Genomic DNA, 144179 nt, shown 5'->3' on the forward strand with positions numbered 1-144179 from the left:
GGTCGACAGGATAGCTCAAGGATACATTACTTTCTGAGCATCCGACGACACCGCGGAACTCGCGCCAGCGCCCAGGGAATACTCGGCCATACTACAAAACTATAGAGGCAGAAGAATACGATATACCCCACTGCACAAATCTCTCAGCAGAGAGGAAGCTGTCACTTGGAGACAATTACAAACAGGCTCTTTCCCAAACCTGCACACACTAAACAAAATGCACCCTCCGAAATACGCGGAGAAATGTCCCTGGTGTGGGGGAAAACCTACTCTATATCACATCACATGGCCCTGCCAAAACATAGACGTGGTCCCCAAAATAAAAAACCCGAGTGCGGAGCAATGGGAGAGACTGCTGTCCAGCGACCGCTGTGAAGACCAACAAGGTCTGGTACAGCGAGCTCAACGGGCGGCAGTGGCCAAGCGGAGCCCTGGACTGAGGGCAACTGACCATTGATTAGAGGCGGACGTCTTCGACAGAGAAGGCTCCTGAGGGTAGAACCAAGACGTCTCTGAAGATGCCCCGAAACCGCAGGAAGAAGCATTAGTGAAAATAGTTTTCCCTTCCTTCCTTAGCAATAGCGGCGGATGAAGATGCCGGACGTGGTCTTGAATACAATTACTCTTTTAGCTACCCTTTCAGGCACTACGCTGTCTCTTTTTCTTGGTTACTGCGTGGGAAATAATTGCCCTCCAAAGAGTAACGACTCATGCGCGTATTTTAAATTGCTCTATGCACCTGCGTTTGTTCTATCGCAGTTTCAGAAAATGTCAGCAAATGCATACCTGCTCACTGACTCGTGCTGACCAATCACCTTGTACTTGGCGCTGTTTGGTTAGAGCTGCCCTTGCACCATAAAAAAACTACCACCACCAACATCGTCGTCATCATTGGTGAAGGTAAAGGTGATCAAGTTGAAGCGCTTGAATGCACAGATTATCCAATGCAGTCCATAACATTACAATTAGTCAGTGAAGGAAACGAGAACACCATATAAAGTCCGGAGCTATACGCGACGCCCAATTTCAGTCATTTGCTTCGCATATCTTTGCAAGCCGACCTCGGGCTCAGTAGCGGCTCATGGCTCCCTGAAGGGCTATCACATGCTGAATTCTTGACGGCAGTGATGTGTACAAAGCTTCAACAAAGCTGGTGTCACCCTTTATGCGGTCCCACTCCCTTTCCACAGCCTGCCAGAGCCCTTCAGCCGACAGACGCTGCAGGTTGCTCTTTGCGAGGTTCAGCTTCATTTTTGCCCACACGTGCTCGATGATGTTCATATCGGCTCCTTTCGGTGGCCACTGAAGCCGTCGAACACCGCGATCATTGAGAAGTTTGTTCACTCTCTTGGCAGTGTGCACTGGGGAGAGGTCCTGCTGGAAAATAAAATCGCCATCCGGGAATGGCCCATCTAGGGCATAAGGAAGCATCACATGGTCGAGAATTTCGCAGTACTTCTCTGTCGCAAGGTTCCCGTCTATCCTGTACAATATGCCAAGTCCATCCTTTGAAATAGCGCCCCACACGTTGACGGAACATCGCCCACTGTGAGCAACCTCCTGCACATAGTGGGGGTCATATCTTGCGTGGTCTGGGCGCCAGACGCGGCTCTTCACATCCCAAACAGTAGTAAAAGTTGACTCGTCGCTGAACATGACTTGCTTCCATTGGTCTACGCCCCAAGAGGCGTGTTCAGTGGCGAACAACAGGCGCGCAGCCTTGTTTGCGCTGGACAGAAGGGGTTTTTGCGCCGCCACGCGGCTGTGGAGACAACCTTCTGCAAGACGCCGTTTCACTGTCGACACGCTGGCGGACACCCCGGCAAATTCACCAATTTCTTTGGCAGTTCCAAAGGGTCTCACATGAGCGGCAGCGAGAATCACCTCGCCTTCGGAACTTTCGGTAACCCTAGGGCGGCGGGCATGAGGAGCATCGGCGATTCGTCCATCTTCTTTGTATGCTTGAATAATTCGGTTTACAGTGTGCGTTGACCGCCCCACCATTTCTGCAATTTGTCTTTGTGAATACTCCTTCAAGGAGAGCTCAATTATGCGCACCCGTTCGCCGCTCGGCACCCTCGACATGGCGGTGGCACTGACACAAGAAAGCGTCGATGTTTAAGGGAGCCTGTCCTGAATCACACACGTCAGCAAAAGGAAGCAATCTGGAGAAGTCGGCTGCTCCAGACTGCAGCTTATGTAATGCCATCCTGTTCACAGCATAAATATTTTTAAAAATTCGCTTACAGAAAGAATTACTTGCTTTTTCTTGAAGATAAAACTCTTTACAGGCGCAATCTGTAACGGCATCGCAGACGAACTTTTACTGCAAGGCGCAAATACTGCCGTCTGCTACCATGCCGCTATAACAGACGACACTGCGTCATGGGGGCAGTAGAGAGGGTTCGCTGGTGCAACTAGCGGCAGGGCTGTCGGCGAAAAATCTTCAAAGCAGATATCGAAACGGGCTGTCCGAGCGCAGTGTTCGAGTTATAACTTAAATGAACATCGGCTCACTCGCTGCGTAACACATAAACAATGCATGCCTTTTGTGCTCCAGCCACGCGGCGCACCGGCAGTTAAGCATTTTGTTTGAATACGAAGCAGGCGAACTCGGCAACGCGTTCAGGAGTGGACGACTCCAGCGTCGGCTGCCCGTTTGGCAGTGCTAATAGTAAGCGCCAAATGCTCTCTTCTACGTGCTGGGTGTTTCACCTAAAACTTTACACAATTAAAAAAAAGGTTTTTTGAATTGAAGCGAGATTTGTTCGGCTAGGCTTTGTAATCGGTGTAGCAGACTTGAATGCGCATAAGACGTGCTAACCAGTATCCTGGTTAACTAATATTCAATACCTAACTTTTAAACTATTACTGTTAGGCTCTTTAATTATTGACTAGCATGTCGCCCACCTTAAGTAATATCCATATCAGATCTTGGAATTTCGCAAACGCAATTATCCTGAGCGCCGTGGCCCAAAAAACTTTGGCTGAAAATTTGGATTATTTACGACCTGTGCAAAGGTTGCTTTGCCTGCGAACTTCTCGAAACGCATGGATTTTAGCGCAGTATAGAAAGAATCGGTTCGGTCATAGCGCCGAGAGTAACCGCTTTATCTAAATTCTAAAAACCGATATGCAATTACTTACGCTGCGCTATACGCCTTTCAATAATTAAGCAGCGTAAAAATAATTGGCAAAAATTTAACTATTCATATTTAGTTAGTCAGCGTGCTAGTGAGCACATCTTAGCTATGCTTTGACGTACTGCTACACTGACAATGCTACGTAGGAAAAAGCACTTATCGAACTCAAAAACCTTGTTTTTAAAGAATGTATGAAGTATCAAGGTGAAACACCCTGTATAGGAAAACAGCGGCGAATTCGTCGATGCCTTCAAGTGCCGGTAGCAACCTCAACGCCCATTTTAAAGCCGTGAAATCTGCTTGCTCTTCGGTCCACACACTGACATCATCGTTCAGGAGAAGGTTAAGCACCCAGATACACTTGCCAATGTCCTTAATGGAGCGACTAAAACACTATGCGAACCAGTGATACTGCATAGCTATTTCTTTGTGCCGTTAGCGGCATTGACGGCCAGAGCCCGTAGTTTTTCAGAGGTGGGCGGTATGCCTTGCTTGTTAACGACGTGGTCAAGGTAGTATGCCACTTTATTAAATGAAAAAAAAAAACTCTTCTTCGTTCCGAAAGGTACTGCTAGATACCAGGTTGAGAGCAATAGCCTGAGACGGTGATGGTGTTCGTAACAAGCAGCCGCACAGAATATGTTGTCGTGGAGGGACGCCAGTGAAATTTCTACTTTACGTGGCCGATAAAGTTTATATCAGGCACTGAAGCGTGACTGGTGTGCTGAAGTGGGTGAAGAAAATCGTGTTCTTTGTAACCCGAAGGAGCGACGGGGCCAGTCTGCGAAGCTGATGACGAATGGAGTCCGAGCCCTCAGTGCCGACGCGATGTTTTCCTAGTTTCTGCAGGAAAAGAGTAATGCACAAGAAATGCTTCTTGAGGAGTGCCCACCCCGCGTACGCCTAGTTCTCTAAAAACTGCGGTTCAAATTAAACTACTCTCATGACCGATTAGCACGTTTAAACAAGTATATATTCTCACCTCTCACAGGCTTTCGCTATGCTACAAACAAAATGATAGTCTTTAAACTTTACCGAACGTCTTCGGCTTGCCTGCTGACACAAGTAACACGGCAGTGGGACGACGCTGTTCTTTTTGCGACGAGAAATTACATAGGTTCGCCTCGAACATAGCTTCAGTAAGGATGCATAATAGGATCCTGCAGTACCACTGCGCAGGTCACAGCTACATGTACTACTTTATCAGGCGCTGTTTCGATGCTGTGCCGAAGGTGCATCTACTAATGCTGACGCGTTCAAAATGGCGCTCTTTCAGGGCGCTGGTAAAGGAGCACACATATGTTGGGCACCGGTCGTAGCAACTAAGGGGAGCGCATTGCCAGATGCCTGTCAAAGCCATTCGCAGTCGCCTCTAATGAATACCAGCCAAATGGTTTCATCGTTCGAGTGAACAGAATCACACCGACGAGGGCACATAGTGAGTTAGGCGTCGCAGAATTAAGGGAAGCTAGTTCACTCTGTGACACTGCAACTTTGTTCATTGCACGTGAATGTGCACAGACGCAGCTTTCAGGCTTGCCGTGAGTATTTTTGGCGAGCTCGCTTCAGCACAGTCGTCAGAGTAGGGGCCACAGGAGTGGAATCTAACAGCTGTATCATATCAGTACAAACCGATGGGGCAGAAGCATGGAGGCTAACGAAAATGATTCAACCTAATTTGAGAGCAACGCCGCAAGCAGTGGAAAGTAAATCCATAGCTGTAACGTTAAGAGGCACTAAGAGAGCAGAATGGGTCAGGATACAAACGAGAGTTGATGGTATTCTAGTGAATATCTGTTTTGAAAGATTCGAGCTCATGCATGAGGTCGTCAGGGGTGAAGTGGCCGCCGACATTATGGATGATGCCGAGGCATGAGATTGGAGGATGGGGGAATATAAAAACTGAATCTGAATTATTTCAATGCAACATTCAATAAACATGACCCACGCTCCCTCAGATATACACGATACGTCACTCCTCGCATTAGAACTAATTACGGTATGCAGATGTCCTCGTATGCTGTTTCGGTCTTAATTAATAAACCCCCATTCATTTACACCTTGTCTCAGGATTTCAAAACTGCTCGTTCATTGAAAAAAGTGTTATTAAACTTCACCTTTTTTTCAACTGTTTGTATTTAACGCGGTTTTCTTGTTTCCTATTTGCTCCATACGTTTTAAGGCCTTCTCCGCTTTTTAGTGTTTCATGCAATGCGTGCCTCATGCTTCAGTGGATGCATTCATTTCCTATTTTGTGTTCATGTTTCTTTTTAAACATTGCCCCACAGTGTTGCTGCTGTAAACTTATATCTGTACTTACGTTTGTTTTTTTTCCTTGGGGCCCGGGGCCCCGTCAGGCAGAATTTATCTGCCTTTAGCTCAGGTCTCCAGGATTTTTTATACTCTGAAATAAAATTCAATTCAATTCATATGCCCCTCCCTCAAGCACTCTCATTGGAGTGCTCTTTGTGATGGCCTTGACTCTGCATTGCACTCGCGATCCGCATGGTCTCTCTTTAAATCTCTCCTTGGCAATAAGCTTCTTACCCTTGCTTCCACTCTAGCTAAAGCCCTCAATTAGGGGACTCCCTCTGACGTTTTTGATCAGCTCGCCTCTCTCTACCTCCCTCCCCCTCTGGAACCCTCCTACCCGATGTACTCGGGCGGACCTAACCCCGATCTGGACCACTCCTTCACTCTCCGAGAGCTCGAATCGGCTCTGGCTGCTAATGCTACACGCTCGGCTCCCGGTGAGGATGCCATTACATATACCACACTTCGCAACCTTCCTGACTGCGCCAAAGAATTCCTTTTTCAAACCTACAATGAGGCCTGGAACAGCGGCTGCCTGCCGAGCTCCTGGACCTCCTCCCTCATTTCTATGATTCCTAAGCCGGGCAAACCTCCCTCTCTCTCTAACCTCCGCCCAATCTCCCTGACATCGTGTGTTGGTAAGACATTTGAGCGAATGGCCTTGACTCGCCTCTCTAATTTTCTCGAGGCGACGGAGTTCTTCCCCATTCTCTCATCGGCTTCCCACGCCGCGTCTGTGCACAGGACATGTTTCTGAATCTCCAGCACACCTTTCTGTCACCTATCCCCAACTCAAATTCACGCACTTGTGACCGTCGATGTTCGCAAGGCCTTCGACGGTGTTTGCCACGACCGCATCCTTTCCCCATCCTTTCGACACCCTAGACTGTGGCCCCCGCATGTACTCTTATATCCGTTCTTTCCTCTCTAAACGTGCGGCTCGCTTTCGAGTAGATACCCATCTGTCCGACCCCCACCACCTCACCCCTGGCACTCCTCAATGTGCTGTTCTCTCTCCTACCCTTTTCAATCTTACTATGGCCCCTCTCCCCTCCCAACTAGCTGAAATTCCTGACCTGCATCATATAGTTTTCGCCGATGACATCACTCTCTGGTGTGTGTTCATCTGGCTCTCCCGGTCAGCTACAGGACACCTTGCAACGTGGCCTAGATCTCATCGACTCCTTTCTCACCACCGCTGGCCTCTCTCCTGCTCCTGAGAAATCCGAGATTCTCCTTCTCAATCAATCCTCCTACCAGCGCTCACACCACTTCGTCTCTCTCCACCTTTCTGGCTCTCCCATTCCTGTCGTCACGCAGTGCAAAGTTCTTGGCTTCCCTTTGCACGCGGCGAAGAATGTGCAAGCCCTTCACCACGCTGTCACCACCCGCCACTCGGTAACTGACCTCCTGCGGTGCGTGGTCACTCGACGCTGAGGTCTCCACGAGGCTCATGCGTGCCGAGTAAGTTGCCCACGCACTGGCCCTTAGCAAGATCGTGTACTTTGCACCCTACGCTCCGTTCACTCAGACTCAACTTAACGCTCTCGAGATTGCCCTTGTTGGCCTCTACCAGGCAGCTCTCAACCTCCCTGTCACTACCTCTACGGCTAAGCTATTTGCCACAGGCCTCTTCCATCCTCTCCGTTCTTTTCTCAATCTCCATCGCAACTCACCGCTTGCCCTGCTTTCCCTTAACCGACAGGGTCAGTGGTTATTGACTCAAGCGGGTATCTCGCACATTCCAATCTCCCCGTTTACCTTTCCCACTCCCACCCTGGCTCCCAATCTTCGTATCATCCCCCTCCCCACCAACATGTTCCCCGTCCTGCACGCCGGCCGTCGTCATGCAGCTGCGCCGCACCATTCCCCTCTCTTTGATACCCAGGGTTTAGCTTACACGGATGCCTCCTTCGTGGCTCCTCGAGGTTCCTGCCGCTACGCCCTGTACCATTCCCACCTCCCCGCTCCTGAAACACACATCAGCGGGCCGTATCTACGCTTTCCGGACGCATTGTCCCTCGAGGTCCTCGCCATTGCGCATGCCCTCTAGTCTATTCAGATTCACAAGCCGCTATGCACCACATACAGAAACGCACCCTAACCCCTTTCTTCCAAGGAGGTCGAATGAGCTGTCTCCGCACAGCAGCCTTCCATTGTTTCCCTGCGCTGGATTCTTGGGCACTCAATGATTGACGGCAATGAGCTGGCCCATCAGCTAGCCCGCGACACACTTTTCCGGGCACGGTTGATCCCCTGGCCCAAGCCCTCGAAGGACAGTGGGAGACTCACCCTTCACCGCAGCATAAAAGAGATCTACCTCCAGCTCTGCCTCGACAAGCGCCTTTACCATCTCCCTCATCTATCACTCAAGGTGCCGGAGGCTCGCATTCTTCAGCACATCCAGATGAATGTAGTCTTCACCCCGTCCCGCCTCTTTAGTCACTGGTTACTTGGTCATGTGGGCGTACTTATACCGACAGCCGAGCAGGGCTTGCAAAACCATTTCGTTTGATGTGCATCATGCCTGGGTAGAAAGAGAGTTCACTACTCTCGAAGGTAGTCACGTTACCCGAATCACTAGTGATTTCATCATGGGAACTCGTCATGCTGACTGCGGAAGGGAGCTTCAAGACCTGAGTCGTTTGATATGCAACATGCCTGGGCAGCAAAATAATGCCCTGTACTCGAAAGTGTTCACGTGACTTTAGTCACTAGTGACTTGGTCACGTGGCCTTCGTGTACCGACAGCCGAGCAGGGCTTGGAAAACTATTTCGTTTGATGTGCATCATGCCTGGGTAGAAAGAGAGTTCACTACTCTCGAAGGTAGTCACGTGACCCGAATCACTAGTGATTTCATCATAGGAACTCGTCATGCTGACTGCGGAAGGGAGCTTCAAGACCTGAGTCGTTTGATATCCAACATGCCTGGGCAGAAAAATAGTATCCCGTGTTCAAAGGTGGTCACGTGACTTTAGTCACTAGTGACTTGGTCACGTGGCCTTCGTGTACCGACAGCCGAGCAGGGCTTGGAAAACCATTTCGTTTGATGTGCATCATGCCTGGGTACAAAGAGAGTTCGCTACTCTCGAACGTAGTCACGTGACCCGAACCACTAGTGATTTCATCATAGGAACTCGTCATGCTGACTGCGGAAGGGAGCTTCAAGACCTGAGTCGTTTGATATGCAACATGCCTGGGCAGAAAAATAGTATCCCGTGCTCGAAAGTGGTCACGTGACTTTAGTCACTAGTAACTTGGTCACGTGGCCTTCGTGTACCGACAGCCGAGCAGGGCTTGGAAAACCATTTCGTTTGATGTGCATCATGCCTGGGTACAAAGAGAGTTCGCTACTCTCGAACGTAGTCACGTGACCCGAATCACTAGTGATTTCATCATGGGAACTCGTCATGCTGACTGCGGAAGGGAGCTTCAAGACCTGAGTCGTTTGATATGCAACATGCCTGGGCAGAAAAATAGTATGCCGTGTTCAAAGGTGGTCACGTGACTTTAGTCACTAGTGACTTGGTCATGCGGCCTTCTTATACTGACAGCCGAGCAGGGCTTGGAAAACCATTTCGTTTGATGTGCATCATGCCTGGGTACAAAGAGAGTTCGCTACTCTCGAACGTAGTCACGTGACCCGAATCACTAGTGATTTCATCATAGGAACTCGTCATGCTGACTGCGGAAGGGAGCTTCAAGACCTGAGTCGTTTGATATCCAACATGCCTGGGCAGAAAAATAGTATCCCGTGTTCAAAGGTGGTCACGTGACTTTAGTCACTAGTGACTTGGTCACGTGGCCTTCGAGTACCGACAGCCGAGCAGGGCTTGGAAAACCATTTCGTTTGATGTGCATCATGCCTGGGTACAAAGAGAGTTCACTACTCTCGAACGTAGTCACGTGACCCGAATCACTAGTGATTCCATCATGGGAACTCGTCATGCTGATGGCCGAAGAGAGCTTCAAGACCTGAGTCGTTTGATATGCAACATGTCTGCGCAGAAAAATAATACCCTGTGCTCGAAAGTGGTCACGTGACTTTAGTCACTAGTGACTTAGTCATGCGGCCTTCGTGTACCGACAGCCGAGCAGGGCTTGGAAAACCATTTCGTTTGATGTGCATCATACCTGGGTACAAAGAGAGTTCACTACTCTCGAACGGAGTCACGTGACCCGAATCACTAGTGATTCCATCATGGGAACTCGTCATGCTGATGGCCGAAGAGAGCTTCAAGACCTGAGTCGTTTGATATGCAACATGCCTGGACAGAAAAATAGTATCCCGTGTTCAAAGGTGGTCACGTGACTTTAGTCACTAGTAACTTGGTCACGTGGCCTTCGTGTACCGACAGCCGAGCAGGGCTTGGAAAACCATTTCGTTTGATGTGCATCATGCCTGGGTACAAAGAGAGTTCGCTACTCTCGAAGGTAGTCACGTGACCCGAATCACTAGTGATTTCATCATGGGAGCTCGTCATGCTGATGGCCGAAGAGAGCTTCAAGACCTGAGTCGTTTGATATGCAACATGCCCGGGCAGAAAAATAATACTCCGTGCTCAAATGTGGTCACGTGACTTTAGTCACTAGTGACTTGGTCACGTGGTCTTCGTGTACCGACAGCCGAGCAGGGCTTGGAAAACCATTTCGTTTGATGTGCATCATGCCTGGGCACAAAGAGAGTTCACTACTCTCGAACGTAGTCACGTGACCCGAATCACTAGTGATTTCATCATGGGAGCTCGTCATGCTGATGGCCGAAGAGAGCTTCAAGACCTGAGTCGTTTGATATGCAACATGCCCGGGCAGAAAAATAATACTCCGTGCTCAAAGGTGGTCACGTGACTTTAGTCACTCGTGACTTGGTCATGTGGCCTTCGTGTACCGACAGCCGAGCAGGGCTTGGAAAACCATTTCGTTTGATGTGCATCATGCCTGGGTACAAAGAGAGTTCACTACTCTCGAACGTGGTCACGTGACCCGAATCACTAGTGATTCCACCATGGGAACTCGTTATGCTGATGGCCGAAGAGAGCTTCAAGATCTGAGTCGTTTGATATGCAACATGCCTGGGCAGAAAAATAATACCCTGTGCTCGAAAGTTCTCACGTGACTATAGTCACTCGTGACTTGGTCATGTCTTCGTATACTGACAGCCGAAGGGCTTGGAAAACCATTTCGTTTGATGTGCATCATGCCTGGGTACAAACAGAGTTCACTGCACTCGAACATTGTCACGTGACCGTAATCACGCGATTTCATCGCGCGATCGCGTCCTCTCGTTATCTGAACAAAGATTTAAGACACGGTCTGTTTGATATGAAACATGCATGCCTGGGTAGAATGATAATGCACTGTGCTCGAGCGTAGTCACGTTACTATTGCCACTAGTGACTAGGCCAAGGGGTGTCACTATTTTGATAGCCGATCAAGCCTACAAAAACCATATTGTTTGATATGAGTCACTCCTAGGTATGAAAATATTTCGCTATACACCAGCATGGTCACGTGACAATGACTAGTAATACCTCATGCAAACTCATGACAGTCATGGCAGCAGAGGGCTACAAAAATCGTTTTGTTTGATATGCATCAAGATCGGATTGAAAAAGGTTTCGTTGCAATAAAACGTTATCACGTAATTCAATCAAATGCAGCAAATAGAATTCAGTATCAAATAATTTCTCTCTTGCTGTTTAATTGGGCCACTAACAGGAAATTTATAGGGAACTTATCGTGAGCTGTTGCAATGCGGTAGTATGTCGCAGCCAAAAGAATGAATTTCAATTACTGCAAGCTTTTTCCTGAGCGGGGGTGCTGTTGTTTCCTGGAACAGCAGTTTTTCCCAGAATTCCGAGCGACTGTTTGGAGGAGGCACACGACGGAACGAGCTCCGGTCGATGATCGCGCGTTGCAACTCATATTGAGCGCGATAGTACGTTTGGTTCCAGAAATTTTGACCGCTATACGTTCTTTCCACCTTTTGTCTTTTGTTTTCCCCGCTCTGTTTCCCATCACGTACGACGCGCGCATTTACTCACAAAATAAAGCCTACGCAGCGCGGTGCTTTTATGAGTCACTACTCCACGGCCACAGTGATTAACGAGCGGCAGAGTAAAGGGCGCTCATATCTCAAACTAATGCTTCCGTCTCCCACAAAATGTAAAGAAAATATTTGTTCCGTAGTTAAGAAAGCAGCCCTTTAACCCGCACCTTTCTCTCGTTAGCAGAGTTTGATATGTGCCTCCATTACTTCACGGCTCGCGTATGCCTCCATATTTGCTGCAGGCTGCAAACACGAGGCGAGCAGTTTTATTAAGCGCCATCAAAACACTCTTTAAATCATTATTTAATGACTCTTTTACATTCATTAAAAAGGGAAGCATTGTAGAGCAGCGTGATAGTGGATTTTTTTCAGCTTTGGTAATCGATTGCATATTGTGCGCTGATTTTGTTCTGTCGACAAATTTTCCACACCGAACCTTGAGTTAACTATTAAACGTCAAGGAGAACGCGCAGGAGTGTGAACTGGGTGTCCAAAGCCAGCGCCAAGTACACGGAAGGCATTTTTGCACTAATCCCAAGCCTTGTTAGCCTGAAATCTAAAGGGTGGCTACCGATGGAAACCTACGTTGGTATTAGAAGGGAATTAGTAGTTGAATGCACCAAGAGCTGGATCGTTAATGTATTTCACGTGGGGCTTTTTGCTGTGCTCGACTATAGGCGTTACACACGTTGTGTTCCGAATATCGATGCCCAGGTGGCCAAAAGTTTTGCTTCCGAAGAAATGTATCGGCTTTGGAGTTTGCCGACATATCAGTACCAATTTCTTCACTCAATTGACCCACATCTTAGATCAAGACTCTCACCCAGAATTCCTCGACATCTGGAAACACTTTATCATCGACTCCGTCTTAATGCTGCATATACAAACGGCTTACGATACCGTTTTAGACAAATGGACAGTCCGCACTGTGACAACTGTGCCGCGATAGAAACTGTGGAGCATATCTTGCTTGAGTGCCCTGCATATGCTAACGAGCGTGCGTACTATGAACATTGCATGCAGAAGCTCTGCTCAGTGCCCCTTACAATGGACAAAGTTTTAGGTCCCTTAGCCTGCCTTAGGCAACAGAGACTTGCAATGACTTTTCTATTCACATATTTAAAAGACATTGGACATCTCGATAAGCTTTAAATTCACTAGCACGTCACCTTCATGCATTCTTCATGCAGTGAACTTCGTCAGCCCATTTGACGGACTATGCACTCCATCACTCCATAGGTTACATCAAAACTCGCCATTGCATCCTTAGTACCCATTTCATGGCCGCATTTTATCTTCGTTTTTTTTTTTACCTCTTCCACTCTGCTCTCCTTCTGTCTTTATCTCCCAAATTCCCCTCCCTACGCAGAGTAGCATGCCAGCGATTTTTAAACGCCGGCTAAATTCTCTGCTCTTCATTAAAGAGTCTCTCTCTCTCTCTCTCTCTCATGCACGGGTGCTGTGTTTTTAACCATAACAGGAGTTAAATTGGAGAGGTGTTGTGAAACCCAGGTATTTCGGGGAGAACAGTGAGGATAAATAGTGTTTCTGCAAGACATAATCAAGGAGGTGTAAATTATACTACGAAGTACGAACTTCGTGGTCTACAGGAGTGACCGCATTTAGATTTACAAATTTGTCGAAACCTCTGTTGGATCTGATACTTGAATCCATGCTTCCGATGAACGACTGCAGAAGTATTTAACCTCCGAATAATATACACAAATACCGAGTTTACTAATGTAGGGCCGCCGCGCTTGTGGGTGGTGACATTTAAGAATTACTGTATAAGCTCCTTACGGGAGCTATGCGTCGCTCGGGCCTCTATTGGCTAAACGCGATCACATGGCTATAAAGCAGCCATGTATCGCTCAGAAGCCAACGCCTCGGCACCACTTGATATTCGACGGAAGCCAGAGGCCCGTTTATTCAGCTGCTGGTTTCGTGCTTTGTGGGATTTCTTTGTGTCTGAGTGCAGATTCTTATTTTTTAAAAAATAACCATTCTGCTTCAAACACGTAGGTTCAGTGACAACTTTTTCTTTCATTACCGAAAAAGAATGTTCGAGTTGTTGGTGGTCTTTATAATAGATGGCGCCACAGCATTAATACGGCTAATGTCACTGGATAAGCTTTCAGAGTACCCTTTTCCTGTGTTCCGCGCATCCAGGCTTGGTAGAAATATGGCTACCGCGGCCCAGTGTTGAAAATAGAGAAAAAATAACATTTGCTGGTACAGTGGAGCCCGAATACATCGAATCCACAAGTTTCGAATTATTGGCTATATGCTAGAACAAACCGAATATACCATTGAAAATTGTGGGTAAAAGTACACAAAAGTCGCGCAACATATCGAACTCCAACTTCGCCCGTCGTTCGATATACCGTACTGCGCGCCGCGCAACTGCAATTGGCGCTTCTACTAACGACGCTCTTCGATGACTTTTCGACGCTCTTCGATTAATGCTGGCAGCGCTCGCGCTTTGAAACACTGCTACGAGGTGAACGTGGCGCATGTTTGAGGTTAGCCTTCGATCTCTGCAGCTTACTTTCTGCGCTACATCACCCTCATGCAGTGAAGCCAGCCTAACGAACTAAAGGCTAAAGGCGGCCCTCGTCTGATGTGATTCCCGCTCGCTTCGCTGCCGAGGGCGTTTGCTGGAATCAACTCTGCCTAAATTTTAATGGCCGATTGTGCTATTTATAGTTTACTCGTAATAGTAAAAGAATTAGGCGTCTTAAGATAGGCAGAGGATAGTTCCAGTACAGAGTCCGCTGCAGCTCCGATGCGAAGCAGGTTAGGCCTGCCAAAGACTAGAAGTAGTAGACTGCTATAGCACGCCGGCGGGCGGCGCAACACGCGAAGAAGCATATCACTAGTATGTGTGCTGTGTATTCTTGCTTCTAGGCTACAGATAAGCATATCAACTGCAGAGTTTTATTTACCGAATTATCGATATATCGAACTACTTCGCGATCTCCTTAGAGTTTGATACATCCGGATTGGACTGCATTCTCAATGCAGCGGCTTGCCTATACGACCCGCATGCATGCACAAAGGTGCTCCGGCGAGTTGCAAGAAGTTAATCTTTTGCCGTTTTCTCTGAGTGTCCATTCACGATGTCTCTGAAATCAGCTGTGCTAACTATACAAAAGTTTAGTTTGTCACCCAGATTAACGACGTTGTCAAGGCCGACACACACAGAACCACGGATAAGATTGCAGTGCTGGGAACGTCTCGCAGTGGCAGCCATGAAGCCTCGAAATCTGGTTCCGGGGAGAGGAGGATTGCGGCAGTCTTCAAATTTTTGCAGCGACTGCAAACACGGCGAGTGTTTCGTTCAGATTCTCTAATTGCGAAGTGAGCCTCTGATGTGAAATACGTGCATCGACCCGTGTTTGGTGTCCGGGGGCAGGCCTTTCAATGAATTGCCACAAAACGAACTGCGCAGACTTTCCAGACATTTGAGATTACAGGCGAGGGTGTACGAGCAAGTTGCGCCGAATGGACCTGCAATGTTTATTTAGACGTTTCTGTGTATCTATTGTGCACAAACACCTTCGCTGGCGAATGTAATCGAGACGAAAGCGATAAGCCTCGAGTTGAATTCGCTTGCTTGGAGTCGTCGGTTATTTGGCAAGCGAGAGGCGAACAAAGGAAGGCTCTTTCTCAAGACAACTTCTGACCCTTAAGTACCGAGCAGAAGAAAATAAAAATCGAGAACAACAACAAAAAAGGAGCGCTGTGGAGCAGAGAATCACCACCTCGAGCCCGTGGAGTTGACGCACTACATGCCCGAGAGCTATCTCGGAGGCGCCTTCATTGCGGAAAGTGCTCTCATCCTACTCGCCTGCACTGCAGTGTTTCTTTTCCTTGTTTTCTACAAAAGCTCAGCGGACTTGACCGGTACGCCGGCCAACTAGCGGACGCAGTCCCCGAGAGACCGTCGTCGATCACTCGCGCAGAGACCCCGATACGACCTTCCACCGAGTGTGCCAGGGGCGACCCTGGGTCAGCATCGCCGGTTAAGTCGGGTTGTTTGTTTCGCGCCAGAGAAGGAGCGCCAAGCGCGATAACTGCCTGGATCTCTTCGTACCTTTTTTATTCTTGTTCTCACGTCCCCTTTCGCGATGTGACAAATCCTGGCGGTTTACGCTCGTGCCCTCTACCTTCGGTGCCTCTCTTCATGGGTAGAAGGGAAAATGATAGAAGAGGAGCCAAACGTACTCTTCTTTTTCTCCGATAGAGGTCTGCAGTTGACCGAGTAAACAGCAGCGAGCCGTGCCGGGAAGAGGACCAATCCTCGGGAGAACAGGGTGACCTTTAAGAAAATGCTGCAAGGTAAGGGAGTTTGAGAAAGCCGCTGAACAAGTATACGAGTCGTTTTCATTAAGTTTCGTTGTTTCTTTGTTTCTTTCATTTTTTTCTCATTTCATTCACCCTGAACGTTAAATAGACGGATAACTTGTCGGCAGCGAATAGTCGCCGTTCTGAAGGCTGTTACGATCAGCAAGGAGTCTTCATCAGTGTTTGTCAAGTGTGCCATACTGAAGCATGAAATAAACTAGAGAGATCTGGAAATAATTAATGGAGGACTAAACTACTTGTTACTTTCCCTTCTACTTAACACTGTTTGACACACTGCGCACAAATGGGTGGCTGCCACCCTCTCCTCATAAAATAAAAAATAGTGAAATTCTCATCTGACCACTAAACCACACCGCATCTCTTCAGCAATACCTGCAAAAGGAGTTTGAAAGGAAATTAAGAGAAGTGCCGACAAGCCCGCAGGTTAATTTTTCTACACCATAATTCCTTCAACCAAGAGCCGTCTGGAACTGCTTTCCCTACGAAATTGCAGCTGTCCCCTGCCCCCTGAATTCTCAAAAAACGTCACATCTTCCATCTATTATGCTAAAAATGTAAATGTTTGATTTCATTGATAACCTCTCACTCTATACATGATAACCACATACTAGCAGAAAAAGAGTTTGAGCAAGTAAAAGCAGAATTAGATGCCAGCTTTCCTAACACGCTTGCCATCTGGAACCCAAAAGAGATGGGCCTGGCCGATAGGTTAAAAATATAGAAAAAAAACAACTTGTGCTATAGTCGGATACAATTTAAGTCTGCAGTGAAGCTCCGCCCACATTCAGGACCGCCGCACAGAATTCCTCCGCGACGAAAAAGTAGACCGTTGCTGAAACGTTTTTTTCATATCTAAATAAGAAGCTTATCATAAGAAAAACATGATAAGCTCTAGAGTTTTGATACCGGGCTTGTTTATGATAGTCAAACATTAAAAAGATGACTTCGTTTACTATTACATAGTTAACGCTTACTGGTTACGCGCTCCTCAGAACTGGTTCAAAAGCAGGAGGGGGCATACACATGGATTGGGGATGCCCCTTTTTATTTTGTGTCGTTCTAAGAGGCGCGTAGGAATATGTACAAGCATCTTGCCGCAGTCTTAACACTGTTGTCAAAAAGTGTTGGGGCGAGATTATCTACTAGATCCCTCGATGAAATCACCCCCCCCCCCCCCCCCCCCCCTGCCATCTTCAATTTTTTTTCGGCAACGAAGCGGAAACATTCGTTGGTCCTCCGCCCTATCCCAGCCTTGCAGTAGTAGATGCGCAACACATGGACTCCGACGAGCGGGTGAATGTAGGAGTTTTCTCTTACGAAAAACTTCCACGCGACGTCATTAACTCTACTGAGGGTTCCTCATTCGGTTATTGCTGAGAAAAAAATAAAAGACGAGTTCAATCATGCTTCCTCTGTTGCCACCGCAAAGTCGGGTTACTGAGAACCTCTTCTCCTTTTCGAGCGTCCACACCGTTAAGAACACTCCGGCAATAAACAGAATGAAAAATAGATTATACAAAAAGCCAACATCGTCGCGCATCCCATCGTCGTGAAGGACTTCGTGGCTTTTTTTCATCCACAACGGCTCATCAATCTCGCACAGACTCCGGTACTAGCGTGCGCGGCACAATGTGCATGCGTGCACTAAAGTGTCGTATTCTTACGGTCCTTTATTCAAGGGGTAGCCCTGCGAAGCGGGGCAAAAAAGTACCACGAAGCACTCAGCACAAAGGTGTCCATTTGAAGCACCCATGCTCCTGCCCCCATATTGAGACCTTTGTCATTTTATTTCTCGTTTCACCCTTCTTGCCGCTCCAGTCAGCCAAGTAACGGCGCAAAAAATGCCTTCGCCCCATCGCTCCGACACACGTGCACCTCCAGCCTAAAAGCATCTCAGGCCATCTCTCCGACTCAAGAGACGTGAAGCGGCCAGAAAAAGAAGAAAGGATGGCAAAATAAAAGCGACCTTATATAAACGGAAAGAAGATTCTCACGACGGTCCGAGAGGTCCTCCCAAGCCGCACGAATAGAAGGAACAGATGAAAAAAAAAAAGGGAAGGAATGAATGAATGAAAAGGCTGCGAGCTGGATCCCGATGCGAGCGAGCCGTATACGACAAAGGCGTCGCGGCCCCATCAGATTAAAGGCACGATGATTTATGGCCGTCCCATTCTTTCCTCCATTTATTCGAAGATGCGCGAGTAGGGCCGTTCGAATTGGAAGGAGCTCACGCACCACAAAATGGTCCTCGCGGACAATTTGTGTGCCATGCATCGACTACTGAAAAAATAGACGGCGGATCGAACTATACGCAGCGAAAGGGGGTCGTCTTGGGCGGGGTTTTGAAGAGGCACGCAGTGACTCGGAATGTATAGCAGGCAGCGTTCAGGGCATCACATTTGTCACCTAGCCTTATTTGTCTTTGGTAGGCCTGAGTTTGCACCATGTACTTCGAAAATAAACAGATTATTATTACTCAAAGGCTAACTTGTAGGTTCATGCGTTCCTTCTGTGCAGCGCGTATGTGTATTCCTTGGTAATCCTGGTGCCTATAGGCCATCGCTGGCACCCTCGAAAACCAAGCCACATACACAACAAACAAAAAAAAACTGCTTCCGCACGCGTTTAGTGAAAAGTGCGACCCCCATTCCTTTGTTCTTCCATGTTTCAGGAGTGAAGAGCGTTTATTTTTAACCATAGGGATGACAAATTATGTAAAGGACATGTGTAGCCACTCAACACGTTCAGCCTAGAGACAACTAGTGCACCAGCTAACTATATCCCAGTGTGTGGCGGTCAGTGCATTTCTTCCGAGTTTAGTCAGGTTGTTTCCGTTGGCGTTTGCCCTCGCGGATGTGAAAACCATTTGCTGGGAAGTTCAAGGACAGGCCTCTATGAGCTTTTGTTTGTTTTTTGTATCGTTTTCCTCAAGTATATTTCTTGCAGCAGCAGCATGTGCCCCGATAATGGTCGCCAGTAAGGAAGGGTTTCGATCTCACTGCTCTACCTGTGCATTGCCCACTTCTATTAACCACAAACTCAAGCAGTGAGGCTGAAGTCCAAACAACTGACCTCAGTCCCGTCACTACGCCGTGAGTTCAAAGTCAATTTAAACCTGAGGTTTGCCTCGTGGTGCGAGGACGTCACGAAGTTGCCAAGCCTTTTCACACACGCACACACCACACCACGGCGGGCACCATTCTTGACTTGCATAACGGCTACTGCCGCCATCGTGTAGTCTCACTGCAGCGTAAGTTCTGGCTGGGTCCTAACACGTTTACTGCACTCTTCGACCTCGGCGGTTCAAAGAGGGCGTTGTACGGCTGTGAGAAACAGGGCTAGCTCCAGCTGGCGCCGAAACAGTTTCAAATCTGGCGCCACAGATCCGGCGCGCATCCCTCGCGCGCGTACTCTAGTTGGCAGGATATGCGGCGAGTGACGACAGCGCTGATGGCCGCTCTGCTCGTTATCAGTTCCCGCCGGGAGCCGCTGCTTCACGCGTTGCCAGCTTATCAGCCAGACTGCGAAGCAACACGCCCGTGGCAGCCACCCCTTCGCGTACTCGATTCTTGGGGGCTCAACGAGGAAGGGAACCCTCGCAACACGCTGCGAAAGCACAGCGCTCAACGCCGTGCTTGCGCGTCATGTCAGTGGATGCAGGCGCCGTGGAGTATTCTGCCCCTTCTTCATCTGGAATCTAAGAGCTAATTGGCATCGACGCCAGTGAAGGTGAGTGGGCAAGCACTTCGCCTTGTTTGCTATTCCGATACTATACCATACTTCGATAAGGGTATACCTCGCCTGCATAGCAACGTTCCTTGGCTGCGAATAATAACCGTTACTCGTAGGTACTTTTGCGGTACGGATAGGCTTTCTAGCCAGCGAATCGCAGCACTCGGGAACAATTCGCGCCAGTTAAACAGCTTCATGGATCTAATGACAGGCGTCAGGAATGGACGCACTGCAAAACACTGTGTGCAGGCGTGCTGCGATCTTAACTGTCGTTAACCCTTTTTAAGGCCACTGTTGGAGCGCTAGACCGCTCACGACTGATACGCTGCATCGAATCGAAGCAATAAAGACATTGTTACCAGTGGCTACAAGTGAAGCGTGTGTGTCTTAGTATACATAACTAATACCTTGTGTCGGCTCGCAGTACGTTTTGTTCTAGTTTTGGAAGATCTGCCTCGACAAGCAGCACCGCGCACATCTTGCAGCGTTGTCAGTATAAAAGTGAAGGATTCGAGACCATTAACTCGGTCTGTAGTTTTCGGCAGAGTGCTTGCGATTTCCGTTTTTAAGGCAAAGCACTCTTCTTATCTTCCGTGTGCGCCGGCGAGCTAGGAAGCAGCAACTTCAGATGTTTACAAAATGGCGACTTCGAGCGGCGGTGACTCAGCTGTGCTTCCGTTATCTGCGGAACGGATGTAGCCTTCGGTCGTACAATAACAAATTATCTCGCTGCTTCTCACTACAAAATTATTTTCGTCCTTTCTTGACGGTTTAAAGCTGAAAGCACTGCCTGCCTGCGCTATCTGCACATATGACGAGACGACAGAACACGTCCTCTGTACAAGTCTTGTATCAAGTGGCGAGAAACAATCACTATGCCCAGCACTGGATCGTCTCGTTGCCGTCCACAGGTGGGGGCCAATATTCTCGGACGTTGATCGCAGGGATTGCACCTCTCTTAAGGCCTGCCGGGCAATCCTGCGCTTCTCAAGGGTGTCGCGCCTGTACGATAGGCTATACCTGGGCCGTACACAAAGTCCCTACTTAATTTCTATACTTAGTCCTCTTTTGGTGCGAAAGCACTATTGGCCTCATAACCTGAAAAGTACCGATGTGTGGTGAAGCCTCTCAAGTTAGTCACGTGATGCGGGAAATAAACGGTACTTTGAATGAGTGTGGCCTTGGCCAACCTGGGGAAATTAAATAGATACTACCGCGACAGGGTTTCGAAACCGCGGCGGTGCGAACAGATTAGCTTCGCTTATAGTGTACTAGAATTAGGATTCTAGTTCGCTATAGCTTCGCTGGCCTCTGCACGAGGCACTATTCTATCGCCGCAGCCGATCACGCCTCGCGTTAAACTGCACCATACTCTCCCATTGTGCAATGCCCATCGTCGTTTTCGTCAACTTTCATCTGTGCGCAAGTCGCGGAAGGAAAGGAAACGGGCTTTTAATCGCGTTTTCACGTACTATCATGCGTAAAAGTAAGAGCCCCCCCCCCCCCCCCCCCCCCCCCAAGTTTAAATCTAGGCCACTCTGCGTGGAGGGGCTGCATCTGACAAAGCACCTCTGGTTTCGAGAAGGGCCCACTACGCCGGATTCGACACCGGAAGTGATTTGTAAGGTGTCGCCCCCCGCGCAGAGTGGCAGCGATTGGAAGTTGGAGGGAAGATCTGCTACTTCGCCCGCGATAGTACGTTTCGTTGGTGTCCACCTGTAAAAACCTGCTTTCGCACAAAATTTCGTGGTTAGCAATGCTAAACTACTCGCAATTTTTTACCCTCCTCTTTAATTCCGCATTCTTTTCTGCAAGTGTAGGATAGCAAACCGGTACCTTCTCCAGGTTAACCTGCCCGCCTTTTCTTGTACCCTCTCTCTCTTTCTGCCTAGAATGATTTTAATACAATATCATTCTGAGGGAAACGAAAGCAATAACTTTCGTTCACTGTGTGAAGCCTCTCCGCTTCTCACAGCGATTCCCCGCTTTCCACCTTCCCATCATCCCCCGCTCTCCCCTTTTCCTCTATACTCGTAGGGTAGAAGAGGAAGACGCCGGACTAACAATGACTCAGCACAAAAGGAAAGTAACCAACAATGACTCGGCAAATATGAGTAAGAAAAGCTATTATAGATAGAAATGGAATAAGAATAGAATAGGATTTGGAATGGACTGATGAGTGAAAGACAATAAGATCAAAATTAGTGTAACTTTTTTTTGTCTCAACATCTCAGGCAACTTAGCTTCATACCACGGTTTAAGACCTCGGAGTTTAGCGTGATCATTACAGCAGTACACGGAGCTTGGTTAACGTTTGAAACAAGGTGCTATACATTAACACGCACAAAAAGACAGGACGACAAGAACAGGCGCCTGTTCTTGTCGGCCTGTCTTTTTGTATGTTTGTATGTCTTTTTGTATGTTGTCCGCCTGTTTCACAAGTTAACATGCAGAACCAACCAGCCGGGCAACCTATCTTACTGAAGTACCTACATGGAACTTGGCCGCGTTGATATACCGGATAGTTCTTTTACGGTTTTTTTTCGGTCGCTTCATGTGCACATGTGTACGATACGTTTTTTTTTTTTTTTACTTCAGGGAAAACTAAGGATCGAAAAAACTCTTCACGATATTTTATATTCAACTTGTTTCCGGTACCGTGGCTCGGCCCAAAGATAAGAGTGCATGACGTCTAAGGAAATACATTTTCTCCTTTTACGCGTAGCGCATTTAGATCTTCGACTACAGCATCTGATGTAGTAAGATGACTTGCATAGCAAAGATTCGGACACGGATCTAGAAAGCAAAATGTGAACGTATGCGTCTCTTCCGGGTTAAGAAGTGTCTTTGACGTGTCCACGTTTGATGTCCCAAAGTTTTCTGAGCGCGGCCTCAAAATGAGCAGCCAACCGAGCGACTACATTGCTCTTAGGCAGTGAAGCAAAGGTTTTTCCAATTATTTCTGTTGGTTTTTAACTACTTTCCACGTAGCTGACTGGAGCAAACCCGTCACTTATATCTAGATAATGTACTGACGAACGAATGATGGTCACTGAACTTAATTAAGAGCGCATTATTGCAAATAGTCAGCTGCCCAGTCCAGGCACGTATCCATGATGGTATCCGCGGGGTATTCCATCCACCCGCGAACGCCCAAGCTCACTCACGCACACACTTCCTGATACAAGAATTTGCCTTGATCCCTCCCGAAAAAAAAAAAAGTCCTGTCCGCATGTCTGGTCGAACATTCACTAGAGCGCGATAATCGGTTCCTGATTGAAACCAGGCATTTCTTCTCCAGATCGAGCTGCGCATCAACGAGAAGGCAGTGTTTGCGGTGCAAATAACATGCTGTGCCATCTTTCGTCTTCTTTCTTCTTATGCATGTGAGGAGCCCTTTGCAAAGCTAGGTATGCGAGTCTTGTATACATGCATGGGTGAATGGGCATGGGTACATCACTTGGCATTTGTATGCGCACGCATCTGTTTGTACAGGCGGGCTATTCGCTGACGTAATCTTCGTTGAGTGACTTGAGTCAACAAATAACGTTCGTATGAGTGAAGCCGCCGCGGTGGATCAGTGGTTACGGCACTTGGCTGCTGACACGAAAGATGCGGGTTCAATCCCGGCCGCGGCGGTCGAATTTCAATGAAGGCAAAATGCTAAAGGCCCCTATACTGTGCGATGTCAGTGCACGTTAAAGAACCCAAGGTAGTCGAAATGTTTGGACTCCTTCACTACGGCGTCTCTCATAGCCTAAGTCTTTTGGGACGTTAATCCTCCATAAACCATTCGTATGACTGTTTGTACTAATAAGCATCATTAACGTGTTCCGAATGAAGGTTGTGCTCGCCCACTCCTGTGTGTTCATTCATGGGCGTCATGGACTATAAACAACAAACTTTTGCTTGCATGTTTTCTTCTTTCAAACGATGCGTTAACTATTGGTATACACGGAGCACACCATTGTATTCGCCTACGATCGCTAAATAACTTATATTTGAATTTCTTCTTGATGCTGTTTTGATTTGTTTCATCAAGCGAACGATGGCTTTGACGTGTAGTTGAACTTTATGTCGCGTCAGGCACAAAAAAACAACATAACCCTTGATACGTCGTTTGTTGTAATTAAAGCAGGTTGGTTTGAAGCAGGTTGCTCTTAAAGCAGGTTGGTTTGAATGCTGTAGTGGGTTGAAACTACGTATCAGCGTTTATATCTCACGTTTTCCGTGCCTCACGTCACCTAAAAGTCAACTACATGTCACAGTTATCGTTCGCTTGATGAAATCGAAAGAGCGTTAGAGAAGAAATTCAATTACTAATTGTTTAGCGGTGCCGCGCGGTGATCCATGTATGTAATGACTAGCGCATCACTTGAAAGAAAACACGCAATGAAATTTGGTGTCTATAGTCATTTCAGTCCGCCATAGGAATGTGCATGTGTGTACTTGCATAATCAAAAGTTGCGGACGAATAGCAATGTGCTTCTTCAGTCTCATTGTCTCATCTCCATGACTCCATTTTTTCCAGTTAATTGTTTGAAACGGTGGTATGGGCCTTTGCATGCATCAGTAATTCTGTGTAAATGATTTTCAGCGTTTATTCACTTTGTCCATTTATATGCCAAACTTTGCACTTTGTCTTCTGCGAAAAAAGCATCGTTTTTAGACTAAACTTGAATGACGGAGACGTGGGAACAAGGATGCAACGCGAAACACCGAAAAGAGCCCTCTCTCATCGGTCGTGATTATGGAGAGAAGCCAGTATTTGCTTGATTGTGAGCTGAGCTTTGAGGAAAACCATATGACAAGAGATACTATAGCAACCAAGGAGACGACAGCAAAGTGAAACAGTGATCACACGCTGCAGTCAAAGAAGACAACTAAGCCAAAAACAGCTTAACAACTAATAAAACTAAGATATCAGAGTTTGGACGTAGAACAAGGTCAACCAGCCATGGCTACCGTCGCCCATAACGCTCAAGCGTCTTCCTTCGTGCGCACTTCTCCGCATCTGAGGCACACCTTGTGGGGAAGCGTCGCTTAAAGCGCACACGTTCCACTTTTGTGAGCTGACGAGTGGCGCCACCTAGCAGTTCATCTGCGAACCTGTGCGCAGCCTGCGTATTGCAGGTGCCTCCATGGCAGGTGCTGTTCTTGCGCTGCGTTACACGCCCGAAAGAGTACAAATTCTTTATGGAGGTGCTTGCTGATAGACTCTGACTTACTACGTTGGTCGTGAAACTTGCGGTTCTTGAAAGACGACTTTATCACTGAGCGACCGGCTCAGAGTGCCGACGGTTCATAAGCCACTTTACTGCTTCAATCAGTGGCAGGCATCGGCAGCTCTAGCGAAGTGTAAAGCTTTGTCCGGCAACCGCCCCACGATACTGCAGAAAGCAGCTTACTTCTACCGCGGCTTGTAGCTGTGCGCATATCATGGCTCGGCAAGGCTGGAGCGGCAAAGGAAAACTGGTGTTGTTTTCTAATTAACGTCTGTGGGTATTCATGGAAAACACGGTTAAATGGGCGGCAGTAACTGGAGGGTTACAGGCAGGGGCAAGGACAGGCTCATCGACACGAAACCCAGCGTCACCCAAAAAGTAGCGTTCCAAAATTCACGATTGGTCAAAACGGTATGACGTGAAAAAAGGCGGGAATACACGAAATAAACCAATAATAGTCAGTACTAGTTCCAGAGCCTGCTAGTACTTACAGCTGCACCAACTACAAATGAATAAAATACATTTGAGTGTCGAGAGATGACTCCAACCCCGATCGGAGCCGTTGCCGTTGAGACAATACACAGCATATAGTACATATACCCCTAGAATGACGCACCAGCTTGCCCAGTGATGTGGTTTCGAGTAAAAGATTGTTGCTCCCCAAATCGTCACACTAGTACGGGGCCGGTAGCGTAACTCTGCATCAAGTCTAGAACTGCTAGTCGTGATGTGAGTCAGGCGTCGAACAGGAGTCGAACCGTTGACCAACAAATCTAGGGGTGTAGCGGGTCGGCCCCATAGCGCAAACTCGTTGGTAGACGCAGAGTGATGCTATTGCACTGTCACACGTAATGAGCGATTAAGTGCCCCCTAGATTTTGTCTTTTTATTAGTCCCACCATAGTCCCACTTGATCTGCTGATTACGAACACTTCCCAACCGATAGTTGAGTCGGGCGTAATATCATGTGCGATCAGTGACCACCTTCCAGTGTTTGCATGCATAAATAAGACTAGACTGGTAAAGTACCGACAGGAGAAAGCGAACTACCAAAGTATAGCCAATGCTACCCTCAATTCATTTCACAGCTCACTGGAACAAGTTGAGTGAGATAGTATTGACGTTACCAGTGACGCAAATGAGGCTTACGATGAGTTCCTCCGAGTATTTAAACTGCTCTACCATTCCTCTTTCCCGCTAAAAGTGCGTGCGATAAAGCGTAAAACTCGCAAACCTTGGATATCTTCTGAGTTGCGCCAAGAAATTAAAACGAAAGACAAACTGTACAAAATCTTTTTAAACACACGTTCTTCAGATGACCTAATCATTTTTAAGAAATACAGAAATAGATTAACAAAAAAGCTACGTCTCGCTCGTGCGGAATACTTGGCGACATTTCTTGAAATTAAAAATGGTCGCCACGATCTGTTGTGGTCAAGGTCGAATTTCTTACTGAGGCGTGAGCAACCACAGGCTGCCCCGCGGGCTTTAAAGCTTGATAATAAAGATGTATCCGGCAGAGAGTTGGCAGATGCCTTCAACAACTTTTTTACCACCCTTGCCCATAACACCCCGTCAAGTGATTTCAACACCTATTTTAGCTCTTACAATAGGGACACAATATTTCTGAACCCAGTTACGACAGAGGAGGTTATATCAGTCGTACAAAGCCTAAATAACAGCCATAGCTGTGACATTGACGGCATTCAAGTGAGGCCTGTCAAGCATGTTATAAGAGTTATTGCCCCTGTTCTTGCAGATATATTTAACTTATGCTTTACTACGGGCACATTTCCTAAAAAAATGCAAATAGCCAAAGTAACGGTTTTGTATAAGAAAGGAGACCCCCAATGATTTAGGAAATTATAGACCAGTATCGATACTCCCAATCTTCTCGAAAGCCTTCGAAAAAGTTCTGTATACACGGTTGTCTGATTTTATTGATAAACATGACCTTTTGTCACCTAATCAATTTGGGTTTTGTAAAAATAAATCTGCCGAGTTAGCACTACTCGATCAAAAGGAATATATACTAACACAGTTTGAAAATAAGGCCTTTGTTATTGGTGTCTTCGTGGACTTCTCGAAGGCATTCGATTTAGTAAACCACAGTGTACTCCTGAAAAACTTGGAGCGTTGTGGTATTCGTGGACTGGCTCAAATGATCCTGAAATCATATCTTTCGCATAGAAAACAGGCTGTAAGCATAGAAAATGTGACATCTGAACTAAAACTTGTTCTGGCGTTCCCCAGGGTAGTATATTGGGACCATTACTTTTTAATATGTACCTAAATGATATCTCCAACATTAACTCCGCCGCTAAATTTATTATCTACGCTGACGACACTAGCATCTTTTTTACTGGAAATGATCTTGATCTCCTTGTTCGGGAATGCAATGACACCTTGAGTGAATTACAAAAGTGGTCCGAATCCAGATACATGCGTATAAATGAGAAGAAAACAAAAGCTGTCATATTTCGTCCTAAAAACAAAGTACTTCCTTCCCCCATCGAGATTAAACTAAACTCGCGACGTATAGACATAGTTGAACAATTTAAATGCCTTGGAGTAGTTTTTTCTTCCAGCATGTCTTGGGAACACCACACGGACCATATTGTCACGAAACTGGCTCAAATAACCGGAATCATAAGTCGGCTCAGATACGTCATTCCAAAAACAGTAAAGTTACCCCTCTATAATTCACTTTTCTACTCCTATTTAAACTACTGCCATCTAGTGTGGGGCACAGCTACGGTTAGCTGTCTTCAGCGTATCTACATTTTTCAGAAAAAGTTTCTTCGTCATGTTTACAATGTCCCCTGGGACTCGCCAAGCAAAGATCTCTTTCTACAAAGTGGTGTGCTAAAAATACACAACTTGTATAAATATCGCTTGAGTGTCCGGTTTAAACTGGAAACACGTAGAAATGTAAACCACATGCGTAATCTTGCTGAACTACGTACCCGAGATCCAAGCTACACAACAAGGTATGCGGAGAAATGGATAGTCCCGACCCCACGGTTAAACTCGGGTAGAGAACGCCTGCAGTTCACTCTTCCGTCCCTGCTAAACGCGTATATATATATAATAATTTTGACCTTTTCAGTTCGTCAAACAGGTCTTTGCGTGCTTTGTATGCTAGCATGTAGGATTTTTTGTCTTGTGCTTTTTTTTCTTCTTTCTCTTTTTTTTTCTTTGCTGCCATTACCTGTGTCTGCCCAATGTGAATATTGTGTCAATATTGTATAATGTTCTTTCGTTTTCTCTTGTACCTGCTCATTATTGTATACTTGTTATCACGCTTTGCAACTGCCTTTTGTATTAAAAGCCTTGCTGTCAAGCTGCTGCCAAGCGAAAGGGGCTGCGGCTTAGTCAAGCTGTCTCTCAGCTTTTTCTGCGCCTCCGCTGTCTGTATCTTTACAAGGCAGAAATAAAGAATTTGAATTTGAATTTATTAGTAAATAAATCTATGATAAATTTGTCAAAAGGGAATATATCCGGGAATGACACGCTGGTAAGAACAGTAGAGCACGGTGGTAAGGAGTAACAAAAAATCTCCGCACACGCAAAAAATGCGGTGCATTGACTTGCGTAGCAACACACATAAAATATAAGAGGCCAAGGCAGCTTTGTCCTTTTTCGGTAACAGGCAGGTCCGATGGTGAATGTCTTCTTGCTCTGAAAAAAAAAATGCTTGCTTTCCTCATTAGGCAGGCGCCACAAACCAGCGACTGCTTCTGTCGGCTTTGAGAGGCGCTGTAACTTATAGCGCCTCTGTATGCCCGCACGTTCACCCGCACGTTCACCCGCACGTTCACCCGCACGTTCACCGCACGTTCACCCGCACGTTCACCCGCACGTTCACCCGCACGTTCACCCGCACGTTCACCCGCACGTTCACCCGCACGTTCACCCGCGTATCTGCTACCTGCAGTTGTCATCCAGTGACGTAAGGTATAGCGTACCTACACTCAGTTGTTGCTTTTAAAGGAGCCATTATATGCCTCTCGGCAAATTCAACGTGTGCCCGCCCAAGTATAAAACTATACTGAATTTCCTTTACGACGCAGGTATGCTCATCGCTATAGTATAAAAATAAAATAACCCTTCAAGTGTACATTTACTGCTTGTTTTCTGGACGACTATTTAATTTCGTCTTGTTTACATTTTTTTATTATTTTCGGCACAAGGTACTTTGGAAAGGTATGTGCTGACTAACCAGCAGTACTTTTTTAATTAGTATCAACTCTGGGCCACATCTGTATCTTCGGCGTTTCGGCGGGAGATTCACTAGCTTGACTCTCTCGTTGAGTATGCCGCGATTGAGCGCGGGCAGGCGTTGTAGTTCCTGACGTGGAGGGATACATCTCCGCTAAGTGTGAATGGTAATGCTAAGATAGCAGGATGGCAAAGCGCAAATGCTCTGACAGCATTTGAGGTCAACGTTCAAAGTGTGCTAGTTGTCAGGGAACCCACAGTCCTGGATACATGGTTGCCCCGGGTGTTTGTTTACGCAGTGTTGCAACACGTCACGTATCTGGGATTGCGCTTGGACATAAGCATAGCCGCGTCGACTACCAGTGTCCGATGGCAAGGGTCTATGGTCAGCCCAAGGGTAGCTCATTTATACTTATCAGCTTGTCTTTAGAGAATATAGATCACACAAAGGTTACCGCCATCTTCAGATACACTATATTAAGACATCAAAAAAGGGGTATTAAGGTACAGATATGGCGCTGTAGTTGCTGCAATCATTTGGCTGCTGGACCGTCTTCCGTTATCAGGCTCTCTGTCCATCCTGGAGGGGTGATTACTCCTTTATCGTCTAACGCTTGCAAAAGTTCCTGAAGAGCAGCGAGGAAATTATGCGGCAATATCTGCAGCCTTGGAACTTGCCTCACTCAGCAAGCGAAAAATTGTCCGTGTGCTATATAATACCCATAGCTGACACGGAACTTTTTGTGCGGTTGTCGCTTTCAGTGCATGGTGTACTTTTCTTTCTGTTTGCAGAGCGCGGCTTTTTGCTTCACCTTTACACCGCCAGCTAAGTCATGGAGACTAGAGAGATGATCTGCCGGTGGGAAGGATGCGGCGAGATGCTGCCGACGACGCCGGGCAAGAAATTTGTGAAGTGCAGAAAGTGTCATCACATGAACTGCGTGCAGTGTAAGGCTGCCCACGAGGGTGTCAACTGCTCAACATATCGGGCTCAGCGACAGGCAGCGTCTAGCCCTTATGGCTCGCCAAGCTGGGACGACAGAAGCCCCAAAGGCGGTAGCTTCTCTCCGGGGACCAGAAAGAATTACGGAGGCAGCGCGTCACCGGAACGTTTATCGCCCCCACTGAAACCATCAAGGCCTTCTTTCGAGGGCGCCTGTCAGAGCCCTGGGGCAGCGTACGCGCCATCCACTGGAGCAGCCACATGGAAGGCAAGATCACCTGCACACGTAAGCGGAACATTGAAGTTTCCCTTACAAAAATATCTTTAGATAGTCTATATACTTTCTATGAACAAATCCCAAAGACTACAAACCCTATACACAGTCTATAGACAGTCGGTAGATTTATGGACATACACTTTTAGTAGACTTCTGTCTATTGTAAATTTATAACTCTCAATAGACAAAAGGAATGTCTATAGGAAGGCAATAGTCTATAAGAAGACTATAGACAGTCTGCAGACCACTTTTATAACGGTTCCTTCGTCAACGAAAATGCGGTCATTTTGGCGGTGTAACTAGGTTACGTATTCGTATAGTTTCGGTTTTATAACATCTGAATGCTCGCTGCGGGCCCGGGATTCTGCCATAATTTTCCGAATGTGTGTACGCTGCACAAATTACATGTGATATTCAGTTCAACTACATGCCGATGCGATCTGAAGAGGCGAGCTGTCGCATCTCACGTTGTCGCCGTTTATTTGCCACTTCTGTAAACAGAGCTCAGTGGAGTACGGGGAAACGAGCGGAAATAGACGATATGCGAAATGCGCAGCGCCATCTCTCGGCGCTCCGAGAACTAAGTCCTCCATGTTGGTACGGTACAGAAAACGAAACCGCTGCCCAGCGTTGGGCTACAACGGCTGCGCTTCGTTTGAAAAGTAAAATGCCGATGCAGTGTTGCGCTACCCTCTCCACTGTGAAAAGACACTACGATGCGTGCCAGAACTAGGTGCGTTCCAGCTTTTCGCTTTTCTATTTCTTTACTCCGTCCCAACGTTTTAGTAACACAAAACGCCTTGCGATGATGTGTCAGCACGCGGATCAGTGCGCAGCTTTCGCTTTCTGCGCTGATTTTTGACAAATCTCTCGAGGTGATTTGCGTTTAAATTAAGATAAGGACCACAGCCTTTGTTGTCTCTGATCAAAATTAGAAGCCGATTTCGTGCATTCATCAACTCTCCGGTCGGGCGCGAATATATATAGACGCATACTTGAACAACGTAATAGAGAAGGCAATTTTTTTGAGCGGGCCAATCGCTCGTGCCGTGGCGAAATAAGTTCACTCGAAGAACCATATGCCGATTACTGCTTAGTTTGCTACGTGTTCAGTTAAGATTTTCCCGTGTTCAATTAGTTTTAGAAGGGCGAGCAAACTCTCTGGACCATACGCATATGTTATGCGCGTTAAGGAGTCTTTGTGAAGCAATACACCCTACGTATAAAAAGTGAGGTGCGAATGCTTTATTTCTTGAGGATTCCTATACCTTCGATATCTGCGGCGACGAAAATCTAAAAAAAAAAGAAGCGAATAATATAGCTACTTTATTATGAAGGAGGGACGCATTTCTAAGATAGAAAGTACGGGCAACAGTGTTCTGAAAACGCTTCAGGCCATCAGATTTTATTATCGTCGTGGCAAGCTCCAACAGCTTGCTTCACAACAAAGCCATTTGTTCAAGTTTGGGAGTAAGCTAATTAAGTTTCGGAAGCAACCTAACATGCTAATTCCGCCCCTGCACACACAGCTTGACCAGCGTATCGAGTCCGTGCAGGCACCTACAGCTGTAGCATCTTTCTCTAATCAAGCCGCCGCGGTGGCTCAGTGCTTATCTGAAAAAAAAAAGCTGCGTCTTTGCTTACAATATTTTGAATTATATGTGCATGCCTACTTTCCTCTTGTTAATGTCGACTGACTGCGTCTTAAGCAGGACGCGGTTTTAACGAATTGTGGCGAAAATCAACCGATCGACGCCGGGCTATGAAACGGTGACGCTGAAAACCGCGGATGCGCATTGCACATTACAGTAAAGGAATCGAATTACGCAGATGGTCGAGGGTCTTGTGTGATTATACTGCAATGCACGAAGCTCCTGGCGACGGCGCGAACGAAAGTTCGCACTGTCACAGAAGTTTGTCAACACACGTGCGCACTCACCGCGAAATAACCGCTCGCTACCCTATACCAGATGAATTCGCGTCCACCTGGGAATAAATTAGCCATGATAATGCGTGATGCTTGAACTGGTGCTTTAATGCGAGCATTAAAACGACAACAGCACAGGGTCACGGTTCGACTTTCCAATCCACTTTCGAGTGTCGATTATTGCGAGACTTCAAGCGAATTAAGCTGAGGACGCGGTAGGAGTAAGCTGGCGCTTATTGAAAGCACCTACATTTGGTCAAAGATCAGCTGTGAAAACAACGCAGCAGCTGAAGCTTGCCTGTTGAAATTCCACTCGCAAGAAGAAAGTACGCATAGCAAACGATGCACCAGCTCGACGAGCTCGACCGAGCCAAGATGGAAACCGGAAGTTGTGGGCGCGGTGTTGCCAGACCGCCAAGCAATTTCGCATATCGTCTATTGCTCTGACAGAGAACGAAGGATGCTAGACTACAGTGTTGTCTTACAAGTAACAGTTTATCGCACTGCTTCAGGTGAAGGTCTAATGCCTTCAGCTATTGATTCGTCTGGAAAACTAAAGAAAAAATGAATGCCTGATTATACATCATTGGCTGTATTTGAGACATCCTGTGGTGTAAACGCTTTCGCCGCTACATACCATTACCGAATACTTTTATATGTTAAACTTCTCGCCAGTGAATAGCTCTGTCCCTACGCATCAGTGATTTCAGGTTTCTGTCACGCCATCTACGTAGTGTGCGTTCGTAATTATTGTTCCTCTTTGTCACACCTATCCTTGGTGTTCCTGTCGACCAGTCTCCGCAGCATCTTGCCGCAGGAGGCGCCAAAATGCTTGTTCATTGTGCGACCGAAGACTGCGGCTACGAGGAGTTGGTCGACGAGAATGCAACGGAGCTGCCCTGCTACAAGTGCCGCCGCACCACCTGTCTACGCTGCAATGCCATTCACAGCAACCTCAACCTCACCTGCGAGCAGAACCGACAGAGAGTATGTATGCGGGCACGAATGAAGCTCGCTTTACTTCAGACTTATTGCTTCCTCTAGCCACTTCTTGCTTTCTTTAGACACTTATTGCTTCCTCTAGCCACTTACTTATTGCTTCATTTAGCAAAGGCCCTCCCCATTATTCCTCACCTTTTTGGCTCCACCCGAGCCTTGCAGGCTTAAAGGATAGCTGCACCACTTTTCGAGACTTCCGCACTATTCAAGAATTCATGAAAAAAAAAAAGAGAGACCTCTTTAATGAGAGAGATTTTAGCCGGCGTTAATATTCGCTGACATGTTACTCTGCGTAGGGGAAGGAATAGTGCAGTCATTGAAAAAAGTGCGCTCATTGCAGAGGGTGGTAACGTAATAGTTCACTGTATAATGGGGGGGTTCTTTGGATGAAACCGAAATCAAGGTCTTTCCACTGTGAGTGGCACTTTGGTGATGGATTGCATGCATTGTTCGTAGGGCGCACGCTCGTTGGCGTACGCCAGACATTCGAAGAGAATATGAAGTACAGTCTCAGTTGAGCCGCAGTTGTCACAATAGGTCTGTCTGCTTGCTTGAAACGGTATCGTAGACTGTTCGTAAATGCAACATTAAGACGAAGGCGATGACTCATTGTTTCTAGAGGACGCGAAAGCCCGAGTGGTAGTCTTGATTTGATCTGTGGGTCAGTGAAATTGAGAAAGCGGTAATGATGGCTTGCCAAATTACAGAGGAGGTTCTTTTCATCCTGTGTATATTATTTGGCGAGTTGGGACGCATCTGATTTTGGTAAGATGCGCTTATAGTTACGACGCTGTAGACCTCTGCGGGCCACTTCGTCTGCTCTGTAGTTGGCCAGGATGCCGCAGCATCCAATGTCATGCGGAATTGGCTGGTTGCCTGTTCTCTTCAGTAGGTTGGACAAGGTTTGCAGCGCTTTTTGCGAGTCCGTGAAGGTTACCCAGCGTCATCGATTATGGAGCAAGATATAGGATACAGCTTCTTTTGTTCTGTATAGGCTGCAGGCAAAGCATGCGTTTTTTTTTCTTTGCGCGAGCATTTAAAACAACGTAATCAACGATTGAATTTTAGGCTTCTCCTCAAAGCAACGAAGCAATGTGGAGAAGCTCAGTGTGACGTCAGGGAGGGTAGGATTTCAACTTCCCCTTGCCGTCAGCCACACCCTGCCGTGCCTAGTTGGATGCTGTCGAACAACGCTCGGAGGCCTTTGCCTTCGATGGCGTTGTTTTTTTTTTTTCCTTGAAATCAAGTTTTTATGCGTTGGAAATGCACTGGTACCTTCGATGACGTCAAGATGCGCTCCCCTCTTGGAGCTGTGCGCTACGGAGAAGCTTGGTAGCCGTCTAGATTTGAGCCGGCGATTATGTCACCATTTCAGATGCTCACCCGAAAGGACTTCGCATGCTTTGCCAGCAAGTTTCACACATTCGACCCCTTTAAGCTCGTCGAAATCTAAAACCTATGGAGTTGTCTTCTAAAGATGACCTGTTAGAAGCACATGTATTTTGGCGCGATGTGGCCAAAATTTGCGCCGAGGGTAACCAAGTTTTCGAAATCCTAAACACTGCTGTAGATATTACTTACAGTTGTCTCAATAATTAAGGAGACTAACAGTAATAGTTAAAAGTCAACTATTCAGTATTAGTTAACCAGCCTGCTAGTTAGCAGGTCTTATCTTGTTTCTGATGTGGTACACCACTGACAATGCTATGCCGTAAAAATCGGGTTTCTAACTCAAAGCCTATTTTTAAACACTGTGCACTGTCTTAGGTGAAAATGCCTGTATATTGAGGCTTAACAGCTTAATAGCTTAACAGCTTATTACGATAACAGCACGTATGGAGTGCTTTCCGTCGTGTCTTCCTCGATTATGTTGTGCCGTCAACCTGACTATGGCCAGCCGGTGCTGCTTTTTGCTTTACTCATGTTTGTTTGTCAGCCCTCTCAGTTCGCCGACGATGAAGAGGAGACTCAAGCAGAGTGCGCCAATCCCGGATGCCCGTTCGTGGCATACGTAGCTGCGGGCACGCTGCAAATGACCTGCAGCTTTTGCGGACAAATCACGTGCTTGAAGTGCCAGGCCGTTCACGAGTTCAAGACTTGCGAGGAGTACGAGAAACAGCGTCGAAGGTCTAACGTTGTCCCTCCGGCTCCACAAAGAGACCAGCTCGGCGCAGGCGCCGCGCAGGCGCTTCCGAATGGACGGTCAAGTCCAGCTGCCGAAAGCAGATCTACACCGCGGACACCGGCAGTTGTCGCAGCGGGAAATGCAGCCATGGCCAGGGAAGCGTCACGACTGCAGGAGAGCCCTGTTGGGAAGGCGCGCGATGAGGTGAGTGGAGGTCAAGATCTTGCAGCTAGGCTACACATGGGACAGTGTCGTTAAAAATCTCCAGGGATGCTTTATTTATTTATTTATTTATTTATTTATTTATTACTTGGGTCGGAAAGTAACTCCAGTTGCGGGCATTCAAGAAAAAAATGGGCCTCCGATTTGCCTGGTTATGCTGAATGCGACTTTGGTGCGCTGGCACGTTTGCTATTTTTTGATTTTGTTTATCTTTGTTTAGCGTTTTTGTTTGTCTTGTTTTGTTTAGCTTTGTTTAGTCATACGGAATCACTAACACCGTGCAGCGCTAGAATCAGTGATTTCAAATACTCAATTTTTGCTCACACAATAACTGAATGGAATGAATTCCCGCCTGAGGTTGTAAACAACATTGATGTCATTGACAAAACTGCTTATTGATAGCTGCTGAGTTGTTTTTGCTTGTTCTTTACTGTGTCCTATTACTCATGTTAGTTTTCTGCGAGGTTTATGAATTTCTTGCCCCTCCTGCTTGGACCCATCTTAGGGTCTGCAGTATTCTATAAATAAATAAGCTAAACTTCATAAGTCTTTCTGGCATCTGCGTGTGCACGCCACCGCGTTTCTCGCTCGTCATCTTCACGCCCTCTCTCAACTCAGCAGCAGCTGGCGCGGCACTCCTCCGAGCTCAGCCGAAGTACTCCGATCTTCACCTGGATATGGCGACTTTTTCACTAGTGACCCATCTGGTGCAAGCGCACTAAAGCGACTGCTGAAATGCGGCATGGGCACATTCTCAGAAACAGAGTTCGGGTGATTATGGCGGAGTTAATTTCCCCTTCCTCTTGTAGCATTGTGTTGTTGTTGGCGTCGGTCCTCGGTGGAAACAGGGGTCCGTTCGGGGCCTTCGGGCTTGACATGTTGCAGGAGGGAGGCGTAGACGGACATCTTGACGCAAAGCACAGTTCGGTTTATTCGCAGATCATTTACACATCGACTAGGGCGGTCGCTATGATCCAGAAAGACCGGGAGCGTCGGGCCCGGCCTGACGGGCCCGGCTTGAATTGAGTGGAGTTGCACATGAATTGAGTGGAGTTGCGCTTGAATTAAGTGGAGTTGCGCTTGAATTGAGTGGAGTTGCGCTTGAATTGAGTGGAGTTGCGCTTGAATTGAGTGGAGTTGCGCTTGAATTGAGTGGAGTTGCGCTTGAATTGAGTGGAGTTGCGCTTGAATTGAGTGGAGTTGCGCTTGATTTGAGTGGAGTTGCGCTTGATTTGAGTGGAGTTGCGCTTGATTTGAGTCGAGTTGCGCTCGACTGGTTCGGAGTTGCACTTGATTTGAGTGGAGTTGCACTCGACTGGTTCGGAGTTGCACTCGACTGGTTCGGAGTTGCACTCGACTGGTTCGGAGTGGCACTTGCCTGAACTGAACTTTCACTGAACTTGTTTTTCGAAAGGTGTCCGCACGTTTTTTTCTCTAGACGGAAGAGCTTGGCGAACATAGACTTCCTCCCTATCACGCAAAAGTTAACATATATGCCAGAGTAGAAGCTTGGGCGAGTTGGTGATGGTTCACTTGGTAGCGCCCGTCCTGTGTGTCTCCCTTGTGTCCGTGTCTTTTTAGCGCTATGTGGCAAATTAACATACATGTTTAATTATCAAAATATTTGTGTTATGGTACTCCAAAGACGACCTACAACATATATGTTCTGCGTTTACTTTAACAAAACATCAACGCCTTGTTCCTGTAGCTTGTCGCCGCATTCTGCTGCTTACGGCTAGAAGCAAAATGAGCAGTCTTGCTGTGGGATTTGGTCAAAAAGAACGCAGCGGTGCGCACGTTGATTCGAAGGCCGGACGCCATGTGTAATCTCTCTTGTGTCCCGTCTTTCACAGACGCGTCCGAAGGGCAACGTTTCAGCGAGCCAGGCCCCGCCCCTTTCCAGTGGGCCGCGAGCAGCGAATGCCCCAGCTCCACAGCCCGAAGCCCTCATGGTAGAGTGCTGCGCATGCATGGCTGAGGCACCTTTGGACGAACTCGTAGAGGTCGCTCCGTGCGCCCATTTCATATGCAAGTAAGCCTGTACTTGGTGTAATATTTACCTCTTTAGCTTGCCCCCATTGCTTTGCCGCATGCCCTAGGGATTGAGAAATAATAAAAAAATAGGCGGGCTTCAAGGCAGCAAAAAAAAAAAAAAAGCCTTCAAATGGTCTTTCTTCACGCTTTCTTGATTTCAGGCACTGCTGCCCACTTTCGCGTATAGTTTGAAGAGACCCTCATATCCCTTATATGTATAGGCGCGGACAAAAGTATACGGAGCACGCAACTGTCTTCGAATATTTTTCACGCGTCACCTAATTGAAATTTCCAGCAGTGGTACGCGCATGCTGGTAGAGGAGGTTGGTGGGCTTTCTTGTAGACAAAAAACGCTTCTTCATTACCAATGGAGAAAGCGTGATTACACTTCAAACGCAATAGCGTGCTCCGTTTACTTATGGCCGTGCCTGTACTTGCTTGACAACGTGCATGCCTTGGAAGGAAAGGCCTTCGGGAGAGTAATTTTCGCCATCTATATACATAATCAAAAATGTCGGAAATGACTTTTGCCAAAGATATAAATAATTTGTAAACGGAGTTTTCGGAAATCAGTTCTGCTTTTTCCCCATGCGCGCAAGCTCTTTTGACAGCAAAAAAGTAACCATTAGCGCAGTGAGGATGAAGGGGCGGCTATTTTTAAGCTGAATTACAACAACCGTAAACTGTTCATGTCACTGCTCTCAAAAAGGACAGACGAGGCCTTCATTGTCGTTTTATAATCAAGTTACACTTTAATGAGCGTTGGTAATGCCTGTCAAATAATTCTGATCGACTCACGATATGTGGATCAACATATCTTGATAAGCTGTGGCTACGACGCATTGTAAATTACTTCACAAGACCTATTCAGTCCGGTAGATTCCAAATATTTCCCACAGTTGATCTAATTCTATCCAGATTGAAATGTTCTTTCCTTTTTTTTTCGCGTAGGCGTGCGCCCCTAGCATGGTGGCCTGCACCATTTTCGGTGCAGTATTTACGAACACGTGGTTATTTGTTGTAGTCACCGATAGACTTTTAGATGGTGTCGAAGGCGCTTCATAGACTCTTGGCTCGCTTCAGTATTCGGTACTTCAATAACCGTTTTGAAGTGTCACAGCACGACCACGCTATTAAAGAAATCACGGCTGTGCTGTAAACTTAACTTAATATTTATGTCAAGATTCTTTGGCGCCATAAAAAAAGAAGCATTACATCGAGTGAGCGCAGCTACAGCGACTTTTTCTGCCGTTCTTCCCGTGCAGAGATTGCGTGCGTACGTCGGGAGTGAGCTCGCTCACATACGTCGTGCACTGCCCCGTCAAGCCCGAGGGAGGTGCCCGCTGCCAGTCTCAAATACAGGAGTCAGTGCTGCGAACTGTAAGTAAGGTTTACGCAACGAAACATGGAGCGCTGGAATACGGCGTCACAGTTGAAGCATAGGGCATGGGTGACATGGCTTCAGGCGACCAACTCAAATGAGCCATAGAGAGAACAGGAGAGGGATAACACAACTGACTTCTCGCTTTTGTGCTTGGTTCTGCCTGACAACTCCCATGGTACGCTGCACCTTTTCGCTGCTTAACTAAGCCACATACGTTTCTAAGTTACAACAGCACATCCGATGCTTCTTGGTGGATTTTCTCTGTAAACTGCGATTTTCTCTGTAACTGTGTGTGCGAGGGCTACACACACAAAAAAAAAAAACTGCTCAGAAAAAATTGCTCAGTGAGCTTAATTGGCTAATACAATGTTGCTTTACCGTTGTCCCCGCTCCCTTGCCTGCACAATTTTTTGCGAGAAGTTGACATTCGCCGCTGACACGTGGCTCTAGCTTACCGTCATTGAGGAGTTCTCCCCTTCAGGAAAAGTACAGAGCCGGGCGAGTTGGCACTTGGCTAGTTGGAGTTGTGCTGTGTTCTTTACTGGGCCTGTGCTGCTTTTTATTCGGTGTGAATGGTCCCGCCTCGTTCCAAGTCATACGCCACGGTTTCCTTAGTGGTTATAGTAGGCAATGGTCGATGCAAGTATAAACAAATAAATTAACACAATTATCACTTTTAATACGACTTCGGAGTTGCCATTCCAGCCACAGCGGATGCAAGGCGGCCGATAAGCTTGCGTAGTGAGATTTTAGTCTTGGGAAAAGTTTTAGCCCTAACAGACGCAGAACACGAGAAGGACTACACACACATGCGTTGTGTGTGTGTGTGTGTGTGTGTGTGTGTGTGTGTGTGTGTGTGTGTGTGTGTGTGTGTGTGTGTGTGTGTGTGTGTGTGTGTGTGTGTGTGTGTGTGTGTGTGTGTGTGTGTGTGTGTGTGTGCATGTGTGCATGCGTGTGTGCATGCGTGTGTGCATGCGTGTGTGCATGCGTGTGTGCATGCGTGTGTGCGTGCATGTGCGTGTGACTTTACACAAGATCGTTATGCAGGAACCCGCCAAAAGAGCAGTGGTAATGAGATTCCAGCCCCCATTAAAGAACTAAAGCGTATAACCGGAGCAGCCACGGGGGTCTTCATTCGAGCTGATGGCGAAGGAACTGCAAGCCCTGCTGGAAATGCCGGTCTCATTTCGGTGGAGGCGAAATTCTAGAGGCCCGTGTACTGTGCGATGTCAGTGCCCGTTAAAGAGTACCAGGTGGTCGATATTTACGGTAGCCCTTCACTACGGCGTCTCTCATAGCCTGAGTCGCTTTGAGACGTTAAACCTCTGTAAACCAAAACTAAACGAAGCCCTGTATTACCGTCTGTCACGGACTCTGGCTCGTTGCGGCCAACACACCTGGTTAGAAGCGAGTTTAGTGCGAGTGACCCTGAGTTTGCAGACTAGTAAGAGGGCTCGAAAAGCTGTGCTCATCAGATTTCAAGAGCTGATGGAGCACCAGCGAAGCCCCGGCAAAATCTTTGGGGGCTGTTTCGATTGCTTGGGGACGTGGCCTGAACTTAATATAAAAAAAAACATATATGAAGTGCAGAGTCTAAACGCACACTGAATCCTCACAGGCGATGAACCCGCAAGAATACAAACGGCACCAGGAACTGCTGTCTCTCCCCGTTGTGCGATGCCCGGTCGAAGGCTGCAGCGGAAAATTCTCCGTCAGGCCAGGCATGGGGACTCTGGAGTGCGCCTCGTGCCAAACGGAGTACTGCGTATCCTGCAGCGCCAACCACTCGGGTCTAACGTGCAGGCAGTTCATCGACTCTGTCCTTGACGCTGCCGGTGCCATCCAGCTGCGAGATGAGGTGGGTGCACGTTCCCTTCTGGCATCAGGCGTGTGTGTATGTGTGTATGTTAACTCTATAGCGTTGAAGGCCCCGTTTGCCAGAAAATCCGATGTCGGCGTTGGGAGTGGAAATCACAAGTAGGACTCTGGCAGGAGGTGCCCAGAGAGCAATCAAGGAGGCCGGTGGTCCACCTAGGTCACGTGATCTTGTGACGTCATCACAACCTACCCATCGTATTGTGAGCAAACTGACCACCGTGGCAGGTGGCAGTTGAAATAATGATTGGTTGTCCTGGAAGGGCAACCTGTGTCGCACAAAGTCCACCGCTGGGAGCACCTGCCATCTCAGGGCATTGGCGCATCGCTTAATTAAAAGCTGCACCACTGTGCCTGGAGGGCTCTGAGGGATCTATGAATGCAATGTAGAGAATGACCTTCAGAACATAAGGGAATTAACCCATTGCGCTATCGCGTCATAACTTTAAGGCGAGAGCCGCCGCGGTGGCTCAGTGGCACTTGGCTGCTGACCCGAAAGACGCGGGTTCGATCCCGGCCGCAGCGGTCGAATTCCGATGGAGGCGAAATGCTAGAGGCCCGCGTACTGTGGCGATGTCAGTGCACGTTAAAGAACCCACGTTAAACGTGGGTTAAACTCCGCTAAACCGAGCTTAAAAAGAGCACCCAAATGGCTCCAAGACAAGCGATCAGTACAGCCGACACTGCGGCTAAAGGAGTGACTGGGTCCAGCCCAGACAAAGCGAGGTGTTTGCATTGACTCTGTCGCGGATCTCCCCCCCCCCCCCCCCCCCCGAACCACGAGCAGCCATATTTCTCAGAACTACGTGGCCCATACTTCGCAACTGGGGCTGACAGACGTCAGTGGTATGCGCTCTTTTTTCACGCGTCAAGTTTCTGCACATGCCATGTAGGGTAGTGTACTCAAAGCTTGATAAGCCGCCTTGGCCTACAGCTACAAGCTGGGAGAACGAGTATTTTTCTGAACTTGAACAAGCGCACCCAGGTGTCAGCTCTAACGCATCGCAGTCCCATGAACGTTGGTGTTAGTCTTGGCGTACAACGGTACAACGGCACTCACCGAGCTTAAACACGCTCCTAAAGTTGATGGCATGTTTGGACTACAGTGACGCTTTCTTTAAAAAAAAAAAAAAAACTACACAGCAGGCAAGGGTAGGTACATGTGTGGCTCGTGTTGACATACATTTGAAGAAAGCCAACAGTGGCTTCCTTAGAGTTTAAGTCACGTTAGTCTTAAGCGCACCTCCTCCGCCATGCAAACATTCCAGACTGGGGTGCGTGCCAGCTGCCCCAACTAACGGATCATACACTTTGTGTTTTCCCAAAAAAACACGTGTGAACCCGGTACACTGCTCGCTGGCTCGTATCGACAACTAGTAACCGAATGAATTAGCCCGCCAGTATATCCGGACTCTTTTTTTTTTTTTTTTCAGATAACAAGGTTTTGCTTGTCTGTCCACTCTGCATTGGACTTGACTACTGAGCGAGGGCTGATTTATGGGCAACTTTTGGAGGAGCGTGTGGGGAAAGGTGGTCATAATTGAAGCACGCTTATTTTAAGCTTCTAATAAGGGAGTATTTACTCATAGAAATCCATCCAAGTGTAGCCATACGGCTGCAGAGGAAAGCTATAGAGCTTCCGCAGAAACTTCGCAGTAGTTAACGAAAAATTCGTCCTGGTCCGGGTTTCAAACACGGGACCACCGCTTCGTCGGGGGAGTCACTCTACCAAATAAGCCAACCGGGATGGCTAGCACATAGCAGGGCATGAGCGAAATGATCAGTAAATCAAAGTGGGAACTTTTTCCCCCAAAGCGGGAGGACAGAGCAGTATTTTCAATCCAATACTACGGCTTGAAGGGGACTAACTGCTAGAACGCTGTAATCCCGTGCAATCTGTTGACCTCCATATTGGCGTCTCGTATATCAGCCGTCCCCATTATCGGTTGCTTCGCATTCTGTGTTGTCATCTTGCTACAGAGAACCATGTTCGCGTATTTGGAAAGCTGAATTTACGCGACTCTAAGTTTACGGTTTATTGATCGGAGCACTCCGACAGCTTTCCAGAGTATTGAAAACTGCTCCAGGCTGGTGGTACTGATTCTAATACAGCTCAGACAAGACAAGGATGACGGAAAGAAACCTACGATACTAGCGCTGTCTTTTTCTTGTCTGCGCTGTTATAGAATGAGTACCTACCAACTCGCCCAGGCTTCTACATTGGTAGTGCTCTTAGCTTCCAGGCGAACTATTCAGTCTTACAGAGCGCGTGAAATTCGAACCGAATTGCTAGATTTCTTGAGGATCGGGTCGGAAGCTAGATCGTATTGATCTGGTTTCCTCTCTCCTCTACAGGGGATACCTTTTCTCGTCTTACTGGACAGACGGACTAGCATCCGTTATCGGTCCAATAACTGGACGTCGTGAACGAACAACCTGGCCGGAATGGAGCGCCGCCTAGTTTCAACATGAAGAAGCTTGAGATCCCTGAACGAGTCGCCCTCTCTACCACCATTACCAGGAATTAGGGACAGCGCCCAGCCAGTTCCTCATGCATAGCGACCTATCGCATTCAGTCCTGCAGCCAGTTTGTCATTCTGTTTCTGACGTCACGGAATATGTCTCCGCGCTATTTTTGAATGTTCAAAGCTATGTGCCACGTGGTTGGCAGCCAAGGTAACTGGAAACGCTTGTCCCGTATTCCTAGTAATGATCTCCTCTATATACACGTACATACGACACACTTATGATAGCATATATAGGAGAGGTCCATTGCTTTCGTATAAAACACATTTCTCAACTTGCTAGCTCTAAACAAGTTCTCAGAAATTGAGCTAACCCCTTTTAACTAACCCCTTTTAGCTAACCCCTATTAACTAGATGCGCATAGAAAAGGAAAACTAGCCCAAGCACACACAGTGAAGGTCTTGGTAGTTTATACACTACCAGTCACGCCCTGTTTGTCTCCTGTTTAGCCACTGGTTCTCAAGAAAAGGGTTTCATTGCTGGTGAAGTTATATTCTGGCCTTTAAAATAGAATCCTCAGAACAGAGCCTGATATTGCTACAATTCTACTTGCCGCCACGTGCTATCAAACCACCATTCGTGTTCAAGATGAGAGGCCGCATCAAAACGACATCAGCATTTCGGAAAGTCCAGAATGAGCTCAGGAGTACTAAGAATGCCGATTGTAATAAAAGTGAAGAAATGTCGTCAGGGACAGAACCAAGGGAAGAGAGAATTATATGACCAGCTGAACACTTCTTCGACGCAACATTGAGTAATTAGTGCGTCATGTGCAGTCACAGAAATGCGTTTCCATTATTAATTTTCTTTGATACACCAACACCCTCGAAAAGTCCGAACATTTCAGTACGATTTCAAGAAAAAAAAATTCTACCCATATCAGACTAAAAGGATCCTAGATATTAGGACCCCCTCTCTTAATATTGCAAAAAAAAAAAGTAGTCTGTAAAGGTCTTACTGCATTAACAGTATTAATGCGAAGCATTAGAAGCCTCATCGGGGAGAAATAAGTCGTCGAAAGCTAAGTTAGCTGATTGGCTAAAGGGAAGCTACGCCATCAGACCAGAAGTGATGGCACTTCCGTTAAAGGCGTTAACAGCTGCTAATGCTCTCACACTACGAACATATAATGGAATTAGATGTCCCTGTGAACTTTTTTATATAATCTTGCACACCAGCAGCTTAACAGCTTCCTCACATTACCGGCACATCAAGCAACGAGTGCCTCTCTCTCAATAGTCCCAAGGATCAGCCCACCACAGCCGATCGTGCGGACAGCGCCCTAGTGGCGTTTTCAATGAACTGGACTAGCGTTGCTGCGAATAAAGTTTCATTCGTTCATTCTTTCATATTCATTCACTCATCATGCTACTCTTGTGAGGAGGAACTATAGAGCACACACATGAAACAAATGTGTCTGACATGTGTTGAAATGCGTTTAACTCCCGAACGATATCGTGATTAAGCTGGGGCGGTCAGTGCACACGTTGTCGATCCCGACTGCGCATGTCGCCCTAAACTGGCCGATACTTGCAGCGTCAGTGCAGCACAGCAGCAACATGTTCTGCGCTTTATGAAAGAAGGATATGCGTATTTTGCATGTCTTTTCTTTTGCTGTTAATGAAAAAGTTTACTTCGGCGGTCGATAATGAACATCGCTTCACGTGTCCACTACGTATATAGTTCTTCTGGTCATAGACGAGCTCATCAGCATCCCGTATCAATCGAAGACAGTGTCCTTGTTTGCCAAGGGAGTCTTGCGGTATTTCCAATGTTCGACACTCCCTTTCCACTTTTATCCTCGCTACACGCGAACGCGTAGCGTCTGGAAGGACGTACAGGTGTTACTGAAAACCATGAGGCTGACACCACCACCCTCGAAATTAAATGCGATTCATCCTACTTATGGACGAATCGTCCAGGTCTAAACACAGTCCACACTGGACAGCAAGAAACGCTCCGTACCACAGTTGTATGAAGTCACGGGACAAACGTATGTTTCAGCTCTGGAATTTCGTTAATTTGTGCCGGGCAGAAACTGTAGTATGAAGAGTGCAGTGAGATTCACGGCAGCTAACTACGATGGTCACGCCTATGCGAAAGACGCACGCACGGCGGGTAAATATATTGAACAATCGACATACTATTGTCACTTTGTAATGACGGCAGTCCAGTGCTCAGGAAGACACCAACCAGTCTTGGAAACGAAGCTCTTTATTTGGGCTGACTTGCGCCCGCAAAAGAACTGAATCACTCGGCGGCGGCGTAAGCAACAAACGTGCTCGTCGGTCGTCGAACTACGAATGTCCGCCGCTCGCGGAATCGCTCAATTTAAAGCCGGCAAGGAAACTTCCAGATAGCAGGACAAGATCATCTACAGTAATCTGGAAGAACCTAGATGCAGCCTTTCATGGCTGCGATCAATCGAGATTAGACTGGTCGCTTCTCGCGTAACGAACAAAAATGATAACAGCCCTTTCCTGCAGCCTTGAGCGTGAACGAACAAACACTACAATGATACGTGGCACTATTGTCTGAGGCATGTCCTGACATCCGGCCGTCCCTGTAGATCGCCCACGCACTCTATGCTAAACCAAGTAGCGCAGGTAATCGGTCCAACGTTGAAAATTGATGGTTTCACTCCGGTCCTTTGTAATACTGGCCTTTGCCAATACATTTCCAATATTGGGGCGAACCTCGGGAACCCGCGGTTGAATATGTGAACTCCATCCTAAACGTTACCAATGATGACATCCGGAGGATTACTCTCATCCTCCCTCTGCGGCTGCCCACAGAAGCAACCTTCCGCCTGCACCATTGCAGGTCGAGCGAAGTGAAACCGCGAGCGACGCTGCGTCGACGTCGTCTTCTGAAGCAGAAGAGCAAGAGTGCAGCGTCTGCTTGGCCGTTATACCAACCACGGAGATAGCGGAAATTGAAGGCTGCGGACACTTCCTCTGTAGGTAAGTCTAGCGCTCGACACACGCTTTAACCAGGCCTTGCCTCCCCTTCGACCCTCGCTTGCCCTTAATGCAGATGGTAAAAAGGCAAAATAAAAAAATTTCGAGGACACTTTGGCAACTAAAGTGTTGAGAGACGAAAGCCGAGGACACTATGCCGGGACGACTTCCGGTGGATGTGACGTCACACCTTTCCCGTGCCTATATCGATACCCAAATTATACATCTTTAGGGGACTTTAAGTGTTAATTATGCTTCATTAAACATTTTTCTATTTAATTTGACACAAATCTGACGTTTTTTCGACCATTCTGTGACAATTTTCACTACGTTGTGACGACTTCCGATGGACGTGACGTCACACCATTCCCGTGGCTATAACGCACTTTTGACATTTTTGCCTATAATTAACTAATTAATCTACACTCATAAAACTCGGCTTCTAGGTTAATTTTTTCCTCCTCTATCTGATGCAACCAATAGTTTTTTTCTATCTTTTTTAGTTCCCGAGTTAAACGCGTGTGACACGCTTTGTTAACTGACAACAGTATGAGCCATTAAAGGCTTTCACCTTAAAATATGATCACATTTCCCGTCCCTCCCGACTCCTTAATCGATGAAAGCTTCCACTGAATCGCCGAAAGCTTCCACTGGGCGCCTGATCTAATCCATTATAGTGGCGCAACACAGAATTCGTCCTGCGGGCAGGGTAGAGAGAATCGCGCTTCTTTTGAAACTCTGCGATACATTCCCTCTTATTTGTCGATAGTGACAACCTCATGCTAGCCACGCTTTCATTTCTCGGTTGTGCAAAAAAAAAAATAAACGACAGACGAGGAAGTCGCTTTAGTAAAACTTGGTGCTGGGCTAGTTGGTTATACATTCTTTGACGTAGGTAAGCGCCAAAAAAGGACGAACACAAGGCGAGAGGACGACGACACAACACTGAAGAGCGCTCTTCTGTGTTGTGTCGTCGTCCTCTCGCCATGTGTTCGCCTTTTTTTGGCGCAATTACCTAACTCAAAGAGGACGAAGTCGCTGTCCGGCGTTTGAAAATGGCCGGCGATTTCGGAACGGTAGACGGCCGACACGCGCGTCGGAAATATTTAAACATCAGTGACATCGACGATTAAAACGTTTGTACAACTGATCAAGGACAAAAATAGAATAATCTTCTACATTTAGCGCTACAGTTAAGCAAAACTCAGCAACAGCCATGCAACAGTGACTGCAAAGGTGCTCCGTCTTGAGATTTTCGTGCTCGCAAATTTTATAAATTGCTTCTTTAAATATGCATATAGGTTTGTAACTTTGTGTATAGCAGAAAGCGAGAACAGTGCTGTCGGCTTTGTGCGCGCTGCTTACTCGGAGTAATTGAATGCGCCTTGTGCTGTCGCTTCGTTGGAAGGCTTGCTATGAATGAAAGGTAGCTGTAATACCATTATATTCGTTCGATTCCATTCCATTATTATGATTCGGCCATCGGCCTGACTGACCAAACCGTCAGCGAAGGCACAGGACAATAATGGAGTGCAGGAAAAATCAATGAAATGGACTTCGAACGACATGATGATATACCACTACTCATTCTGTGGGGTACCCTATCACCACACCCGCATGCCGTTTTAAGGCCTGTCATTGGAGGAGCAATCATGTAGTATAAATACCTTCGCGCTTGAAATGTGCCCGTTGCTGTCATATGTGCACAGCGATGATATTTAATAGCTGGTCGCATTATACATAGGGCCGGCTAGTCCAGGCAAACGGTCTTCTTTAGGAATATAGACTCAGTGCCTGGTAAGAACTGCGCTGTAATGGACCGGCGAGCGTTCTAATAGAGTGCGGAAATCTGTTCCTATGCTCTCTCTCTATTGCCGCAAGTCTAAAACTCGCGGAAAGCCATTTAGCGCCTCCCTTCTATCTCGTTAGCGCGCAAAACTCCATGTACCAATGGTTTTGAGGCATATTTTTACATAACCCGAGCGACGACGACTTAACGTCTCGGCGAAGCATTCACGCAGATAGCTCCACGCAGATAGCTCCACGCAGATAGCTCCACGCAGATAGCTCCACGCAGATAGCTCCACGCAGATAGCTCCACGCAGATAGCTCCACGCAGATAGCTCCACGCAGATAGCTCCACGCAGATAGCTCCACGCAGATAGTTCCACTCAGATAGCTCCACTCAGGTAGCTCCACGCAGGTAGCTCCACGCAGGTAGCTCCACGCAGGTAGCTCCACGCAGGTAGCTCCACGCAGATAGCTTCACGCAGATAGCTCCACGCAGATAGCTTCACGCAGATAGCTTCACGCAGATAGCTTCACGCAGATAGCTTCACGCAGATAGCTTCACGCAGATAGCTTCACGCAGATAGCTTCACGCAGATAGCTTCACGCAGATAGCTTCACGCAGATAGCTTCACGCAGATAGCTTCACGCAGATAGCTTCACGCAGATAGCTTCACGCAGATAGCTTCACGCAGATAGCTTCACGCAGATAGCTTCACGCAGATAGCTTCACGCAGATAGCTTCACGCAGATAGCTTCACGCAGATAGCTTCACGCAGATAGCTTCACGCAGATAGCTTCACGCAGATAGCTTCACGCAGATAGCTTCACGCAGATAGCTTCACGCAGATAGCTTCACGCAGATAGCTTCACGCAGATAGCTTCACGCAGATAGCTTCACGCAGATAGCTTCACGCAGATAGCTTCACGCAGATAGCTTCACGCAGATAGCTTCACGCAGATAGCTTCACGCAGATAGCTTCACGCAGATAGCTTCACGCAGATAGCTTCACGCAGATAGCTTCACGCAGATAGCTTCACGCAGATAGCTTCACGCAGATAGCTTCACGCAGATAGCTTCACGCAGATAGCTTCACGCAGATAGCTTCACGCAGATAGCTTCACGCAGATAGCTTCACGCAGATAGCTTCACGCAGATAGCTTCACGCAGATAGCTTCACGCAGATAGCTTCACGCAGATAGCTTCACGCAGATAGCTTCACGCAGATAGCTTCACGCAGATAGCTTCACGCAGATAGCTTCACGCAGATAGCTTCACGCAGATAGCTTCACGCAGATAGCTTCACGCAGATAGCTTCACGCAGATAGCTTCACGCAGATAGCTTCACGCAGATAGCTTCACGCAGATAGCTTCACGCAGATAGCTTCACGCAGATAGCTTCACGCAGATAGCTTCACGCAGATAGCTTCACGCAGATAGCTTCACGCAGATAGCTTAACGCAGATAGCTTAACGCAGATAGCTTAACGCAGATAGCTTAACGCAGATAGCTTAACGCAGATAGCTTAACGCAGATAGCTTAACGCAGATAGCTTAACGCAGATAGCTTAACGCAGATAGCTTCACGCAGATAGCTTCACGCAGATAGCTTCACGCAGATAGCTTCACGCAGATAGCTTCACGCAGATAGCTTCACGCAGATAGCTTCACGCAGATAGCTTCACGCAGATAGCTTCACGCAGATAGCTTCACGCAGATAGCTTCACGCAGATAGCTTCACGCAGATAGCTTCACGCAGATAGCTTCACGCAGATAGCTTCACGCAGATAGCTTCACGCAGATAGCTTCACGCAGATAGCTTCACGCAGATAGCTTCACGCAGATAGCTTCACGCAGATAGCTTCACGCAGATAGCTTCACGCAGATAGCTTCACGCAGATAGCTTCACGCAGATAGCTTCACGCAGATAGCTTCACGCAGATAGCTTCACGCAGATAGCTTCACGCAGATAGCTTCACGCAGCACGCAGGTAGCTTCACGCAGCACGCAGGTAGCTTCACGCAGCACGCAGGTAGCTTCACGCAGCACGCAGGTAGCTTCACGCAGCACGCAGGTAGCTTCACGCAGCACGCAGGTAGCTTCACGCAGGTAGATAGACGTGCGCAGATAGCTTCACGCAGGTAGATAGACGTGCGCAGATAGCTTCACGCAGGTAGATAGACGTGCGCAGATAGCTTCACGCAGGTAGATAGACGTGCGCAGATAGCTTCACGCAGGTAGATAGACGTGCGCAGATAGCTTCACGCAGGTAGATAGACGTGCGCAGATAGCTTCACGCAGGTAGATAGACGTGCGCAGATAGCTTCACGCAGGTAGATAGACGTGCGCAGATAGCTTCACGCAGGTAGATAGACGTGCGCAGATAGCTTCACGCAGGTAGATAGACGTGCGCAGATAGCTTCACGCAGGTAGATAGACGTGCGCAGATAGCTTCACGCAGGTAGATAGACGTGCGCAGATAGCTTCACGCAGGTAGATAGACGTGCGCAGATAGCTTCACGCAGGTAGATAGACGTGCGCAGATAGCTTCACGCAGGTAGATAGACGTGCGCAGATAGCTTCACGCAGGTAGATAGACGTGCGCAGATAGCTTCACGCAGGTAGATAGACGTGCGCAGATAGCTTCACGCAGGTAGATAGACGTGCGCAGATAGCTTCACGCAGGTAGATAGACGTGCGCAGATAGCTTCACGCAGGTAGATAGACGTGCGCAGATAGCTTCACGCAGGTAGATAGACGTGCGCAGATAGCTTCACGCAGGTAGATAGACGTGCGCAGATAGCTTCACGCAGGTAGATAGACGTGCGCAGATAGCTTCACGCAGGTAGATAGACGTGCGCAGATAGCTTCACGCAGGTAGATAGACGTGCGCAGATAGCTTCACGCAGGTAGATAGACGTGCGCAGATAGCTTCACGCAGGTAGATAGACGTGCGCAGATAGCTTCACGCAGGTAGATAGACGTGCGCAGATAGCTTCACGCAGGTAGATAGACGTGCGCAGATAGCTTCACGCAGGTAGATAGACGTGCGCAGGTAGCTTCACGCAGGTAGATAGACGTGCGCAGGTAGCTTCACGCAGGTAGATAGACGTGCGCAGGTAGCTTCACGCAGGTAGATAGACGTGCGCAGGTAGCTTCACGCAGGTAGATAGACGTGCGCAGGTAGCTTCACGCAGGTAGATAGACGTGCGCAGATAGCTTCACGCAGGTAGCTTCACGCAGGTAGATAGACGTGCGCAGATAGCTTCACGCAGGTAGCTTCACGCAGGTAGATAGACGTGCGCAGATAGCTTCACGCAGGTAGCTTCACGCAGGTAGATAGACGTGCGCAGATAGCTTCACGCAGGTAGCTTCACGCAGGTAGATAGACGTGCGCAGATAGCTTCACGCAGGTAGCTTCACGCAGGTAGATAGACGTGCGCAGATAGCTTCACGCAGGTAGCTTCACGCAGGTAGATAGACGTGCGCAGATAGCTTCACGCAGGTAGCTTCACGCAGGTAGATAGACGTGCGCAGATAGCTTCACGCAGGTAGCTTCACGCAGGTAGATAGACGTGCGCAGATAGCTTCACGCAGGTAGCTTCACGCAGGTAGATAGACGTGCGCAGATAGCTTCACGCAGGTAGCTTCACGCAGGTAGATAGACGTGCGCAGATAGCTTCACGCAGGTAGCTTCACGCAGGTAGATAGACGTGCGCAGATAGCTTCACGCAGGTAGCTTCACGCAGGTAGATAGACGTGCGCAGATAGCTTCACGCAGGTAGCTTCACGCAGGTAGATAGACGTGCGCAGATAGCTTCACGCAGGTAGCTTCACGCAGGTAGATAGACGTGCGCAGATAGCTTCACGCAGGTAGCTTCACGCAGGTAGATAGACGTGCGCAGATAGCTTCACGCAGGTAGCTTCACGCAGGTAGATAGACGTGCGCAGATAGCTTCACGCAGGTAGCTTCACGCAGGTAGATAGACGTGCGCAGATAGCTTCACGCAGGTAGCTTCACGCAGGTAGATAGACGTGCGCAGATAGCTTCACGCAGGTAGCTTCACGCAGGTAGATAGACGTGCGCAGATAGCTTCACGCAGGTAGCTTCACGCAGGTAGATAGACGTGCGCAGATAGCTTCACGCAGGTAGCTTCACGCAGGTAGATAGACGTGCGCAGATAGCTTCACGCAGGTAGCTTCACGCAGGTAGCTTCACGCAGATAGCTTCACGCAGGTAGCTTCACGCAGATAGCTTCACGCAGATAGCTTCACGCAGGTAGCTTCACGCAGGTAGCTTCACGCAGGTAGCTTCACGCAGGTAGCTTCACGCAGGTAGCTTCACGCAGGTAGCTTCACGCAGGTAGATAGACGTGCGCAGATAGCTTCACGCAGGTAGCTTCACGCAGGTAGCTTCACGCAGGTAGCTTCACGCAGGTAGCTTCACGCAGGTAGATAGACGTGCGCAGATAGCTTCACGCAGGTAGATAGACGTGCGCAGATAGCTTCACGCAGGTAGATAGACGTGCGCAGATAGCTTCACGCAGGTAGATAGACGTGCGCAGATAGCTTCACGCAGGTAGATAGACGTGCGCAGATAGCTTCACGCAGGTAGATAGACGTGCGCAGATAGCTCCGAAGGGGCGCGCTTGGCATTGCGCAGGCGCATCTGGGTATCAGCGGATCGTGCTGTGCTATGTATCGCTAATGATGCATAATCAGAGACATTTTAATGCGTCAGCACTACAACCCCCATTAGCGGGCAAAGCGTTCGGCATTGGCGTCCGACGTATGAAGCTTCGAGAAAGAGGGGCAAAGCGGAGAGATAGAAAGTACGAGAGGCAGAGGACAGAGGAAAGGGGAACGAGGGCAAGTCGGTGGGAGGCGATGGATAGCATGTGGGAAACCGCGGTCTCCAAGCAGTGTGGACGGGGGGGGGGGGACCGGTGAGGGGTATGCGTAGCACACTGATTGCTGGATTAGATCAAGGAGGGAAAGGGGGTGTGGTGTGTCACACGGTGATTAAAAGACTAGATCACGCCATCCACCACTGTCAGTGGGAACACTAATTATGGCTCGTACTCTGGCGCCTGAATGGCATTGATTGTCTGTGACTTGTTTTTGTTTTCTTCTGATATAAGAAGACTGCAAGGACTCACACAGCTGTATCAGTGAAAATAACAGCCGTACGTTTCCTCCTTAACCGGGTCGGAAATTAGATAGACATAGCCCTAACGAGTACCAGCGCACAAATTTGACACGGTCATGACATCATTCGTATTAGAGATACGAATTTCGGAGAGTCGTCTTCAAGCTGCTATGTTCTCTTACAGGAACTGCATACGTGGAGCGAAGGCGAGTAACTCCACCGAGCGCGTTCGTTGTCCCGTCGCACAAGAGGGTAGCCCTCCCTGCCAGTACTACATTCCAGAGGCGGCCCTCCAGGCTGTAAGTAAAGGGGCAGCAAATTGAACGCAAAGAAAAAATAAAATAAAGTAATGCGTCCAATTTGAAAAGTCACTTTCATAAAGGCACTGAAGATATGATGGGCTTAAGCGTAATCGCGCTATTGAATTCAATGTGGGCGCGGGAATATTCCCGTCAAACGAGCGTTTCTTCTTTGTCTGTCCAACTCCACTTGCAAGTAAAGGCTACTGTGCCGTGACTTTTGACGGGTGTCCCAGAACCTTCATCTTTCCCTGTTAAGTACTCGAGCTGGTGCAGGAATGTATACGTGGAACCTTTTGAGTTCAGTTCGTATTTTCAGCGATGAAGCTGTTTCTGGTCACGCTCATTTTGCTCAATATTAATGGCTAAAATTGTTCTTCAATCTAGTGCACGGTGCTAATCATTTGTGATAATAAATAATTATTTTTATGAAAATTAAGCTCGCGTAAACCGCCGCAGTCTGAAGATGACAGTTGCTTCAACTTGCGCTTTTTGATGGAATCTGATTCCAGGGGACTCATGAACGTGGTCATCACGAATTCTCTCGTTGCAGGTGGTCACCGCTGAATAGGATGCCCGCGCGAATGTGTAGAAACGACTGCCGGCCTGAAGCTCCCTGTTCATAGGCTGCGCCTGGACGCTGACCATCCGACAAGAAGTGGCGGGCTTACAACGCCCCAAATGCCGGACAGCGAATTGCGTCGGACACGGAGCAAGCCAGCCGGGCAAGACTTGCCACTAGCTTATAAACAGCTCCAGGAGTTTATCAACAGGACGAATGCTCGTTTGGGAGCACCTTAAATTGTGTTTTGTTGAAAACTTGAGGGGTGGTAAAGAATCTGCCTTTGGTGAAAGGAGGGTAATCGTTATATGCGTTAGTATACAACCAACTCCTAGAGACACTGCTGAAAGAGGAGCTACTTCCTGCTAATGCTCAGAGATAGTTGTAAAACATAGGGATGAGTAGGATCAGAAAAATTTAAACAAGCACGAGCCTACTCGAGATCATATTTGTTATAGAAAGTGGGATGCAACAGGAGACCTCACTGTGATAAAGGATATGATGCCTTGGTTGTTTAGTGTTGGGAGGCCGTCCTGGGTACTGTAACCACCGTGAACTGGGTGGCTTGACTGTAATTTTCAAATCAGGCGACACAGCATAGGATTCCTATTAAAGAATTGTACACTTATGCCTTGCGAGTGACGCTGAAACGGCTTAACAAAACCATAATTTTTCTAGCCAAACAATTTAAGATTAGTTACTCTTGTAGCGTACACCTTCAAGCCACCTTTTCTTATATGCGTTATTGTTCTTGTCTGAAAAATAAAAGACAATATCACCGTATTGTTTTTCTGTATTTCTTGTCAATAGCATTAGCACGAAAACAATCGCATAAGTAACAGCTGATGGCTCCACCTTGAGCTTGCCGCATGATAGCCTTAGATGCTTACGCGCCACTAAACCCAGCCCAACACACAACACAACACTTGATGGGTTTCCTTACTCAATGTTGGTAATTACGCTATTTCAACATTGTGCTTTTTTTTTTCTAGTGCACAAAAATGACCCGAATGGGAATTCAGTGCAGACTAACAGGAACCATTCGAAATGCTCCTTTTGTGCCCTTTCCTTTCCCTAAAATGGCGAGCATATTGGCAAAAACTCCAGTTTTTACGTATTCACACATTGCATTGCAAACTTTTATAGCTGAAGCGACGAAATAACCAAAAGTAAAGGTACAACTCGAATTTAAAGACTTTCCTACATGCAACACGAATCTGTTTCACGCTGCAATAATTGTGACCCTCGGTGAGAACTCTGCCATCTGCTCGAGATTTTCGATTTATTTCGAAACATTACTATCGTGTAAACAGGTGCATGGAGTACAATAGCTATTGCCGCAAGCGCTGCATGGAGTTTTTTTTTTTTGTTGATTATGCAGCGAGATTTTCTTTTATCAATCAGCGAAAAGGCAACGGACTTGGGTAGGAGGATGGAGACGTGGATGGTCATCAACGATCATGGTCCAACAGTCCAACTAGTCCAACAGCAAATGCAGCGAGATTTTCGCATACATACCCAAGAACACCGGGCTTCAGCTTCGATAGCTTATCAGCATTCATTTTGTCTTAACTTTATGTGGATTCGATAGTATCAATACGATTAAAAAGCCTTAGTTACCGTTCACTAGACGGCGCCAAATTATGAATGCCTGCATGGCTTTGGGCTCCCTGTGGCTTTATTGTCCGTCTAGGAGATACATCTAAGCCACGCATGGACATGAGAGTAGTTACACCCAACCCATATACATAACATAAAAAGTTCACAACTGCGCTATCCGTTTTATTTATTGTGACTACTCACTATACTAGCGTGTCCTCTTTAAAATCCAGAGCATCCTTGCCTAACCTTGAAACTAGAAAAAAAATACCTCGACTATGCCTATTCCACAAGGTCTATCATTCACCTTTGGGATCATCTATCATATCAACAGCTCATCGTCCTTCTAGCCGCAACAACCACATCAAAACCGTATACCCACCCGCTGCAAGAACTACATCTCATTTCCGTTCTTTTTTTGTCCTATCATCTCGGGACTGGAACGATCTGCCGCCGGAAGCCGTACTCATCGTCAACTGCATCGACTTCAAGAAAAAGATTGAGGCCATCCTTATGTAATCAGTCATCTTTATGTATCCTGTAATCTTTATGTATCCTGATCTTTATGTACTCTGTAATATTTATATAATCTACATGTAATCCGTCCATCCCTCATGTAATCCCCCACAACCGGGGCCTTTGAGGTAATAAGTAAATAAATAAATAAATAAATAAATAAATAAATAAATAAATAAATAAATAAATAAATAAATAAATAACTCTGGGCTCTATTTTCAATATCCATCAAACACCTGCGGTATGGTTTGAACAGAAGGGAATACAAGGCAGCTTGCTTCATGCGCTCGGCAAGGAAGTCGCCACTGCCGTGCAGTGCAAGCAGTTGAAACCAAAAACGCTTTATCTGCGGCCTTTCAGTGCGTTGGTAAAGTACTACCTCGAATCCCTGTTTCTGAGCGCTGTGTCGAAGAAACATACTTCTGTGGCACTCACTCGCTGTATCAATGTCCTTTGAGCCAAAACTTCCTTATTAACTCCCTTATTAATAGGAACCTAATAGAGCCAAGGCAGGAAACATCTGGCTCGTTATTACTTGTTCTGATATGTCTATGACGAGAACTAGTAATTACTCCCTTATTACAAATCTACTCCACCTTGGGGGAACCCCCTAAACATTTGACTATCTAGTATTGAATTTCAAATTTAATGTTTAAAATACTGAACAATATAGGAATTTTCCATACAGGAACACTTCTGCAACATAGCACTACTTACTCGCTCATCTTCGGCTTCTCTACACGCCCCGCGCACTAGAACTAATTAGGCTACTGCGGCTCTCTAATGGTCTTAAAGCTATGTTTTTGTTTTGCTCTTGCTTAATTGCTCTTATGACACTGTCGATAATATGAATCCCTCTCGCAACTCTTGCACGACTTCTGGGTTTGCCTGTATACCCAATGCAATGTACTCAGTTACTTACTTGCAGATAAAGATTTTAAACATGACTCAGAAAAAATAGACTTTTCAGGGCTTGACTAGGCCCAAAATAGATTTTAACTTATTGAAAATATAATTGTTTCGTGGCACACTTCAATACAATTTACATCCGAGAAATCCTGCTCTCCATCCCTCCGGTGTGAACAGAAAAAATTCCGCACTTCAGAAGAACACAGTATGGAGTACTGCTTTCAAAAAAGTGATTCCTCAAAAATTTTTTGGGCGGAGTTGAGATTCCCTCTGCCTTATCTGATATAGGGGAATTGCACAAAGGAAGATACAAGCAAGGAGAAAACATATTTACACATGACTGATTCGACGTGACGAAACCAGCCCTCGGTCCTGCCGTAACAGCTGGTTTTAAACCCTATGTCCCCGCCCTCGGTGGGGAGAATAACCAATCAGGTACTGCACAAACATCCACCCAATAACTTATTGGGGAAAGAAAAACACCACCAATCAGCAATTCGGAAAGGATAACACAGCCAATCAATGATTGGGAAAAGAAGGTGACTCATCGCGACAAGCACTGCACACATATGTACACTTTCTACCATCACGATTTTGGAGAATTATGCTTTCTTGCTGCGAGCTTCGCGAACCCTTTCACTTTCCCAACGTCCGGTTGACCCAAGTTCAAGGAAAGCCGCTTCAACTCATCTGTTCCGCATCGTGGCTCCTCATGTCTGCAGCTAGCGTGGCAATACCCTGTTGATCGCGCTTCAAGCTGTCAACGCACGCCGCTGATGACATGGGACAAAAGCCACGCACTGTGACGCGGATACCGCCTCGCCGCAAGCACGTGCACACAGGATGCGACCTAATGAATACGTCCCTGAAGGGAGTTTCGAAACCGCAATTGTCACAGCATGGATACATCGTTGAAATAAAGATTTCACTTGTACAGCTTGCATATACCAGAGCGCTCATCACAAATCAAATAATCTCGGCGTTCCCTCTTTTTTTCCTCTTTTAATTTCCAGAGAATCTACTCAGTGATGAGTACTACTAAGGAGCAGGACACTGCGTCAGCAATGCCGTCCTCATCTCTAACGGTCGAGTGCAGCCTGTGCTTGGCCGAGACTCCATACGATGAAATCGTCGACCTCTTGTGGTGCGGACACTTGCTCTGCAGGTAAGGCGACACCTGGATAAAAAGTGTTTGGCCTTGTTGGTAACTGTTCGTAATGATTGTGGGGCGCAAAATGAGCACGCGCACGACGTATGAATGACATGGACTTCCATCTTCGCGTCATTAGTGCGTCATGCCCCTGCTTACTTCAGGGCGCACAGTCAACAAGGTGACATCTGGTCGCTTACTTTCACCCGCGCGTAATGACACGTACAAGTGGATTTAAATGTAAAAGACCATGGCTCTGGGATCAAAGCACGCATGAGAAGTGATATGTTGTGAAATTTAATTTACAAGCCGTACCTCTGTAAAGAGCGCTGTACCCCATAATTATGCTTTGTTGTTCCCCAGCAAACTTCTTGAACGTGTACCCTTAAAGCATAAGATTTCTATAAAGATTTTTAAACATTTGCTGTGAATACCCCCGCCGCGGTGGCTCAGCGGTTACGGCGCTCGGCTGCTGACCCGAAAGACGCGGGTTCGATCCCGGCCGCGGCGGCTGAATTTCTTGAAGGCGAAATTCTAGAGGCCCGTGTGCTGTGCGATGTCAGTGCACGTTAAAGAACCCCAGGTGGTCGAAATTTCCGGAGCCCTTCACTACGGCGTCTGTCATAGCCTCAGTTGCTTTGGGACGTTAAATCCCAATAAACCAAACCATTTCCTGTGAATCACATTGAATATCTTCGTGCACGGTGCATAGGAAAGCGCCGACAAGTTTAACCTTCTCTCCAATCCACCTATTGTGTGCAGAGACTGCGTGCAAAGGACAGCGGGGAACTCGACCACTTACATCATACGCTGCCCAGTAGCAGCGGAGGGAGGCGCTCCCTGCAACTCTTGCATCCAAGAGTCTGCACTGGAGACTGTAAGTATGCACACTTTGAGTGGCGAAACGAAAAATAAGGCACTGTCACGTTTGCGAATGGTAGTTCCCACACATTGCATATAACATTAACTTACTCATTCTGAATGTGCCTCTGTAAATAAGAGCGAAACGAACACAGGGCGTGAATAATCGAACTGCACCGGTACCATGCACGCATTATCAATGAGGATGCCTTTATGATTCCCCTTCGAAAAGCGCGTGTGCCGAGGAAGCAAGAAGACTTGAAAGAATGTCGTACGCTAAAAAAGGACGAAACAGGAAGGAAAAAACACAAAACAGGAAAGAGGCGCATGACGGGTTAGTTGGTACATTGTCTTGAAAGAATGTCGTACGCCAAAAAAGGACGAAAAAGGAAGGAAAAAACACAGAACAGGAAAGAGGCGCCTCTTTCCTGTTCTGTGTTTTTTCCTTCCTGTTTCGTCCTTTTTTGGCGTACGACATTCTTTCAAGACAATGTACCAACTAACCCGTCAAAAAGTTCTACTAAAGCAAGAAGACTAAGTTCTGTGCCTGTACACGCAACTGTCTTCCCCATGCATGCCACCTTTAATCCGTTGGCCCGAGGAGAAATCACACTTGCTCTTTGCAATGTGTAGTCGTGTGAAAATGCACCGTTATCGCAACACTGTGATAGTGAAAGTACCAATCATTGCTTCGATCCTTTACAGAAATTATCGCTTGCGTTTACAGTCACTCGTAGTGAAAATGAGACTGAAGATTTGCTTTGAATAAGTACTTCGCTCCTGTTTACGAACCCTATTTTAGGGTGTTCTGTTAACCAAGACGCCAACACGTCTTTCGTTCCAGGTGCTGACCGCCCAAGAGCAGGAACGCCGGAAGACACTGGCTGAGCGGTCGCCCCGAGAAGTCCTTTTCTAGAGTTTGCCGGCAAATCAACCTGTCCACAAAAGCCCAGCTTCTCCCACGTGCAGAGATGAATGTCGAGTGCTCTGGCCCGGGGAAACACTCTGGGGACTTCGGAGATCTGTTTTTTTGACACTTTGTAGACTGCGGTTGTCAGCACGCTGGACGCGACTTTTTTTTGTGTGTGTGGTGGTGGAGAGAGAAAGGGGCGAAAGGAAGGAGGGAGTGTAATATATGAAGCTTTTCAGGTTGGCTTCAGCTTGTTGCAATAGTGGACCTTCATATTCCTTCCTCGATAATTAATACTGAAGCCCCGCATGGGTCTATAAGTTCAAGCATTCTTATTCAACATTTATTAAAATGACATTCACAACCTGCTGCACGATTCTCTTTATTAACGATGACACAGTAATTTTAAGTTCTGCCAGTAATTACTATGACGCGATTTCTCCATTGCCCATTTCTGCTGCCGCAAAAGAAATGGGCTGGTTTCGAAGTAACCTAATTATATAAATCCATCTGAGACACAACTAATGTGCGTCCGTAATCCTTCGAAGGCGGTAAGCCTTGACTGCCCTTTTGTTTTACATTAGTCAGGCTCTTCATCTTACTCTTGTTGGCCCGCACAGTATTCTTCTGTATAGCAAATTATTTGGGCTTAAGCATCGACAGCGACCGCTCTTGAAACAGCCGCTTTGCTTACGCTAGTAAGAAGCATATCGCGCCTTGTCGTGTCTATTGTACGTACAATACGAGATATTACATGTCCATCTGAATAAGGTGAGCGGTAACGCAAGCTTTAGGCTGCAGCGTACTGCGATATGGAATAACGATTGTTGCGCACTACGCATTTCGCTGGCACTGAGAATAAACTCTATATAATATTTCCCGTTAAAGAAAATATGATCTAGGCCTGTACGCTGAAGCAGATTCCTTGAAAATCCTTTCGATGCCGAATTTGAATTATCTTTTGATGTAGACGGTTGCTTTAAAGTCGTTATGCTCCTGTGAATTCCTAGTCGTCTTGTATGTTTTCTCTAGGTTTTGATTTTACTGCCGTTTTTGTAGGCCCCAATGTTTCACAAGGTGCGGTACTGGAACGCACGTTGATTATGCGCGTACCAACTCCAGTAATTTACCCCCGGTGCTTTTTGATGCAAAAACACAATGCAAGTTAAAGAGACTGCTAAGGTGACTCTGTTTGTAAGACATATTTGGCATTTTCTTTGCTTATCTGAACAGCTTGCCTTCACTTGTGCAATCTCCTTTCTAACACGGGCAACCTGACAAGTCTGTGCTTGTGTCTAGCGCTGTCATGACCATTTCGTCGACACACACGACATTCTGCGTTCTCTTACTTGTGTTATGCACCATAAGAAATTTTGTTACTGGTCCCTGTATAGATTACAAAGATGCTTTTTTTCTGCATTTACTGAACGCGAGATTTCTGGTCATCTTTTTGTGTTCTTGCAACATGTATCGCTCTGCTGCCGGCCATACATTGCCGCTCAAGCGATTGGCTTTGGCAGGCTTGATTATGTGTACCATTTTTGGTGAAGACATTAAAAGTACTATTATTATTTCAAAATGCGGCCGCTCAATGAAGGTAGCAACAGATTGTGTCAAATAGCGAAACAAGGCCTTGAAGAGCGTACGAGCAAAGGAACATGTAACAAACTCCTTCAAACCCGCGTTTGTTCCCTTTTTTTGTTTGTGTTTGTTTACAGCATAGCGAGTACCAACTGCTACAGCAGCTAGAAGTCTCAATAAGGCGGTTGATGGGCAGACAATTGCAAAGAAACCGACACGAACGCACACAGAAGTTGCAACAGAAGCTGCAACGAAAGTATTATCTCATACTATCGCATTGCACGCTTAAGATGACAAGAGTCCCCATGGATTTTGTTTATCATCACTGCCAACGAGGAAGTTCGCGACGCTGAACAGCTATACCGAGCGGCCGCTTGCCAATTGCACCACAGGGAGGCAGTCTTTCTCACAGTGGGGTTTAGAAAGTGACATCAAGACAAAACAAACTGATAAGTGCTGCGAAGTGGCGTGCGTAAGAGTAAAATAGTTTCTCTAAGTTTAAACTCAAATTAGCTTAGTTATTAAGTTTAGTTTGACTAGCTGAAAACTGATTTCGCATCTTGCAGGACGACGTAACAATCCAGCCAGCGTTTTTACCTTCACCGGAGGGAGGTGGTCAAAGAATGGGGGCTTAAGACGCCAACCTCGTAGACGCGGGGTCACTGATTAGACCCCAACTGCGTGCCTAGTCAAACGTGCGCGCTGTAGTTGAGTCGCCGAAGCATTGGCATGATGATGCAGTGCGTGGTACACTGGGTACATTTTCGTTGGAGCGTGGCAGAAATCAAAACCGCTTTAAAAATGTACAGTTCACGTTTCTTGCGATGTTTCGCCTTCACCAGCTGTATACAGGCCTGTGCGGACATTTTTAAAACTTAAACGTGGTTTCTTGCGTGGGCATGTATTCCTGCAAAGACTTGCTTGCCGTAGATTCTATTTCATCCTACTTAACTTTTCCTAAGTTGTGCTGCCACATAAAACGAAACAAGCTGCGAGGCGTAGTGACCATAGCCAGTTTCTAAGCAAGGATGTGAACCTTCGTCACAGGTTAAGGCGACTGGCAGTGTTCGGTGGGAAACCGCAGCCTGTCTTACGTTTCATTTTGTACTCGTTGTTTTTTCCTCATTTCTGAAATATTAAATCTAACTACTCCTACTCCTAACCCGGAGTGGAGTGTTCAGGGGTCTGCACGGTTCAGATGTCCATGTACGGGCTAAACAGTGATGTTGTCCGAAGAGAAGATTCTCTCTTTTTTAAGCAACCACTTGTACTTGTTAACCTCGCTGCCCATGTTCTCTATCTTTATGCGTCTCTTTTGAGTTACGCCTACAGTTTGAGTTACGCCTACTGTGTAAATGAAATCGGTGTGAAACCAAGACCTTTTGACAGTATCAGCCTATTAGGCAAACTGAATAGCTTACCTATAGGAAGCGTGCGCATGTACAGTCTTTGTCAAAAGTAACCAGGCTGCATGGTTTGCTTCTAGCTCATACAGTGGAGCCCTTATAGCTTCCCTGAAGCCGAAATGGTCGTTAAAGGTGAGGAAGGGGGTCTTCTTACATTCCAACACCTTTCGACCTTTAGGAAAGCCACAAAGGCTCCACTATACAAGCTAGAAGCAAACCATGCGGCCTGGTTACTTTCGACAAAGACGGTATATTCACGTATTTGCAACATATCTGTATGTCAGCTGACGAAGCTTACGGCTAAGTGCATCTCTCGCTTGCTTTTCGTCACATCATTCTTGGGCAAACAATAAGGGTTGACAATACCTTTCGCAACAAGAGGGAGCCGTTAAAAGACGCGTTCACGAAGGAAGGCATTCAGTCAGTTATCGCACCGAATCGCACTCCACCCCTTATCCCGCGAACCGCCTATTCGCTCAACTAAGCCATATCTCCATTCGGAAAATGTGGACCGTGGTAGACGTTTGCGAAGGTCGCCTTATCAGGAGTTGCTGCTTCGAGTGGCAATCTAGAATTGGTCCTGAGGGTTCGCTAACCGCTCTAAGGCATCCCTTATCGAGGAGGAAGCAGTCCGGTCACCGCGCAGAAGATATAAAGTTGTGGCCTCAAATGTCTTTTGTTCGACGGAGCTGTCGTCAAGAGCTTCTTCACCCGTCTTCATGCAGGACTTGAATATTTGCTTACCTCGCAGGATTTGATATCCACCCAACGTTGTAGCATTGAACGTGAGTACTAAAGGGTGTTTTAAAGTTTCGCTGCGCGATAAAGCTGTAATAAGAAGAAATAAGTGTGAAAAATCACATTATCACGGGAGAAATCGGCGCGCCGCAAAACTGCAGCAGAAAAGGATGTAACTTTTGCCAGAGCCCCTATTTCACTTTCTTCGCCTGCTTCCGCACCGTTCATAAGCCAGTTTGCTTACCTCTTTTCATGAAGCCCATGGCTCATTTCCCTTAAATTAAGTTCTGGCTGTAGGCTACGCCATACATGCAGCCCATTTTACAAGGTTAAACCCAGAAACAACATAACCATACATGACATGAGAGATTATAACATCATATAATGCAAAATCACATTACATAGCATTTTCTTATTCTTTGAAAGAAAAGGGTTGGGTTGAGTGCTTCTTCTAAAGCTATAACATTCAAGCGTTAAGCAGCGTTTCACTTCAGGCCTCACCTCTTGTTTGCAGCTTTTTTTTTTTTCTGGCGAGCAACTAGCTGTCTCGAAGCAATCTTAAATTCCAAGACATGTTTTCAAGAGTGCGGACAACTTTGCAAGGAATGCCCTTCGCCAGTTGAACTCAGGCTGTAGATGAAAGTTTAATAACCTGAATGCGTAAACTATGGCTATGTTCTCTCTCCCTTGATACCACTCTATCCCTGGAACGAGCCTCACTGTCATGCTCAGGCATGTTATGTGTTTTTTCTTGGACGCTACGCTTCATAACTTTGGAATAACATTCTTTATTTTTAACAATCTTTGGAAAACTTTCTTTATTAAAATTTTTATTTTTTTGCAAGCGCTAATTATGCTGCATGTTTAGCTTGTGTATGGCCCAGAAAGTTTCATGCCACTCGCCGTGCTGTTTTTACGCCTTCAAAAAGAAACATTACTTTTGTGAGCATATTTGTGTTGAATTGCACTGTTTGCATCTGAAAATGTTTGCCCTTACAGCTTCAAATTATCTCGGAAGAAGTGGGTGTGCCGGAAATGAGGTAAGTGGAGCCTTACTGTCCGTGCTCTATTTTTATAGATTACATATATGAAACCGAAGTGTTTACCCGAGTGATAAAGTCCTGACGGTTTGGTAAGTCGGTTATGCATTGATTGACACTTCAGTGCGTTGAAAAGAAGGAGCATCAGTACAAGGATAACAAGAAAAAACACACGGGTGTTGTTGTTGTAGCGTCTCGTCCTGTGTGAACGAAAACATCTTCGACGGAAATCCGTCAGTTTCCTCTCAACTACCCGTCCTGTGTGTACCCTCAATATCCAATCAGTGGTAGAGTCTTTTGAAGAAACAACGCTATCTTCTGTGAATATTAAAATTACATAGGAAAATTTGGTGCCATGCTTTTGAGCTACAGCTATCAGCTAGATGGCGACGTATCGGCTGCACTAGTTGTTCGTAAACAAAAATGCTTCTTGGTTGAGTCATGCCTACGAGGAGTCGAATATAGTAGTGAAAGAATTTTACTAAGACACACTCACAAAAAATTTCAGGTATTCTTTCCTGTTTGGGTCGGGTGCAAAGCCTTCGCTGTATACTTCACGAAAAACAAGTTTCCAGTTATATACTTCTTTCTTCTTCAATCTTAAGTTGTATACTTCATCCGCGTATTATTTTCCGTCCACGAGTTTAGGATTTTGGGCTGAAACCGCGAAAGCATCCGTACTCACGACAGCAGGAAAAAGCATGGAGCTGAGGACAACGAGTATGCCTAGTAGCTTTCTGGTTTTATTTTTATTTTGCAGCCTATACATGGCCAAGAGTGTAGTTGCACGACAGCAGTTCCTGAGGAACATCGTTGGAGAGAAGGTAAGTTACAAAATTTCGGCAGTGAAGATTATGTGCCCTTTGTTTCTAGTTGTTCTCGTTTATCTAAAAACATCTCTTTCGCTCATCATGGTGCTAAATTGATAAAAAAGTGTCAGGAAGCACGACGCTACTCGTGCTCACTCAGCCACATCACCTGAACTATAATTCTGAGGCACCTAAAGCAACCTCATAAAGAAGAATGGAAGTAAACAACAGAAACAAGAAGAAAGAGGGGGAATTTCTTATTGTTCTGAAAAATTATGGTGACATGGCGTAAGCTGCCTTTCCTTTCAAGAATCCTCCAAATGCATCAGCTGGGTCTTCTTCCAGGCGCAGAATGAGAGTGAGGACTGCCCTGAGAATCCATCTGGAGCAGCTAATGATGATGAAACTGGCAGCGTCTGTTCGCAGTCCACCTCATCGCCAGCTGTTGTTGCTGGGACTGGCTGCTTGAGCAACTCAACATGCGACCCTACATCTGCTGAACCTGCTTCAGACACGGCATCAGAGGTAAACATCCATAATTCAACAGGTTCCTTTCGTACTGAAAGGATAATCACAGATTGAAAAGAAAGATTGTCAGTGAGGACTAATGCATGTTCAATGCGTTGCTATTCGACATCTTGCGTTGCTTTGTGCTTCATTCTTTTAACGCCTGGTGGAAGGAAGTTGTAGGAATCTGATATTACAGTTTAGACTGCACACCTTGTTCCTTTGGTGCTTTACGGCAGCTAGGGGTACCCATTTTATAAACTAGTCAGTCCTAACCCAACCAAATATTTTGAAGGAAAACGTTTTCTGAAGTCTGTCCAGTTACCCCGGCCCTTCGTCAGTTGAATTCATGCTATATAGGAATGTTTAACAAGCTGAACGCTTAAATCCGGCTATGTTGCCATTTCCTTGATACCCATCCTATCCCTGAAAAAGGCAACTAACTTTCTTATTCAGACGTGTCAGGTGTCTTCTCTTGATGCCACTATCAGTAACCTTGGAATAACGATTTTCGCTGCTATGCTAGGTGTAAAACAAAAGGAGTCAACAGTACTGCGCAAGCGCTTTTTGTTTATCTGTTTTATTCGGACAGTTTATCGTAGTGTGTTGTCTTATATTACAGATACCTTTCGTTTTCGGATTTTATTTTTGGCTGAAATATGGGCACAAATCTCGTTATTCCGCGAAATGTTCCATAGTTAGGGTTTTATCGAGTCATATTTTGTAGCAGAAGACAATTCAGCATGAGTGCTCGTTTTTGTGCAGGACATATAATGCTCTATTTTTTGCAAATTGTTTTGCTGACAACACGGAAACGACCGGTCGTAGTACACTGCGCACTTTTATCAAATTGGATATTTTTTTCCAGTTTATTACAATCCTTTAGCCGCGAGCATCATCGTCTGCTGCGCAGAAGTTCCGCGTCCGCGCAAGACGTGCTTGTCCTAGTATATACAGTATAAAAAAGTTAATGGTGTTTTAGCTTTGGTTAAACCGAGTGAGAAGCGGCAGCTTCAGGGTAGTTTAGCCTGGAAAAGTCTTGTTATGCTGCTCGAAGGCACGCCGCTGCTGCAGAGCCTAACGTCACGGCCTTGTAGTACGTGAACACCAAATGTGCACTTCGTGCCAGGCGCGCCGGTGCCACTTCCGTTGTGTACTCAGTTTAGGAGGCACTGACGTCGCGGCCTAGCTAGCACGTGAACACCGCATGTCGGCTATTAAGCGCACCGGCGCTTCTTCCATCATGTACTCGGTTAAAGATCGATCACGTGACCAAAGTCGAGCACGTCACCAAATTTCGATTGACCTTGGAGTGACCTTGAGTTCCCGGTCTGACCTTGACTTGACCTTGAAATGACCTTGACCCTTCACCTGTCCATTTGCTTGACTATATTGGTCTGACCATTGATCATGCACCGGTTCTCCAAACTTATAAAACTGAAGGTTTGACCTTGGCGTAACCTTGAAGGTCATCGGCAACGCACGGCGATCTCAGCCCGAGACCTCTAGTAGTGAAGCTACCGCTTCAAAAACGTTCGTTAAACCTCACAGACATTTAAACGCAGAAGAACCATGCAGCAAGACGTCGCATAGTGGGTAACGCTTGATACACTGATGCCATTAAGACATTTGGTCAGTACCTTGTGTTCTGCCTTCTCGCTTTTCAAACGTACTGATGAAACCTCATCGCAAATTAAGCACCGCCCCAAATCAAAAGCATTAAATTATTTTAAAATGATCGGTTTACTGATGCCACTTTCTGTAGTAAGCACTAGACAGGTGCTGATTTTCGTGCGGGGTGTTCAGCTTTGTGCATAGAAAAATTGTTCCCTAGATGTCTTATTTTCGGGTAGAAATAGGAGTTTAACGCGACTTTTAGAAAATCTGTTCGGGCTGCTATAATCTGGTAAAATCGGGTTTTACCCTAAAACGAAGGGCCCTACGTGTATAGCTTATAACTTGTCTAGAAGCGTAACACTCGCTTTAGTGGTATTTGAGAGTTCTCTACTTATTTCTGTATGGCAGGAGGGCTTAAACCACGCTTAAGTCAACATGTTAATTGCCACATATACGGCGCCGTTTCACTGCAACTTTCCTTTTGCTTGCATGAATTTATTATATAGCATCCATGGTAGAGAGAGGGCAGATAATGAGTTTTTTTTAGCACAAAATTTGAACAAGAGGGGGGGGGGGGGGGTAGCTAATGTTTTGGCAAGAGGACGTGTTTGTCTGGGCCATGTTTCGTGTGCCTGTGGCGCAAAACTCTTCACATGGCTCACCATGGTATTCCATACCTTCTAAAAAAAATCCTTCTGTGAGCCTAATCTGCGTTGAATTGCATTATTTTCCGATGAAAACGTTTACCTTTTCAGCTTGAAGTAATCTCGGAATTAGCAGGTGCACAGGAAATTAGGTAAGTGGAGCCTTACTGTCCGTATTCTAGTTTTACAGACTACGTTTGTGAAAGCGAAATGTTTTCCAAAGTGATTGATTCGTGACGATTAGGTTGGTCGTGCAATGGCTGACGCTTTAGCGCCTCCACAAGGCACAGCGCCATGACAAGAATGACAAGAACACACACACACAGATGTTGTCGTTGCGCCTCGTCCTGCGTAAACGCTCAAGTGTCATTCAGTGGTACAGTCTTTTGCAGAAAAAATGCGACCTTCTACGAATATTCAAATTGAATAGAAAAATCTGACGCCATCCTCTTTAAGCTACAGCTATAGGCAAAGTATCTCCTGTCCTAATACTTAGGAAATCAAAACTGCTGTTCGCTGGATTATGCAGCACGAGGAATCGAAAATAGCAATAAAAAATCTGCAAACACACAGAAAAAAGCGCTCTCTTTAAACTTTTTCGGAGAAAGTTTCAAAATACTTTCCTCCTTGGAGCGCTCACAAAGCTTTAGCTTTTTGTCGAAAAAGACAATTTTGAGCCATGTACGTATTTTTTTATGGAGTCTCAGATTCCATACTTTATGCGTAGGTATTTACTGTCTGCAGTATTAAAGTTGCAGGCCGGAATCGCAAAATCCTTCGTACTCACTACAGCAAAAACAAAACATGGAGTTGAGGACAACGAGAATGCCCACTATTCTTTCTTTTTGTACTTTGCAGCCTATTCAGTGCCAAAAGCAAGGCGGCACGACAGCTGTTTTTGAGGAGCATAATAGGTGAAAATGTAAGTAACAGAACTCCAGCAGTGATGATACTGTGCCGTTTCTCTTCAGTTGTTCTGGTTTTCTAAATATAACTGATTCTTGTTCACTGTTGTACTAAACTGATTTTAAAAAAAGATCACAAACAACCACCCTCCAAGTGGGCATAACACTGAACTATTAATTTTCCACACCCTTAGCAGTATCAAAGAGGAGAGTTAAACTAAATAACATGAACAAGCAGAAATGAAGTTTGCATTCTTCAGAAAGAAACCTGCATGCTGAAGCTTAAAGTAAAACAAGTGATTAATAAGTAAATATTAACTGCAAATTGCTTCAGTTTCCTATTGTGCAGGTATTAAAATTCTGTCTGTTGTTTGACAGCGAAAAACTTGTAGTATTAATTCTTTCGAAAGAAGTGATTGGAAATCGTATACTTATGACGGAATTCCTTTAAAAGTTCTGAGCATGATGGCGTCATTGCGCCTAAAAAAATTATTCAAATGCGGTTGCAGTTTTTTTTGTTTTCGTTCTTACCTGCCACGGCTAAATTTATCGACGTTTCTGGAACATTTTGAAGTTTTTTCACACTTCGGAACAACACATTAGAAATTGAAAAAAGGGGAAACATTCATTTTGAAGAAAGCCTGTCATTTAGCAGTAACGCACGGCAGCACGTTTAGACGACGTGACATTGTAGCAAGGCTGGTTCGAGGAAACCGCGCTCGGTCCATCTTCAAAGCAATATCTTTCGCCTGGTACAAGCGCTGAGTGTAACAGTGACTTTAGCATGTCTATCAAGCGATATTATTTATATCTAGTTGTGACAGCCGAAGTACTGTTTGCGCATAATTTAATTACTGCTGATTTAATTGAGTTTGTACGCATTCGGCAGAAAAAATTAAGTGTTGTTTGTAGTGGACATCGCATTGTTTCAGTCCTTACGCACTTACTCCAGGCACTGCTCTTTGTTACTTAACATTTGCCATTGGCGCTCCTGTTCATGCACTAAATGCGTGGACGGATGTGACCAGGAAGATGGTAGTTAAGGAAAACTAAATTTCTCAACCCCTCGTCAGACATCTCATACATACTAATGCCCATCTGTTCTTTAAGACGCTTTTTATCTTTAAGAGCGAAACGCTTCAGTCATGTAGCCTAATGCGATTGGAAAAGATCACTCACATTGATCGCACATAGTCTGCATTTCCAGAAATGTACAGCAACAGAAGTGCTCCAGTAGCCTTCTTCCAAGTTGGTTTTTTGTCTGAATTAGCTTGCTGTTCCGAGTGGCCATATAGCTCCCGAGTTACTCCCACTTCACCGTGGGGTTATTTTGTATTTCGATCCTTGTGTGTGTATATATATATATATATATATATATATATATATATATATATATATATATATATATATATATATATATGCATGCTTAAAAAAGAGACTGCTGCAAGTTTCTGATGGCGTAGCGGTAAGTACCAAAGAGCATGTAAAAAGTTAAAAGACAAAACTGTTGGAGTTACTGCTGCATAGTTTTTGTACTCTTTAATGGGGGCACCAAGACCTAAATACATTTTGATTAACATAGACAAACCCAGCTTTTGCTGAGGCGTAACGAGGGCACTTGAGTTTTAAATCTCACTTATTCTGTTCTTTTGCTCATTAGGGCGACTCCAGCGGCACTCAAGACTGAGAAACTGCAGCTGCACAGAACAAAGAAGAAAGGAACTTTCCACTGAAAGCATTTCTATTTAGACTATTTTTTTATTTTCTTTATTGCCTTTTGAATGTCAGAATAAATACCGTGACAGAAAGCGAGCGCCAAGCTTAAAAATTCTGGAATCATGTGAAAGAAAACAGAAACCGATTTCGCACGCAGTAATTGACTGCACGACGATAACTTCTGACAAAGGCATAGCGCAGCATTTTAATGAGTACTTTCATCGTTTTTTTCAGTATCAGATGTTTGCATTACTGGGTTTCCAGAGAAAAAAAGAATTTGATGTTTTTTTTTATTTCTTATTATGGAATTGTCAGCATGCTGGTAAACCTGAAAATCTAAATTTCTTTTGGCGCTGACGAAATCCCTACCATCTTTTTTTAAATATATCCTGAATTTATAGTCACATTTCTAGCACAAAAAACTTCTGCTCTACTTTTGCCGGGGAAGCTGCCGGATGACTGGAGGATGGACCGAGTTCTGACATTCAAAAAGAGGAATCGCCTTACGGTACAAAATTATCGCCCCATTTCGCTGGCATCACAATGCTGCAAGCTCTTGCAGCTGATTGTGGCAAACTGCCTCACAGAATTCTTGCGTGAAAACAATGTGCTCACGGAGTTTCAGCCTGTATTCAGGAAAGGTTATTCAACTATAACTATATGGGTATTAGTGATTCACTCTTTTACTTTATCTCTGGACAATATTAGTCAAATGTATGCAATATCTTTAGATTTCAGCAAAGCCTTCGATAGGTTCCGCTAGACGAAGTTAATCTTCAGACTTAAAATGATTTGCATACCTGGACTTTTGCAAACAGGATTGTTGCTTACCTGACCAAGCGGACTTAGCACGTTACAATCGGTGAGCATATCTCAGCTACCCCAGGGTAGTTAGTGTTCTGGGTCCATGCTATTCCTAGTATACTTAAATGACATCGTCACATTTGCAACTCCCGGTGTACAAGTTAGACTGTTTGCTAATAACTGTATTTTGTATAGAAATTTTACTCCTGTGAATGATCAGATTGCTTTTGAAACAGGTTTAAACTACATAGTGAAGTTGCGCGGTGAATGCTTTTGCTTATTAACGCTGAAAAATCAGCAGTTCTCCCTATCATTCGCAAAAAAAGCCCCCTATTTTTTTGCTTACACTCTAGGTCCTTCACCACTGCGCGAAGCTAACAATGACAAGGTGTAGAAGTTACCTTAACTTCTACATTGTCATGTAACGTGCAAATTTGTTGTTCTGCTTTCCGCAAACTCTGCTTTCTGGGACAAAAAAAATTGACAGGCGATTACGAAAGTCGGTAATGCGAAATTTTAACATAGCTCTCTACAAACCACCTGCCACAGCTGGCAGTTGGTGTGTGGCAGGTGACTAGCAGCGTGTTACGATGCTAGCCACCCTCCAGGATCTTCCTATGACAGCCATCTTCCAGTTGTTGATTCCTTTGTTATCCCCGTGGAAGGTAGTGTCTTGCTCTGTTACTGCCTGCCGCATGTCGCCTCCGGTTGCAGCGACAACGCCGACGACTACGCCGACGCCGACTAGGACGTGGAATGCAGAGCTGATCTCTAAAACTCAAAAATTCCCCAAGTGGTGCGATATTACTGCGTTACTTTTGATTTCTTAGACCAAAGCTAGAGTATGCATGTACAACAGGAGATCCGTACACAGTCAAATATTAAGCCCCTTGCGAAAATACAGAGAAAGGCAATTGGGTTTATATTTAATAAATTTGCAATAACAATATAATAATAATAATAATCTTTATTCAGCATAATCTGAACATACAAAGAAACGGAAGCGCCGAAGCCACAAGTGGGCTTGTGCGGCGACAACCGGCAGCCGCGGCAATCTTCGCGCTACATCAGAGCTCCATCAGAGGCAAAAGAAAATTAAAAGACGTAAACATGAAGAACACAAAAATTTTGGCACGGAAAGAATGAAAAAGCACTGATAAGATTTTAGTACATGTTAAAGATTCTCTAACGCTTGAACAGCAACACGCAGTTTTTTGCGGGTGGTTAAAGAAAATAAATCATTCGGTAATTCGTTGAAAATAGCTGGCACGTAATATTTTCTAGTTGCTTTGCCGTAGTGAGTGCGCACTCTCGGTTTATGATAGCGAGGAACATGTCTCAACGGTACCGGTTTCGTATTTATGTGTCTGTATGCGCTATTCCAAAAATATTTCAGTACTAGAATTTGTTTAAAAAGATTGTCAAAAGAAGGCAAACCGGCTGCGGTAAAGACACTGTTGGGCAGATTGCGACCCAGGTTGCTCTTCAGGTTGCTCTTCAGGTTGCAAGGCTGGACTCTCTAAATTTATGACTCAAGATTTTATACTTATAGTCTTCAATCACGCAGAGCAGCTAATACTTGAAAACACTCCGCCCAAAAGGCGTTGTTTGTCTGTCTGGGCGCTACACGATCTGGATGAGGTGGGCGCCAACCACCTTGGTGGCAGGTCCAGAGGAAGGTAGGTAAAATAATTGTTCAAGATTTGCTACCGAGGCGTGATACCTCCTCACGTGGTCAAAGGGTTTGACTCGGATGAGGTTCTGTATTACTGAAACATTTGCACTAACGTTATACACGCAAACAAAAGTAGCCTTTCATTTTCGGTTTGTCATCGTCCAAATCACTTGGTTTGTAGACCTAAGTGTATTCCAACTTAGCATGTCCAGTGAAAAAATAACCCGACTGCCATGAGATTAGCTCACAGTAGATGCCAATGCGTGTCGCTGCCAAAGGTGCCAATGCGACACATGAACAAATGAATAGAAAAGCGAATGAATGCGAAGGAAGAGAGATAAAGAGAAGGCCGGAGAAAGAGAGAAGTGAAAGAAGGAGCTGCAGACACAACGTGATGGTCACACGCTACGAGCGAGTGCATTCCAAATGCTCTAAGAGGTCTAGACCCTCATTCAGGTGCGCTGGAACATTCCTCCTTCGGAAGAAGCTTGGCCGCGCGCTTCCTGAACCACGCACCTGCATCCGGGAGCGGCAGCGTCGGAGAGTTGCACAGCATGCGAGCGAGAACAGCCTTTTCTTCGTGCGACAATATGTGTGGGGTGTTGAGGAAAGGGAGAGTGTGAAAGGAACAAGGGAAGAGAGAGAAACGATTGTTCGTCGTCACCTTGGTTCTTCCCTAGTGTGCTTTACACAGGTGTGCACATCGCCTATTGTCACAGTAGTCGCTGAAAATACGCGGATAATGTGCCACCGCCTATACGCTTCCGTTTGCCGGCTTTAACGCCATTCCGCTCATTCGGGCATTGTGTGTTTGTCTCTTTGTTTGTCAGAAGCCGGTTTTGTGGCAGGCTGCTCAGCTGGCCACCGTGCCAAGCGGCAGCCCATTTAATTGTGAAAGGCTGATCGGAAAAAGTAACCTGGGTCGCAACCACCGATGGCAACACCTTCCGTAGCACCTGCTTTGTGCCGCTGCACAACTTCTCACCTACCCACCGGGTGGCTTACTTGCCAAGGTGTAGCCGGCGGTAAAGGAGCGATAACCTAAGGCGCTAATTAGGCGACACCACGCCTGAGCGCACCGAGCTAAGCGGAATGAGCAGCAGCGGTTAGGAGGAGAACGTGATTCGAATGATGCTTGCACAGTAGCTGAACGGAAAAACAAGTTGGGGTGGTAATTAGGTGGTAGACTGGTACCACCTTGTAGGTCGTAGCTCCAACCGACGATTGACGTCATGCTAGCGCACATATCCGCATTTGGCCTAATTACTAAAGTCGTCTGACATTTTTATGTACCGGTCTCAGATACGTGCAATCTGTTCGAAGCTTCCAGAAATGCAACTTCAATATCCAATATTAAGGAAAAGTGATCAAGTCTGCTAAGATATACCAGCTGAAAACTCTACATACGCGATTAAAACGTCTTATAAGGACAAATTTTAATTAAACGCATTGAAGTGGACTTGCATGAAACCCCCAGAAAATGAGTATATGATGACAGTTAGAAATTGTCCAGATGCAGAACTGCATTTGATTATTAGGAAGACATGATCGATGAAGCGTGAAATACTAATGCCTGTAAAAGCAATTTTAAAGTAAGGACATGATTTTTTTCGTTCCCTTGTTATAAAGAAGGTTTGCCGGCTCTGAATTCCGACTAGAAAGATACAAACACAAGCGTGTGTTTAGGAATGAAGGAAATTGTCGCCAGAAGTTTCCAAACTTTAAACTCCTTCTTTTATGTTCTCTCGAAGAATCTGCGAAGTTTTTCTTTCATCGCCTACAAAGCGAGAATTCAGGCGTTGGTGTGAAGAAAAAAGCCCAATTTTTAAAACATTTTTTTTCTTCTTTCCTCTCGATGCTGACTACAACATCAAGTCACGGTGCGCAGACTTAGGAGTGAAACCAAGCTATACGATGCGACGCGCTCTTTGACAGTCAATACTTGTTCATGGGCGTCAGGAAAGAAATGGACATACAGCACAACCCCATACTTGTATACGCTTCACAATCCGATTGGTGGCAGAATTCTTTACAGGACGCACATTTCATACACGGTCCGCGAGTCCTTGCTGTATACAGGGACCCACTAAAAGCATGCAGTTTATGAAAACCGGAGGATTCTTCAGCTGATCCGAGCGAAAGCCTTTGCGATTAGCCGGTATTCAAGAACTGACCAATCACAGTAATGAACGAACTTGAAAGCACTCCGACGCTTCTGCCAAAGCCGAACGGTTCTTGCGCGGATTCATATTTTAGAAAATTCGGCCCCTTTTGAGGTGTCGCCATCTCCGCAGCTCCTGCGACGCTGCATGGTTTCTCGAGAACGCATAAACCCGGCGAAGTGAAACTACGAGTATATCATCTCTCGAGCGAAGCTCCTGGCCTCAATTCAATGCTCATTCGATGTTCTTCACGTTGTTTCTGAACTTCCTCGGAGCACGACCGGAAGATCCTCGTCTGAATTCAGTATATTCTCCATGCTGGCTGATTTTGCGCTACTTATACTTCAGGGAAGCTTTATCACGTTTCTTCAGCCTGTGCTCAAACCTGAGGGCGCGCGCATTCTTCCGCCCCGGTAAACTAAGGGGAAGGGCTCGAATAAAAAAAACAACGGCATATTACTATTTCTATCCGCGTTCATTTCATGGCATTCGCGGAGCTCGACCTCTCATAAATTCTGTTATACTGCAGCCTTCTTTTTTGTGTGGACAAACTACCCACTGTAAGCAAACTTTGAGAGTCTATCTTTCAGTGCGAACTCTAGAAGGAATAATCTCTCAAGTTATGGTTAGGACATCGTTAGGAATGCAATATATCCGCTGCCGCGAAAGAAAAAAAAAGCAGTTTGGTGCCTTTCTTTCTTTTTTTCTGAAGGTTTCTTTCTTATCTTGCGGCTTTCACCACGCATTTACTTCGAAAAGAATGGACGTAAACGGTAAGAATGTTGAAAACATTAATTTATATTTCTTAGACAAAGCTGGTCTTTTTGCAGAATGCAGTTCCTTTTATGGGCTCAGAACTGCCACTACAGGTCGAAAGCGTCTTAAAATGCACTGTTCGCACGCACAGCTCGACATTAAAAAAAAATGTGCAGACATTCTCTGTCACAGAGTGTCCGGGGCTTCCTTCACAAATAATTACAAATGTTCTTCTGTTAGCATAAAAGGTACACCATGAAACATTGAAGAGAATAGCATCCTTCGACGACGCTCCACGCCCGTATTGTCTCTCATCCATGAATTAATCAAGCAAGAAAATATCTTACGCCACTGAACTGAGCTCGCACGCATCTCACTAAGAAAGCCCCCAGATCCACAGAGATGTTAAGATTAACTGCATGATCAATGATATTGTTTAACCGTTTAGATTTGTTGTTAGGAGCCAAAGACCAAAGCAAGGAGCAGCTGATCAGCAGCTGACTAGCTGTTGGTTAGTTGTAAAGCATGGCCAGGAGTTAGAGTACGTGAGTATGCTTAGCGAGTGCGCTCACTAAAAACAACAGGGATCCTCAAACACTGATAAGTCGTCTTGAATGGGACAGCTGATTTCGGGAACAGCCGAACCATGTCCCACTGTTAGTTTGCGAAACCAACATTTGGATTTCAAAAGGGGAGTAAGGTCGCATTGGGTTTTGGGGCTTCTTGCTTTTACGTGCACGCGTGTAAGTAAGGGTAGTACTACACACGTGGAATACAAAACATGTCTTAATATTGTGTGCTTGTGTACTTCCGAAGCTTAAGAGTCATACTCCCCCCCTCTTGACACACACAGACTTGGTCTGTGTGTGTCACAGACACACTTGGTCTTTCCAGGAGGGACTGTTTGTGGTTGTTTTTGTTTTATGTTTTTAAAGTGACTACCTTATATTGCGCGCGTCAGCAATAAACCTCAGTTGCGAGTTAGCGCTTGTCTGCGTCGTTTACTTTCCGTCCCGTGTGTTCCCTGTGCGCTATTTTTTACATCACACACAGACTGTTTAGACATGACGTTCACTGAAGTCTCCTCTGTTCCGACTCCGAAACCGATGATGACTAAGCGTGAACTTGATTTTCAGCTTCGGATTTTTGCTACGCTATTCTTTTGAAATTCTCGCTGGCTAGCGCAGATTGTGCCATTCCGTTAGACCACGCTTTCTCCTCGTCAGGTTGGTTTGCTTTTTTTTTCCCCCAACATTGCACCTGCGAAAATAAAGCTTTCTCAAACCGGAGAGGTGCGAAAGGATAATCCCGACGTGACATACGTGTACCTCAGGCGTTTATCAGCCGCTTCCAAAACGCCGCTCCCGTGTGCGCAAACCAGAAAGAAACGAAAGACTGTGTGAATGAAGGAGGAAGGAACTCAAACACTAACTGTAGTGTGGAACGAAATATGGCCACTGAGCGAGAGAGAGAGAGAGCGAAAAGTTGAAGAAAAAACAAGCGAAGCTATGCTAAACAAGGTCATCTTCCAGGGAACCAACGAAAGCGGGAAGGAGAGTGGAAGGATCAACCCGGTCGAGCTTTGCGCGCTTGAATCGGCGACTCTGTGCACACGCTTTCGCAAGGTTCTTTCAGGCGGTCGTTGCTGGGGAGCGCGAAGGCACAGGTGCAGCGCCGAAACCTCCACTTAAAGAAGAAACTCGCGTGCGGCTATAAAGAATGGGGAGCGCGGGACGACAATAGGGAGAACCCCGCGACGTGCCCTCCGCGGTCGCGCCCAAGCGCACGTGCACGCGGAAGGACACCGCCGCCGTCGACGCCTTGTCTTCAAAGAAGGACCGACCGGGAGCAGCGACGTTCTGTGTGCGACGCGGCCACTTCGTCCCCACCCCCCGGGAGCAAAAACCGAAGCAAACAATTACTTGTATACGCATACGAAGGCGCACGTCGTCTCAACTGGGCCGCACAAAAGGAAGGAGGAAGGGGACGGTGTGCGCAATTCCTCGAGGCGGTCGGTTGGTCGCAGGTGTCGTTGCTCTTTTCGAAAGGCGCGAGCGGCGGAAGGGACTTCTGCGCTTCTTGTCTGGGACCCCTCCCTGGCTGCGTTGCCAGCCAGGAACGAAGAGGAAGCCGCGGGAGAAAGAAGTGGGGGTGGGGGCATCCTCCTTCCTAATCCCGTGGAAAAACAGTTCGTTTTCCTCCTCCCCTCGGAGTCTTTTCACTTCTTTCTTTTATGCGCGCACTTTGTTCCTTCACCTGGTCCCGAAGACGCTGGGCCCTGCTTTCCAGTACTACGCGACTGTCTCGTCGAGGAGCGGAGCTCAGACGAAGTCGAGCAGTCCAAGGGAGCGCAGTTGCAGTCGTGCCGGGGGCCGAGTCGCGGAAAGAGCCTAGGCCTAACCGTTCCCAGGAGCTAGGCCTCAGCCCCGGGTTTACGACGGCGGCCGAAGAGATCCCACCCGAAAGCAAAAGGCGGCTGCTGCGGCGAAGGCTGCTCATGATGACCTGCGGCGCGGCGACGATTCTCTGCGCAGCCGCGGTTGCGGCAACCGTGGCTGTGATGGTTACGGAGGACACGCCAGCGACGGCGGAGACCGCGACGATGACGACGGCTACGCCTGTATCGAACACGTCGAAAGCGTCGGCCGAGACGGACGTGGACCGCAAAGCTCGGGTGACGTCTCGGAAACGAGGGGGCAACAAACGTGGGGCCGGTTCATCCTCCAGGAAACTTGTGAGTTTTCTTTTGTACTTTTTGAGAGGAGTTGGGCGGTCATTGGCCTCGCCTGTCTTGTTCGATTGAATGCTAGCCTTACATGCAGAACAGTTACTAGCTGGTAGTTCGTCTAGGACACAGAAGCGACTCGTCTCCACCTTTGACAACTAAGTGTGGATGGATAACAAGTTCTACTACTGTGTTGAAGAAGTTTCAGCCGGAAAGCAGCTGCTTGTTAACAGCGGATCAGAAGACCTGTTCAAGAAACTTCGAGCAGTAAACTTCTTTCTTTTTGTTTTTGTATTTCTGTGAGTACTCATGGAAGTCCCAAGGAACAAATCTAAATGACCGAGTCCCCTTTCGGGGTTTGTATGTAGCATAATCAATGAGCACGCAAACAGGACTGCAAGGCGGCGGATTTAGTCGCTTATGTTTTGGGAGCATGAGATTTTGGTTAGCGGGAACGCGAATGGACTTTACGCGCATCGTTTTTTTGTTTTTGTTCTTCTTCCTGTTTCCATATCACGGTGGCCTTTGAGGTCATCTCTTATGGAAGGGCTGTAAATGAATAATTTGCTTATGGATATATCAGAGGTGCGATTGGCCATACTCTGGTCCTGAACAAAAACGAATTCGTATGAAACGAGCGACTGCTTTAGGCTATCATAACCGCGGGTCGAAAGTTAGATGGATTTATCTTTTTTTGGGTCTAGGGAAAAAAGTGCCCGTTATTAAAACAATTAAAAGACAAATATCAAAGCCAGTGGTATCGCTTTAACGTTAAGGCGAAGCAGACAACAAGGATATGTAAAAGCAATCAGGGAAAAGTAAATGTTGGCATCACTAATCGACACTATTCAAACTGTGCACAACCAAAAACCATTCTATGAAATTGTGGCTCTTTTCGGGATGAAGAGCAGTAAACACACATGACATGGAGCCAATAATATATTTAATCAGGCACTGGATGCCCCCGCTAACCCGGCGGTGTTGAAGCAGCGTCTGGATTCCACTTTCAGTGATCCGGTGCTTGGAGATAACCATACCTGTGACAGCACAGATGATGACTGTTGACACGGCAATGCGATTCTGTGCGGTGGCGGGCAGTACTCGCGACCGATCCTCGCTCGGCGGATAGCCGTTCCTCGGAAAGCGAGGCTCGGTCGGCCGGCCTCCTTTGTCGGTGACCACGGTCCTCTATCCCACCGTTCCTTGTGCGGTCTTCCTCGGAAATTCGGGTGCTTTGCTCCCAGCAACGGACGCTCGTGCCGCCGTCGTCAGCGAGTTAACCCCGCATTCCGGCATGTCCTTCGTCGACCCTTCTTCGACCACAGTTTTGGGCAAAAGGGTATGAGTTTAGGAAATTGCAGAGAGGTCGATGACTCCCTTCACCGCGAGCAACTCAAAACCTGTAGTTTCGGCCTTAAACCGCTGTCACAAAATGTAGGTGAATGGGCAGAATTAGATTCGGAGATCAACAGCGTAAAACCGCTGACATTATTTATCATTAACATAGGCCATGCAGACGTTGTATTGCCTTTAAAACGCAAATAAAAGTGACAAAAATGGTGAGGAGGACATGTCAGTATCGTTCATGACTTCATGCTGACCTCCAGATTAGTGGAGGATAGGCTGATTATGTAAGTGAACAGATGCGCCGTGAACTTTTCCTCGCATCGGACATGCATGGACAGCAAACGAAAAATTAAAAGTGATATTAAACTAGTCTTTAAAAAAAGCATAGAGGGATGGGAGCGATTCAGTGCTCTGTTCTCATGACCGGACCATGTCATCTTTCCATCACCATGACCATCTTTCGCGCCCGAACAATACTTTCGTCACCCTCGTCGTCCGAGTGTGTGTTGCGCGAAACTCCAATAAAAGCGTCAAATCCGGCCAGGACCGGTCTCGTTCGTGGCACTCTTCTCAATGAAAGCACGCTGGCCGGAAAACAAACAGGAACAAGTCACGTGACACCGTACGGGCTCCAGATCCTCCTTCTAAAGGCAGGCAAAGGAATCGTCGCGACCCGTTCGACGCCGCAATCACAGGGCCCGACTGCCACTGTACACACGAACCAAAAAGGCTACCGGAGTCGCGCAAGCCCCTGAGAAGAAGACGTCGCCCCACGGCGCTGTTTGCTGGGAAAACAGGCTCGGACGACACTCACTGCGCTGCCTGTGTATGTGCCTGTGACGCGAGGCCCAGGACAGGAAGGGAGCGTGGGAGAAAAATGCGGCGTCGGAGGAAGGAGTAAGAAGAAGGCGTCAGCTTGAGCACCGGCGAGCAGCCGCGGTCCCCCTTTCGAACCCCGCGGCGGCGGCGACAATTGAGCGGGCGTTGGGAGCACGAGGTCGTAGTCTCGCTGGCGCCGCGGTTCGATCGAAGATTGGATCCGCGCGTCAAGGGGCGCACCACCGGGCTTCACGGTCGCAGCGAGTGTCGTCTTTGATTGCAGCTCAACGCTTCGGTGTTTGAACGCAGCTTTAGGGTCTTTCTATGTTCCTGCGTGTGCGCTTTCGTGGAACCGGAGAGCCAAGGCGCAAAAAGAAATTGGCTTTATTTGTACGAACCGAGTGAACTTTGGACGCGAAGAAGTTGTGGAACTCTCCACTTTTCTGAGACGAAGACAACGAAACGAATTTTACCACGGTTAATGTTTCAGACAAAACGGAACGGGCCCGATTCAACAGCTGTACTGGAAAGATTTATAGTAAGAATCACCAGATCACCCCGGAGCTCCGCTCTTGCTCTGAAGCGCTGTCAACCAGCGGGATTTCCGCTCCATTGTTTGGTCTTGATCTCAGGCAGCGATAAAAGATATTCCTCTGTTTCTCCTTTCACTTGGACACGCATATGTAAATATATGCAAGTGTTATTGCGAAAGTTATGCCGCCACTCTTGTGTACATCGCGGGCCGTGAACACAGTGTGAAATTGAGGCTCTCGCGATAAATGTAATGAACCAGAAGCGCGTTACGATGGAACCAATCTAATACCGAGGTTGCAAATGCTTGCTTGCCACATGCGCCATTGGCGAAATAAGTATTTCGACACAATTCCGGAACAGAATAGAAGTTAGAATACAAGCCAGTCATAAACCTATCTACCTATAAACTTATGTACTAAGACGTAACAACATCTTTGTAAATCTGACCCTGGAAAGCGCTTCGAACGAATAAGAGATATATGCTTTTCTGCCACTATTCTATTTCTGTTCTTTCGAAGACCAGAAGAAAGCAAGCAGTATGTACGCGCCACTTCTTGTACAAAAAAACTGCCTGCAAAAAAGGCGTCAAATAGTCACGGTTTCAGTCATGCGAAAGCAATTCGACGTAAGAATAAACAAAACAAGCAGCCCCCTGTGCATCATTCCTTTGCTGTCTGAGTTTAAAACCACAAAATTCTAAGTAGCTCTGACTTCAACTTTGAAAAAGTTTCTCTAAGAACAATTCGGGCTTCGGGAAGACCGTTTTAGCACAACGTTCACTCGGCAAGCGTGTTGTCGTTTATACCAGCTCGCACCACTTTCAAATGGCACTCTGGGGTTCATTTGGACGAATGCCAGGGCTCCAAGAACCTGCCAACAGGGTACACGTCTAGCTCGAAACTGGGTTGCTCACATGAATCCCAAAGTAAAGGTTTCGTTTCTTTTTTATGAAAGTTTCTAGACCAATTTTCCCGCTTTCTTTCGCACTGCAGCGTGGCTCAAAGCAAAAAGACTCAGTCAATCCCGCAAAAGACAAACGGAGTGACAACGCCAAATACCCGAGCACATTTTTTTCCCCCGAGACAAAAATGAGGGACCATAAAGCTACCGACTGAGACTGCCAGCCATTTCTTTTTTAAAGAGCACGAAGAACAGCGAGAATTACAAATTGTTCGAATACGACCTCGCAAAACTGGTACAGTAACTTTTGAAGTTCGTGAAGAAGATCATAAGAAACTCCAAGAGGCGACAAGTCGTTAAGCGCGTAAATTTTATTACGAATATTAATAGTTAATCCGTCTTCGTTTTCTTTTCTGCCCCTGCTTCTTTCTTCCTTGCAGCAGCATCACGCGAGAATTCCTGCTTGTTAAAAAAAATGTCAAAACCCCATTATCGCGAAAGCAAGTTTCCAATTAGTTCAACTAGATGAGACTATTTCATGAGCGCTGAACTTGAGGTGCTACACCGGCAGAAGCTATAAGCTGGAAGCCTTGTGTCACACAGTTCATTCAGATGATTTATGTCACCACTTTGTCAGATTTCAAAACACTACAAGACAGCCATGCTTGACAAGACTATCGTCTTCAGACTAACGTGCTAACGAGGTGCTGGACATTTTTCTTGGTTACTCGTTTTAGTCGCTCGTCGGTTTCATCATTGTTCGAACTGCAAATGCGCGCTCTGGGGTAACGAGGTTAACGGAAACGGTGGCTATTCTTTTTCCACCGAAAAAGCGGACGCGTACAGTCGCGACCACGAAATCGATAAGTGCCGGCGGTTGGATACTATAGGGTCTGAGGACAGCGGGCAAGCGCAGTATAGAACGTTCCTAAGGGGCGCATTGATCTAGCTGGTCGCTCGTTTGGTGATTATCGATCCGAACGAACACTGCTGATTCCTCATTACTTACGTTTTAGTTCTGTCTGTGCTTTCTTTTTGCTAACAAAGGCGCAGGAAAAAATGAGTCGATATCTGCAGCGGTTGCGTATGGGGGCCTGCCGAAAGATCCACTAAGAGGATTTCAGTCTGCTCTCATATTGGTTTTGGCTAGAAAACTGGGCTGTTTTCTTTGGAGGAGCGGGTCAGTAAATGAGTAAATATCGTAGGTATTTCAGTGTTTAGAAGTATTAAAAAACTTTCTACCTAAAATTACCTTTCCCAAGTACAATCTGCTCTGTGATGTTCAGCAAATAATGATTGTCTTTCAGGATAACCCTAATAACTTGATCGATGCTTCCTTCGTGATCTAAACACGCTTACGGCTGGCTCCACTGATATTTAAGGCAAATTTTTGTTTTGCTCATAATAGGCCTGGACTTCTTATTGAATAAGTAACGACGAGAAAACTTGAAGCTAAAGAGTGCTTATAGTTGTGTCGGTGCCTGCGTTTCAATAGAAGATAAGGATTAAATTTTTATGAACTTACTTTTTCGGATGCCTCACTGACGGGCATGGGCATATATAGGACATCGGCTTGACGACCCACTGAAGCGTTCGAAAGAGTGCAGTGTTCCGAAGATTTTTGTGTGGTGCGTCCACAGCTAAGGCCGATGACATTCCCCACTTATAACAGATGAATGCCGTGTTCCACGCCGCGTCCGCGAAATATAACAACATTCAATCAACTGGATATTTTTTTTTTCAATATTTGAGTGTATGTATACCTAGGTATGTTTTAATGGTTGTCGCAAAGTGAGATTTCTGTCGACTGGTAACGGTGCAGCTACAGATTATGGCAAACAGTTACCAAAGCGTGTCTTGATAAGTCGGGAGGAACTGCAGAGCTGGTACTCTTGGCTTTTGTCTATGCGGCTCTGCGTTCTTTGCAAAAGCTTTTTGCGATACTAATACTCTAGGATGGTAAGCTGCACTCCATTTCTCTGTACAGCTCCAAGCCCACATTTTCAGCAGATGCCTTTGGCACTGCGTCCAAGTGTTAAATATAAGACTCACCGAAGTGTACTCCCATAGTGTCGGTCACCCTGGTCGCGTTATTTGAAGTGAGCATGCGCCAAGATCGTGGACTAAGGCAAGCCTGCATTCAGGAAGCCAAGAACAGCGTTGCACACAGGAACCTTTAGAAACTCTCCAGCGCCTCGATGTCCTTGACTTGGCGGGCGTCCCAGGAAATGGTGGCAATTGTTTTCCGGAAGGCATCTCTCACACAGTTTAGGGCGGTTAATTTCTTCTTACTCCTTTCTCTTGCACTGCGGCTGCGTGCCAAGTTTTCGCTTGACGCCATCGGGTCTGGCCTGCATCGTTCCGTCGTGTTATGGCTGACAAGGGACGCGAGAAGTGGCGGTGTAAACAATAACAACAGCGTATCTGACGAGAGTAACAGTAACAGGGAGAACAACAGCACGTACAGCTGCGCTAAGGGAAGGAGGAAATATGAAAAAATATAATGAAAGGAAAGCGTGGCAAGAGAGTTTCGCGAAAGAACCATTCTGTACAAGGAGTAAGAACGCTGATATAAACATACTTTCTTCAGTGCGCCTAGAAAATAGTGCGGCATGGTGTAGCGTGTAGCTCGGCCTGAATCGCAGCCAAGTTTTCCTCTACGATCGATCTGCCGCACCGTACTGAAAGTGAACGAACCTGGACGCACGCCAGGGCGTCGCGCCAGGATCCCCGCAAAGGAATGGCGAACCCATTCTTCTCCACGGATAGTCGGCTCGTTCTAAGCGTTAGAATATTTCAGATTTGCGGGAGCAAGAAGACCCACTTCATTTCATAAACTTGGAGTAACTAACGTGCAAAAGCAGGTACATTTATCTGTCTTTCGCCGTTTGATGGGAAATTAGAGCCGTTTCGTGCCGTCATATTTGGGAAAGACAAATCTGTCCGCCGAATGTTTTTTTTTCGCTGTCAGTTGATCACAGTTGATCAACTGATCGACCAATCAATGTCTGTCTGTGTCTGCCTCTCGTTCTGTCTGTCTGTCTGTCTGTCTGTCTGTCTGTCTGTCTGTCTGTCTGTCTGTCTGTCTGTCTGTCTGTCTGTCCGTCCGTCCGTCCGTCCGTCCGTCCGTCCGTCCGTCCGTCCGTCCGTCCGTCCGTCCGTCCGTCCGTCCGTCCGTCCGTCCGTCCGTCCGTCCGTCCGTCTGTCCGTCCGTCCGTCCGTCCGTCCGTCCGTCCGTCCGTCCGTCCGTCCGTCCGTCCGTCTGTCTGTCTGTCTGTCTGTCTGTCTGTCTGTCCGTCCGTCCGTCTGTCTGTCCGTCCGTCCGTCTGTCTGTCTGTCTGTCTGTCTGTCTGTCTGTCTGTCTGTCTGTCTGTCTGTCTGTCTGTCTGTCTGTCTGTCTGTCTGTCTGTCTGTCCATCCGTCTAAAAAGGTAGAAGAAAACAGCTAAATGCGGAAAGCAAATAACTTCTTTGCGTTAAGATCATAGCCCATAGCCTATCACACAGGCACAGCACCCTCAAGAAACGGTACAGCGCCTTGCAGGTCTTCGTAGCCGACGACCTCATCGACCACCGTCCGAGAATCAACTCCGTCAGCGGACGTAAATCGAGAGTCACCATTCATACTTGAGGAGTAATCACCGAGGGCATGTTCAAAAGTGCTAATTTTCATAAGGCACTGACCTGCAGGGTGCGTGAGGACTTTGCATTTGCCGTGTCAGTTGCTAACAGTGTACACTGCGAACCATCGTCGATGTATATCAGCAACCATAAAGCATATTCCCCACTATTGATCAGGCCACCCACAAACAAACCTATTCGTTGCAATTTCAACGGTGTTTATTACTCCTTGATTCCAATGGGGACGATCGTCGATTGAGCTATGTTGCCGTGTTCATACCCAGACATTCTGGACAGGCGCAATTTTTCTGCGGGAAGATGTTTAGGAAGGCATATTTTTTCGCATATCGTAAGATTGTACCGTAAAAATCAGTATATCCTCACATCTTTCCTCAGGACGCTGGTAGTTTTCTGCTCTTCATTGTCAAAATTTCACTCAATTGGTTTTCAATGAGAGTCTTAACTACTCGCTTTGAGCAGAGGAAAAACTTTAAAAGCAAGATTTCGGTACGTGGCGTGAGGTTAAACCCTTTCTGTCAAATTTTTCATAAGAGTATATTATAATGTCCCGCAGTTGCCTCGTAATTAAAAGTGATGTCCAAGAAAGCCGATTTGCAATGCGTCATCGCCGCTCCGTGTGGCCCCTTAACCTTGCAAATTGAGCGAGGAGTTTAGCTATAAGCTACTGACATTCACATGATCAGCGCAGCCATACAACTACAAAAGAAACTTTGCGTCCTCCTCAGAAGGTTCGGAGTGAACGAAAAGTTCGTCCTGGTGCGCATATCTACATCTGTGAAACGTACGACGAGGTGCCTTAACTTCTTCGTGAAATTTACGTTTCGTTTCCCTTCGCAGGGCCCCCGCGACCAACCAATGGTATTAAACCCTCGGGAGACATGGCAAGCTTTCCTGCGCCACTCGGAGAGGACGCAGACCAGGCGGCCGAAGAAGAAAGTGAATTCGTCTTTCCTCCGAATGGTACGGCTCCAATCCAGTTAAGGGCAGTGGCGTTAACTATAGCATTCTCTCGTCATATATATATATATATATATATATATATATATATATATATATATATATATATATATATATATATATATATATATATACACCACAAAATAAATAAATATATATATATCAACACCACATGGATCCGAACACCACATGGATCCACGGTGGGATCCGAACACGGTGGGTTCGGATCCCACCGGCGGCATGTGGTTGTTTTTTCTTCTGCTTTTCTAATCAATTAGCTTCAAGCGATAACATATTCAGTACTACTATAAATCGAACAAGAGCACAAAATAAATAAATAAATTAAAAATCCCCTGCGTCCCTTGGTTTCTATGGCTGTTGGCTTCTCTCTCATATATATATATATATATATATATATATATATATATATATATATATATATATATATATATATATATATATATATATATATATATATATATATATATATTAAAAGGAGGTTGGTTCAAAGACGATGACATTCGAATTCCGATGAAGACGAAATTCCAGAGGCCCGTGTTCGGAGCGATGTCAGTGCACGTTAAAGAACCCCAGGTGGTCGAAATTTCCGGAGCCCTTCACTACGGCGTACCTCATAGCCTGAGTTGCTTCGGAACGTTAAACCCTAATAAACCGAACATTCGATACCACCATCAACTCTGCCTGTTGGCCGTAGTACTGGGGTACTGTGCGATGCTAGTGCACGTTAAACAACACGAGATGGTCGAAATGATTCCGGGGCTCTCTACTACATGGTCTCCCGTAGTCCGATGTAGGTTCGGGATTTTAAGCCTTACGCTCCATTTCGTAAAATTAGTACTTCGGTTACTATAACATCTTGCATTTCTAAAATTGATGCGCCGGGTGAGGACATACAACTTTTCGAAACCTTGTTATACTAAGTCATTTAGAGGGATGCATTAAATGCGGCTAGTACAATTCGTACCGCGTTCCCATATCTACCATTCCTGCCAATCCAAACCCAAATGATACTTTTAAAGGCTGAAATGGGTTGCTCGCAGGAATATATTACCAGAATCCATAAGCGCTATTTCATCATCATCATTTATTTCATCATTTATTTTCCCATAAGGACCCCTAGGTGGGGCATTACATAAGGGGGGAGCAAAAATACTAAATCACAGACAATAGGAACATTTGAAATATAACAGTGAAGAAGGCAAAACAATAGTTAAAAGAGCATTGAAAAATGAAAAAGGGAACAATCACAGGTACATTGTGGCCATCACGCTATATATACAGGAAGAAAACGGGAACACTGATTAGCAGACAAGGGACCAACACCTTAACCCTTCTTTTTCTTAATCATTTTTACTCGTGGTTATCGTACTAAAAATAAAAGCACGGGAAATGCCGTTTAATACCGAGTCTTCCTGTTACAAAATATTGTGCATTCCAAAGCACCGACACTCGAGAATGAGAAGTAATAAGCCTGTATGTACACGGAAAATTCGAAAAAAATTAATTCAATGCGCCGACGAAGGGGTTGTGTCATTTTTTTTACCTAAATATCAGGAAATGACAAATTAGCAGATTCAAGCTAAGGCAAGTGGTTTATAAGTTATATTGCATGAATACCGTGTACAGGGTTGGTCAAAAGTTCCCAGGCCACATGGACCGCTTTTCATCGGTATATCCTGGCACTTAAGATTCTGATAAAGCTATCAAGGTTTCCAGATGGTAGAACGATCCTTCTTCTATTCTCTACAGATATTTTGAGCTTCAAGGGTACTTTAACTGCCCGACTATGCTGGTCAAAAGCAAACCCTGTGGCCTTGGAACTTTTCACTGACCCTGTACTTTTTAGGGGCCGGGAAGTTTACGCAGCTTTTAGATTGATTTGCTGAGTGTGCGAAGCAATGGTTTTTGTAATTAAGCATTAGTGAAAGGTGGGACAAGCACTCAAGACAAAGGCTTCTGATGGGCGCTTGGCTATTTATTATAGCCGATTAAGCTACCCACACCGAAGCAGTGTTTCCAGTGATTGGTCACATCACCGGGATTTTTTTATTAAGGGGCACTCAAGAAAAATGAGGCACGATAACAGGGTTTCTGTTAATGTTTCTGCTTCTTTTTTTTTTGGCTTGCTGCTCGGCTTATTTATGGTGAAATGCTTGAGAAACCTTGAGTAGAAAATAGCTTGTGCCATGGGGCTCTTTGGCCACAAATAACTTTTCGCTATAAGAATTCATATTCATCATCATCAATTGTATTTTTGGATGCGGCGTGGCAGCAACAAAGTTCTTTATTTATATTATTTACGTTCTTTATTTATGTTCTTATTATGTTCTTATGTTCTCATATTATTCTTTATGTTCGTTATTTAAGCAAGGTCCACAGGGTCCTCCTGGCCCGCCAGGTCCGAGGGGCCCACCTGGGGCCAACATCACACGGGAGGAGATGTTGGCAGAATTCAAGAGAATCATACGAGGTGCGGCCATGCTTCTTCTTTTACGTAATGTTGCTCAAACTTGTTATTTGCACACACCTGACCACTCCTCCTGGCTGACGTCACGAAGACTGATAGTATTAAAGGGACACCGAGGAGAAATAGAAGTTAGTTTGGCCTGTATACCAGTAGTGTATACCGCGTTCCAATCACAAAGAACTCTGAGCGAAAACGGAGTTTCTTACGAGCTAGAAAAGGTCAAAAATCGAAATGCAGGTGGCGTCGTCATCACCGCCCGATTTCACGAGTAAAATGCGTGCGTCAACAACAATGTTTTGCGCGCGGACCGCAAAGATATTCAATTCAGAACGGTGGCAACCCGTCGTTTTCAGTAAGAACGTCATAAGTTTGAGTCAACTGGCGGAAAGACCTTTCAATGCAATTTCTAGCCAATAATTGCGTCTTCTGAAAGGCCCGCCTTTCAGAAGCGTGCAGCAAATTGTCGTTTTTACTTGCGCCGGTAGATTATACCCGGTGGGCTGTATTCATCTTGTATGTATGTATGTATGTATGTATGTATGTATGTATGTATGTATGTATGTATGTATGTATGTATGTATGTATGTATGTATGTATGTATGTATGTATGTATGTATGTATGTATGTATGTATGTATGTATGTATGTATGTATGTATGTAAATAGAGATAATGTTCAGTCGATTCAGATTTTACATGTTCATACCCAAAAAATAGGGCGAATATTAGAAAACTTGCTGTAGTAGGTCAATGTTGTAAAAAAAATGCCTAAAAATATTTATTTCTTGCTTCGATTGGCCTCCGGGTGCACATCGGTTGCGTTTACACGTCACTGTCACGGTATTTGTTGCTGTAAGCAGTGGGAGTGTTGAATTCACTGTATAAATCGACATTTCAAGTGAGTCGGGTTCGGCAGAGCTCGCACTCGAACTCATATGAGGACGCCAATTTATACCACGTGACCTTGCCAAAAGCTTGATAGGATAAACCAAAATTGTTGCTGAAACTGCCATTAACATCATCCATGCAAAATAAGTTTTTGGTAAGGGACACAGAGGCTCGATTACCTACGCCCAAGGTGAATTGGTAATGATTGCAGGAATTTCATTCGTTTCTTGTGTGCTTTTTTTTTGTGACGGTTGAAAAGTCGAGCTTCGTGTTTCGTTTTTTACACGCGGGCTTGATTTTGTCGAAGTTCCGGAAGAATTCAAGACGCAGAAAGTCGTTGTGCCCTCCGGAAACATCATCGATATGCTAAGAGCGCTTGCGGGAGGGACATGACCTTGAATTGTTTGCTTTTGTTTTCTCCAATATGAAGTCACAGAAGGATTCGCTCACTCCTGTGTTAGTAGGAGCACAAAAAAAATGCTCCGTTACACATGAGGCACAGTTGGAAACTTCATCTTTTCTCTCGTTTTCAGAGGCCGCTGAACGAAGAGCCGAAATGCTGGCTGAAATGCAGGTGAGTTTGGCCAAGCTTTCGCCGCATTTACTGCACTGCTCAGATTCTAAAGGCCACGTTCCACCTTTCCACAAGCAGTAGGAAGCTGGGTTGCATTGTATTTCAATTTTGGGGGTGGGCTTGTTTCTTCATTGTAGGTTCAACTTCATGTCAAAGTAAGTGAAATTGGTAGCTGTTTCTTGCTTCTATGTATGAAATTCTCTTAAAATATGAGCAGTCAAAATGTAAAAATGTCTGCATGTGTTAACCACATTTCTACATTTTCTATCAGAGAACGGTTAAAGCCCTTGTATATAATAGTTTAAATCTAAGCACCCCTGCTGTCCATCAGGAACTTGAGATTTGAATGTGGCCTTAGTATATCTTTTTTTCGCGCGCGACGACATTTAAATTCTACGCTAGATGCCCTCAGTCGCTGCGAGAAACTGGTTTAAAATGTCATGGCACAGGTGCTGTAACACTAGTGAAGATAGCTGTATACAATAAAGGGCATCGCATTAATACTAGCAGCACAATTGAGCGAAACCAGAGTTTCAAACGCAGTACGTATTGGCAATTTACTGTGCTGACAGTCTATGCTGGCCGTAACATTGTGCAAAGATGTCAACATATATATTCCTATTGTTTTCTATTCGTTGTACAAACCGACAAAGGGAGAGGAAAAATCCAAGCTCTTTCAAAACATATCGAAGCTGATGAAAACAGGACGTGTGCAGAGAAGAATAAAAAAAACATTTTCATTCCGTTTGACTGCACGCTGCAACGATTACCACGTAAAATGGGACCCAAAAATTTATATTTCTGGCTTTTTTCCTTGCAGCAGTTTGGAAAACCCAGCAATTTGAAAAACAGTGAGAAAAATTTTTCTTCTTAAAATTTATAAGATATAAATTTATTTCTATATTTCTGATTTACACTGTTCAAATCAAATTTCCTAAAAACAACCATGAAGGATCCCTTTTTCCTGAATTTTACGCCTAAAATTTTCTGACCAAATGGAACACCACTGCACGGAGGCCCACCGGCTACTTTATAAATGGCGCACATAAAATTTGTCTTTCCATGCAGTTCGGACACGAGGGAAATAAAATGGGAAAAAGCGGGTGCAGAATTATTTAACACCTTTAGCATACCGTGCACTGCGTTACTGTTACCCTGGAGCCCGCCCACCGCCAGTGTGCCCGCGCTGACTGGTCCTGATACGGCAGGCTTGCGTTCAGCTGCTTGGTACCTGGCGCCATCTGACGGCTTCAAGGCGATCTGCGCATGCGCAATGAAGGCGCGCGGGCTTTCCGGAACTCCGGTAACGGTAACACTTACACGGTAAGCTAAAGGTGTCTATTGTCGCCGACTAGAATCTGAGCCGCACTGGTACGAAAAGTTTATACGACTGCGCTAAGCCTCTTCATAGAACAAGGAGTCGCTGCAGATGTGACTATTTCGTCTACATGTTTCGAAGATAAGTCAACGTGACACCCAGTTCTGAGAGATGATGCAACAAACGTCAATAATTTAGGCACTCTTTTTGGTATTCCTGTTATACGAGCATGGCTAATTTCTTTAAACGTTAATAAAACAACTCTATTGTCATTTCATCGTCGTAAATCGTATCCTACTTCTAATTACAGCCTTCGCGCTTCCATGATATCACACGCACCTTCATATAAATATTTAGGTGTTAGCCTAACACAGGATTTCTCTTAGACCACCCACATAACGAACATAACCAACGAAGCTAACCGTGTTCTTGGTTATCTAAAGCGTAACTTGCGTTTGGCACCTGCTTCCGTAAAACTGTCCGCCTATTCACCTCTTGTCCGTACTAAACTTGAATATTCATGCTCAGTCTGGGACCCCCAATAAATTAACCTAGTCAAAACCCTTGAGTACGTCCAGAGCCGCGCGGTAAGATTTGTATATTCTGATTACTCATATCATACGAGCGTAACAGCATTGGGAACAAAAGCTAACCTCCCCAGCCTTGAATCCAGTCGAAAAATAGCCAGACTCTGCCTTTTCCACAGGTTTTATCATTCGCATTTGAGTCATTCCGTTATCACCTCTGCACACCGCCTTTCACTTCGCATCAGTCATCTGAAAGCTGTTCATACACCTCGAGCATCCACTTCTGCGCACCTGAAATCATTCTTTGCCCAGACCGCAAGAGATTGGAACGACCTGCCCGCTAAAGCTTTCATCCATCCTGGCCTGGAATACTTAAAATCATTCATCACTGATTTATTTAAATATGTATGCCCACCCCTCATGTAAGGCCCCTAGTGGGCCTTTGAGGTACTAATAAATAAATAAATAAATAAATAAATAAATAAATAAATATACTAAGACCAACGTGCGTTCTTTTTCCCAGTGCCAAAATTCGACAAACTGCTCGCTCCCGCTCTCCGGTGGTGATGCAAGCGGGAGGGACCCAGCGATGTCGTGGCTACCTCCGCTGGTAGAGATCGACCGCGCCAGTCTGCTGCCGCGCAGCCAATCCGGATTCTTCTGGGAGCTGTCGGAGGAGATTCGCGCCCGCAAGGGAAAAGAGCTGCGCCTCCACCCTTTCCATCGGGTAGGTTTGCCCACCACGTACCCACCTCATCGAAGCACAAAACGGCAATATTCCTTATTTCGTTACGGTCAAGAACACAGCCAATATTCTATAACGCAATCTGTTGCTAATTGTGCAGGACGCGATGCCGTATTGCCTGCAACGTCTGCAGTTGCAGATGCTAACATGAAGCGGCTGTCGCTACTTTCCTTCTTTCCTCATCATGAAAAGAGCGCTAGTGTCCTTTATGTCAGTGGTATTCTTCTATTACACATTTGTGGGCTTTGGCGTGCTTTGCTTGGCCTGATCATTGTTTTATTTTTTCCCGGGATCATGCCACGCTGTAAGTTCTGGCGCCGCCGGTGAAAGGCAGTATATAAAATGTCTCTAGCCTTCGAGCAGTTGCAAAACTAATTAATACAGTCAGTGAGCCGTGCACCTAAGCTTAAACAGAAGAGGCTGTCAACCCAAACTGCTTTTTTTTTTAATGCTGTCTATGGGACATTTGCAGGGCTAGGCCGAGTCGTTTGTACTTCCCACTCATGAGCATAAAAAAAAAATCGCCAACGCAATGAAATTTTACTTATACGCGAGGCTAATTTGTTTCATTGACATAAGGAAGGCTGCAGTAGGATCTTCAAATTCATGCTAGTTTCTGCTCCTTCAATCACTCGTTATGGCATTCGCCAGATTATATCTTGCGAATCTTCCTCTGTTATGGTTTTGTGGGAAACAGCAGTGGTCTACAAACGATTAGGTTTTTCCTTCAAGTTGAAGTAAATTTTCCAAAAGAAAAGAGTAACGATTACCATGCATCTATACACTGGTGGAGTCTAGTCTATGTGTATATAATGCCACGCGCCTAACGCGCCGCGCGGCCTCCGCGCTGAGTCGAAGACGAAGCGGCGGTGGGCTCTCGTGGCGCGCTGTTCTGTTCTGTGTCGTGGAAGCTGGCTCGATAATTAAAAGAAGGCTCCCGGTCTTGGGTTCTTTCTGACGTCTACCTTCACGGCTCCTCTGGTCGTGACAATATATTGTTTGCTTTTTCTCTGTGTCACCAATTTTAACCCCTTCCAATTCCCGCGCATCCGGCGGTGCAAACCGAAACCAGTTTTGGTTACCCTTTGTCGCCCCTCCTTTTTCCCTTGACCAAAAATAATCGCAGGTCAATGCCATATCGATGTCTCAGTATCACGGGTGGGTGCCAATGCCTTAGAGCTAATCATTTAGTGTCAATGCTTTAATGTCACTGCCCTAGTGTCAGTGCCTTAGAGTCAATGCCTCAGTGCCAATGCCCCGGTGTCAACAATCCCGCCCAGTCTTTGACCCAAAGAGCCTGCATTTACCCTCAAATGTCGTTGCAGCCTTTCGCGGAAGGCAGCTTCGAGCGCGGCTCGGGCCTGAACGCCACCCGCGGCATGTTCCGGGCGCCCATGAGCGGCATCTACCTCTTCTTCGCCACGGCCTATGTGACCAGGCCCACGTCGCCCAGGGCACTGCGCAAGCACCTGGAGTCCTCGGCGAACGAGGCATCGCTCTTTGTCTGCGTGAACGCCAGATGCCAGAAGAACTTGTGAGTGTTGAAGTAGACTCCTCTGACTGTGCTCACTTTTTTTTTTTCTTTTAAGAAACCCTGTGCGCTCTTCATTTGCTAAATTTCTTCGGCTCTGTCTTGTCTAAAAAAGCCAGTTAATTAGTCGAACAATTCCAATTCACGTCATCATGTATGGACCATACCAACTGACTGCTCACGGAAGGGCAGCTTTTCGTTTCTCGGGAGCACATCTATGCATGTTAACACCCTGAATCAACTTCGATTACAACTGACAAATATCAAAACCGACTTTAATATAGTTCCTTTTTCGAGGGCAATAATTAAAACGCTTAGTTTGGTTTATCGGGTTCAACGTCCCAAAGTGGCTCGGGCTATCAGGGACGCCAAGCGAGGGGCTCTGGATAATTTCAACAACCTGAGGTTCTTTTACGTGCACTTACATCGCACAGTACACAGACCTCTAGCATTTCATCTTCATCGAAATGCGACCGAGGACCGAACCCGCGTCTTTCGGGTCAGCAGCCGCGCACCATAATCACTGAGCCGCCACGGCGGGGTGCTAGGAAAGCTGCCATTGCTCAGATGGAGTTGAAAATGTGCAGGCTCATTCAACTGAGCGCGGGGAAAATTCTTACGGGGGACAGATGAAACTCCCTATATACAAAGTTGGGCATTTTGCTTTGCCATCACGAGCTAAATCATTCAGTACAAGTCAAGATAATACCAACATTGTGGTAAAATCAGTGTTGTGTACCACACAGCAGGAGCTCAAAATGAAAATCTTTTCAAGAATGGTACAAAAATAAATGGAGTGTTAAAGACCTACACTGCCAAAATTTAGGTAAACCGACTTCGCCGGGGAGTCCAGGTGGCTTGATTCAAGAAAATCAGTTTGTCGAAAAAGTGAAACTAGAATGCAGAAGGCTCTAGTCTCGTTCTTGCGGCAACACTTGATAAGCGAAGAACAACAACTGCGGTTCCGGGATCAGAATTTACATTGCATGATCGCCGCGGCTTAACGCGTCCGTCTAGCATGGAGAGAGCGAATTTCCTGAGGCCGCATTGTAGCCACTATGCTAAATCTTTGCAGCCTGACGCAATAGCGATTCGTTTTCTTCGCATTTCTGCGTTTGTATTCACTAGCCTATTGTTCTTAGGCACACTGGCCAGGTTTCTAAAGTAATAAAACACAGCCTTTCGCGAACTTTCTCTTCTCCGTGTCTCTCGCTACCCGTTGCGAGATCACCACATTTAGTCCTCTTAGTCTGTTAGCATTGGTTAATTAACTTGCATTGCATCAGAAAGCATCGACGGTTCACTTTAAAGGGATACTGAGCAAAAATCCATCCAGTTAATGCTCACCGTAAATATTGATTTTTTGGTTCTTTATGATTTGTGGGCACTCATCCGGCAGCAACAGGCGTAAATATTTGCGCGAAAATTGGATTTTAAATACTTCCCGCTTTTTTTTTTTACTCATGACGTCCTTGCCGAAAAGCACGGATTGCCTTTGCTGCGAATGCCGGTGTAGCGTAGTTTCTCGTTCCCGCGCCATAACATCACTGTCGACGCGTTCGGTTTACGTATGAAATCGGCCTGTGTTGGCCACACTTCTATTTCGTTCTTCTTTTTTTTTTGCTTTTCTAGCCTTTAAAAGTGCGTTTTCGGCTAGAGCGGCCTTCTCGTGATTAGAACGCGGCACCATATCCATACAGCCAAAGTTCTTTCGTCCTTAGTGTCCCTTTAACGCAAATATTACTGCTGTGAGCGAGCGTTATGTTGTAGTTTTATAGACTTATGTCAGTGGTTTATTGATTTTCAGTTTCGCCTCCGCAGGGCAGGTTACCACATGTTTCCGCTATGCGACTAGTTGATTCGCGAACGGTTGCCACCAAACCGATCGTTCTGGGGTGTTGTCAGTCATGTGTGTGTTTCTTATTTAGAAAGTTCTGCGTCACGTTTAGCAGAACTGTGACCAGAGGGCCGCAGATATACGCTACCGACAATAGTCACTGGGAGCATCCATATCTTCGTCGATTACTTTATTTCTGATTTTTTTTTTTTTTTGGGGGGGGGGGGGGGTCGCAGTCATTGCTTTCCCTTCTGTCTGTGGCCTACCAAGCACTTACCCATTTTATTTTATATTATTTTCCTTCCTCTCCTCAAAATTTCTTACGAGCTATTGCTCCATTTTATTTTTATTTGATTGACTTTCAACCCGCTATAGCGTCGCTGGCATTGGCTTGCTCTCACCTTTTATTCATTTTTTCTCTCATTCTTTAAGTTGGAATAAATTAACTTGGTGTGACTGCACACCATAAATAGTGTGCTCCTGGAAGTCTCAGTGTGCGAGCACTGTATAGACCGAATATTCAAATGCTCTTAGTGAATAACCTTAAAATTCCTTTCTGCAGGTCCCTTCGTACCACGTGCGAGTTCAGCGATGGCGAACACACCATGTCCCTGTCCATTAACGGGCCGCTGATGCTACGGGTGAGTGTTTGAAATCGGAGAGCTATAGTTTTGAGCCTTGCAAAACGTCAGGGGTCCGGAGTCCACTCAGTGAGGTAAGATCTTTGCCCTCAGAGCAGGAATCCGAAGCTGAAGAAATGTGGGCTGTAATCTTTAAACAAAAGCTCGTCCTGTAGATGTTTATGAGTTCACAGGCGCCGTTTCCTGAAGGATCGTTTTGTTCTCTTTTAAAGAAAGAGAGAGCAGCACAAATTACAACTCACGGCATGGCCGAAAGCATAGGTCGGTAAAATCTTTCTTCTTTAGAACTCGGCATTGTGCGGAGAAAAAGTGAATGAAAAGAAGAACAAATATTTTATAACAATCCGCATAATTCAGCAAATGAGGTTAAATTGTATATCTATGCATGGTATGTCTACCGTACTTTCCGATAAACAGTCCGAACCCGGCCTATAGTTGCTAGGCTCAATTTTTGCGGAAACAGAAATTATTTCTACTAGACTGCCCGCATCCTTATAGAGACCGCACCAGCTACATAGAGTCGTGGTGGCAATTTCAAAGTATATTGGGATATATTGAAACTTAAAATGCTAGACAGCCCGCACCTATAGGTAGTCTGCAAAGACCAAAATTTTACGTTTTAGTCATGTACAGCCAGCGGGCTGTATACCGGAATATATGGTATATTGCTTCTGAGATGGTTACACACTAACATAAGCTGTAATTATCTCGAAAAAAGATCGCCCTTATGTTCTGTTCCGCAGCTTGCACGATGAGAGTACATGCTCACCATGCAAATAAGATATTTCATTCATCTGCGCCCCGCTTTTTTTTTTCGAAACTATTGCAGGCCGGCCAAGTCGTATCGCTGTGGTTCCACAACAGGACCCCCTATCCACTGACAATCCACGAAGGATCGCAGTTCAGCGGATTTCTTGCCGGTCTCTGAAGTGCAACCATACCTTGCACGCTGCGGCCTTCCAACGCGGCTACTTGGTCGCGGCTTTTTCGAAACTTCAGCAGCACTACCTTGATTATGCATAGCTCCTTGATTACGAATAGCTGTGTGGTCAAAACACGCGCCCACTGCGCGCGTACAGAAACATGAAAAAAATCGTGCATTTCATAGTTCAGTTATTAACCTCGTTCACGAAATTTCGGAAAGTTGTTAAAAACTCTCTGTATCCTAGCGGCAACCATGATGCCATTATTTATCAAAGGAATTAGTACGCCAATTTCTGCGTACATGAACACAAAACGGGTAAAGTGTCGATCTAAACGTTTGCGCGACCTAGAGTCCGTGAGCACCAAAGCGAATTTCCGCGCCAGATACTGCTTCAGTGCGTTGGGAGCCCGCTTGCTGAGGGAAGCGATATCAAACCTTGTGAAGCTCTCCAGGAGTATTAATACAAATTTGTGTGCCCCGCCGCGGTGGCTCAGTGGTTACGGCGCTCGGCTGCTGACCCGAAAGACGCGGGTTCGATCCCGGCCGCGGCGGCTGAATTTCTTGAAGGCGAAATTCTAGAGGCCCGTGTGCTGTGCGATGTCAGTGCACGTTAAAGAACCCCAGGTGGTCGAAATTTCCGGAGCCCATCACTACGGCGTCTCTCATAGCCTCAGCCGCTTTGGGACGTTAAACCCCATAAACCAAACAAATTTTTGTCGCCTTGCCCTCATACTTACTGCTAAATCATAAAAGTGGCCGACAATACACTTGAAGCGCAAAGTGGACAGGTCCATGCAGACTGCGGCTGCAATCTTTCCTCAGCGCAAAAGAATAGCTGTGTTGATACAGCACCTCCAACATTGGTCCTGAATTACTGGTAGTATGCGAGGAAGGAGTCGTTTGGAAAGGTGCTCATGGTAAAGTGATTTTGAGGAATGTTTATGTCCTACTTCCGCAGTACTCCCGCAGTTTATTGGTTTCCAATGATTTCAGTTCAAGCGGGCTAGATCGATAGAAGGACTGTGCCATTAGGCGGTTTAGTCACGTTCGAATCGCTCGACGGGAACGAATTTTTTTGCCCAACTTCTGCCTACATCTCTCCGTGCAACAATTTCACTCTTTTACACTTGCACAACGCTTTTTGTCAAATAAAATATTTTCATTTGATAACAGCGCTAAATACAGGACGAGAAAGGCGGACAGCACGCCTTTTGCGTTGATGCCAGGAGCTTGCACTAAGCCTACCTTTCTACATTTGAGAAAAATATTTTCAGAAACTCTTCGTCACTTTGTAAAGTTTTTTTTTTTTTACATTTTGAACATCAACACTACTTCCATGCTACCATGCTGTATAGTAGCCGCATGCGCGCTATGTTGCTTCTTGATTTGGTTGTCTGTTTGTTTGTTTGATATTTGCCAAAAGATGATGCGTCTTACCATTTGCTTCTTGAATATGTACTCACTTTTTAGCTTTTTGTTTCTGTTTTCGTGTGCTAAATATTCTAACCTACCATTTACTCCTCTTATTGCAATTTTTAGCGTTTGTATAAACCAATATAGAATGTATATCTACTGCTTCATAAGTTCAATTTGCTATGACCATGCCTACTTCAAGTTTGTTGCTTTCAATGTGTAATGTGTCCCTTTCCTGCAACGGCCTCAAATGTGAGGCTAGCAGTATCTTCAAATAAATAAATAAATAAATAAATAAATATATAAATAAATAAATATATTTAATACTCCCTTGTAGATATCTGCATGCTTGTAAAACTTATGTGGCTGCACGAGTATACTTAAGACAAAAGTGACATGTCAGGTGGTATTTGTACTCTAACCTGCAAGAAGCTTGCGTAAAGTGCCGTGGCCTTTATGTGTTAGTATGTTACCGTATTTATTTTTACTCTCTTTATCTACAACATGCCATCTCTATGGTGCTTTTAGGTGAATATTTTTTTTTTCTGTCCTTACTATGCCTGTTGTTTGACAGAATAGCCTAATTATAGAGCTGCAATACTGTTTGTTTCTTTTGCTGAATGTATAATTTTTACAAATATATTATCACAACCCGAGTGTGCCATTCAAATAAAGTTTTTGGGTGTTTTAAAGTGTTTGACGACTCATCTTTGCATTGTGTGTCAATAATGCGCCTTTCGTGGACGCCAGTACACAAGTTTAACAATGTTGCCGACTTATGCAAGCCAACTGTATGCCTTTTTTAAAATTATGTGCATCAATAAAACATTTTTGCAGCTTAACGCAAGCCTCTGCCTTTACATATGTATTGATTTTTTTCTCTCGATCTTATAGAAGAAAATATGTATGGTGACGGTTGGAGGATGCTTCACGCCTTAAATATTCGATATTGCTTGATCACGTTGGTCGAGGACACTTCCGGAAATGTAAACTCTTTACTAACAATTAATAAAAACATAAAAAAAGATACAAGCAAGGAAAAAAACTTATTTATATTTGACTGACTCGTAGTGTGACCTGAAGAAAATAGCACTCGGTCCTCCCAAAACAGCTTGTTTTAATCCTTATGTCTCCGCCCTCGGTGGGAACAGTAAGAAATTAGGTAAATTCACAAACATTCACTCAATAAATCATTTGGGAATGTAAACATAACCCGTCAAAGTTCGGGGAAAGGGAAACACAGTTAATTAAGGATTGGGGAAAGAAAAATCATCTTGACCAACACCGTACAAGTATGTGCACTACCCACTATCGAGATCTCAGATGTTTCCCCTTTCCTCCCTCGACCTTGGTGAACACTCTCCCTTTCCCAAGAGCGCGGCTCGTTTACAGCCTCGAAGAGGTAAACACAGTTTCGAGAAAAGGTCATCTATTAAGGTGCCGTCACTCATAAAATGTCTTTGTACGCAGTAGACAGATGGACACATATTCTCGCACAAACCACGTCTATCGCGTGTCCATTCGCTGTGCATGTCAGTTGAGATTGACTCGTGCTAACGAGCGGTCATTTTTCATGTCAGCTAGCGAACGTACTGCCTTGTTGACCACGCTTTAAGCCGTCAAAGAGCGCCGCCCGAGGCACCCTCTGCTTCGACCAGCGGAGTCGCAGACACTGGACAAAAGCGACGCTGATTACGATCACTCGTCGCTGCCCGCGTGCGTCTACTCGCCCTATGGTGTGAACAATGGGATTCGACACGACGTCTACGTTCCCGAAGAGGACCTGAACCGAGGTCTACCCTTCCCGTATTCTCGGAATTCTCTGCTCTCCGGCTCCCCCCATTCCGCCTCTGCTGACATGCGGAGGAAGGCGAAAGAACTCAATGGGCATCTTTTTCGCGAACACAGACGCGGTAACACGCACAGCACAGGAAACTTCACTTTTGTACTACACTGCTTTGCGTATTCAGCGCGCTTGCGCAATTGCAACTCGGAAAGAGTTGCAGAGTGGACGTAGACAAAAGTTTGAAAGATTTTGCTATGCATCGCAAATATGGACCTTTACCTTCAATATTTTGAATTACAACCCCTTACAGTATTCCACAGTTGTCTCACAATTAAAATTGATGTCCAAGGATTCTGGACCTGAAACTAGGAAGATTAGAAAACATTAACTAGTTTTGTAGGTCAGAGAATTCAGGTTGTATTAGTTCCCCAGTCTGTTGCTTGCAACAAAAGTTGTGCCCCGTTTTCAGCCCCGTTTCGAAGAGCTCGTACTGCACTTAGACTGTTTATTTTGGAGCCGTCTTAGAAGCGGACTATTTGCGGCGTTCTTTTACGAAGAACCTGCTGTGAAGGACAGCAACTAACGACCTGTCGGCGTCAGTCTTCTGAAGGGCGCTTCAGCGGCGCACTCTCCTGCAAACAAAGTGACACATTGTCGCATCTGTTAGGTTCTAGAAACTCCTTGTTGCTCTGGAAACAAAGGAATCAACAACCCCTCTACATCACACTAATGCATGCGTTCGCCCGATAATAGAGCATTTGTTCGCGTCAGCGCTTGCATTCGTCAGTTCCTCGAACGCACATCGATGCTAACGCATGGTTTGTTTCAGGAACTTGACCCACTTCTGGATGAGAAACAGTTCTTCATAATACCTATGGTGGATCCTTCCATTGTTAATGTGTTTTTTTTTATCACGTCATACGGATTTTTGGTATGCGCATTTCGTGCTTTCATAATTGCTTATTTGCATTTCGCAGGTGTGGTTCCTTAGAGCGCAGGGCTTTTGAGCCAAAATAATTACGATTGAAACACCTGGTCAGAAGAAGCCGTAACTTTATTACCGAGGTGCTTCTTCACATGAAGCCAGGTAATTGCGCTTTATAGAGGCCATTTTGCGTTTCCAGGAAAATAGCGCTATGAGACTCCTCAGTAGCCGATCATAAAATTACATTACACGAAACGCGCCTGGCCCACGCACAGCTTACACTACGACCTGCAGTTTCTGTGTGTGCCCTTGGAAGTTGTCACTCAAGAATTCCTATCGAAACCGATGAACAGTATTGCTAATCAGCAATATCATCAATTTTAAAAGACGCAGAAGCTTTGGCACTTCTGCAAATTATGTTAACCAACGGTTATCAACCAATAAAGACAACGGCTTGCGTTGATTTCAACCAAGATCAGCGCACAGAAGTATGGCCACAACATCTTATCACGGTGCATAAGCGGCAGCAACCGCAAGTTGCGCTTGAATAAGCGTGCATTCCGGAACATATCGACTTTTAAATTCCACACAGCGACAGCCTTCCATGGGAGTATTTCCCGAAATATTAATATGCGAAACACTTAGTGCATAACCAGGCCCATGGAGGTGACCACTTCGTTGAACTGTCTCTGCACGGCCTTGATTGCGTCGACTACAAGCGGGCCGACTGCAATGAGCGCGAAGCCCATCCACATGCTCACGTGACCAGAAAGGTACAGCAGGAAATCGGCCATCTGAGAAGAGAGAAAGGAATGACAGAGAGAAGAGATGGAATGAAAGAAGTTGACCGGGAAGTGGAAAAGAAAGAAAACGAACGTAAATTTATCGTACTTAACATTCTAATCGATCTAATCAGCTAATCAGTACTGCTTAACATCCTAATCTGAGGAAGCCGTCCTCGGGTGGACTAATCGAACAGCGTTTGATTAGTTCGGTGTCGTATAGTCATGCAGGGTAGCATAATGCAAATAGCCTCCCTTCCCTTTCCCCAGCAAAACAAACAAACAATACATGTGCTAAAAATTCAATTGATCTGAAACGTCAGCAGCACATGGAACCTCTTGCTTGCCTAAAGTCCCTCGCCTGCCTTCCAAGAGCAGCACTGAGGAGCCCTATCTCTCAAGCTGTTGCTATTGGCATTAACCAGAGTCGGGTTTAGTCACTGATAGTCACGAAAACTTTCGCTGAAAACTGTTCCTTCTACCTTTATAGACCTCGTCACCTAACGCATTTTAAGCAATCTGTCTGCAATCATGCCCGTTATAAACAGCGCTTGAAGTGCATAGCTGCATAAAAGAAAACTATTACGCTTACACGCGTGTAGAAGAATTGATTTCACACCGAACGTTTGAAAGTGAATGTTATGTCATGATCCTCTACCCGAAATTGCCCAAATTTTTCTCACTCCCTGACCACTGGAACAGTGATGGCCTCCCTGTTACCACCCAGTGTCCACGGCAATCGAGAAAAAAAAAAGCAGAGACACCTAATTTCATGATGTGTTGGCAGTGTAGTAGCATTTGCGCTGTTGATGCCTTTTGGCGTCAGTTCAGGAAAAACAGTCACTTCCCTCCTGCCAATGGGAAGGCTTCGGCCTAAAGACGTCCCTTACCTCCAACCAATGATAATGCTACGCTCTGGGGACGTCACTTCCTTCGAGCTGATGGGCGAATTTTGTGACTGACTACGCATTGATTAAAAAGGTAAAAACAATCAAGGCACAATTTCTCTAGGCAGACATCTTTCTTCAGTGGGCAGTAGACAAGGAAGAAAATCTGTTGAAGAAACTTATAAGCTGGCATCCAGCAAAAGAACGGTCGCATATGTGCCAGAGCACGAAGAATAATAAAGAAAGACGCTTCGTATATACAGACCGTCATCCTGGGCAGATTGCGCACAATCTTGCGCTTCGTGGAGCCGAGCACAACCGTCAAATCCGCTTCAAGATTGCTGCGGTAAGAAGAAAATTTATGTTCTCGCAAGAGTGCACTCCTGAGAAAAAAGACACATAGTGGTGCCCTTTCGCCATGTGTAGATCAGCAGGCAAAAGAAGCTTAATCAAACAGGCGTGTGGATGGCTGTGTGCTGTTGCAGAACGCAGTGCAAGGAAATAAACCTGTGTGATACAAAATGACGCAGTATAACGAATTTTTGAAGCACTCACTCGTATCTCACATATTCTGTGATGAACCCAGTTTGAAACATCAGGCCTCTGTAACGGGTGTCTCTGCAAAGAGTAGGGTTAGTTCTGTAGTCCTTACAAATTCTCACGTGTATTTGGTAAAGAAAACAGCCATGATGGTAACGAAAGCCCGTGATCCACTGCGAGCGATTAAGCAAATGCATTAATGAATACATGCTGTCTTACTTGCATCCTCGGGTGCAGAGATTTTGACAGGACAGGAACCACTTTTGTCGAATGAGTTCGTCGATGCAACGCACTGTGCAGAACAACGAGCGGAAAAACGCCAGTATGTAAAGGCTTTCAACGTGGTGACTAAAGAATGACATAATGATAATAACGGTCCATGGCTATGCCTCAAGGGAGGAATCCTACTGATTGAAAACATATTGTGGAATCTTTGTCATGTTTTACCAACTTAACTTCACATGAAGGCTTCAAATTTGTTTTCATGACATCTTAAAGGTTGGCGCCTTTTTTTACATATCCGTGACTCTAAAACACACAGTTTACTCGGTTATCTTAGGAACCGGTCGAAAAACATCTCATTTGTGTACGCTATTCACTCACTTCTCACACAGAACATGTTTCTCATTGTTTAATTTCATTTCTCATGACCTGTCGAATTCAAATGTTGCTTTTGCTTCTTCAGAAGAGGGAAACAGACAACCGATTGTTTGGCACGGGACAGCAGAAAATGGGATAAAATGTAGGCCTCTTTTCTTGCGAATGAAAGCAGCGTTAGGTACCTCTTCGCAGTTTTCGGTTAGGGGTCATCTCACAAGAGCCGCTTGATCCGGCAGAGGACAGTTTTAAAACCTGGCACTACCCTTGGAGAGTTGTATTTACATTTTGAAATGATGGCAGTCACGAACAGTTTCTCATGTCAAAGGCGGAATGGTTGGTGACCCCAACATGAAAAGGAAAAAAATTATCTGGCGCTGCGCCCAGACAGAGAGAAAGAGAGATATAATAATGGAAAGGTAAATAACTTAACTAGGCAATTCCCAGTTTACTACCAAACGCGGGGAGAGAGAGAGAGATGAAAGGAGGGAAAGAAAAAGGAGGAATGGAAGATCATGGGAGGGTAGGGAACGTGACCGTGAGGGCCATTGGTCTTTGAGAGCACAGAACGGACACAGAGAGCTTATAGTCTGCAGCTCAAGCTTGTGTCCTTTAAGAATTTAAAGATCGCTTTGGTGGCTTTCTTCTTAGACTTAGGTTGGCGCCAAGGCCCCAGGATTTTGGCTTCCGTTTGGAGACGAGATTCCAACCGCCGAAGCGCTGCATCCAGGGATACTCGTTCGCGATCAAACCACGGGCAGGCACAAAGTAGGTGCGGCAGTGTCTCTTGGTATCCGCAGTGCTCAGATGCTGGAGAGTCTGCCATAACGATGAGGTTGGAAGAGCGCCACTCTCGATTGGCCTTTGTGATTAAGGCTCATGCGGAGATTTCCTTGGTTTTAGACGCAGTATCAGCCGACTGGATTTCCACTGTGGGGGAAAAACACTGTTGAGGCATGATTGGTCATGGCCAAGATGGCATAGACCGAATATGTGAAGCCAACTGGCCATGGTGTAGACGGACGTGTAAAAGCTGCGATAGAAGTGTCAAGTTCCTCACGAAAGAAGAGAACATCAATCGCTGACTCCTGAGACGGAGGCAGAACACTCTGTAAACTGGAGACAACCACTGCGCCCACAATATTACTCGTGCAGAAATCACTCGCCACTTCAAAGTGCTTGCTTTTATGGGCTTAACGTCCCAAAGCAACTTTGGCTATGACGGACACTTCAAGGTGCTGATAACCTAGATGTAGAGCCAGTGCATGTTGTGGGTTTCAGCTATAAGATCCCGCACAGTTCTCCAAATCTGGGCCATGGCATTTCGAGATCGACAGACTGACAAAAGAATTTCAAGCGCTTGTCCACCCACCTATCCGTTAATCATTGGATTTTCCGTTCCATCACAGGGCTGTCTGAGATCATTTAAAGTCTTGGCGTGCCTGTGTTTCCTTTCTGCCAGATGGAGAATCGCACGTAGACGTTTTCATACCATATCAAACGGCGTGCACAGTTTGGACGACGTGTGGTAACATCCAACAGCGTTCACTGCATTTGATATAGTGTCCTCTAAACAAGCCACAGATTATACAGAAGAGTTGCTTCAAAGTGCGTGTGCTATGAAGAAAGCAAGGATTAATAAGGATATTCAGCAAATCTAAAAAAAAAGAACAATGAAACAAGAAGCGTTGAACATGTCCAACATACGGTCATGCGTTTGCAAACCAAGCTTAGTGATAACCACAGTGCTACGCAACCAAGCACAGATGTCGTTTGTCAACAACTTAGAGGCCCCATGTCCTTTATTATGTCACAACAATCCTGCAGTTATTAGAAGCGTCAGTACGCCTGTGTTCTCTCGACTGCATGAAACTGAACCCGAATTAATTAAGGCAAGTTGATATTGAGGTATCGGCCGTAAAGTTCACTCATATGTACTGTACTCTTCACAACAATGCAGCTGACCAAGCCCCGCCGCGGTGTCTTAGTGGTTATGGTGCTTGGCTGCTGACCCGAAAGACGCGGGTTCGATCCTGGATTTCGATGGAGGCAAAATTCTAGAGGCCCGTGTACTATGCGATGTCAGTGCACGTTAAAAAACCCCAGGTGGTCGAAATTTCTGGAGCCCTTCACTACGGCATCCCTCATAGCCTGAGTCGCTTTGGGACTTTAAACCACAATAAACCAAACCAAATCACTCAGCTGACCAAGTTTATCTAAGACCATTGAAGGGAGCTTTCCTTAGCTCATGAGTGTTTAACGTCCCAAAGCGACTCGGGCTATGAGGGACACTGTAGTGAAGGGCTCCGGAAATTTCGACCGTCTAGGGCTCTTTAACATGCATTGACATTGCGCAGTACACGGGCCTCTAGAATTTCGCCCCCAACGAAATTCGGCCGCCGCGGCCGGGATCGAACCCGCGTCTTTCGGGTCAGCAGCCGAGCGCCGTAACCACTCAGCCCCCGCGGCGGCTGGGGGGAGCTTTCATGCCTACAAATCAGTAGCCATAATACCAATGCAGTTGTCGTTGACTATAATATTTGCATAAATATGTGGCTCGAAAATCACATACACTAAATTATTTTACAGCTCATGCACTGTGCGCTGTACATCTCACAGAGAAGCGCCTTGTAGAGTAGTCACGATATCACAGAGCAAATCAACCCGCCTTACTCACTGTGGGGCACATATTCGCACACGGCTCCTTTCATACGGTGCTTGACGGCGTACATTTTGGAGAAGCAGCCACACGTGGCAATCCACTTGTGGGCTACGCAGAACTCGCTGCACTCCTGCCGAAGAAGTCCATGACAGCACATGAGAACGAGAGAACCAAGACAAAGGAAGCTATCGGTTTCAGATAAGCCCCTTACATGAACCCGACTGAAGAAAGCTTTTTTTCTGGCTGGCTTTTTGGATTGGAATTCTGTTGGGTATCACATAATGGTGTCATGTCGGGCTATGCGGTATTCGGGTATGGTTGTCTTTTTGAACCCACTAGCTTGCGAGGGGTGAGTTGAACGCTACCGAACCACTTGGCAAGGTGTATGTACAGTTGCGATGGGGTCGGGTTGAGCAGGCGATGAGTAAAAACTATGGGCTGCAGCCAACCTCAAACTGCACCAATCTGCTCACATCAGGGTGAATGAGCCGAGCCCACTCTTCCCCCTTTGTTACCCTTGGCGCCTAGCGCACATTTTTGAGCCAACTGATGATTATCACTTTTTGGTTCATTACTCACGAGTAGTACAAGGTATAAGCCCCCCCCCCCCCCCCCCCCGTTTTTTTTTTTCCAGCGATTGTATTTTGTTATTCTACATTCTGCTATTAGACACTGTCCTTCATATTAGCCGAAATCGTACCAGCCGGAAGCTCTTTTACGCATGCACAATTATCGGCTTCAGCTATGGTTTGCTGCTCGACTTCAGTTTTCCATTTTGCGCTGTCATTTGAGTGCTCGATTCTTTTCAGGGCTTTGCTTTTTTGTATACATGTGTGTGATTTTACAACAGTTGATTTTTTTTAGTTTTTTTTCTCGGTATGATATTTTTTGCCGAAGTTTTAGTTTGCGCCATGGTGCCATATTGTGTCCCTTTTTCCTAAACATTTGTTCTCATTATGTTTTGGGCACGTATTGTTACAGGAACATTTTTATGTACCCCACCCTTTTTGTAATGCCTCACTTGTGATTCCCTTGAGCTATGCCAGTAAGTAAAGAAATGAATACCGTTAGAAAAGTTACGAAGTTTTTTAGTTATCACACACCACCGTAATACAGAGAGCACAGCTGTTGGGACCCAGCAAAATTTTCAAAGAAGTCATTTTAGCCGAAAATTCAGCGCTGACAACAAACCCAAAGTAACACCTTCATTTTGCTCTGTACATTCTTCTTGGATTAGATGGGTGTATAGACACCCCGTTTTCCTCTCCCGGAATTTGAGGGAACTCAAACCTTTCTGTCATAGCACATGCGTGAGATAAACCTGGTCATGCCGCACAGCTGTGAGCGTGCGCCTTTGGCATTCAAGTAAGAGAAAGCCTATGTTTGTGCCCAACCTATTTCCAGCCTTAAGCACACCGTAATACAAACCTACTACCTGTACTGCAATGGATCATTCACTGCTAAATCATTAATATAATCTGCATCTTGCCCCGTAGCAGCAGTGAATATGGCTCCCACAAGTGCTGAAACCAATTTGCGCGTCGACTGAATTCAGCGGCTTGGCAAAAGTAGCATGCATGGAACATATTTTGATTCATCGGACATTTCTTAAGCTGCTCTTATGATGCGTATAATTTCGTCCCCAAAGTTGCCCTCCTTACTACAGAGCGGCTAAAATAAATCCGGATGATTACCCATGCTAACAGTGAACTGCACCCTAAGCCAAACACTGTACACGTCAATTCCTACGAAAACAAAAACAAAAAATGAAACAAGCGGTACAAAACCGTTTCGAAGCCTTCCTTTGATGACCTGCAAGGAATCCACGAATTGTAGGGTGCGCACAGTCAAGGTACTTTACCACTGCGGCTCAAAAGAGGCAGCATACTTGCCTCTTCTTGGATTCCTTTCTCATCGTAAAGGGACTCGTCGGCGGTGGCCTCGTAATCTATGCACCGAGTCTCGTAAGGCAACGGCAGCGACACCAGCTCTGTCTGGAAATATTTAAACAAATGGGGCACCAAAAATAAGGAGATACGAACGATGAAACAGCTTCAAAAAAAAAAGGCTGCTATAAAGTCAGAATTTCATCTTTCTTTTTATTTTCTTTTTCTTACAAGCCCAGTGAATGTGGGGACAAGGCGTGGCTTGTAATTGCAAAAAATCGAAACAAGAAAACAAAAATGAAATCGAAATGTAATCATCCCATTGTAACGATCCTGTTGTTGTCGTCCAGAGCACCGAACTGTCGATAACGGCGGTTGCAGGCTGCTCCAGTACTTCAGCCAGTAGTGAACGGTACAGAAGTACTGCGTCCGAATGGGGCTGGAATGAAATAGTTATAGATGACGCGCCACTGGATGATACAAACAGTGGTTTTAACATAGCTGGAACTGTTTGTTGAAGAAGTATTCGGTCGCGCGTTCGAGGGCTTCGCGCACTTTACGCGCTGTTGCAGCTTTATAGCTTTTCACCCACGCCTGGTCGAACTGCTGGAAAAGGTAAAGGCCCGGGCGCCGACCTTCGGCATTTCTTGCGGTCGTGGAATGTAGTTGCCAGTTAGCCCTTGCAGTACCCCTGGTTTCTCTAATGAACTGGAGTCACCCGCTGCCCGAATGGCGCACTATTGCTTCTCACTAGAGAAAAGGGCTCGAGAAGTTTAATGGGAGATGACACATCGCGCGTTCCAACGCAGCCAGCAGCCTGTTAGAAATAAGGAGAGAACTGTGCACGAAAACATCTCTGGAAGCAAAATGCACTGAAGAGAATCGCTGAGGAAGAATTATGTTCCAGCGCATCAAATAGGTCCGGTTAAAGTGGGACACGACACAGACTGTGGTATAGAACATAGCCGCCGGGTGGCATGGTGTCCTGCCTCTCATCCGAGATAGAACAAGAGCTTAGAGTCGGCGGGAACATTTGCGGGTCGCTGGCATTTTCTGGGCGCCTGCCAGAGATTGAAACAGTTGTCACGCATAAGCCGCATCAAGTACTGCGAATTCATCAGAACGCTAATGAGTTTATTGCAATAAAAAAAGAAACTGTTGGTCACTTAAAAAAAAAACGAACACTGCAGATCACTGTGTATTACAACCTGTCTTGAATTAGCCTGCTCATGCTTTGTGGCAGGCCTAGCGGATAGCAGCGACGAAAATATTGTCTAAATTTAAAGTGTTCATTGAGAGGATGGCCTTGTTAAATAAAATACATAGCAGCAGACTTTCAGCGTCATACTATAAACCAAATTTCGACACCCATTCTCTACGCTTTGCAGCCCGTACGCGACTTGAAGTTTTGTGCCATCACGCATTTCTGTTTTGTCACTTGGTATAGGACACAACAACAAAGGGCAAGGTAATATGACATGCCATAAGCATCGGCCCCGTACCCAAGTGCCAAATGTACCTGCAGCATGATTTATCGCTCGAAAAGGCTCACGTGCCCGTGGACAAAGATGTCCACAAAACGAGAGGATACATGAACTTCGCACCCTGAGTAAGCATGCTTCGCTAATATTGAGGATTTCTCGCAGAAACGTGAACATCGACTGGGACACAATTGAAATAGTGTGAAGGTAACCTAACATATGCGCGTAAACGTGCACGGCACTGAAGTGGCACAGCAGCGAGAAAGGAAGTGGCGCCACCTGGGAGACAGAGAGCGTATACTTCCGGCCCGCCTGGAAACGGAACGTGTGGATGATGCCGGAGGTGTAGCTGCTTGTGGCGTGCACCAGCGCCGAGAAGGCCATGTTCTCGTTCCGAGGGTCCTTGGTGTCTGCACGGGCACGGAAGTTCAGCCCTGCGTGGGAACAGCAGAACCACAAATCGAGCGAGAAAAATTGGAAACGAGTGTAATATACAAGTGAGGAAAACTTATGCGGAATCTGAAGAGCCGTAGACTTTTGGGCTAGTTGGAACTTCATGATAGAGCGATGACTGCATATATAATCTTTTGTAACATGTTGGTCAACGAACGTTCTATAACCAAGGTGCACAGGGAAGTGGAGCTTTCTAAGCCACAAACGAATAAAGTTGTCGCGGGGGTTCGTCGTTTGGGGACTAAATGCGTTGCCACGACCATTAGTCCCTCGAAAGCCATTACTCCCTTATAGTGACCATTTGCAAAGGGACATAAGCTACGGCTATGGCTTTCCCACGGACTAAACTCTCCGTCGCGAGTATATGTGGTGCCGTTTCTTTAACTAATTTTTTGAGGGGTGTGAGATTATTCGAAATTTTCGAATAACGAATCGAATATACGCTTAATATTCGATTCTTCGAACGAATCAAGTATAGTGCGCGTCCAAAAATTGTTCGGAACAGATCGAGCGTGCTTTTAAGTTTATAATATCTTTTTTCCAAATAATTGGTCTTGAAGATCGAATAAGGAACGCGCGTTGTTTTCTCCAACGTAAGATGAAAAAAACTGCAACGGATAAGGTACCGCTAACACTAACAATTCAGCTGAAAGCTGTCCCTGCGGCGGCATTTCTGATGCTGTTTGTTATCTCGAGCACACTGTTCATCAGATAACACACGCAGTGCAGTCGGCGTCTCCGCTGACGACCGCCGCGCAGCATAATCGCGCAACACAGGGTTTCGCTGTGTTGCACGATTATTCGTTTTCGGCGAATATTCGCACAAATAGCGAATAATCTTTAAAATATTAGATTCGTACTCATTTCAGTTCTATCCCAATCCGATATTTTATGCAGAAACACTATTGCTGTTCAATTCTTTTGCGAAACAGTGGTAATCGCGTAGTTCTACTATTTTTGTCTTAGAGGGTAGAATACGCCCTGTACGGCCGTGACATGGGATCTATGTCGGCCTGAATTATGAGGCGCCCTCATCGTGTGGTAAGGGGGAGGAAGGGAAGCTAGAGCTGCTCGCCAAGCATGGTGACAAATCCTGATGTAGACACATGTGCAAAGAAACGAGGGCAGCAGACGAAAGGAAACACAGGGGCGAGCGTGTCAAATGCTGCATTTGAAGATCTGTAGATGCATAGAGCGTATAAGTTGAAGAAAGAGCTTGGCCCAACTGTCTCTATCATGTTTTCGCTGTTTCTTAGGATAACCTCCAATTTCATCCCTTGCTGAGGCCTTACTCTGCACTACAAGTCTGAAACGGCTAGATTGCATGGGTTTAGTCCCCTGGATACTAACTACGTCCACACACTGTCATAAGCATTACGTCAAACAACAACCTTGCTCAGTTTGCGGCTATCCACTAAGTGATTACTACCCACAGTTTACCCACGGACTAACTGCCCGTCGCGAGGACCATATGCTGCAGTTAGTCCGATTTCCAGTGTATTTTAGGGGAATCCCCCAAGGAGAAAGTTTTCTAATAAAAGAGCAATTATATACGTAATGAGTAAGGGAGGTAACGAGTAACTGCTTTATTATTAGCCTTATTTCGCCCATTTTGGGCTTGAAGCACAAGAAATCAAGGGATACGTTTTTTTTGCAAGAATTTCTCGTTTGCTATGCATTTCTCTTTGCCTCCGCTAATTTCCTCACTTTAAAGTAGCTGCGAATTGCACTCGAGGGGAAGTATTGACGGGAAGTAAGTGGCAAGGAAATTCATACAAAGCAAAATTCTGCAAAGAAAGTTAAAAAGGAGAAACGCCTCCGTGCTACTTTAGCACTCGATATGAAGGAACCGTAAAAAAGAACATACAATTCGAAAAGAAAAAAAAACTCGAACACCAACTGCAGCGCGCAGGTTGGAGCGAGGCCAGCGTCAACAAACACCACAAGTAACGTACAGAAGTTGCAGGCGAACTGCAGGAGCAGTATCATTCAACAGTAATGAGATTTGGTTCCAAGACATATTCTAGAAGCACTCTAACTCGGAAAAAGTTTGCTGCGAAGTCTCCTTGACGTTGATAGATGGCCTGCGTATAGAGGTCCCGCGCGGCACAGATTGTCGACGCGGAGCACGTCGCCTTAACGTTTCTCCTGCGCTTTTTTTTTCGTTCTTTGTTGATGTGACTACTTTACTTGCGATTACCCTTTACTTTCTAAGAATGCGCTTCAATATCAATGAAAACTAGTGACATTGTGGGCCGTGGGAAAGCTTAGTCCCATCTACAAAGGGCCGTGAAATCACAGAGAAAACCAGAGCTATTGCTTCGGGCATAAGACCTGGCAGTTTTTCAAGGCCTGCTTTTCTGCTCTTGCCGAACATACAAAGCAGCTGCTAGAGAATTTAAATGCAACTTCCGCGCAATATCGATTATGTTTACTAGGTGCGTTGATATTAAATATGGGTGAATAATCTAACTATGCAGACGTTCTCAGTAAAAACGAAGGGCTTAAACAGGAGAAATAGAGACTGCACTCTGGTTGGTACAGGGACAACAAGCGGTTATACAGGGCGGTCAAGATTTGTCGGCTCACCCTGTATGCATTTTCGCCTCTTTCAAGGATATGAAGTTTTGGAATTTTCCTTTCTACTGCATGCAAGCTAACATTAAGCGGCACAACACAGTTGACTCAAGAAAAAGCAAGACCAGTTATATTTAAAATACACGCAGCTTTCCGATATAATATGTACTGTCGGAAGTAAAGCTGCTGGTGCTGCTCTTGCCGCACCTGACGGCGTTCTCGTTAAGCAGAGGTTCCACGAACCGAAACTAGCAAACTGAAATGTCACAAGATAAAAATGGCCGTATCTTAGCTAGTCTCCACAGCAGACACAGGCGCAATTAGCACGGAAATGCAAGCTCCAGTGATATACACCGTTTTGTTCCCGACAGAACTTAAGTGTTTTTTTTTTGTTTGTTTGTTAGCAAGCAAACTTGCTCTTACGGTACTTGTACTGCTCCCGGCACCTTTGCAGTTCTTGCGACCTTCCGAGGTTGAGGATGAAACAGACACCCGTCTTCACGAACGTGTATGTCGGATCCCAGCTGCGGAAGTTATGAAAGCAGACGCAACAAATGCACTGAAAGTTAGCTTGCTTGCGAGAACAAAGATGAGGTGGTGTTGAAAGTAAAATCACAGAGCTGGAACACAACGCTGCTGACATTTAACGCCGATAGCGAGCTGCTGCTGTATGTTTTACGACTTGACAACAAATTTTGAGCAGAGACACTACGAACGATTACGTTAACAACTTGAAGCATGAAGTAACTTTGCGTGCGTATTTTTGGAGTCGCCGTGACCTCCTAATGTGCTTTAAGCATTTTTGTGGCTGAGTCATCCTCAACAGCCTACATTTAGTGGCATCTGACGGGAGGATAGTTCTCTTGCTGAGACTTTCCCGAAAGAACCGCAGACTCTGAGCATATACGTATTCCATTCCTGTTGATATAAACACATGACGTTATTATAACTCGGGACAGTTCCAAGAAAAAATACCTTTATTTGCTGATATTTGGCGTAGATAAGGGTGAGCATTCTTTGAACCTTCTTATGTGTGGTTTGTATTTTAAAACGCAAAAGTAGGATCAAGTCTGCCTTCGTCGCCTAATTAAGGCACCCGCGAGCCCATCAAGACAAGGACAGCTCTGCAGTGAGAGGTTTATTATCCATACCGCAAGCTTATTTCATGTTCTACTGAAAAAAATTGTTTCGGAAATTACCAATGCACCTTCAATTAAACCTGTTAGGATCAAAAGGGCCGCATTAGTCCTTAAATCAGTGTCTATAATTTACATTTAGGGCTCCTCAAATTGTGCCACGATTCTCAATTTTCGGCTTTTTTCGACAAGTTCGCTTCGTCCAAGACCTTCCACATGACATAAATAGGACCGAAGATGTAAACCGAAATAGGTGAACGCAAACATTTTTGTGCCATTTTGATCTGAAGTTTCATCATTAACGGTGAACTTCGAAGACTAAAACTTTCTGGGACACTGAACACAAACTGAAGTTGGCCTGCATCGATAGATGACCGCATTCTAACGACAAAAATGCTGCTTTCGCCGAATATGGAGGTTTTATTAGCCAAAAAGACCAAAATCTGAAATACAGGTGTAACCTGCCGCGGTAGATTTAGCAAGTAATCAGCGTCCGTCAACACGAATTTTTGATATTCATTCATTCATTCATTCATTCATTCATTCATTCATTCATTCATTCATTCATTCATTTCATTTTATTTGTTCTTCACAGCATGACGTACACATGGATCCCAGAGCCCTAGCTACACCGGCATTCACTTCAAGACGGTGATCACGGAGTCTTCTCAGTGTAGCCGTCATAAGTCTGAATTGAGCGGCGGGAAATGCAATTTTTCTAAGTCAATAAATTTATCTTTCGAAGCCAGAAAAAATGCTTATATACCCAGCGTGAGCTGTAAAATCGAATTTTACTAAGAACAATAACTTAACGCGGTTGTCTTCACTGTCTGTTTAGAATACGCTTTAAAACCCTTCAGTGTAATAGAGTTCAGTGAGTTTTCTCTTTCATGGCCACTTAGCGATGGTGACGTAGCAATCACTTAGGCCGTCGAAATCAGTAAGAGGCGAGGCGAATATAGCGTGGGCTCGTGAAAATTCATTTAGATTCGTTTTATTCAGCCCATGCGTCACCACGTAAATGTAGGCTTAAGAGCTTGATACCGCCGCTATTTCGCGCATGCTCTTCTGCGGCAGTAGTGTAAAGGGAAATATAGGAGGTGATACAGAAGGCACTTACAGGCTGTCGCACTTGAAGCTTTCACAAATCTCTCCTGAGAAGGTCATTGTGCAGTTCGAAAAAACATCAGCTGGAGGGATCGTGTAGTTGATCACGTACTTCATGGCGATAATGTCGTTGCCCACAGTCGTGTCCTGGAAAGCAAAAAGCGTTATAGAAAAAAACCTCAATCATACCTGGCGTATCCAACGCAGAGCTTTAGCATGCGGGAGGTTACGCATGACTCTTGAGAACAGGGCATTCACGTTGAGGTACGGACCAGTTTCTAGGTAGCATATCTTCGAACCGCAACCAAGACCAATGAGTTTATTTTGCCTGCTGGATTGATCTGGCCATAGTGAAGGAAACAGATAAGTGAAGCTCGATATGTGGGATATGTGGTAAGCGCGACCCTCTTCTCAGTACAGATAAGCACCACTCAAGAGAAGCAGAAAGATTGTTGAGAAGTTATTCATTGTAGTTCAGCCATGGGGCTTGAACCACAGTTGGAAGAATGACAAGCGTCGCAGAGAAGATAACGTTGGAAGGCGTTTTGTGTGGTGAAAAGTGAAGTGTGAATAGAAGAAAGAACAGAAAAGGAACATGGGGAAAGCAGCCTCAGAGAAACGGCAGCCATGGGTGTACTAGTTTATGCACTCGGATGTCTTTCCATCCTCCCTGCTAGAAAACATGTAGTTATGCACGTAAGAGTCAGTTGCTTGTCTGTAGACGCCTAAACCTGGTTCTTTTTTGCAAATTAGGTGGAGTGGCATTACCGCGTCTCACTGGGAATGTGAAGGATGGCTGTTAGGTTAGTTAGGAAGAAACGTGCGCTGTTCACGGATAGACATCGATGGTGAGACCATTAGAGATCGTTAGAGAAAGATATCACTTAGTGCCGACAATCCGAAAACTACGTTCACATCTCTTACTGCAGGCGAAGAAGGCGAACGCTCGCTGATGTAGATAGCGTGCATACTGTCTGCAAAATCAAATGTGAGCATGAAGTGCTTATTCATTGATCCGAACGACATAATTTCAGTCCATTACTTGCGGAGATATTACTGCTGTGATCACTCTCGCTTTTGTTATTGCGAAGTTCGGTAACCCCATTACTCCCTTATCAGGAATCACCTCTTCGTAGTGTTTTAGAGCGCAGCTCTTTGGCGTCCGTTCCTGGGTTTCGCGTCGTCGTCGGCGTTGTCGTCGGCCTCGTAACCAGCTCCGCCCCCCTTTCATCCCCCCAGCACTAGCAGCGACCGACTGATACCGCTGGATGCTGCTGACGCCGCTAGAGAGTCAAGATAACGTGACTGCATAGAACACCGTCGCCGCCATGCAGAAAGAGGAGGAAAGGGTCCCCCCCCCCTGTTCTTGTGTGCGGATAGGGTGCTCTTCAGTTGCCGACGCGCCGGTTATTTCACGTAGGCCCCGGCACGTCGACGAATACGTGACCACATTCCCACGGCTAGACCTGGTTCTTAGCGCTGCGGAAGCGAGGGTATCATATTGTTTGTGTCGGCATCGGCGGCGTTGTCCCTGAAACCAACTCCGCAGCTGGGGTTGACTCACTATCGAAAAGGTGAAATAGCTTATTTGCTGCGCTCAAATTTCGCATTAGGAAGTAACGTAATCGTCGGTAATTTTTTTTGTTATATTGGCAACAGCATCAATTTAATTAACTTTATTCGCTGTCATGCTCATTCGGCCATCCTGACAGGCACCCGACAAAGGACAACTGACCACGTAAATATTTATTCTCCCTAAGCTAAAGAATGTTCATTCTGCTGTTTGCGTTTGAATTGTGCCGTTCGCGCTGTATACGTTCGCAATAGTGCACTTACTTTGTACCCTATCTATGCCTTGCGGCAACGTTCAAGAACATGAGAGGTTAGGGATGGATGGTGGGTGGTGAGATTTATGCGCGGAGTGTCACCTATATGCGTCCCCATGGCCCAATCTTCCTATCATCTTCCTAGCGCCTTATCATCTGTTAACTCTCGTCGCCACCAGGTTGCGACTCGTCAGTGAGCGAAGATCTTGACTGTTCCTTATCTTAATATCGAAGTACTGTCGTCTGACAACAAAATACCAGGTTTTATGTTGCATTTTGGTGTGTCATACGTCATGTAAAGCCTTTGTAAAGCAGGAACTGCGCACACTGAGAACATTGGGAATCGTGATCGACATGAAAGCGGTTCCGGTTTCCTTTTATTTGTAGTTGTAATCGTTTCGCTTCGTCGCGTAGATAACTTAAGTTGAGACTACATCAAAAAATTCTCCTCATCCTCGGAAATATGCTTCAACCCTTAGGTAACGTTGCCTCAGCGCCATGCCGGACAAAAGTTTCTTTTAGAGTTTCAGAGCAGGGACACAAAACTTATATAAGCGCTGGAGAAAATCCTATGTTCTGTTGGTGTGGGTGAGGGACTTTTTGCGCTAGTGCATTATCACTTCACTGCTGTCATCCTCATCTGGAGTATCCAACCATGGCTAACATCTCCAGTCCTCATTAGAGAGTGTTTTGTCCGCCTCTGTAGAAGAGTCCGTACAACATCGCCAGGAAGCACTTCATGCTGACAAAAACATGCAAACAAACGTGATAGAAAACAGCCATTCAAATCTCTCTGCCACGCGCGCTGCATCGCTCCTATCGCAAGAAAAAAAATACAAAGTGAACCCACCGAAGCCACGTTCACAATTCCATGCTTGTCGCGTTCATAAGGCCCGTAAAGAAAAGCGGGATTACTACGGTTCCACTTTTGTGAAAGAGCCAGGCGAAGCTATTTTGCCGTACGCGTCCTTGTGGGCGATTGTGAGCGACTCAGGAAACGAGAAAGAACTCTGAACCACGTAGCCAGGGAATCTTGCGTCTTTGTGAAAGGATCACTGAAGGGACCCGCCTCCGCGGCGATCTGTTGTAGACCGCTATCCACGACGGCATCTCACGTGCCAGTCACCGCCTAGCCAGCCACTGACGTACGCTAGCATATCTCCCTATATCTTCTTTCCCCAGTTCCCGCAGACAGGGACCAGCTCGGGTCAGCGACCCGAAGGTAGCTATGCGCGCCAGTCACCAAACTTCGCTCAGGAAGCCAGTTCACTGGATGCCGCCCCAACAGGGAAATGACAGAGTTTACTAACGAAGACGAAAGAGAGGTTCGCAGGCTCTTGGTGGAGAGATATACGTACAAGCGGGCAGAGTGAAGCCATGCGTTTGACTTGATCGAAAGATGAAGTAGCTAACTTAGCGACAGCTATATAGTTTATGCTGGCAAAGGTTCGTAGTCCGACAGATGAAGCCTAGAATTCTTAATTCCTCCGAGTTCGTAGTGACCCCCCTGGTCTATCGGGGCACATTTTTGTGAATAAAGTGCGTAAGCGCTGCGTGAATGCGTCTGCTTCCTTCTGCAACATGCGCGTCCAAGAAGACGAAACCATACCTCCACCGAGGACCGACCTATGGAATAACACCGTCCACTGCTTAACTCAGCCCTTGTGTAGTTATTGTAAACACCTGCAGAAATCGTTAGTAAAACGTGGAAAACGATAGTGCATTTAATGAGTGTTTATAATATGGCTTCGAAACAGTGCTGCAGCCCAATATAGCGGTAAATGGAGCATGTATACGCTTTTACAACCACGAAGGAAGGACAAAGCCAGAAAATAGCAATGTTGTTGTTGTTGTTGTTGTTGTTGTTGTTGTTGTTGTTGTTGTTGTTGTTGTTGTTGTTGTTGTTGTTGTTGTTGTTGTTGTTGTTGTTGTTGTTGTTGTTGTTGTTGCCTTGGTGGCATGGCACATACCCACGACGGGGGATTGGCCAGGGTTCAGTGAGGAGAGCCCACAGAAGGTAAATTGGTGCCAAGCTAATGGATTACCTTTTGTTGCCTTTTGTTGCCCTCACTTTCACTTTCTCTTACGAGGCGTCTAGTAATCACACTTTGGGATCGGCCTATTAATACGTGCCTATCATTTATTCACTTGTTCTCGAGAGCATATGCTGTTTATGCGCCGTTCCTTATTCTTAATTAGCAAAAAATAAAAGAAGTTGAAAGGATATGCTGCGGATGCTAGTATATTTTATTACAACCTTTCAGGTCATTTGGCACATCTCTGAAGAGCGTCTCAAAAAATTAAGATGAGCATGAAAATATTAGTAAGGGCTTACAAAAGTGGCGGCGCCGCATCGGTTGTACCTTCCATACTCTGCGCACATCTTGGAGAAGTTTACACTGAAAAAAAAAACGGCAAAAAGACAGTTTTCAAGATTTCTTCGGTACCTTAATGAAAAAAAAAAAAATGCGAAGATCCTTTCAAACGTGCTTTCACTGCCTGTCATGACAAGACAGTAAGATTTCGAGAAATAGAAGACTGAATTAAAAGATTCCATGATAAATAAGGAGGACATCGGAAATGACTAGAATCACGTGCCTGTGCTGTTTAAGAGAGGAAATTAATTTTTTTCAAGCACGAACAAAGTAATGAGATTCGGCTACGCATTCGCGCAGCCCTGCGGTACTTTTCAGAACCACCCCAGGCTTCGCATAATTGCTCGCAAGCTTAAACGAAACACTGACGTTTCCATGATGTTCTTATCCTTTTCTTATCCAAGAACTGCCATGATGCCATGCCTTCATTTTCTTGAGAAAACGTCTTCCAAAAGGGAAAGGATGAAACCCTGGGCATAAAAAATATTCCCCGAGTTTTGGCCTTCAATCATGTGTTAGCAGCACCTTCAGGATGGTCTTTTTTAATTTTTTCTCATTCTGTCCTGTTTGGAATGCTCAGGCTCATGTAAGCTACAAAGGGCTCACCGACTTCATGAATAGCATAAACTTTCTTTTAAAAGGGCTAAGCACTTGGTTCAACTTCGAGTCGAAGTTGACAGACCACTATTAGGATGAATACCCAGACCATTAACTCAAAGTCTCAGTGGCTTGATAATAGCCCGCGGAAAATTTCCTTTCACCGTAGTCCCAGCACCGGAAGTACAGCTGAGGAAACAAATGAAACGCACGCAAAGCAAGCGTTTTCGCATGTTCCTATCTTCTGTCACTGCTTCTGTCACGCTACCTGCTATTAAATGCAATATAAGGAGCAAGTATAAGTGGGCTCCCTCACGCTTCGTATGCGCAGATGGTGACGGCGGGGAAAAAGACGCCGCGGATGTTCTGCTGCTCGTAGGTGACGGCCGTGTAGAAGTGCCGGTAGTTGTCGTAGTCCCAGTACACGAAGAACACGCACGCCACGAAGCAGGCCTGCATCAGCACCGTCTTGCACACACGGTACAGGAAACGGATCCTGCATTTCCGGTGCAGAGCGGAAAAGGAAGAGGAGTGTGGACACACAAGAGCCGGCTAATAAGGAATGATGAACGAATTAAAACAATTTTGTTGGCAGAAGATGGCTTGCGGCCAAGGTTGGGGGAAAGGGATAAAGAGGGCCCGTTAGAAGTAATGGTTCAGATCCATGTCCTAGGGAATCAAATCTGAAAGACGGTATAGGAGTAGCCCAATGGCGGGGGTGACAAGCTGCGCCTCAGACTGCTCGCATAAGGCTATTTCGGCTACCCTCGGCGGCAAGGAACTCCTTAATATTGTGGAGACCAACAGAAAGCTATCGAGGAAAGGCATGGGCGTCGGTGGGAGTGTCATGTTTAATAGCCGGTTTATTCCTGTCTCTCTGTTAAAGATGGAGCTCTACACCCTAAGCTGTAAATTTAAATCATAAATTGTAGGCATCATTAGCTCAAGGATGGCTAGTGAAGACTTTGCCCGCCCGAAAGAGCTTGGTGCTGTGAACAAGGAGACCTTGAGGGTGGTATCTTGGAATTGGCGATAGCTTCGTTCCTGAGGTAATGCGAAAGTACGTTATTTGATGCCAGTTGTACAGGGAATGCGCTCAAATCTAGGCCCCTTCGAGTGAGTTCATTATTGGAAGATGCTCATGCAGGTGTTTTCGTGTATTCGCCTGCAGAGAACGTTTACGTAAGTAACAATCTGAGTTTAACAAAGCTGTTTACTAGGGTCAATGCTTTTGGTCTCTACCGTCCAGCTGATGCATCTACCATCGACTCTCTCCACCCTACATCCAATTTACAGATGGGATGGGAAGGCGATCAATGTAAAAGTGCAATGTACAACCAATATGCATATCTGTCGCATCACATCGTATGTGGGCCTGTGGATTTTTTTTTTTTCCAGAGTAGTCGTTCAGCCAGGCCCAGATCTATGCACAAGACTACGCGCGTGATCGGTCTTGGCCATTCTTAGAAAGATGCGAGCAGCTGCTGACATCGAGCGGAGAACAGGAATATTATAGGATTCATTTTGCGGCCCGCCAAATTTGAACGCCGTTGTTTCTGCCCGACGCAGCTGAAGAGAGGTGGACGGCGGAATCTACTTTACATTATATTTCGGCAGACGGACGTGGTAGTTGCCAGCGGCACACGGATATATGCGAGCTTGAACGACTGAAGAGCCCTGCATTACGGCCACCTCAAGTTTCAGTAAGAAAGCACACCCCGATTGCAAGACGGTGTATTCTCGTTGCAGTTTTTAAATAGAAAACCTGTGGCTGGCATTTTACCCACACACAGTGTCAGATTAACGGTCATTATAAAAGCCCTAATAAACATATTATTTTCAGCGTACTGATACTGCGCTAGCGCATAATGTCGTATTTAAATTATAGCTGGCTACCAGCACAAGACACTGAAAACAGTTGAGCGTAGCCAGTGTCCAAATGATGCGGAGACATTCGATGCAACAGTGCACGATTGGAGGGTGGAACATTTATGATAGACGGATGCCATTCCAGGCGTGTTTATTCTTTCTGGCAAGTCGCGAATCGTTAATCAATGGCAAGAGTATAGTGAACTCGCTGACTCATGAACAGCTACTCATCGAGTCCTAGGATGCCCCCAATAAAATGCATTGACCTTTAACGCCACGTTAATGAAGATTTAAAACACCCCTGATTCCTTCGGAACATCAGTACTATAGCCGCTTGCCAACCCGACCGGATACCGGCATCACAGATAGTTCATCTCAGAAATTGAAATGTGAATTTTGAATGCCTAATTTAATTTATGACTCGCCTGTATATTTTACACATTGTAGAAATTCTGCGTTTGATAAACTTCATGCTTTAAGAATCATTAGATTCCTTTAGTGCATTCAGGCTACATCGTATAAACGGCTGTCGTACTTATCATATCTAAATGGCCACACTTGCGAAACCAACCAAAACGACGAAGGACAAGAAGAAAGGAATGCGCACAACAACGACTGGTCGCTTTAGTATACAGCAATTTGGCCAGATTTCGACTCTCTTGGTCTCCGTTAGTCAAAGCTGAAACAACTGAGAACACAAGATCTGCCAGCGGAAGCGTTGGTGTCTAATCGGGATATTGCCCATTCCGCGCCAATATCAGTTTTATTCACTCGAGTTATTGCATGCACAAAAACCCATCCACTTGCGCTTGGCGCCAAGAATGTATACTCACTCTGCCTTGTGCAGCCGAGAGCGTACACGGCGGCGCCAGAAGTCGAGCACAATCCGAACGAGCTCGGCAGAGCTCACCGATATGGCCACTCCCACCCAGAACCCAGCGTAGCCTCCAACTATGCCGAGTACTTGCGTTCCCTGCAAAGTACGAAGCACAGATTGCATATCTGGGGCGAAATAGCGGGACAAACGTGTAGTGCAATCACATCAACAACGCCAGTAAGTATAAGAAGAATGCTATATGTTTCCGTTGACTTCGTTCTTTATTTTGCGAGGGGAGGGGTGACACTCCTAGCGCTGCGCAGTCTAGGAAGTCCAGCCTCACGTAGAAGAACCCAGAAATTAAGAAAGAGCTGCTGGATGCACATAATGATTAGCGAGATAGCTGATCCGAATACGCCGCGCAATTTAAGGAAACGAATTCTTCAAAGCTCAGCCTGCTTTTCATAAAGCTGATGCCACATTCCTACAACTAAGCTATCAGTGCACATGACTGGGCCATGTCGGTGCGGCTGCCATTCGGTGCAGTGAAAGAGACAGTCATCATCATCATCAGCCTGACTACAGCCACTGCAGGGCAAAGGCCTCTCCCATGTCTCTCCAGCACCCTGTCCTTTGCCATTTGCGGCCACCCTATCCCCGCAAACTTCTTAATCTCATCCGCCCACCTAACTTTCTGCCCTCCCCTGCTACTCTTGCCTTCTCTTGCAATCCACTCCGTTACTCTTAAGGACCAGCGCTTATCTTCCCTTCGCATTACATGCCATGCCCAAGCCCATTTCTTCCTCTTGATATCGACTAGCATGTCGTTAACCCACGTTTGTCCCCTCACCCACCCCGCCCGCTTCCGATCTCTTAACGTTACACCATAGTTAAAGCCGGCGAGTATCATAGCTGTAGTGTGCCATCCCAACTGGCCCATGCAGCCACCTAATCGATGGCTGCGGCTAGGATTGTCCATAAGCAAGACCTCAGCGCAAGTAGAAAAGAGGCACATCACTCAGATTGTTTTTATTTTTAATAATCGCACAATGATTTATTCATCTAATGTCTGGCCGATTTTCATCTCTCCATTTTCATCAATTTCAGATCCCGCGATCGTCTTGTACAGTTATGAATTTTATATTCTTCGTACCATGATCCAGATCTGAAATGGGAAGTGTCAGACGCAAAGGTCGTCAAACTAACCGTAAGCAGTGGAATGAAGTGCAGTGCATCCACGCTCCGTGACGTCATAAGTGCTCGTATTTTGACGTAGGTCAACCTGAAAGGGAGAGTAGAATGTAGAGTGGTGCTAATCAAATCGAATTTGGAGCGTGCAATAGTCTAATACACGTAGTATTAATATGTTCTTATTGTGTGCAACGTTGGTGGGTGTTTAACCTACACGGCACAGGGTCACTTAGCCCGGTATTCGTAGCTGTTCGGATGAGGCGCCAAAATATTGTGATAAAGGCGTCCATTGTTTTACTTAAACTTCGCCTCCTGTCCCTGCTTCTCGAGGGCAACTGAAGTCATAAGGGATTTACGTATTTCACCGCGTGGCTTTCAATGCCATCCAGGAGTCTGCCAACCGCGCGCTCGGTCTTCTGAAACTCGGCCTTAAGCACCCGCTCATGCACGCTAAAAAACTCACTACACCACTCTAATCATGCCTGCAGTCGAACACGCTGCACCGTTTGGGGCCCTTTCTAAGCCTGTATCACCGCTAACATCGAATCCTTGCAGAGCCGTGCAGCTCGAAAAGAACGGGCTCAATGAGAAAACTTATATTATCGTCGCAAGCGTGGTCATCTAATTGTTTTCATAAGTCTTACCTCCATCCATCATTAGGTCCCGCCATATCATCCTACCACGCCGTCATCATAGTTTGATAGCTAAATGCGTAACCCGCCAGTCATCTCTGCATGGCGAATAATTCATCCCCCCCCCCCTACAATTCAATGGGACAGACTGCGGGCAGACGACACCACAGAAATGAATATCGAAAAATTTCAACACCAAGTGTAATGGATTGGGTTAGCGTTGTTTTTCAAATCCTGTGCGCAGTCTTACTCCTTTTGTCCGTCTAAAAATGCTTCTTCTTTTCTTGCCTTCCATGCATTGGTTAAGGTTCTACATATGGTCTGCTTAATGTGTTCGGTGTGATGGTGTTGTTGACCAGAAAGTCCCCCCTCCCTATGTAATACCGTCCTGTTGGGGCCTTTATGGGTACATTTTTAAAATGTCCAGTAAATGTCTAGCTACAATCTTTACGTGCTTCCATGTGCAATGGCTTAGAGATTTGCGTTATTATGCAGTCCTCTAGCAATGCTGCGAAGTAGGCGTATACACCTAAGTAGCCCCGTGTCAATAAGTATACATGACTGTCGACACTTTGCTCACTCACGCCTACCCTCTTCATTTGTCTCTTAACTTTGTAGGGTAAAAATTAATGCGGGGTTAGGATTAAATTGTTTTTACAGGTACAGGGCGCGCAAACCTCACAGGCCTCAGGGTCTGCCTGTCAGCAATACGTGCTTGTTTTAAGTACAAGTATATTTTGGTGCTGAAAACACCTATGAAACTACTAAGGTTATCAGTGTGGTAATGATACTTCTACTACCCCCTAAGGAAATATTGTTGTTCCGGGATGTCGCAAATGCTGTATTACACGGAGGTGAAGCAGAGCCCGTGGCTTGGGTAACTTGTCATGTATTCAGCACATGTACTATCGCGATCAAAAGTTTAGGGACGCGGATACTGAAAAAAAAAAAAGTATTTCAGCTCTGTCACGTAATCTGGTCGCCTGAAATGTGTCCAAGTATGAGGGAACCTGTCTGCTCTACCAACGCCAGCAAGACTTGACAAGACTTATCACTTATTTCTCTCCACATGCGCTACGACACACAAGTGGCCCAACTCCGGCTGCGCTTCTGTGCAGCTGGCGTGGATTGGCTTGACTCGCTGATAACAATACCCAGGCAGAGCCACAATAAACCTTTTTTTTTACAGAACCCGTGTCTCGTAAACCTTTGACCGCGATAGTACGCATGTATTAAATGTATTTTGTTTTCGTTACACCTGAGAACAGCACTCACCCTTCCATCGACATGCTGGCGGCCTGTTTCCATGCCGATTGAGTTGCCTTGTAGATGGTCTCTCTTTCATGGAGTAGAACACAGACGTTTATTCACTATTATTTGCAAATTAACATCACGAACATTTCAGGAAATTGGAAAAGGTTTACTCTTTCTTGGAGGTAAGAAAGTTGCAAGATCACTTTACAGAGCACATGGGTGGTACTGAAAATTGATAGACGATCAAATTATAGGTTATCCCCATAGGTAAAGTTCTCAGTGTTCGGAAATATCCGCCTTCAAATTTCCAGTTAAGTTCGTGCAATTACGCATCCTTCATGACCCATGCCATAATCAAAAATTGCCTTATTCCCACCCAAAAATCTCTTTTTTTGGCTCTTTTGCTCAGCAGCTTGAAAAATATAGGTATTTGGAAAACACGAGACAATTTCGCTTCCTGAAATTCCCTGAAAACCCACGCAGATTTATTTCTCATGAAATTTTTCTCAAAAAATTTTCTGAAAGAGAGAAAATCCCCGAATGGAAAATCTCTTTTACGCATGCAAGCCGTAGACGGTGGAAAATTCTTCTCGGTTTGACGAAGCAGTTGCGTATGCAGTTTCATCTGCTGAGGTCGCAAAGCAACAGGAGAAGCTGATAACTGTTGCGCTTGAGTTTTGGCTTCCGAAATCTAAGAGCCGCCATGCGCAAGAGGTGCGTCACCTCGAGATTTTTTCGCCGATCGTCACCGCTTTGCATGCGGAATTAAACGGATTCTATTCGGAAATTCCAAGGAAATATCTTGGAGCACTGGCGTAGCAGGAGAATTCTACCAAATGAAACAGTCCAGGAATAGGAATACCTCTTAGTTTTTATTAAACACACGCCCACTAACTGCATTACCTACAAATTTTATTAATATCTTCAGTGAAAGCAAGACTGACAAGAATAATTACCCCCCCGCTATGCGTCCGCCCGGACGTACAACATAGGTGCAAAATCGTCTTTCATGCACCAGATACGATTTTGCTTTTCACAAATTTTGAATGTCTGCTTTTGAACACTGTCTATTTAGCATTACGCTTTTCCAGTGCGTGAATACACGCAGGAATTATACCAACAGCATCCACATTGAACTAAAATACCTTTCATGACTACAGGTGCCAATTTTTGCACATCCTTCTTTAAACATAAGTGCGCAATCTTAAGCCATTTTAATTAGGATAAACTAAGATATCAGTCACCAGGCAACTTCTAAATACGTTTTTAAAACGCCATTTGCCGCTAAACGTACCAAATAACTAAGCACTCTGCCCTAGAGTTTGTATTTTACATAAATTGTGCAAGTCCAGTGTTCTACTTTTGTCCGCATTGCCTTTAAAAATTAAAGTCAAAGCAAGAGAAAGATTTTGCGCGTACATCCTTACCTGCATGCCGTATGACAACGGTCATTGCAAACTACACTGTACATAGCTCTTCCGTCAGTGTGAACACAGTTTGCTGCGAAGAAACAAACAAAAGGAACACGGAGAAAAAACAAACAGGACGACGCTAAGTAAGTATGTCAGTTGTATGCACAGTTGTGTCGCCGATATTCAAGTCAACCCGTGGCGCATAACCACGGTCTGATAGCTTCAGATGCTTGAATTTACATTTGAGGCATACAGGGTGTTTCACCTAAGACTTTCTGCAATTTTTAAAAATAAGCTATTTGAATTAGATGCGCGCTTTTTCTGGCATAGCATTGTCAGTGGTGTAGTACATCATAATTCAACTAAGACGTGCTAACTAGCAGGCTTGTTAACCAATATTTAATAGTTAACTTTTAAACTATTACCGTTGGGCTCCTTAATTATTGAGAGGCATGTAGCCCACCTTAAGTAATGTCCATATCCGTTTTTAGAATTTCGAGAACGTGATTATCCTCGGCGCTGTGGCACAACAAATTTTGGCTATTTTGACGAGTTAGGTTCACTGGAGAGGTTGCTTTGCCTGCAAGCTTCTCAAACCGCATGTATTTTGGCGCGATGTAGGCGAAATTTGTTGGGCCACAGCGCCGAGGATAATCGCGTTCTCGAAATTCTAAAAACGGATATGGACATTACTTACGGTGGGCTGCATGCCTCTCAATAATTAAGGAGCCCAACGGTAATAGTTTAAAAGTTAACTATTAAATATTGGTTAACAAGCCTGCTAGTTAGCACGTCTTAGCTGAATTATGATGTGCTACACCACTGACAATGCTATGCCAGAAAAAGCGCGCATCTAATTCAAATAGCTTATTTTTAAAAATTGCAGAAAGTCTTAGGTGAAACACCCTGTATATTCGAGCAGTTAATTAGGGCACACTCGAAGCTCGAAAGGTCGGGGGCAGACGATAAGACCTTCGCCCTGTCCAGGGGTTTGGAACTTCGCGATAGCTCCTTAACTACAAGTGCGGACCGTATGGCTAAAATACTTTTCATCAAGAGTGCACATTCAGTAAATTCACCGTTCTCACTTTTTACCCACATGACAGAAGAGTTTAAAGAATCCAAGCCAATTCATTATGAGGTTTTGAGCCGCAAGAACCGCAAGAATGAAAAATGTGCCTCGGCTTTGCTGTCCTGTCAATAAGAAAAAAATGCACGCCAAAAATATGTATAGATGGTTCAGGTTGGCTTGGTTTCAATTGGCGACATTCAAATGTTATAGTGTGATAATAGGCGGTTCACTTAAGTTTGCAGAACGAAATTTCCCATTGCAATAAAAAAAACCACCAGTTCGAGCCATACGCTAAGAAAGCCTACTACCGAAGCACTAAAACAAAAGCCTTGTGTCTCCCTTTCGGCGTTGCTCATGCGCCCCAATGGAATCCGGGGATAAAATTATTCGGTTTGTAATGGGTTTTTCGGGCACAAAGGACAGAGCACGGCACGGTACAAAGCACAAGGCGCGGAACGGCATTCACCGACAGTCAGCGGCTCCAACAGCACCAACAGGAAGCACGCGCTCGCCGAGAGCAGTCCCGCTGCCGCGCGTGCACTTCTTCGTCATTACAGGTTCTTTATTTATTAATTTATTGATATACCCTAAGAGGTCCATCGGGCCTTGCATGAGGAGGGGAATGATTATATAAGCTCGAAAAAACTTGTACGTGGAGACAAATTTGCATACTAGACAAAAAGGATTAAATGTAATACAAGCGTACACAAGTTTGCAGAAGAAAGAAGATTTAAAAGAACGAAGATTTCAGTGCATTAACTTATTATAGATAATCATTATTACTAGATATTTAAAAAAATTACGGAATCTTAAAAATTTGCATTTCAGAAATAAAAGTGTACGCCCTTTGCTGACCAGCGGATGCATATAACACAGGAGGATTCAACCATACACAACAAGTAAGAGAGAACTATACGCTTTTAGCGCTTTTGTGTCGATCCCCATTTCGAGATCAGACGCAGCGAGCAGGCTTCGCGCACTTGCGCGGGACATCACGCTTGCCGCGTGGAATTCCTGCGAATTTTGCAATTCCCGTTTACAATCCTTGGACACAGATCTGAAGCTCCGGCTACCATCAGGCCTACCACGACGAGAAGAAACTTTGCTGTGTCGCCTCTGGCTTGGTGTAGCTTTCACCAACCACTACTCATTCTTAATCGGTATTGCTGATAGTCCTGCATGTTCCATCTGCGGGCATGACGAGACCAGAACCCATGTTCTTTGTGACTGCCCTGCCTACAACACCGAAAGGCAGTCTCTCAGCCGTGCGCTGGAGCGCATAGATCCACGCCCTTTCACGGAAATGAAGATTCTCGGCCACTGGCCGCGGCGGTCGTCGGCGGAGAAGGCCTGCAAGGCACTGCTCCGCTTCTTGAGAACTTCTGGCCTGCACGATAGGCTGTGACTTTAACGAACAGTGACGTTTTAGAGTGACTTCAATTTTCTGTTACTCTCCTTTCTCTTTCTTTTTTTATCCCCTCACTCCTTTCCCCCCCGTGTAGGGTAGCAAACCGATTACTCTTTCGGTTAACCTCCCTGCCTTTCCTCTTCTACATCCTCCTCCTCCTCCTCCTGAAGCATTCACAAATGACGTGTGATCAATTGTCCAAGCCACTTGCACACGCAAATTGCTCCAGTCCGAGATGGCAAACATCAGAACTTAACGTTTAAACTAATTTGTGCATGCAAATATAAAATTAATTTTAGATGGGTGGTCTAAATGTGGCGACATGTGGTGAGCAGGCCGCAGAAATGTTACTCAAAAGCACGAGGAAACAATTTGTGCATGAAAGACAGGCGGGTATGGAGTCTTCTCGCTATAACGGGCAATGAGTTAAACCGTTATTTTAGACTTTTTACGCTAATCCCGCAGGAACAATCAGGGGCAATAAATGTGGGTGCTTTGTTCTGAACTGCTTCAATGGCTCCTGTCAAGTATGCTGGATGCTGAGTCATGCTGATGGGTGCGTATTCTACTTAGGAGCGAACAAATGCAGTGTAGGCGAGAAGCATTATTTCAGGGTTATCTTAGTTGAGAGAAAATTAGAAGTGTAAAGTTTTAGCAACTTTGTTCATTTCTGTTCATATTCGTCTCTGATGAAGTAGGTAAATAGAATAACTTGTCGTTTTGTAGTAAACGTTAGTTATCTGGTTTTGACAGTACTTTTATGGATGATCATGGGCATATATGCATATTTGAAACCATAGAACCTTGTTTTACAATGCTGTATAAATTCGACTTACTGGTTTCGTGCAAGTCGCAGACTTTGTCTCTGATATGATTTCGCCACGCGTAGTCATTAGGTATGCATCCGCACACTTCACGAGTTATCTCCTTTCGACACTCTTCGTAGCATATCTGGAAGAAAGAAAACAAACGGCAAATAAATCTCGAAAACTGCCGCGACACACACCCAGTTTCTTATTTTGCCTCACTTAAGGCAATCCTTGAAATTCGTTAGCATTGAAGCGTTCTTGCACCCCGAAACTGCTCATTATACGCCCTGAGAAATCGCGTACAGCGATTGACAAAAATCTTCAGGCTCCACCGTTCGCCTGTAAACGTGTATTGGGGAACTTGTGGCATCCCTGAAGCTCTAAATATGAGCAGAGGGGACAAGCCCCCCGAGGAACAGAGAATACAACTCCATTCATCTCTTGTGCTCAGTAAAAATTGATTATACGACTCTTCCTGGCTATTAGGCATGTTGACGGGCTAGTTGGTATTGCATCTTGAAACTTGAGAAAGTTTGTGTCCTCTTTTTGTGTCCTTGTGAAATTATTTGCGCCTAGGTGGGTTTTTTTTTCCCAAGTTTCAAGATCTTCCTGGCTATACTTATGGTTACCGGCGGCAAAACGCATTTATTGCCAAGCAAATCGCATTTAAAAATTTTCCCGCAGCTTGATTCAAACTTGTGACGTCGACAGCGAAAAGGACTCTGTGATCACCGTCAGGAAGCGAATGGCGGTACAACCTAACCTAAGAGATAAGAGCGCAAAAATCTTTGGATCAAGTCTTTAAAAAGTTCGCGCAGCCAAAAGTAATGCCAAAAATGTTGCCAATATATGGCCAGGAAGCTGACGAAGCAAATGCAAGTTCCAGCAACAACAGTAATTTTCCTGCATCTTTGTCTTATGAAAATACAAGCGGGACATTAAAGTACACTGCTCACCTCTTTTGAGTACCGGACCCTGTAGTTGGAGATGTGCAGATAGCGGCTGTAGTTGTCGCATTTTGTCTCGTATGGAGCTGGGAGAGTTACGACTCCTTCCTAGGATAACGAGACGAAAAAAAGGTGTAATTCGAAACTTTTCAGCACGCAGTGTGCGAAAGGAAGCCATGGAGTAAACGTCATAGCGCTGTTAACACAAAAAAAGCGAATAACATCTATAAGAAATAAAACTTTTATGACACTTTCAAACATAAAAAGAAACTATCTCATGGTCGAATCTAGAAGCAAGCATGAATTGCTTTACAGAACGGGCGTAGCACATTTTCGAAACTGAACCTCGTTGTTCTGGTATTCCGTGTTAAAAATGCTAATGCGCATGACGCGTATAACGAATTCACAAACTACTTTGAATGCTTCTATGCTAAACATTTCCCGTTTCAGGCTATTATGCCAACAAAAAAGACTAAGAAAAAAAATAGGTGAATCGAAAGCACTTGAAAGTTATCAAAAATAAAAATCGCCACTTTCATTCTTTCTTCCGTACACGTTCTCAACAGACACTAAAAGAATTTAATTGATTAAAGAATGAACTGAACACAGAGCTTCGACAAGAAAAATGTGTATACTATGAGCAGCTAGTTGCAGATTGGGCTCGACAGCGCCAGGACGTTAGATGGCAAGTAATAAACACTATTTTCGTTCGTAAAAATAAAAGCTCTTGACCCGGTACTATAACGTACGGAGGCTGTGAATTGAGCGGGAAAGTGCTCACTGATCACCTTAACAATCATTTCGTAAATATCACTGTTCCTTATGACTATCTGCCAGACACAACTCGCCACTCCAATAGCACAATAAAAGCTACATGCCTTCAGCCAACTGATGAGCACGAGATTTACAACACTTCAATGTCGCTTCGAAACAGTAAGATGCTAGATATTAACATTAAAATAATGCCGATAAAGAATGTATTGTCTCTATTTACTTCCCTATTTTCTTACAAATTTAATCTAATACAGGATTTCAGCGCATTTTGAAGCAAAATTAAATGTGCTAGGATTTTCGTAAGTTTTATGGGCGGCGACCCAAACCTGGCTACTAATTACCGCCCGATTTCAGTGCTCCTTGTTTTTTTAAGGCATAAAAAAGCTTAATTTCTCCCGTAAAACAAAATATTTTTGACAAAAACATAACTAATGGCACTGTACGGTTTCAGGAAGGACAGGTCGACGAAAACTGCTTTACCAACGTTAAAATAAAATATTTTACAGAACACCGAAAGTAACTTGTCCTCGCTTGCTGTTCTTATAAATTTTAGTAACGCTTTCAAATGCTTGGATCATAACATTCTTCTACACAGTATGCAAGCAGTATGCAACACAAGCGCTCCTGTTGTGTCTTCTCTCCTGCTTTGGTCCTGGTTTTTGGCGCTAACTTCATCATGAATAAGATTCAACTAGCCCAACTTTCCACCTTACTACTTGATTTGTCATGTAACTGGCACTATTTCAGTTTGAAATTTCCACTGCTTTCACCATGCTGCTGCCATGTAATGGTCTCTTGGGGCCCGTCAAGCTTTATTTTACCTTTTAGCCCAAGACATCGTCCAGTCTTTTTTTTTTTTTCTAGAAAATAAAGATGTACTGTATTCTTCCAAGCTCTCGTCTCGATCAAACGCAGGCACCCCGCGAAGCAGCGATAATGGGAGCTAAAAGCATTGCACGCTTAAAAACTGTGGCGGCGATCAAATTGAGCTGAGCAGCGCACAGCTGATTTCGGACTTCATGAAGGCATAAAACATCTTCGAACTACTGTTGTTTTAAGTATGTTTCAGCGTAACGAAATCAGTCGAACCTCGATATAATGAAACGGTTTATAACAAACTCATGGATATAACTGAGAAATGACGATTCCCCTTGTACGCTTAGTCAACCCGGGCTATAACGAAGTAATCACCGATCCCTTCAAGTTCGTTATAACGAGGTTCAACTACGCTTTCTCTGGGTAATGTTAAGTTCTGTAGCGGTTGCTGTTTGCTGAAGTCGTGTACGCGAATTAGCGTGCAGTAAATACTACACGGATTTTTTTTTTTTTCATATCACTGACACATTCGCAAAAGCACTGCGTTGGAATACCACCACTGCCCCGCCAACCGCGCTCACCTCCTTTCTCATTTCTTACCTGTACAATACCGAACACGAAGTCCCCAGAGGGCTTGAAGGCCATGGCGTGCTTCTGGCCGGCAGTATTGGTATCCACGTGATGGAAACCGAGGTTCATCTCGAACTCATCCAGCTCTATTAGGTCGTCTTCCGGCCACGCGAAGAGTACGTTCATTTCTGTGAAATCGATAAATGCCAGCCAGGTCTGCCGCATAAAACGTAGATCACTTGTCCTGATAATAGAAAATCTCTGTGTTGGCTTTTTGAATTCTTCTTCTGAATCAGTAAACATTCCGCGAAAAAGGTGCATGTAGGCGATTTATTAAAAAAGCTAAGAAAACAATCGAATGAGCTGTCAGAGTGTTTAACGCGGGTCGTCGTCATTACTCGATTTATTTTTATGTGTATTTGAAGCGAGGGGACGAATGTAGCACCTCGTGATTTTTAGTGCGTTTTAATACCATGTTTCATGTACAGAAAACAGCCTGGCGTAAATTTTTACTGGTCTGAACGTGTGTAGATGTTCTGTAGCAAATCCTTGTAAAGTAATTTCCGTCGTCCGCGCACACAAAACACGAGGTTTTGTGTGCGCGTAGACATACGTATGATGTGTGTGTGAGTTTGCTTGCATGCTCGTGTGCGGAAGTATATTTTTATTGTACTATGTTGTCCTAAACCGGTTGTCCTAGACGGCAGTCACCCTGTATAGAGTGAAACAAAAATGCCGCCTGTTCGGTTACCTGAAAGCAATTTTATCTTTCGAGAAAATAGGCACAACAAAAACATGCATAGAAAGCTAACCGAAAGCCAAAACGTTCTGGTGAACAGTCTCGATCTTCGAGTCATGCCTCCAGTTCATGGTGTAGCACATCTGATGGGGCAGGCGTGAGTATGACTGCTGAGTGACGCTGCAAAGAAACAAAAAGAAAAAGAAAAAACGCGAAGATGTAATTTCGTTAGAGCACACACTGTTGAACGGGAACTACAAAAGAGCACGCACTTTAGTGCATGACCATGGCCAACTTAATCTGTATTTCGTAAACGCTACCTGAAGGCAAAAAAAGTCGTACACATGTATCCGAAATGCATTTTTTATAGGCAGAGGAGGGAGCAGATTTATATACCTGCAGGAGGTTTTGACTGTTTTGGTTCTCCATAGTAGGGTTATAGGATTATCTTTTGGTGACTTCGAATTCATTTGTAACCTTTAGGCTTTGTAGAAATTTCATTGATACTATGCTACGAGGTGCACAGAACTCCTACGTGCTGCATTCTAAGCAAGCTAGCTGAGGCAGTGCAGTTCTTACTTTGGACTCAGGTAGAACTCAAAGAAGTACTGCGTTGGGTTCACGAAACCTATTTGGAGAACATCTTCCGAGCTGTGGGCAATGTCGCCAAGGTTTCCGCCCGTCAACAGCAGATTTCTCAGCTCGTCCAGCTGTATAAATGGAAATATAAATCTAAAGAAAACTTTAGGAACTACCCAACATAATGATCCAGGATCACACATGGGAAACACATACTAGGAGACTTCTCCATAGCACTAGTCCTACAGGATTAGAAGGCGAGAAACCACAGGCTAATTTTAGCAGGTGATTCAAAATCAATGCATTGTTGATCCAGGAACTGGTCATGCTTTACGTGTGTATGATGTTAGCATCGGCTCAGAAGCATTTCGAAACGTAACTGATTTATCGACTTATTGCTAACTGAACCTCTCATTTCTTCTCAGACACACTAGATTTTCTTTTTCTTTTAAGACATGCACTCTAGTGGAAAAGACTGTCTGAAAAGAATTTCGCAAACAGTGCACACCGTTGAGACTATAGCTTTCTCAAACCCAGAAACAAACAGAGAACGTACGTTGGTAGTGTTAGTGTCGCAGAATTCTTCGTAATGTTCGCAAAGCTTGGTCTTGCTGACCCTGGAAAAGAACAGAGTAGCCGTTGCACCATAGCCTGCTCGCACCTTGGCGGTTATCGTACGCGTACCGCCACTTTCATTGCGCGAAAACAAAATCAAAACAGCGAATTACTACCAAGCGATTTTCAGGAAGAGCATATTGCACTAAACGTGAGGATAAAAAGATAACAAAAGGTAGTCTTGTCCGTACCTTTGAATTAAATCTTGGATACAGTGACGATTTTCAACGATCCGCAGGTAGCGAGTAAAAACGGGAACTCTTTAATGACTATCGAGAAACGCGACGTGTTGCTTAATGGCACAAATATTTGAAGTAATCACTAACACAGAGTTTCAGTTGCATATATGGAGGCCATATAAGTACTCGTTTGTTAATACTCTATTCTAGTGACCTTCGCAGTAGGCCGTGTCATGCAGATTGGTAGCAGCACACGCTTGCAATGCAGGCTAGCCTTTTGTACGCAGCTGCAGAGTTTTTTGCTGGAAGAGGGGGACCAGGAAGGCGTGTAGAAACATTGAAAAACTTTGTTGGATTACTGTTACCAGAAAATATTAAATTACAAGAACAATATTTCTTAGCAGCTAGTGATCTGTTATCCCGAACTTCTAGGTGACAGAAACAAGAAAAATAAAAACTTTTTCTAGTTATGACATACTTCAAGAGACAATTGGTCGTCGTGATGGCAGCGAGAGTATCTAAACTTATATCGTTAGTTTTATACTTCATCTATCCGGGCCTTGGGAGGCTGAAAATACCTGCAGTCTGATAAATGCTCGACTTGCGTTAGGCCTGATACAGCTTCATTAATATACCAGGCCAAAATCGAAAAAGAAATGCAGTCTATAAAGCAGACTCAACTAAAAAGAAAGTTTAGCCCCGTTACATTACCTCTTTTAGGTGCTGCTACAGCAACGGTGTCATAATGCTCCAAGCATTGTAAAGTGCTCTTCCTTACCTTGTGAGCCTTTTATATGACCTCTTTGCTGTTTCTCATTACCTGTGAGTGCTGAAACCTTCTCATTGCTTTTGGGAAAACTCAAGCAACAAAAATGCTGATGTTTCAAAAAGACAGACTGTTACGCATCTGCAGTCCGACTCGAGCTTGAAGTCGTCATAGGATTTCTAAAGTGAGTTGTGAAGCTGCAGTTTGTCTTGTCATTGGTGTCTGTTTTTTTTTTTATGAGAGGATTCTGCACAGCTTTGTTCATTTTGCACCGAATATTAAGCACCAGCACGCACCAGTTGGTGACGCAGACTGAGAGGCCGGGAAAGAAGAGCACTTCTGTGCCCTCGATGCGTACGTCCACAGCGCTGGGAAAGCTGAGGTACTCCTCGACCACTTTGGACGCCTGGTACAGAAATCCCGCGGTCATGAGCATGAATAATCCGATGCGCAGCAGCCGAACACGCTGCAGGTACCTGCACGCGCAGAGGGAAACCAAAGGTGAATTGGAATCGGGCTGCATGGCCTTGGTCACCAAAGGGTACGTTGTCTGTTCGGGGCGACAAAGCACGGCTTGCTCAAATACACTGCCTAGAAAACAGAGACATGCAATACCGGAGTTCTCAGAAAACTAACGGAGTATTAAGTCGGGCCACTGGAACTGGTGTGGTCCCTTTATTTCTGGCGCCTCCTTATGTACGTGTCACTTGTTTGGTTTCAGTCCTCGTTAATTACTTCTGGGATATAATGTTCGTCGAGTGGCTGCAGCTTGCATACGAGACGCTTAGCAACAAACCGCGGGGGTCATTTGAAGCCGGGCATGCGAAATAAACACCGAAAATCGTTTTCGTATTAAAGTCCAACCTCGTTATAACGAAATAATGGATATAACGAAGGAATGACAAATCCCCTCGGACGCTTGCTCAACTCGGACTATAAAGAAGAAATCTCTGGCCCCCTCATTTTCGTTATAACGAATTTCAGCTGTATGCTCTTCCCCGTTTTACAGTTGCTCCGGCGAGTACGTGTATTGGTTAGCTTGCTTTGCAAGCGTGAGCTCTTTGAAAAGTCTAAAATAGGCTTTACATAACGACTTCCCATAACGCAAATTAGTGCGTACAATAAAAATTTAAACAAAATTGAAGAGTTGGCATAAATTTTATAATTATTCATGTGGAACAGTGGGAAGTTTGACGGTGTAATTTTGGCATGTTCCTAACAAAAATAAGGAAGCTTGAAAATTTTTCCTCTCTGCACCACTTCAGATTGAAGGAGATACGTAGATCCACATCATCAAACGTACCTTTACTTTATTTTCAACTACCCTGGCAAAGACGGAGCAATTTCGCCCAGTATGGGTGAAGCGCCTGTTGTAGATGAGTACAAGTAAAAAGAAATTGGCCCAGATATAAGGACAGTTAATCACTGAATACGTTTCACAAAGCGACAGCGTAGCTGCTCCTCATAGTGTCACTCGGCTCCATAGATACGGTTGCATGATTTGATTCACAGTTCGACTCCCGACGGATGGCTGGCGTAAGTTGTGACTAGCAGTTCCGTGCTAGATCTCACGCAGATTCGAACGCGATTAGAACTGCACTAGTGCGATAATTTTTGGGTCTGCAATCTTTCCCCCAGAAGAAACCCCTCACCGAGTGCTGCAGCGACACAGCATCATCACTGGGAAAATGGGGAAAACGCCACAACGGGCTTCTTATGATATCGCATAAATCAGTAAGTCAGTCAACAGTGCGATCAGACGTTCACGCATATAGACCACCCAGCAAATTTCATGACGTACGGATCAGCGCTGAGGTTAATTCCAGAACGCTTGCTGCCAGGCAGAAAAATCAGGGTGGTACGGTTGGGCTTTTGATATTAAATGAGTGATGGACAGTGCTTGAGAATTCCTGCGCCTACATTTCAGGTTATTACTACATTATATTCCGCAGCTCCTCGCGTAGGCCCCTACTCATGGTATACCGAGTGAAGGATGCGCGAAATTGCTACTGAGATGTTTCCCGGGCCATAGCACGACCGAACGTGCATGTCTTCACAAAAAAAAAAAAAGATACATTATGGAAGAAGTCATATACTGATGAAAAGAAAAAATATTGAAGAAATTCTTCTCGTTTCACTGCAGCTGTCCGCCCAATTTTAGCAAAAACTTTTCGGCTACTTAGCTTTTGATGTGTCATGTTCCCTCGACGTATGCCGTTGGCACATTGAACATGATATTGCGTTCTGAATTGAATACTTATAGTGGCTTTCATAGCGGTTTGCTTTGCAACTCTTCTGTTCCTTGCGCTGCAGTGTTTGCAGTATTTGCTGGCACACTTGTGAGCAGCTGCGTGTGAACATAAACATGACGCCCGCTGCTTGGGTAGCAGCATTTTTTTCTTGCGTTATAGGATTCCTTATCCTAGCAGTGAGTATGCCTCTTTCTGTAGATCCCTTGTAGCTTTAGTTTTTTACTCGTGGTGTTAAGAACAACGTGCTTTTTTGCTCAGAATGCACACTGACTTCTACGCGAACTCGCTGGACAAGTAGGGGAACAGTAGACAGAACGTGCTCTTTGTCGCTCCTGTACGAGCTCTACCTTTAAGTAATCATTGATAGGCTCAATTAATCTAGCTCAACTGATTCATTCAATTAGGTTCATTTGACAACAGTCCACTGAAACCTGACGTTGACCCCAATGAACTGACACGATGCAGAATATTTTTCCCCTAACCGCTCAGAAACCCTAGCCCCTTTTGTAGTCCTCGGACAGGAGTGTCGTTTGAAACGCATGCTACAAATACTCAGGCCTTAGTCACCGCTCGATGGTTGCATTGCACAGACACATTGATTAAAACAAGTGAAATGGAAGCAACCACTTTCGAAACAGACTCATTTTGGATCACAGACGATGTCTTTGTCGGTATAAAGATCAATGAAGTTTGAAAGGACTCACTTTTTCTTGTCGCCGTTAGCTCCTAGATCCAGCATCCAGCGCAGCGTCATTTCGAATCACAGATCCCACTGTGACCGATGAAGAGGCCAGGAAAAGAGCAGTCTGTGATCCTGATGCGAAGTGTGCCGAATTGTACCTGTTTCGGCTATATTTACTGTTGACTATTGAAGGCTGAAGGGCATGCAAAATTAAGTTTTTACCGCAAAAGCAGCTATGGTCAAAATAACGTGGCAGGCATCATCTCGCATTGGAGTAGTGGTTGTTCATATTACTAGTTATCGAAGGGACAGAGCTTTTTACTCCGTTTTGACTCTGAATATTGTGGTGGATGCTTCGTTGTGTGGTGTAGCGAACGCGAAACACCCTCAGAAACAATGTCGGTAGATTTAATTGCTCGCAACAAGGAGTGCCCGTCTTGCAGCGTTCAGAGAAAGGCACGTCCTGGCTTTCAGTTTTGTTTTCTTTCGTATGCCTTTTTCAGCTGCATTCTGGCCAGTGTAAACACGACAGTAATGATGTGATTGAATAGTAACGAAATATCAAGTACGGCAGTGGCCCTACATACCAAGGATAGAAGCATTCACATGCTTGAAATTCGGAAAATATTTCGAGAGGTCGACTCTGAGCCCCGTACCTTTCGCTGAACGTACCGCCAACCGGCACCTTGCGCGGACACAACGTCGACAGCTTTCGTCGAACACCGGTAAAAGAGCTAAGTGCACGGTGTGCAGGTGTTGAAGGCCAGTAGGCTAACAGCCAAAGAAAAAAAACAGACACCTGAAAATAAAATGCGCAGAAAAATACAACCACGAAACGTCTCAAAACACAACCGACGTAAAGTGAGGCAGTGTGCTTGGAATGAAGCTTTAGGGACCATCTAAGTAAATAGCGGCCAACTACTATCCTTGTTTGTTCTTTTTGCGAATGTATGCGTGTGTGCGTGCCTGCGTTAATGGAGGAGCGGGATGGTGCGATATCTTTTGCACGCGTGAAAGCCCTGCGTGTCCGTCGTATTCGAACACATACAATTGACACAGGCTGCGTATAATGGCACTGTGTCCTAGAATGACTCGTGGCGACATCTAATGGAGATTTCCTGTATCTGGTCAGTGCCAGAGTGCGTCAACACTTCAGAGTGCTGATGCCCGTATCCGCTTCGGGCGTAGCTCTTCGCATGAAAGCAACCACCTGCCGTGCATTAGACTCTCACTTGCACTGCATCACGCTCGTCGGCCTTGTTTGATGACAGGGAGCCGAGAATTCGTTCGATATTCCGGCGTCTACCTTTAACGACGCTCAAAGGCACTTACTGTACCGAAATGCACGAAGTGGTGCGTATTGATGAGTACGTTTTCTGTTGTTTCTCACCGACTACGTAGCTGGTTCCAGTGGGCCAAATGCATTTTCGTTTGTGCAAAATAAACAAATCTTGTCAACGTGCTGTGATGAAGTAGTCTAGAGAGATATGCGCTCGAAAAATGATGCATACATGTCAGTAGTGCTCATGGCGAAACAGCGCTGAGGATGAAGCGGATGGATAGGGAGCCCACAACACATAGTAGGCTGCCCTCTTTTCTGCCTATGTTTTCGTTTCTCTGTTTCCCTTTGAAGGAAAAATGACTAACTAAACTATACTTACAGATTATTTGGTCAGTGCTTGCGCCACAGTGCAATAAATTTGTTAGCACTGTGTGGTAACTTTGTTGTCGGTAGACTTTTGAAATAAAAAGTTGAGTTCATTTGCGTTTCATGGCACATATGCAACTATGGCCATCATGCGCCAAGCTCAAGGTATAAGGAAATGTCCTGGGGACAGTTTTATAGGAGTATTAAAATTATCGTCAGTGTAGTGAGCCTATAACATTGGCATGTGTTACCTGGTGATGACAGAGGAAAGAAATTTTATAAATGGCTAATAATAAAAGCTCTAAAGAAGGTTAAGTATAGCCTCAGCGGCCATTGGCTGGGTAAGGATGTTGAGCCTCCCAACCAACCAAATAAAAACTTCAGTCCTCTTCTCAGGAATGAGAAGGTGGCTGAAGTGCACCTAAAAGTAAGGAGAGGCAGTGGGTAAAAGGTTTAGAGTTTGTCGAGCAAACCTGCTTCTTTTAAAAAGCTAAACACACAAGACATGTCGACAATAACATCTTCTCCCAACAATAGCATCGGGTGCAAAGGAATGTAGTCATTATAAAAATGTGTACATACTTTTTCCTTAGTTTTTCGACTTTCGTGCATGCAAGTGAAATGTTATTTGCCGTTAATTCTCCTCCCCACTTTTGTTGTTTTTCTTGTTCCGTCAATAGAAAGTTATGAGCAAGGTGTGTACGTCCTATACGAAGACGGCAAAGAATAGCTTCCTTGAATCGTTCCTGGTGTGTACAAGAGTTTTATTCATTTAAAACTCTCTTTATGAAGTGTAGTTTGTTATTTACTTCATTGTTCCAAGCTAACTGCCATTTTTTCCTTAATTTACATTGTACCAAGTGCATGCAATCATTAAAGGGTATGTTTACTTTGCTTATTTGTTTGCGACGGGCTTGAGCAGCACACAAGTCTGCTCTCTCGTTGCTTTTAATTCCTATATGACTTGGCACCCAGCACAGTTTTATGTTTGGTCCTTGAGCTATGGCTGTTGTTATGTTGTGTATGACGTCACCAAGTAGCGGAGTGATTGCATTTCTAGAGTGAAGGGCTGTAAGTACACTTAGCGAGTCTGCGCATATAATACTCTTTGCGAGGTTCTCGTTAACTATTTTTTTTTTGTATGGCTACAGAGATGGCGTGACATTCGGCAGTGAAGACGGATGCGCACTGCGGAAGCCTTACTATCTGATTCCAATCCCCTTGTACCACTGCGCCTCCAACGTAAAGATCTGTTTTTCAACCATCTGTATAAAATGCTGTGAAAGTACTGTACTTT

The 144179-nt window shown here is 45.6% G+C and overlaps 2 protein-coding genes across 2 annotated transcripts; one reads left to right on the plus strand and one right to left on the minus strand.

Moving 5' to 3' along the window:
• Positions 1-19361: 19361 nt before the first annotated feature.
• LOC149364248 (uncharacterized) lies at positions 19362-99017 on the plus strand. Its single transcript, XM_089568655.1, has 22 exons — positions 19362-19603; positions 29844-30280; positions 32994-33185; positions 35134-35526; positions 37398-37576; positions 38844-38958; positions 40581-40820; positions 46187-46326; positions 53445-53559; positions 58159-58310; positions 59058-59172; positions 60001-60060; positions 64791-64831; positions 65592-65655; positions 65986-66165; positions 87230-87352; positions 89738-89840; positions 91257-91297; positions 93666-93869; positions 95213-95421; positions 97818-97896; positions 98726-99017. The coding sequence occupies exons 2-22, from the start codon at positions 29885-29887 to the stop codon at positions 98822-98824; spliced, it is 3240 nt and encodes a 1079-aa protein (XP_089424781.1). The 5' UTR covers positions 19362-19603; positions 29844-29884; the 3' UTR covers positions 98825-99017.
• A 4437-nt stretch (positions 99018-103454) lies between these two features.
• Positions 103455-141306, minus strand: LOC149364249 (uncharacterized). The gene is made up of 23 exons (XM_089568656.1): positions 141257-141306; positions 138597-138776; positions 137297-137357; positions 136741-136871; positions 136235-136341; positions 135453-135610; positions 133272-133370; positions 132343-132457; positions 129042-129114; positions 127636-127698; positions 125744-125819; positions 124554-124693; positions 122168-122347; positions 121215-121278; positions 117067-117200; positions 115234-115334; positions 112060-112214; positions 110306-110407; positions 108429-108543; positions 105374-105446; positions 105170-105232; positions 104880-104955; positions 103455-103739 (listed from the first exon to the last, which is right to left on the minus strand). The coding sequence occupies exons 1-23, from the start codon at positions 141304-141306 to the stop codon at positions 103587-103589; spliced, it is 2469 nt and encodes an 822-aa protein (XP_089424782.1). The 3' UTR covers positions 103455-103586.
• Between the last annotated feature and the right edge of the window lie 2873 nt (positions 141307-144179).

Source organism: Amblyomma mixtum, chromosome 2 (assembly GCF_055824585.1).
Source record: "Amblyomma mixtum isolate Tamu chromosome 2, ASM5582458v1, whole genome shotgun sequence".
Classification (NCBI taxonomy): domain Eukaryota; kingdom Metazoa; phylum Arthropoda; class Arachnida; order Ixodida; family Ixodidae; genus Amblyomma; species Amblyomma mixtum.

Bases quoted from the DNA above. Each gene is read 5' to 3' on its own strand.
- LOC149364248 (XM_089568655.1), top strand. From the start codon at position 29,885: ATGGAGACTAGAGAGATGATCTGCCGGTGGGAAGGATGCGGCGAGATG. The intron at 37,577-38,843 runs GTAAGCCTGTAC...CTTCCCGTGCAG, and splicing joins TGCGCCCATTTCATATGCAA to AGATTGCGTGCGTACGTCGG. The intron at 53,560-58,158 runs GTAAGTAAAGGG...TTTAATTTCCAG, and splicing joins CAGAGGCGGCCCTCCAGGCT to AGAATCTACTCAGTGATGAG.
- LOC149364249 (XM_089568656.1), bottom strand. From the start codon at position 141,306: ATGACGCTGCGCTGGATGCTGGATCTAGGAGCTAACGGCGACAAGAAA. The intron at 136,342-136,740 runs GTAAGAACTGCA...GTTTCTTTGCAG, and splicing joins GAGTTCTACCTGAGTCCAAA to CGTCACTCAGCAGTCATACT. The intron at 112,215-115,233 runs GTAAGAGCAAGT...GTTCCCACGCAG, and splicing joins CCGGGAGCAGTACAAGTACC to GGCTGAACTTCCGTGCCCGT.